The 121896-nt window shown below is 42.8% G+C and overlaps 1 protein-coding gene across 2 annotated transcripts; it reads left to right on the plus strand.

The window, feature by feature from the left end:
* Window positions 1–59421: 59421 nt before the first annotated feature.
* EMB1873 (porphyromonas-type peptidyl-arginine deiminase family protein) lies at window positions 59422–120670 on the plus strand. 2 transcript variants are annotated; one of them, XM_086524085.1, is made up of 10 exons: window positions 59422–59677; window positions 59838–59951; window positions 60319–60408; window positions 60793–60880; window positions 60973–61028; window positions 61108–61186; window positions 111529–111663; window positions 118810–119039; window positions 119880–120038; window positions 120119–120670. In XM_086524085.1, the coding sequence occupies exons 1-10, from the start codon at window positions 59591–59593 to the stop codon at window positions 120206–120208; spliced, it is 1128 nt and encodes a 375-aa protein (XP_086380211.1). In that variant the 5' UTR covers window positions 59422–59590; the 3' UTR covers window positions 120209–120670. The 2 variants fall into 2 exon arrangements, with proteins under 2 accessions (XP_086380211.1, XP_086380212.1); XM_086524086.1 differs by lacking the exon at window positions 59422–59677 and having other exon boundaries at window positions 60291–60408.
* Window positions 120671–121896: the final 1226 nt, after the last annotated feature.

Below are 121896 nucleotides of genomic sequence, written 5' to 3' on the forward strand. Positions count from 1 at the left end.
AGCAGTTCATGTTCCTCTTGGAGAAGTCTCCTCTGTCCCTACTCCTGCCAGCTCCATTCTAGTAGCACCCTCGACCCACTCCAGTTTTCATGTTGGCTTCATTTTCTCTAGACCAATTGGCTCCATCAACCTTGGGTACTTTTGAATTGGTGAGTGCAATCATCGACAGGTCCTTTCCCTTCTTGAAATGGTGAATTCTTATCCCGCAATTGTTCCAAACATGACCGAAGGCCTTACAATATGTATATTGGGAACATTCATTTGACATGTGATCTTTGATCAACATTTGGAACACAATTTCTACTTTCCTCACTGATGGTCTTGTCTTTGCTATCTCAGTAATTTGTATGGACATTTCTTCAATCTTCCAGGTCCAGGACCCCTTCTTCTTGGCTTTAACTTTCTCGTCTGATTTGTTGTCAAAAGAACTGGAACTGGAATTGGACCTAGAGCTCTTGTTAGTAGAAGACGCAATGTCACTGAATTGTCATTTCGAGTGGCTCTTCTCCTTTTTTGCCTGCTGCTCCAATTTTAGTGCCCTTTGTACCAAGTCATTAAATTTCTTCATCGGTGCTAGTACCTCCGGCTCTCTCAACTTCTTACTTCGGAATCCATCCAAGAACCAAGATCTCATTTGTTTTTTCAAGGAGGTTCTTGTAGTTGTCTCATCAATCTCTTGATTTTTTCTACAAAGCTCCTGACTGACAACTTACCTTGCTTAATCTTATCAAGATCATAGAGAATATCTTCATCCCCCCTGTTGTTTAAATATTCCCATTGAAGGCTTTGATGAGCTTGTTGTACGATCTCAGTCTGCAGGTTGGGTAATGATAGTACCAATTTCTAGCTACGTCCCTTCAATGTTTGGGGAAAATGCTCCCCCCATTTATCTTCATCAATATCTTTCAGCTTTGTGTATCGCTCAAAAGCTTGTATGTGTACATCAGGGTTATCCTTTTTTCCACCTTTGAATATAAAAAACAAAATTTTGCTAGAATTTTCATTACTTTTATTGACTCTTGTTTTGTGTGTTGGCTTCCTGTCTCGTGACTTCTTCTTGTCATAGTGATCAATATCCGCCTCATAGTTCTCTGTCTTCGTCTTTGAGACTATCTCTTCCACTTTCTTCTTGGTGTCCTTGTATGATGAGCGATGAGTTCTTCAAATCTTGTCACTGTCATCATTTGTTTTTTACTTTGGAATCCATTAGACCTACTTCTCCTTTCAGCCCTTTCGGCTCTCCGACGCCTGAATTGATTGGAATGTTGTGAATCCCATGATTCCTTAGTAGTTTCCCCTCCTAGAGGGACATCAATTCATTCCCAAGGTGTTGATTAATTTCAGAGCCTAATTTGGTCTCCTTTGGAATTGAACTCACTATGTCAGGGTTCTCCCTAAATCAAGTGGCTGGTCGGTGGCCTCTTGTGCTCCTTCTGGTTAACATTGTTGACATGCAGTAGCTCTAATACCATATGTGAGGTAGTTTGTTTGTCCTAGAGTGACTTAGATCAAACCATCATGATTGCTAAAATGGAATGAGCTAGATGTGTTCAGATAGCTATTCTAGGTTGGTACTTAGAGTTAGAGATGTTAGATTCAAAGAATTCAGATAGCACTTCAAACTACTAAAAGACAGAACTGGAAATTGAAATTATGAAACACTTGACTGGAACTAGAACTCAAATTGTATTCAAAATGTTCAGTGTACAATTAGTGAGCATTAAGTATACCAGTACATCGATTTGGAATTACAAAAGAGAGAGAGCGCAACAGTATAAGATGTTGTTATAAGATGATTACAAAGTGATACAAGAGTCACAAGATTTCCCACAAGCCCAAGAGTCGATAGTCTAAGAGTCCTCAAAATTGAATATTGGGTCCTATTTATAGGTTGTCGGTGTGTGACTGACTGTTCACTATCAGTTACCGTGGTAACTTGTTTGTGATTGCTTCTGGAACCTTCTGATGTCCATCCGTCTTGCTAGAGGTAGTTCTCGCCTTCTACAGTCAGGTTACTCAGTGTGAGGTGGATTAGGTTGCTAGATATCCCAAAGTGTCTCCTAGCCATAGGATATCTATAGACGAGTATATGTTCTTTGATGCCAAGTTGGCACTCTTTTGATAGTGATTTTTTAGTAGTATAGGCGATTTTATACCCTATTAGCACTCTTTTACATTTGTGCATTGATTTTCTTGTTTTGGTTTTGAGATTTTGATCTCTATGCAAAGAAGACTCTTCCCAAATCTCCACAAATTTTTTTCCAAAAACTCATAGTCTCGCTCTCTTGCATTTGCTCCTCAGTCATAGTTGAAACTTTTAACAAACAAGTGTTGGAATTAGGTTTGCAGAGAAACGCACACAGCTTGGAGAAGACGAAGGAAGCTCAAGGCACACAATAGAGAGTGTGTTTCTTAGTATGCAATGGAAAGATAGATAGCCCTAGAGTGATGGGCGTATATACAATGCACGGGGGAAAAAACCTCCTAAAGAGGGAAAAAATGCCCCGGTGGTCCTAATGTGTTCACACACATCACTACCACATGTATATGGTAACAAATCCCCTCTGAAGTGATGCGATGAACGAGAGCTGGCACATGAGTAAAGGGAAGTGCCATGCCCTGAGGACATGATCAGTCCGCAAAGGGGAGTAAGCCCAAAGCTTTGCGGAAAGCTTCAAGCTTCTCACGAGACAATGCCTTTGTGAAAAGATCTGCAAGGTTGTCCTGTGTTGGCACATAAGCCAAGATGATCTCTTCTGCTGAGAGCCTCTCCTTGACATAGGGGTAATTCACCTCAATGTGCTTTGTGCAAGCATGAAAAACTAGGTTCCTCGCAACTGCCAATGCACTCTAGCTGTCAGTGTAGATAGTGTTGGCAGTGTCCTGTCCAACACCCAAATCAGCCATAAGGCGTCTGAGCCATACACACTCAACCGTAGCTGTGAAGACTGCTCTGTACTCAGCCTCACAACTCGAAGTGACCATAGTAGGTTGCTTCTTGCTCAACCATGATATACATGAACTGCTAAGCATGAAACAAAAACCACTTGTGGACACTCTTGTGTCAAAACAACCAGCCCAATCTGAGTCTAAAAAAGCATGTAAGTCTGCTACGTTTGCAGAAATATGATATCAATTGTCGGATTTCTGCAGAAAGCTAGTGTCAAGGATATCAATGAGCAGCTTATTTCTACAGGTGAAGTCATTTCAGACAGTTCACTTGTGTGCTAGAGCAGCTGGCGACTAAGCCCCGGAGGACGTGACGTGCTCTGATACCAATTGTTGGAATTAGGGTTGCAGAGAAACGCACACAGCTTGGAGAAGACGAAGGAAGCTCAAGGCACACAATAGAGAGTGTGTTTCTTAGTATGCAATGGAAAGATAGATAGCCCTAGAGTGATGGGCGTATATACAATGCACGGGGGAAAAAACCTCCTAAAGAGGGAAAAAATGCCCCGGCGGTCCTAATGTGTTCACACACATCACTACCACATGTATATGGTAACAAGAAGAGTTTTATATCGAGAAGTTTGATGGCATAAAATTTATGATATGGAATCAGTGTATGCTTGATATCTTGGTCAATAAGGGCCTTGCAATGCCATTGAAAGAGGATAAATATGGTGTTTACGCTGATGATCAGTGGGAGGAGCTTGATGCTCGTGCTATGGCAACCATTCGTTTGCACCTTTGTGAGCCCATTTTCTTTATGATTATGGACAAGACTATTGCAAAGGAATTATGGGAGTCATTTGGCTCAGCTTGGGATGGAAATAGTACCTCAAACAAAGTTTTTCTCATGAAAAAGCTCACGTGTTTGAATATGAAGGAAGGTTGCAGTGTCACTTCACACCTTAACAAGTTTAGCAGTGTGTTTACTCAGTTGACCTCAAAGGGGCTTAATTTTGATGATGAAATGAAAGCCATTTTCTTGCTATTTTCTTTGCTTGCATCATGGGAGACATTTAACACTTCCATTAGTAACTTTTCCCCTAAGGGCAAACTTGTTTTCAATGATGTTACTAATGCTTTACTCATAAAAGAGATTCAACGTCGGTCTCTTAACACTAATGAGAATGGTGATGTGTATATGGCTAGTGAAAGTAGCCATAGGAAAAATCAAAGGTAGAGAAGTTGTATCAATAGCCACAATTGTTCTGAGGATTGTAAGGATGTATGTAGCAAGAGCCGTGGATGTAACACAAGGAACATTGAATGCTACAATAGAGGAGCTCATTATCATTGAGTCTCCACATGTTGATGTTTTCTCTAACATGCCACAACCATTAGATGTAGTAGTCCTCACTTCTGATTTGAGTCTAGAGAAAGTGTTAGCTCTTGACAAATTCTATGCGTATAATTGGATTATTGACTCAAGTGCCAATTTTCATGTTAATCCTCACAAGGAGTGATTCTTTAGTTTATGATTCTACACATGGTTCAGTTAAGCTGGGTGATTCTCATCACCTTGAGATGTGTGGCACTGGAGATGTGAAGCTACGTATGCGCAATGGTAGTTCATGCAGTGAGGTGTTAGACATGTATCAAAGCTAACTAAGAGCTTGGTTTTAATAGGATAGTTTGATGATCTTGGATACACTAGAGTGTTTGGCAATAGTTCCTAGATTGTCAGAAAAGGTAACTTGGTCATGCTCATTATATTCCTTGTATGCCTCTTTTATGAAAGATAAAACTCTATCTATGTAGTTGAGCAATTGCAATGTTTTGGCTTTATCCCTAAGTTAAACTATTATGATTTTAGTTTTTGTGAGCATTCCATGTATGGGAAATAGGCTAGACTTACCACTGCACCACTAGATTGGAAGTTAGGGAATCCTCTAGATTTGGTTCCTAGTGATCTACGTGGACCAATGCCACATAAGTCTTTGGGGGGGCATTATATTTCTTGACTTTCATAGATGATTCTACTCAAAAGGTGTGGGCCTACCTCTTGAAGAGGAATGCCAAAGTCTTTAATGTCTTCCAAAAGTTCCTAGCTATGGTTGAGAACCAATCAAGAAAAAAGTTGAAGTATTTGTGCACTGATAACGGGGGAGAGTACGTCTCCACCAAGTTTAAGAATTTTGGAGCAAAAGAGGAATTTGGTGGTAGTATACTATGTCGTACACGCTTGCTAAGAATGGAGTTATTGAACACTTCCATGTTATCTATGGCAAATTTACGTCAAGAGTTTGTAGGAGAGGCTGTTATGACATCAATGTATATAATCAACATGTCACATAGTACACAATCGAACTACAAGATTCCAAAGGAGATGTGGACAAACAAGAAATCTAATTATGACATATTACGTGTGTTTGGGTGTGAGGCCTTCTCACATGTACCTAAAGAGCTTAGAAAGAAGATGGACCCCAAGTCACACAAATACATCTTCATTGGCTATGGTGCGGATGGAGAGATGGGTTATCATCTCTGGCACCCAAAATCTCAAAGAGTTATTCGTAGCTTACAAGTGATCTTTAATGAATCAAAGATGCACAGAAAACCTGTGAAAGAGATTGAATATTGCAAAATAAAATTTAAAGACGTAGCCTCAAGTTCAACTATGCAAAAAGCTTAGTCTACTAGCGATGTACCTATCACTAATACTCTTTGAGAGAGAGCTAGTGATGCTCTTGAGAGAGAAAAATCGAGCATCCAGGTAGTGATGCAATCTACATGTGCATCTCATGCCGTTGAGCGATTTTAGATAGGATTAAACTATCTGCCAATCACTGACTACGGAGAGCCTACCTGCTATCAAGAGGCTACTGAGATGGAAGAAAATGTGAAGTGGGAGTAGGAAATGCAATCAAAGTATGCATCAATTATGGAAAATGCTTGGAAATTGAGAGAGTTGCTAGAGGGCAAGCAAGCCTTGCCTTGCAAATGGGTGTATAAGAAAAAGTATACAATAGAAGATATTGAGCCTAAGTATAGGGCTAGATTTGGTTGCTAAAGGTTTCAAGCAAAAGAAAGGTGTGGATCTTGATGAAATATTTTCTCCACTAGTCAAGATTATATTGTGTCTTATTCTTGGACCAGTAGCCACTGAGGACGTGGAACTTGTCCAGATGGACATGAAGACGGCTTTCCTTCATGGGGATCTTGATGAGGATGTCTACATGAAACAACCAAAGGTTTTCAAGTCAAACCTGAGAAGCCTAAAAGGGCATAATTGGTCTAAAGCAAGGCTCAAGGTAGTGGTACCACAAATTTGATAAGTACATGTAGTCCCAAGGTTATGTACAGAGCTAAGAAGATCAATGTTTGTATACCAAGAAGTTGAATGATGGTTCACTTATCATCTTGATATTTTATGTTGATGATATTCTCATTGTTGATAAGTCCAATGCCAAGATTTCCATCTTCAAGAAGTCACCTAGCATGCAGTTTTCTATAAAGGAGTTGGGCAATGCAAGTCACTCTCTTGGTATGCATATCAAGAGGAATAGAAAATCTGGAATACTAGAGTTGTCTCAGGAAACATATATCCACAAGGTCTTGCAATGTTTTACTATGCACAAGAGGAGTCTACATTGAGTACCCCAATGCAAGCATATGACAAACTTAGCAAGAATGATGCTCCCAGATTTGATGATCACAAAGAGAAAATTTTCAAGGTACCATATTCTTCAATAGCAGTCAACAATCATGTACGCCATGGTAGCCATAAGGCCGGACATTCCTTTGGCAATGGGAATGGTTAGCATGGAAAATCCTGGCAAAAAGCACTAGGAAGCAGTGAAGTACATCTTGAGATATCTGAAAGGTACGACAAACAAGTGCTTACATTTTGGGAACAATGATGCGTCCATTGTGGGTTACACTATTGCAAATTATGCGGGTTGTATGGATAGTCAAAGATCCATCTCTGGCTATGTTTTCCTTTTTTCTAGAGTAGTTATGTCATGGAGATTGTGTCTCCATAGTTGTACGTCATCTTCCACCATAGAGGCAGAGCATGTGGCTATTTTTATGCTAGCAATGAACATGTGTGGTTAGCTCACCTAGTGGGAAATCTTGGAATTACTCATACTACAATGTTGCATTGTGATAGTCAGAGTGCAATCACATTAGCAAAGAGCCCTGATTTTCACTCCAAGTTGAAACACATAGATATCCGTTATCATGTGATACACAACATATTGGCTAGCAAGCGCATTGAGCTAGTCAAGGTTCATACGGATGACACCTTTGTAGATGCTCTCACAAAGAGCCTATCCTCAAAGTGCTTTGCCAATTACATGTGGAGATGATGGTTGTAGGGTGAAGCCACTTGAATGGTTCATGATTATATGGATGTACATACTTACACATATAGCCACTCGTGCCACATTCGCCTTCAAGTGGGAGATTGTTAAGGTTTAGGTCAACTGGCCAAACACCCATCACACTAACTGTACTAATCTTATCTATTCTTCTAATCATATTGAACAATAAGGAGTAGTGAGGCATTATTACAATCCTCACAATTCCACCAACAAGCTCTACTCTTCTTCCCCCTCTCACTGCGCACACGTTGCGCACTCTTCAAGGAGAGGAGAGAGAGAAAGTTTGTTTGAATAAAATTCAAAAATAAAAGTTTGCCAAATTATGAGAATGACAGTAAATCACTAGTGTAGAAACATTTAACTATTCTTTTTTTTATAAAAGAAAACTAGAATGAGAAGAATACAACTTTTTTTAAGGTCTAGGTATTTGAGAAGATAAATTCAACCTAAAAATTTTATTTTCATGTAGAAAAGACCTTGTAAAACACTTGGGATTACAAAATTCTATTTTTTGTTGCAAATAAATAAAGATGGATTACAAAATTTTATTTTTTGTTGAGTATAAACAATATTACAAAATTTATATTTTTGGTTGTAAATAAACAGTATTAAAAAAGACTAATTTTTATGTGTTTGAAACCGTGATGGAATATATCCACATTAAAGGTATACATCATCACAAGAACTCATCCAAAGGGAGGCTTGCTCAGTCTAGCGTGCAACCACACTATTTTAATGATGCTTTGAAGCAAGTCCAAGATTCATAAAGACCATCATTGCAAGTCCTCACAAATACGATCTAAAATCTAAACCCGTACACTCTATACAATAAGAATGCAGTGCTCTCTTTGTTACCATACACATGTGGTAGTGATGTGTGTGAACACACTAGGACCACCGGAGCTTTTTTCTCTCTTAAGGAGGTTTTTTCCCCCGTGCATTGTATATATGCCCATCACTCTAGGGCTATCTATCTTTCCATTGCACACTAAGTAACACACTCTCTATTGTGTGCCTTGAAGTTCCTTCATCTTCTCCAAGTTGTGTGTGTTTCTCTGCAATCCTAATTCCAACAATTGATATTAGAGTAGGTTACGTCCTTCTGGGCTTAGTCACCAGCTAATCCAGCACACGCCTACTCACTTTCTCCGATTACAGTGAGGTTTGGTGAGTGTTTGCAGGTTGACAAATATTTCGGGAGGCTCGTAGAGCTTAGTCTGCTCAGATTTCTGATTCGGGCTCATTTTGGCCTTCGTTTCCACTACATGCAGGTCTGCACAAGCAATTTCGTCATTTTGTGCAGAATTTTTGTCTGTGTCAATTTTTGCATAACAGGTGCCTTACATTCTTCTATGGTTTGTGCTATATAGCACGTGTTGTTCCCGCTCCGTTTCTCCTATTTTCAGGCAGTTTTCACATCAGATGCAGCATTTACCATGGCTAACAACAACACAGATGTCTTCAAGATGTTTGCTACTGAGGACAGGTTGGATTGGGACAATTACCCTATGTGAGCTTATATGATGCAACACATTCTTGTGTCAAAGGGCATCTAGAATATTGTGCAGGGCATTGATGTACGTCCTGCTTCTGAGGATGTAGGCGTGTTGAGGATGTTGCAGGTCTTGCTGCAAGGATTGATGCTATTAGAGTTGTTTTGCCTTCGACGGAACAAGCTCGTTGGGATGTAAAGGATGTGCAGGCTGAGGCATTGATTGCGTTGTCTGTGAAGCACACCATTGTTCCTCACATCCGTTCAGCAAAATCTGCAAAACAGGCTTGGGATATTCTAGCAGGTCTTTATGCAAGCCACAATGAGGCTAAAATTGCTTTGTTGCGTAAAGAGCTGGAGTCGAAGATTATGCATGAGGAAGATGACATGGACACTTTCCTTGCTAGTGTCAAGGATATCAATGAGCAACTTATTTCTGCAGGTGAAGTCATTTCAGACAGCTCCCTTGTGCAGACTGTTCTTGATGCCTTACCAGATTCTTACCAGACTTTTGCTAGTACTTGGAGACTTATGACCCAAGAAAATCCTGAAGTTGTCAAGTTTGATGCATTATGCACATTGCTGTTGGAAGAGTCACTTTCCAGAAAAAACAGGACTAGGCAGCATGCAGTTGAATAGGCTTTTATGTCTTCTCAAAGAAAGGGTGATAACAGCAATGCAGCCACTTCTTATGGTTCTACTACAAGTGGCAAAACTTCTGTTCCTAATGCATTTGCTGGCAGCAATTCGTCTGGAAATTCTGGTGATAAGGGCAAAAAGAAGATGCATTGCCATTATTGTAAGGCTAATGATCACTTGATGAAGCAGTGTCCTAAGTTGAAGGACAAAGAGGCTAAGAAGAAAGACGGTGGTTCCACTGCAAATGCTGGTTCCACTACAAATGCAGCCATTGTTGAGTCTTCTGTAAAAGCAGACTGTAATGCTTATGTTGACGTAGAATGGGCTTTTAGCGCAGAGTGTACTTACACTTGATGTCCACGATGCATGCTTGAGTTGCTGCAGATTCACATGTGTGGTATTTCGACAGTGGTGCTACAAAGCACATTACCTCACATCATGAATTATTCACCTCTTTCGAGTCTGTCCCTCATGGGAATTCAATCACTTGTGCCAACAATGCCTCTTATCCAGTTCAGGGAGTTGGAAAGATTGTGCTTACTGCTGCAAATGGCATTTCCTTCACACTTGTTGATTCACTTTATGTACCTGGGATCAAGAAGTATCTCTTGTCTGTATCCACACTTGCTAGACTTGGACTTGTAGTCAAATTTGTGGATGGCAAATGTACATTTCATGATCTCTGAGTTTTGATGATGAAATTGTTGCATCTGGCCTTTTGTGCCGTGGACTGTATAAGTTCACTTTGTATGACAAGTATGGACAAAATTTTGCAAATGTTGTTGCAAATTCAAGGGCTATTTCAGAGGCAAAACTTTGGCATGCACGTTTTGGTCATCTGAATTTTGCCAATTTCCAGAAAACTGATATGGTTGCTTCTTTGCCGCCTCTTAAAGCACTCGTCAAACATGTTTGTGAAGGCTGTATTTTGGGTAAGATACAGTGTTCTAAGTTTCCAAAGGATGGTTCAGTTCGAGCCACATGTAGGTTGCAGCTTGTGCATAGTGATGTTTGTGGGCCCATGCAAACTCCGTCCTTGGGCAATTACCTTTATTTCATGACTTTCATTCATGATTACTCCAGGCATGCATGGGTATTTCTGCTTGAAGCGAAGTCCAAAGTTTTTATGTGCTTCAAAGAATTTCTGGTTATGGCTGAAAATGTCTCGAAATGTACTATGGGCACCCTCTGTTTCGATCGAGGGGGGGGAGTATATGTCTCATGAATTCAATGCATTTCTGGCTAGTCATGGGATAAAACACCAATGTACAGTGCCTTATACACCTCAGCAAAATGGTGTTGCTGAGAGGAAAAACAAGTCACTTATGGAAATGGCACAATGTATGGTCAAAAGTCAATCTTTGCCGCATTCTTTTTGGTTTGACGCCATCATGTGTGCCACTTATGTACTAAACAAGTGTCCTACGAAAGCTTTTAAATCTATTACTCCATATGAAGCATGGCATGATAGAAAGCCTTCTATTGAGCATATGCTTGTTTTTGGATGTTTGGCATATGCTTTGGTGCCACAAACACAGCGCAGAAAATTGGATGATAAGGCTGTCAAACGTATTTTTGTTGGTTATAGTGTTGAAAGCAAAGGTTACAGGTTGTATCATCCACAAACAAAATGTATTCTGGTTTCACGGGATGAAGTGTTTGTGGAAGATTTTGTTCAGCCCTTGCTGTCATGTACTAGAGATAGTAATGTAAGCTCACAGGACATTTATGACACTTTGTTGCCTCTTTTCAGTGGTGGAAATACAAATGTAAGTTCCAATGAGGCAAATGTACAGCCTATGGGGGTTTCTGAAAGTGTTATAGATCAGCCTATTACTGATGCAGATGTACATGATGTACTTGATGAGTAAAGGGCTGAAAAAGAGCAGGCTAGAGGTATGCCAAAATGGCTGGTGCACACTTTGCGTGACAGTAAATTGGATGCACCTTTGTCTAGTCATACTCGTTCAGGCTCTCGCCATGCATCTTATGCATCAGATTGTTATGATTCGGCTGTATCTAGCTTACATGAGGTTGAGGAGCCTCTGTCTTTTGATGAAGCACAGAATTCAAAAAATTGGATGGCTGCCATGCAATCAGAATATGATGCACTTATAGAAAATGACACATGGACTTTATGTGATTTGCCTCCTGGCAAAAAGGCCATTGGTACGAAGTGGGTTTACAAGTTGAACCGCAAGCCGGATGGTGAGATCGATCGCCATAAGGCTCGACTTGTTGCAGAGGGTTATGCACAGCAAAAAGGCATAGATTATGAAGAGACTTTTGCTCTTACTTGTCGTATGACTACTGTGCGTTTTCTATGTGCATTGGCAGCTCATTTTGGTTGGGATGTACATCAATCAAACATTGTTACTGCTTTCTTGAATGGTGACATATTTGATGAAGTTTATGTAACGCAGCCTCGCGGTTTTGTCATAAAAGGACAAGAGGAAAAAGTGTGCAGATGTAACAAGGCTTTGTATGGGTTGAAGCAATCTCCTCGTGCTTGGTATGAGAAAGGTGACACTCATTTGGTCAAACAAGGTTTTCGTAAACAGTCCAATAGAAAGCACACTGTATGTAAAGCGTGAGGGTGGTGAACTTCTCATTGTGGTTCTTTATGTAGATGATTTGCTGATCACTGGACCAAATGAGAGACATATTGCTGAATTTAAGGCTGATTTGAATGCTACTTTCAAGATGAAAGATTTGGGTTTGTTGCATCATTATTTGGGCATACAATTTAAGCAGTGTGATGGTGGTATTGCCTTGTGTCAGAAAAGTTACATAGAGACATTGCTATGTAATTTTGGACTTGAGGATTGCAAACCTATTTTCACTCCCATGGAAACAGATTTGAAGTTGAGTCTACATGATACTGGCGATCCTGCTGATGTCACTCTTTACCAAACTGCTGGGGGCTGCCTCATTTATGTATGCAACACGAGGCCAGATATTCAGTTTGCAGTCTCACAAAACAGATCTATGCATAGCCCAGGGTCTAAGCATTAGCAGGCTGTCAAGAGGATTTTTTGCTACCTTAGTGGCACTTTATATCTTGACTTGTTTTATCCCAAGGGGAGATCATTGCCGCCAAATTTACATGCTTTTTCGGACTCAGATTGGGCTGGTTGTTTTGACTCACGAGTGTCCACAAGTGGTTTTTGTTTCATGCTTGGCAGTTCATGTATATCATGGTTGAGCAAGAAGCAACCTGCTGTGGCCACTTCGAGTTGTGAGGCTGAGTACAGGGCAGTCTTCACAGCTACGGTTGAGTGTGTATGGCTCAAATGCCTTATGGTTGATTTGGGTGTTGGACAAGACACTACCAACACTATCTACACTGACAGTCAAAGCGCATTGGCAGTTGAGAGAAACCCAATTTTTCATGCTCGCACAAAAGCACATTGAGGTGCATTACCACTATGTCAAGGAGAGGCTCTCAGCAGGAGAGATCAGCTTGGCTTATGTGCCAACACAGGACAACCTTGCAGATCTTTTCACAAAGGCATTGTCTCGTGAGAAGCTTGAAGTTTTCTGCAAAGCTTTGGGCTTACTCCCTTTTGTGGATTGATCATGTCCTCAGGGCATGGCACTTTCCTTTACTCATGTCCCAGCTCTCGTTCACCGCATCACTCCCGGGGGGATTTGTTACCATGCACATGTGGTAGTGATGTGTGTGAATACATTAGGACCACCGGGGCAATTTTTCCCTCTTTAGGAGGTTTTTTCCCCGTGCATTGTATATATGCCCATCACTCTAGGGCTATCTATCTTTCCATTGCACACTAAGTAACACACCCTCTATTGTTTTCCTTGAGCCTCCTTCATCATCTCCAAGTTGTGTGCATTTCTCTGCAACCCTAATTCCAACACTCTTCAAAATAGGCAAGAAAAATGTGTAGATTATCTACAAAGCACGTGCTAATTTACAATATGTGGATCATCTACAAAGCACATGCTGAAACTTCTTGGAATGCTACTCAATGCATTGATCATTCTACATTAAGCCTACAAAAACAATGACATGACCATAAGAAGACACACGGCCTAAATGTCAAAAAATAGACCCAAAGACCATCTAGAGCCTATTAACAACTCATAGCTTCCGAAGCCTATTGAACTGCAAAATTCTCAGTCGAGATAGGAAACCTCACAGACAATCAATTCATGGAAATTCATCAAAATGCACAGTGTCAAGATCTGCAGCATGAAACACGAGAAACATGTTATTTTCTACAACATCAAAGCTTAAACCATAAGCATGATAGAATGTTCAACATGGGTGCAAAATATCTAGTCAAATAGGTTGAGATTTGCGCACCTCAATGTGAATCTAGAGGGCTCTAAATAGTATGTAGCAAATCTCACCCTCTTTTCAAGGAACGCAAGAAGAGATCTAGAGGTCATTATAAGCTTGCAGACTCTGCACACACACATTTGAATAGATCGGCAATGTTCTTGTTGGTTGTGCACATGCAAAATTCCACGAATTGAGACAGTAAGGCTGCACATAGATCCATGAACTCAATCACATGTGCAATAGAACTGCCATGGATATGGACAGCCATGCAACTTGTTAGACAGCCATAGTAAACTACTACGCAAGCGATCTCTTGGGGGGACTCAACCTTTTGGAGGGCTAGACCTGCAAGCAACCCCTATCTACTGAATCATAATTCAAACAAAGCAAGAAGAGCCCTACATGGTAGCCACCTCATAGCCCCCAAAAGTGATATCTTAAAAATGAACTCTCAAACATAAGGGCCTTGTAACCCTAGCTCACCCTTAGGTGGAAACCCACATCCAATAAGGTAAATATCTTGATAGAAGTACATATCCCTGTAATGGGACAAAGATAAGGGATTGACGGGTCTGAGATGTAGAGCACTAAAGTGCTAGTTGAGGGATAGTTACAATGACATGCAGTGATTCTATTCAAACAAACACTCAGGTTCAATATTGCATCTCAAGAATCCTCCTTCTCGAGAATCATTTTTTATAAGGGGAAAAACAAAAGCCCTATTGCAGTAGTCGTAAATAGATCCATATCGTGAAGTGTCAAGTGCGTTTGAAAGCCTTCATCATCAGCTTTGTGATGAATCCTTTGCGCTCAAAATCTTACAAAATTTCATGAACATTGAGCATTTGTAATCCTAGTGTCCTTAATATGGGTCGTTTACTGTAAGGTCTCCGCCACTCTTGGAGAGGGGATTCCCAAGTAAAGAAAAAAATATCATGCCATTTTGGTCATAAATAGAAAGTTTCTAATTTTGGTTGTTTTTCCACCTCTTATGAACTAATGATGAATATATTGATGTAAGATTTTCAAAAATGGAATCTTTACTTTTTTGTCACTTTTGTCCAAAAATAATAAGTTTTGAGGTGCTTGCAACCACTTGGGTGCGATCGTCTTGTCTAAATCTACCCCGTCTTGAAATTCCATAAAAATAGATGTCTGCTCCGAATACTACTAGATGTAGTTGGTGTGTACATATGACACCTTAGCTTGTCATCCTCAAGCTCGTCTTTTATTAGTAACTTTCAGAATTGAATTCTGATGCGTTAAGCTCACTTTAGCCAATTAAATATTATCTTGATATTAGTAATTAATTCATAGTATAACATATGTATGTATATGCATGTGCATGGGCATGTATGTGCATGTGAATGTATGTCCATGGATGCCCATAGATGACCCATAGCCATGGACCCATCTCTTATGGAATGGTTGACTATAAGCATGCAGACCACATGAGGTGTATCACCTAAAACTGGTATAGAGGGAGACCTCTAAAGGGAAGTGGGGAGCTTGTGACACCTCCACACACTCTTTTAGCAAGAGGGGCAAGTAGGAAGGTATGGGCAAGACTTGGGCAACAAGGGATCTCCAAAACTCTATATAAAGAGAAATTCACACACATAAAAAGGACACACTTGAAGACATGGAGACTCTACTGCTGTGGCTACTCATTGCTGAAGCTTCTACAAGGCCTTGAGAGATTAAAAAAACTCCTAGGCACAATCTGGTGATGGAAATTTGTTGCATCAATTTACTTCTACATCTATATTTTCTCCTCTTCTCGAGAGACTCCAAATTACTACTACCATTCTTACTCTTATCTATCTAAAGCTCGTTGATGACAACAAAAACTCTACTTCTTATAAATCTAATTTAGGATTCCTCAAGGTTCTTGCAAGATGGCAAACCAAATCAAGTGTGTAGCTTGCATAATCATAGTTGTGATACTCATTATGCATTCAATTGTGTTGTTATGTACATGAGTCTTGTTTAATTTGCATTAAAAGTTGAGAGATGGAATTAGATCCAATCATCAACTACGTGACATAAGAGGTTTGCATGCATTAAGTTTGTGATCATAGTATGCATTAAGTTTGTCAAGTTTATATTATGGTCATACATGAATGCATGGGATAGTGATTAGTATATGGGTTATAATGCATGTTTATCATCAAATTATGGCAGGATTAAGCAAGCATATGTTTTTGGATTGATGTGTGGAATACCCATATATTGTTGGAATGAAAACACTTATAATCATTTACCCTACTTCCATTGGATTATTTATACTTTAGTTTACAACTTCTTGAGTTAAGTATCGAGTGGTGGGAATGGCACTCAAGAGGACTCGTTATGGTGGATCACACGATCACAAGGCCGGAACCAGTGATGGGAAGGGCAAAGGAAAGGCCCCGATGACTAAAGAAGTTTCACTTATCTCACAAAGCAATGTCATTGCCCAAGATAAGGAAAAAAAATTAGTATATTGCATCATGGGTAACGAGGAAAGAAGAAATTACCTGAACATTGGGTCATCTCCAATTCGAAACCGCATCAATTGAACTTGTTAGTTTTCTTAAGTTTGAATTAATATAAAGGAATTGTTTGAGGATATATTGTCTGAAATAGGAAAGATATGTTTGCCTAAGAAGAACTCTCTCAACCTTATTTCATGTTATTCCAATATTGATTTAGTCAGAACTTCCCTTTGATCACACGGAGGTAGCTTGCGTTTCAACGCAGGAACCATGCATTTATATGCATAAAGTTGATCCATTTCTATAAGACAACTTTGTTTATTACAATAAATATATAAAGTGGCATACCGGAGAGTTACTCCAGGAGGTGTAGTCAACTATTGGTTGCATGTGCAGCTAATGAAAAAGGATGGAGTAAACATCCACTGGAAGAAGTTTATATAATTCCGAAGTATTGGAATTTAATGAAGTAACGTTCTATGCCGAGTTTTTATTTAGGAAATATTGTCTTGGTGCCAATTTGATAATGTTTGAAGGGTTGTCTTAATCAACTTGTGATGGAAACATTAAAAAGAATTTTGTGTGTATGAACAACCAAGTGGTAGTAATTAGGAAACATTATAAAAGTGTGGGGTATGGGGGTAGAAAGTGGGGACTGGCTCAAGTTGCCATGTCAAGGATGGGTGGTTTTGATTAGTCAAGAAAATCTCCACTCCCTCTTGTTACGAGAAGCAAATTTAGAGCCTCATTGTGCCAGAGTCGAGAAGTCCCAAATATACGTGCCTAAGAAAGCTATGGGAAAAAAGGTATGTGGGTTTTTTATCTTTTGGAAGGTGAGAATTAGGGACGTATGAAATTCTTGTGTTAGTTCACGCTTTCCCTGTGAGACAGGGCTAAAAACCTACTTTAATGGTTCAGACTCAAGTTACTTGGTGACGAGAGGCCATCCATTGGAAATCGATTCTTTCTTGACTATGCTTTCTGAATAAGCGATTAGGGCCTAGCAACCTATCGAGTATCCTTTAGTTACCAAAACATTATGGTAATGGGGTGGGGACCTCACACATTGTTATCATATACATGTGGTAGTGATGTGTGTGAACACACTAGGACCGCCGGGGCATTTTTTCCCTCTTTAGGAGGTTTTTCCCCCCGAGCATTGTATATACGCCCATCACTCTAGGGCTATCTATCTTTCCATTGCACACTAAGTAACACACTCTCTATTGTGTGCCTTGAGCTTCCTTCGTCTTCTCCAAGCTGTGTGCGTTTCTCTGCAACCCTAATTCCAACAATTCGTATCAGAGCAGGTTGCGTCCTCTCGGGCTAAGTCGCCAGCTGCTCCAGTACACGCCTGCTCACTTTCTCCAATTTTAGTGAGCTTTGGCAAGCGTTCGTAGGTCGACAAATATTTTGGGTAAACTCGTAGAGCTCGATCTGCTCATATTTTTTATTTGGGCTCATTTCGGCCTTCGTTTCCACTACAGGCAGTGCTGCACAGGCTATTTCATCATTTTGTGCAAAGTTTCTGTCAGTGCCGGGTTTTGCATAACAAGTGCCTTACAGTCTTCTACGGTTTGTGCTATATAGCACGTGTTGTTCCCGCTCCATTTCTCCTATTTTCGAGCAGTTTTCACATCAGGTGCAGCATTTACCATGGCTGACAACAACAACACAGATGTGTTCAAGATGTTTGCTGCTGAGGACAGGTTGGATGGGGACAATTACCCTATGTGAGCTTATATGATGCAACACATTCTTGTGTCAAAGGGCGTCTGGAACATTGTGCAGGGCATTGATGTACGTTGTGGTTCTGAGGATGTAGGCGATGTTCAGGATGTTGCAGGTCTTGCTGCAAGCATTGCTGCTGTTAGAGTTATTTTGCCTACGGCAGAACAAGCTCGTTGGGATGTTAAGGATGTGCAGGCTCATGCATTGATTGCGTTGTCTATGAAGCGCACCATTGTTCCTCACATCCGTTCAGCAAAATCTACAAAACAGGCTTGGTATATTTTGGCTGGTCTTTATGCAAGTCGCAATGAGGCTAAAATTGCTTTGCTGCATAAAGAGCTGGAATCAAAGATTATACATGAGGAAGATGATATGGACACTTCCCTTGCTAGTGTCAAGGATATCAATGAGCAACTTATTTCTGCAGGAGAAGTCATTTCAGACAGTTCCCTTGTGCAGACTATTCTTGATGCCTTACCAGACTTTTGCTAGTACTTGGAGACTTATGACCCAAGGAAATCCAGAAGTTGTCAAGTTTGATGCATTATGCACATTGCTATTGCAAGAGTCACTTTCCCAAAAAAACAGGACTAGACAGTGTGCAGTTGAACAGGCGTAGTAACAGCAATGCAGCCATTTCTTATGGTTCTGCTACGAGTGGCAAAACTTCTGTTCCTAATGCTTCTTTTGGCAGCAATTCTGGTGACAAGGGCAAAAAGAAGATGCGTTGCCATTATTATAAAGCTAATAATCACTTGATCAAGTCGTGTCCTAAGTTGAAGGCCAAAGACACTAAGAAGAAAGAGGGTGGTTCCACTGCAAATGCCGGTTCCACTACAAATGTAGCCATTGTTGAGTCTTCTGTGAAAGGAGACTTTGATGCTGATGTTGATGCAAAATGGGCTTTTAGCGTACAATGCACTTACAATCCTGCTATCCATGATGCATGCTTGTCAGTTGCTACAGATTCACATGTGTGGTAATTCGACAGTGGTGCTACAAAGCACATTACCTCACATCGTGACTAGTTTACCTCTCTCGAGTCTGTCCCTCATGGGAATTCTGTCACTTGTGCCAACAATGCCTCTTATCCAGTTCAGGGAGTTGGAAAGATTGTGCTTATTGCTGCTAATGGCAGTTCTTTCACACTTGTTGATGCACTTTATGTACCTGGGATCAAGAAGAATCTCTTGTCTGTATTCGCACTTGCTAGACTTGGACTTGTAGTCAAATTTGTGGCTGACAGATGTACAGTTCATGATCTCAGTTTTGGTGATGAAATTCTTGCATCGGGCCTTTTGTGCCGTGGGCTATATAAGCTCACTTTGTATGACAAGTGTGGACAAAATTTTCCAAATGTTGTTGCAGATTCAAGGGCTATTTCAGATGCAAGACTTTGGCATGCACGTTTTGGTCATCTGAATTTTTCCAGTTTGCTGTGTTTGCACAAATCTGATATGGTTGCTTCTTTGCCGCCTCTTGAAGCACCTGTCAAACATGTTTGTGAAGGCTGTATTTCGGGTAAGATACAGCGTTGTAAGTTTCCAAAGGATGGTTCAATTCGGGCCACATGCAGGTTGCAGCTTGTGCATAGTGATGTTTGTGGGCCCATGCAAACTCCGTCCTTGGGCAATTACCTGTACTTCGTGACTTTGATTGATAATTACTCCAGGCATGCATGGGTATTTCCGCTTAAAGCGAAGTCTGAAGTTTTTATGTGCTTCAAACAATTTCTGGCTATGGCTGAAAATGTCTAGAAATGTACTATGGGCACCCTCCGTTCCGATCGAGGGGGGGACTATATGTCTCATGAATTCAATGCATTTCTGGCTAGTGGTGGGATAAAACACCAATGTACAGTGCCTTATACACCTCAGCAAAATGGTGTTGCTGAGAGGAAAAACAGGTCACTGACGGAAATGGCACGATGTATGGTCAAAAGTCAAGCTTTGCCGCATCCTTTTTGGCTTGAGGCCATCATGTGTGCCACTTATGTACTTAACAGGTGTCCTACGAAAGCTTTGCAGTCTATTACTCCATATGAAGCATAGCATGATAGAAAGCCTTCTATTGAGCACATGCGTGTTTTTGGCTGTCTGGCATATGCTTTGGTGCCACAAACACAGCGCAGAAAATTGGATGATAAGGCTCTGAAATGTATTTTTGTTGGTTATAGTGCTGAAAGCAAAGGTTACAGGTTGTATCATCCGCACACAAAACGTATTTTGGTTTCACGGGATGTAGTGTTTGTGGAAGATTATGTTCAGCCCTTGTTGTCATGTACTAGAGACAGTAACGTAAGCTCACTGGACATTTATGACACTTTGTTGCCTCTTTTCAGTGGTGGAAATACAAATGTAAGTTCCAATGAGGCAAATGTACAGCCTATGGGGGTTTCTGAAAGTGTTATAGATCAGCCTATTACTGATGCAGATGTACATGATGTACTTGATGACAAAAGGGCTGAAAAAGAGCAGGCTAGAGGTATGCCAAAATGGCTGGTGCACACTTTGCGTGACAGTAAATTGGATGCACCTTTGTCTAGTCATACTCGTTCAGGCTCTCGCCATGCATCTTATGCATCAGATTGTTATGATTCGGCTGTATCTAGCTTACATGAGGTTGAGGAGCCTCTGTCTTTTGATGAAGCACAGAATTCAAAAAATTGGATGGCTGCCATGCAATCAGAATATGATGCACTTATAGAAAATGACACATGGACTTTATGTGATTTGCCTCCTGGCAAAAAGGCCATTGGTACGAAGTGGGTTTACAAGTTGAACCGCAAGCCAGATGGTGAGATCGATCGCCATAAGGCTCGACTTGTTGCAGAGGGTTATGCACAGCAAAAAGGCATAGATTATGAAGAGACTTTTGCTCTTACTTGTCGTATGACTACTGTGCGTTTTCTATGTGCATTGGCAGCTCATTTTGGTTGGGATGTACATCAATCAAACATTGTTACTGCTTTCTTGAATGCTGACATATTTGAGGAAGTTTATGTAACGCAGCCTCGCGGTTTTGTCATAAAAGGACAAGAGGACAAAGTGTGCAAATGTAACAAGGCTTTGTATGGGTTGAAGCAATCTCCTCGTGCTTGGTATGAGAAAGCTGACACACATTTGGTCAAACAAGGCTTTCGTAAAAACAGTCCAATAGAAAGCACGTCGTATGTAAAGCGTGAGGGTGATGTACTTCTCATTGTGGTTCTTTATGTAGATGATTTGCTGATCACTGGACCAAATGAGAGACACATTGCTGAATTTAAGGCTGATTTGAATGCTACTTTCAATATGAAAGATTTGGGGCTGTTGCATCATTATTTGGGTATACAATTTAAGCAGTGTGATGGTGGTATTGCCTTGTCTCAGAAAAGTTGCATAGAGACATTGCTATGTAAGTTTGGACTTGAGGATTGCAAACCTATTGCCACTCCCATGGAAACAGGTTTGAAGTTGAGTCTACATGATGCTGGCGATCTTGCTGATGTCACTCTTTACCAAAATGCCGTTGGCTGCCTCATTTATGTATGCAACACGAGGCCGGATATTCAGTTTGCAATCTCACAGGTCAGCAGATTTATGCATAGCCCAGGGTCTAAGCATTGGCAGGCTATCAAGAGGATTTTCCGCTACCTTAGTGGCACTTTACATCTTGGCTTGTTTTATCCCAAGGGGGGATCATTGCCGCCAGACTTACATGCTTTTTCAGACTCAGATTGGGCTGGTTGTTTTGACACGCCAGTGTCCACAAGTGGTTTTTGTTTCATGCTTGGCAGTTCATGTATATCATGGTTGAGCAAGAAGCAACCTACTGTGGCCACTTCGAGTTGTGAGGCTGAGTACAGGGGAGTCTTCACTGCTACTGTTGACTGTGTATGGCTCAGACGCCTTATGGCTAATTTGGGTGTTGGACAGGACACTGCCAACACTATCTACACTGACAGTCAGAGCGCATTGGCAGTTGCACGGAACCTAGTTTTTCACGCTCGCACAAATCACATTGAGGTGCATTACCACTATGTCAGGGAGAGGCTCTCAGCAGGAGAGATCAGCTCGGCTTATGTGCCAACATAGGACAACCTTGCAGATCTTTTCACAAAGGCATTGTCTCGTGAGAAGCTTGAAGCTTTCCGCAAAGCTTTGGGCTTACTTCCCTTTGTGGACTGATCATGTCCTCAGGGCATGGCACTTCCGTTTACACATGTGCCAACTCTCATTCACCGCATCACTCCAGGGGGGTGACCATATACATGTGGCAGTGATGTGTGTGAACACACTAGGACCGCGGGGGCATTTTTTCCCTCTTTAGGAAGTTTTTTCCCCTGAGCATTGTATATACGCCCATCACTCTAGGGCTATCTATGTTTCCATTGCACACTAAGTAACACACTCTCTATTGTGGCTTGAGCTTCCTTCTACTTCTCCAAGCTGTGTGCGTTTCTCTGCAACTCTAATTCCAACATACATGGTATCAGAGCCTGTGTTAGGGAATTGGATCCTGTTATTGTTTGAAAATTTGAAAAATAAATGGGAGGCTTAAGTTCAAGAACTTACTAGCATCAATGTTTCAAGAAGATACTCACGCTAAGTATCGCAAGTTCAAGACCTTTGAGATAATGTATTTTGAGGCTTTTCGCTCTTCAATTTTTTCTTTTCGTTGCAACATGATGAAGATTTTATAAAGGATTTCTCTCCTCCATCAACAAGAATCCAAAGGGGACAAAAACTTGCATGGGACTGTGAAGATGGCATCTTCTACATCAATGTAAGGAAGCTCGTGTGACTTTCCTCTTATGTAAAAAGGCTTTGGTGGGGGAAAGAGCTGCAAGTTATCCAACTTTTTTACTTCCTTGGTACTGTTAGAGATGACTACACTGTTATCTTTGAAGATGGCATTGACATCACCTTAAATAAATGGGTTTTCAATCAAGTGGTGGAGGTGGTCCCTACCTACAGGATCAAACCCATTTTTGTCCCTGCCATTTTTCCCAAAATAAGAGCCTTGTATTTTATGGACCCCGCTATGATGTGTATAAGAGCTACTCCTCATATGAAATAGTGGATTGTAAAAACTTATCCACAAATACCTATCGATTGTACCACTATGTCCCTAGAAATCCGGCTCAGAGAATCATATAGCTTTTTAGCAAAGCTAACCTTTGTATATATCATGCTAGAATAAAAAGATGCTCATCTAGCTTCTCGATGAGATCTCAACTTTGAACATATCTTGATATAAATAAAGTTATGGCATCTTGTATTTAGTAAAGTTAGTTGCTTTGAAAATCTTGTCTTGAGTTGTGGAAGCTTAAAGCACTTGATATTGCGTTAAGTCTTAAATCAAACCATTGACAAGCGTATTATTGTGAAGGTACCATCCAATGCCCTATACACTACCATACACGAGAAAAAACTTCTCCTGAAACAAGCCCAACCACCCACATTCAAGGGTGAGGGAGCCCATATCGAGTGCGATGTTGAAGCTTGGATTGAGGCAATGGAGGACTATTTTGAAGCTGCAAACATGTAGATCAAACTATGCTTGCAATGTTTCGTCTTACTGGGATGCAAAAATATGGTGGAAACAGCTTTGCAAGGACATGGGTCTTCAAGATCTTCTGAGTCTTGGGAGGATATTAAAGAAGCAGTTACAGCATGATATCTTCCACCCGATCATTGGCATGCCAAAATGAATGAGTTCTTTGCTCTAAAACATTTTATCTTTATCAGTGGGGGAGTCTTACTCCAAGTTCGTAACCTTGTGAAGATATGCCCCAAAAATGTCCATTGAGCAGCACATAGCACGGTTTTGTCGAGGATTGTATCAACCTTTGGATACCCTTGTTGAAGCAATGAGATCCATATCACTCCAGGATGCTTTCTTAAGGGCAACACCTCTGGTCAAAGAGACAACTAGGAATCAAGGAGAGGAAACTTTAGAAATCAAAGGGCTGGGCCCAACAATTGAAGTCCCATACCTGCTAATCGGGATTATCAACCTCGCCCTATAGTAGCAGCAACTATAGTAACTCAACCATATCATCCAAATATTCATTGCTTTGAGTGTTATGAGCTAGGTCATTACAGGAGTTAGTGTCCTAGAAGAAACATAGCAACAACCACAAATGCCATTCTTGTAGCACCAAATGGTAGAGGTCAACCTATTTGTCATGGAGAAAGAAACGCAGGAAGAGGTCGTGGAAGAGGAGAGATGGCTCAAACTCATGCCATTATTATGAAAGAGCCAACATTAGAAGACCAAACTGAAGAAAGAGCAACTCTACACGCCACAATTGACAACCCTAGTGCTCGCCTGCAATATGCAATCATTCAAGCACCAGGATCTTACCAAGGTGAACAAATTGAATCTTTAATTGGTTGTGGAAGCACACACTCATTTTTCTCTCTTAAATGCATGAGAAACTAAACTAGTATCCTGCTAAAAGGCTAATTATAGAACTAGCAAACGGGAAGGAAGTCCTAACTCAACATACAACGTGATAGGTAGAATTTGAACTCAAGAGATACTCTACTTCTGCTCACTTTTTCACTTTACCTCTAGGGATTTATGATGCGATATTAGGGATGGATTGGTTGAAAACAAAACCAAGCTCATATTCACTGTGCACAAGGGAATTTTACCTTTATAGACCAATTAGGGAATGAAGTTGTAGTTCAAGGAAGAGTGGGAAACCTGAAGCTCACTTAGTCAAGGCTAGCAAACTTCTTAAGGGATTATGGAAGGGTCGGCAGATCTATGCAGTTAAACTTAACAAGGTAGATGACACAGATTCAACCTTTTAACCTGATTAGTTGAGAAAGTATTCAGATGTGTTCCTTGAGGATCTTACAAGTCTGCCACCACCTAGAAATGTTGATCACAAAATTGAGACTATCCCTGGTTGTAAACCCGTTTCAAAGAGGGCGTATAAGTGTCACTTCCTGAGGCAATTGAACTCAAAGAGCAACTTAGGCAACTTATTGAGCAAGGATTTATCCAACCAAGTACTTCTCCTTGGGGTGCTCTAGTCCTTTTCCAAAAAAGAAGGATGGTTCATTTCGACTTTGCATAGACTACCGCGGTCTTAAGCAAGTTACTGTTAAGAACAAGTACCCCATTCCTAGGATTGATGAGCTACTGGATAGGCTACATGTGGCTAAGATCTTCACAAAGATTGATCTTCGCTCTAGATATTTTTAGATAAGGATCAAAGAATCAGACATTCCAAAGACAGCTTTCGGTACTAGATATGGACATTATGAGTTCACAGTAAATTCTTTTGGCCTTACTAATGCTCTTGCAAGCTTCAATCAACTATTGCAAGATATTTTTATACCTTACCTGGATGATTTTATCTTGGTTTTCTTTGATGATATATTGATCTATTCTAAACATGAGGTAGATCATGAAGAGCACGTTCATAAAGTATTACAGCTCTTACGTCAACATCAGCTTTATGCTAAGAAGAGTAAATGTACATTTTGTTCACCCCAAGTTAGCTATCTTGGCTTCATTATATCTTTCAAAAGTACCTCAATCGACCCAGATAAAGTCAAGGACATTGTGGAATGGCCTCCACCTACTTTCATCAATGAAATAAGGGAATTCCTTTGAATTACAGGATGGTACATGATATTTGTCAAAGACTACGCTCTTATTGCAACACATTTAATAGAGTTATTAAAAATAGCAACGAGGATCAAGTAAAGAGCCAAACACAAGGCCAATTTTGCAAAACTAAAAGGTTACTTAGTATCAGTCTCTATTCTTAAGCTTCCAGATTTCAATAAAGAGTTTGAAACTATAGCAGATTCTAGCAGTTTTGCTTTAGGAGAAGTCCTTACTTCTCGAAAGGTCATGAGAAGAATTATCCTACCCATGACTTGGAACTCTTAGCAATCATCCATGCATTAAATTTATGGAGACATTATCTTCTCAGTCACAAATTTCAGCTAGTCACTGATCATAGGAGCTTGAAGTGGATCTTTACACAACCCGATCTCAACACAAGACAAAGGAGATGGATAGAACTTCTTCAAGAATACGACATTGACATAAATTATAGAGCTGAGAAGGACAATGTAGTTGCAAATGGACTTAGCAGCAAAGCTTTTCTTAGTGCTATCTCTATACCTAATAATAATCCTATATGTCATAATAACTAATATATAATTCTCCTAAATGATTTTCTCATGTTAAACTGATCATTTAATATGGGGAAGTACCAGGGGCGAAAAAGCTAGAATATTGGTTAGGCTGGCAGACCAGTCACATTAGGGATCCAAAGGAGGGGAAATAGGGATCCAAAGGGGGGGCCATCTGCAAAAGAGCAATGTGTATCAATGGGATTCAAAGACCCTAAGGTTCAACCCATTAAGACTTCCAAAATGCTAAGGTTCCAAAATTCACTGGTTATGTCCAATGGTCAAGCTTAGGGTAAATAGGATGCTTGTGGGAAGACTCAAAAGTCTTCCCACATCCCTATCCTTAAGGGGGTGAGCCCTTTTAGTAGGGGATGAGAGAGAAACACACACACACACACTCTCTCTCTTACAAGCTCCCTTTACACAAAGGGCATAGTGGACGCATGTCAACTCCCTTGCCCAGTTGCCCCCAAGGTGCATTCAAATCCTATTGGGTGGCCATAGAGGTGGACCAATGAGAATTAGGCTAGAGTAAATTTAGTTTAATTCATTAAAAAACACTTGATAAAAGAACCAATGGGAATTAAGCTCTCTAGAAGACTATTGGACAGTCTCCCAAGGGGTCCAATGAGCATTCAGCAGCCCAATGGCTTGCCCGATTCCTATTGGCCAGAAGACTAAGGGGTCCAATGAGAGTTAATTACATTATTTAAATACCTAAATCTTTCACAAAAGGGGAAAGGGGGACACATGTCACAAGGCTATCACTTATGCTTCATAATGGTCATTAGCTAAGCTTTGTAGCGTCCAATAGGATGCCAGCATGTGCAATTAGCAAGAGGGGTCGACCAAGAGAGAGAAGGGGCTGATTTTTGCAAGGCATTATCACACACACACACACACACACACACACACACACACACACACACAAAATCTCGTGTGTGGAGTAAACAAGACTATCTCCTTCTCAATCTTTAATGGAAAGCTCATCATCTACTCCAAGCTTGTGACAAGGGAGGCCTACACCAACAACTCTTGGCTTTGTGATGCAAATCCAACCAAGAGCCAAGATCCAATGCATGCTCATCTCCTCTACCATGCTAATTACTAAGCTATGCTAAGCTATTATGAGTGATTATGTGAGGAGACATACTTCTTTCTCATAAGAATACTCCTTCTTCCTCTTGATCTACTCTCATACTCCGCTAGCTCTCACCATCTTTGAAGGTGTGTGAGGTACTTGGGTTTGAGACCGTGAGGGAATTGATGTTGTGTTTTACAAGTGTGAGCTTGGTGCTTGAAGCTTCCATCTTCATTGCACCAGCAATTTATTGAAGGAACACAAAGTATTGTATTGTAAATTCTCTCCCTTGATGGGGGAAACCTATAATACAAAGCCTTTTGGAGGGCGGACGAGCTCCATCCAAATCCGGTCCTCAACTGTTGTCAATAGCTTAATTTCTCTCTCTTTTTGAAGTATTGTTCATGCCTATCTAACTAGGTGTTATGCTTTTGTTGCTCTCTCCATCCAAGCACTCTTGCTATGCTCATTAGGAATCTATTCTAATGAAACGCTCACTATGTCTATGTTATTTTCCGCTACACACAAGTTACTAGACCATTAAATGTTACATTGGTATCAGAGCACAAGGTTTCTCTTTTCTTGCTCAAGAAGAGAGGTCCTCAAGCTAACTATAAATGGTTGGTATTATTAATTGCAATTGAGTAAGTAGAATAGGGATTTTTCAGCCTTGCAGTGTGCCTGCTTTGTGCAGATAATGGGGCATCACCGTCGAGAGCTATGGTCTTAATAGTGGAGTCCTGTGGGGCTTGCCTACGGCTTAACCTCTATTGAGTTATTAGAAGCTTGACAGGAGCCAGTACTGTTCTGGTGTTGAAAGACCCTCTCTTCTATTCCTTGTAATTAATGATATTTGAGCCACGGGTACAGGAGCTTGAGTGCTTTTCTAAAGGGGTTAAGAGGAGTAGCAACTAGGTCTTGAAGTGCCAAAGTATACCTAAAAATTTTACACTTAAAAGTTGTTAGAATGGTTGACAATAGTAAAGAGAGTGAAATTAATGTTGATAGCTTTGATTTTGCTAATGAACAGGCTATTAATGATGCCCCTATGCTTGTTAATTACCTTGTTTCTAGGCTTCAACAAGCCATCGGCAATCCATCCCTCCAAAGTGAAGTGCAATGGCAGCTACGTGCTCATGGGATCCTCCAAACTCCCCACCAAGAAGAGAGAGTACCTAGGAAGCCTCCTTGTGAGACTTCCAAAAGAGGCCTCTCTCCAATGAGGGAAGAAGAAGAGGATCCGTACGAAGGGCTCAAAAATCTACTACTTGACGACGCATCTCCTTCCTAAAGGAGAACTCAAGTTTCAATGGTAGAGCCCCCACCAAAAAAACAAGAAATAAGTGAGTCTCCTGTCACCTCGGCGGAGATGGCTCCACAAAGATCGGCGGGCAAAATGCTCTCCATCACCCTCTAAACGGAGAAGACCATCGCACAGTTCTCCACACCATAATTCAAAGAGGGATGAGAGAAAACAAGCGAAGAAAAAGGCGAGAAAGATGTCACCCTCTTATCTATCATCTCCATCCTCTTCCTCTTATGAAGAAAGTGATGGTGCAGACAAGGAGGAACAAGGCGAAAAAGAGGTCACCCTCTTCTCCATCCTCCTCAAATTCTTCCTCTTCTAGAGAAAGTGATGGTGCAGCTTTCAAACCACCAAAAAGAAGAGGCCATAGGAAATCCTATGCCACATGAAAGAAGTCGTCCAAGCTCAAAACGTTCAAAGAGGGAGGAAAGAGCATCTCTTTCCTTACCTACGATGGCACCTTTGGTGCTACAGACAGAGTCTTGGCCTTCATTCAACAATTCGATGCAACGTTTGGAGATGAGGGCTTCACGGAGTCCTCTAAGCTACGCTGTGTAGCTATGCATTTCAAAAGTCCGCCAGGTAATGGTGGTCTAGCCTACAAGCAAATGGTGAAGCCCCATGAACATGGAAAGCTTTAAGAGCTTACATCATGAAGCGGTTTTTGGCTATCTTTGCCAAAGACAAAGTACCCACCGAATGGCAAAGCTTGAAGCTCTCTCCCTACAAATCTATTCACAAATATGTAGACAAGTTTTGGGACTTACATCTCAAAGCCACTGTCTTCAAAAAGATGGATTTTGGAGAGGAAAAACAACAATTTTGTGCGGGTCTAATTGATGATATGGTGGATACGTCAACTCCCAAAGGCCATGCACCATATCTGCGGTCATACACCATACCATGGTGGCTTCATGAATCAATTTCCAACAAGGGGCTAAGAGAAATCTTAATTCCACGGAAAACAAGGACCGTAATAACGAGCCTAAGGGGAAGGACACTGTCCAAAAGTCTCCTAAAGGCAACGCCAACAACAACAAAGCTAAGGATAAGGGAGTTTATAAAGGCAAAAGTAAACTCTCTCCTGATAAGCTAGAGCGTTATCATAAAGATAACCATTGTTTCAAGTGTGGGGACCAAGGGCATGCTTATCGTGCTTATCCCCACAAGAATACACGAAATGAGCCTCTTAGAGCTACCTTGGTCGAAATCCAAGAAGAGAATGCTTACCACAAAGGATCTCCTCTATGCCATGCTTGGGGAAAGGTAAGAGAACATGATGCTTTTATTCTCTTTGACCCTGGTTCTACTCACAATTTCATATCCACAGAGTTGGCCCCCAAGCTAGGCATCCAAGCCTATGAGGCGGGAGATGTCCTACCCGGCAATGGTGCTTTCAAGGGGTAAGAAGCTTCAGTCACTCCCTTAATTGGGAAATTGAGGCTCCATGTCCAAAGCTACGTGGACAAGGAGGACTTCTTTATCTCTCCTCGCAAGCATGAAGATGTAATCCTAGGGGCACCATGGTTTGATCGCATGGCTGCCAATGTCAAATTCCCTGAAAGGCAAATCTACTTTAGGTTCAAGGAAAAAGATATGTACATAGATGCTAAGGAGCTGGGTAACACCATACCCATTGTCCATATGCAAGCCTTCAATAAGTCAATAAAGAGCTCTATTTCCATCTACATGATTTTTTTTTAATATTCTCAAAATGAACATAATGCTTTAGCAAAAGAAAATATAAACCATCACAAGGAATTAAGTTATCCAATTCTCTCAAGGGATTTCAAGATGTTTTTATTGACAACATCCCTTGTGAACTACCACATAAATGAGGCAATGATGACCATGAAATTGAACTTCTTCTAGGAAGTTCACCGCCTAATAAACCTCCATTATAGAGTTTCTCAAGCTCAACAAGAGGAGATTATGCGGCAAGTGCATGAGTTAGTTGAGAAGGGCATGGTTAGGCCTAGCTAATCTCCATTTTGTTCACCCGTGTTATTAGTACAAAAGAAAGACGGCACATAACGTATGTGTGTTGACTATAGAGCGCTAAATAGAATCACTATCAAAAATAGGTTTCCCGTTCCACGGTGTCAAGAAATTTGCAGTCTTGCCAGGAAAGCACCGAGCTTATGGCCGTGAGAGTTTGTGAGAGAACTCAACAAAAACTATATGAAGGAGTTAAACCATAGATGCCATGAAGACTAGGGTTTGGAAAGAAGTGCAATCAAAGAAGACTCACTCTTTCTCTCTTGCACTCACACACACAAAGAAAGAACAAAAAAGAGAATGTCAAAACAATACGAAGATGAAAACATCAAGGCTATGGTCATATCGTATCATGGGTAATACGAAAGGGTTAATAGATGAGTTAATGGCATTCAATCTTGGCTGACCAAATAGGCTACGAATTGTTCTTTGGAATTGTAGTTTTGTGCTTACCACAATATATATATTTTGTCTAGTGATTGGGATTAATTGTGTGTACAAATCCTCTTGGTTCATAGCAAGATAACTACGCTTACATCAAAAGAAAAATTATAGTCTATGAGAGGTAGTATGATGGGATCCGGTGATAGAAGTATTTCATTGAGCCTTTCAGGGCCGAAGAGAAACACTATACGTTGTTGAAAGTGTATTTTACGGCTAATCCATACGTTAATTCTAATAGATCGTACAGAGTGAAAGCGATAGAAATGATCATCATGTGGGTTATTCATCTATGATAGTATGTGAGAAATGTAGATATGAGAAAAATGTAGATATGAGAGAAGTGACGAGATGAGAAGTTTCCCTCCCAAGCCCTATTCTTGCCCGTAGGCAATAAGGATACTGCGGGGAGAGATGTACCTGTAGCAAGGAGAACCTAAAATTTGTAGAGAGGATGAATTACTAAGAGTGAGAGAGATAGGTTTGGTTAAGGAGATGAGATTAGATACATATATATATATTTTTTGGATTAGAGATGAAAATGAAAACAACAAGAAATCAAGAAAACATCAATGTAGAACACATCTTACTTGACAAACCCTTTCGGCACCATTATTGATGGAGAGAGAAGAAGAGGGGAGAATTCAACTTTGATTGATACGCCAAGTCCACGCCCTTCTTTGATTAGAGTTGATCTTCCAAGGATAGCATGCAAGGATGGCTAGTCTTCCTCTAGGAGAAAGTGTAGGCTTAGGCTTATGTTAATGGCTAAGTACAATTAGGCATTACTACTCACTCCCTCAAGAATTCCTCTCATGAATGGCTTGAATGCTTGGGTCCCTTTCAAGGAAGAATAGGTCCCCTTTTATAGGTGAAGGGAACCCCCAAGGGTTTACACAAGAAGAGAGGAGCCAGTGTGAATAGGAATTGGAAAAGTTGGAAATGAGCTGTCCCTACATGATGTGGGCAGACTGGGGTCCAGTATTTTGATCATATCTCCTCAACCGTGGCTCCAAATAAAAAAGTAAAAATATGGGCAAAAACTTCAGCTCATTAGCTACGATTTTCATTCTAAAATCATTTTCCAATTCGGATTGGAACCTTGTGTAAAAAATTCATCAAAATAGGGTCCATTTCTGGCAGCAAAAGTCTTCCCGTGGTCCCCTTAGCCTAGACTTTCATTTAATTCCAAAGGACACCTCATGCCATATGAAAGCATGACATTGCTCCTTGACAAAGTTTTGTAATCATGCTTGCAATAATGCATTAAAATAAGTGTAACTTTGAAATCATGCCACCTAGTGTCCCACTAGGATTTGATTCTCTCCGAGTAGCTATTTAAAAAGAAATATAAGAAAAGTATAAAAAATACATAGAATATATATATATTGGAGTTTACCCTAGATATAGGATCTAGCTAGGGTGTGAGATGATAATGAGATAGTAGAAATAAAGAATCAATGCTTTTTGCCCCAAGTTAAAGAGGCGGAGCTATTGAGCTTTTCCCATAGTATTTTCTGATGGTAAAGTAAGGATAGGTTATCCTTGAGAAAAATAATAGGATGAGATAGAAGACTTATTATTATACTTAAACATGCATATGTACATTATAAGAAAGATAATTATGTATCTAAAAAGTTACAAGATAGATCTTGTAGCATACGTTCCCACTATGTACGTGTCACAGCACGACAACGGGTAGAAGACCTATTTTATAAGCTGCAAGGGTCGACCTACTTCAGTAGGATTGACTTAAAAAGTGGCTACCATCAAATAAGGATAGTTGATCAAGACATTGTAAAGACCGCATTTTGCATTACGTTTGGTCTTTACGAATACATTGTCATGCCTTTTTGCTTGACCAATGCACCAACCACATTCAACTGCTTGATGGAGAAGCTATGCAGGCCTCACCGAACCTTTACTGGAGTGTTCTTTGATGATATAATCATCTACTCTAATTACTAGACAAACCCAAGCAACACCTCCAGGTAATATTTCAAGTCTTACGAGAGAATAAACTCTATATTAATCGAAAGAAAAGTGGGTTTTTATTACAAGAGATTCAGTATTCAGGTCACATTATCTCTCAAGATGGCATCTAAATGGATCCATCAAAGCTAGAGGTAATAAGAGGATGGCCTAATCCAAGGAATCTACAAGAACCAAGAAGCTTTATAGGTATGTGTACATACTATAGATGCTTCATAGAAAAGTTCTCACAAATCGCGGGACCATTACATGACCTGACAAAGAAAAACGTTAGGTATACATGGTCTGCCGAGGAGAACAATGCTTTTGAAAATCTTAAAGAAAATCTTATCTCTCAACATGTGCTTACACTGCCAGATCTCTCAAAGCCATTTGAGGTCCAATGTGACACCTGTGGTGATTGCATTGGAGCTGTTTTGCTCCAATAAGGGCTCGCCATGTGGTCCAGTGATCAGCAAATCATCTACATAAAGAACCACAATGAGAAGTACATCACCCTCACGCTTTACATATGACGTGCTTTCTATTGGACTGTTTTTACGAAAGCCTTGTTTGACCAAATGTGTGTCAGCTTTCTCATACCAAGCACGAGGAGATTGCTTCAACCCATACAAAGCCTTGTTACATTTGCACACTTTGTCCTCTTGTCCTTTTATGACAAAACCGCGAGTCTGCGTTACATAAACTTCCTCAAATATGTCAGCATTCAAGAAAGCAGTAACAATGTTTGATTGATGTACATCCCAACCAAAATGAGCTGCCAATGCACATAGAAAACGCACAGTAGTCATACGACAAGTAAGAGCAAAAGTCTCTTCATAATCTATGCCTTTTTGCTGTGCATAACCCTCTGCAACAAGTCGAGCCTTATGGCGATCGATCTCACCATCCGGCTTGCGGTTCAACTTGTAAACCCACTTCGTACCAATGGCCTTTTTGCCAGGAGGCAAATCACATAAAGTCCATGTGTCATTTTCTATAAGTGCATCATATTCTGATTGCATGGCAGCCATCCAATTTTTTGAATTCTGTGCTTCATCAAAAGACAGAGGCTCCTCAACCTCATGTAAGCTAGATACAGCCGAATCATAACAATCTGATGCATAAGATGCATGGCGAGAGCCTGAACGAGTATGACTAGACAAAGGTGCATCCAATTTACTGTCACGCAAAGTGTGCACCAGCCATTTTGGCATACCTCTAGCCTGCTCTTTTTCAGCCCTTTTGTCATCAAGTACATCATGTACATCTGCATCAGTAATAGGCTGATCTATAACACTTTCAGAAACCCCCATAGGCTGTACATTTGCCTCATTGGAACTTACATTTGTATTTCCACCACTGAAAAGAGGCAACAAAGTGTCATAAATGTCCAGTGAGCTTACGTTACTGTCTCTAGTACATGACAACAAGGGCTGAACATAATCTTCCACAAACACTACATCCCGTGAAACCAAAATACGTTTTGTGTGCGGATGATACAACCTGTAACCTTTGCTTTCAGCACTATAACCAACAAAAATACATTTCAGAGCCTTATCATCCAATTTTCTGCGCTGTGTTTGTGGCACCAAAGCATATGCCAGACAGCCAAAAACACGCATGTGCTCAATAGAAGGCTTTCTATCATGCTATGCTTCATATGGAGTAATAGACTGCAAAGCTTTCGTAGGACACCTGTTAAGTACATAAGTGGCACACATGATGGCCTCAAGCCAAAAAGGATGCGGCAAAGCTTGACTTTTGACCATACATCGTGCCATTTCCGTCAGTGACCTGTTTTTCCTCTCAGCAACACCATTTTGCTGAGGTGTATAAGGCACTGTACATTGGTGTTTTATCCCACCACTAGCCAGAAATGCATTGAATTCATGAGACATATAGTCCCCCCCTCGATCGGAACGGAGGGTGCCCATGGTACATTTCTAGACATTTTCAGCCATAGCCAGAAATTGTTTGAAGCACATAAAAACTTCAGACTTCGCTTTAAGCGGAAATACCCATGCATGCCTGGAGTAATTATCAATCAAAGTCACGAAGTACAGGTAATTGCCCAAGGACGGAGTTTGCATGGGCCCACAAACATCACTATGCACAAGCTGCAACCTGCATGTGGCCCGAATTGAACCATCCTTTGGAAACTTACAACGCTGCATCTTACCCGAAATACAGCCTTCACAAACATGTTTGACAGGTGCTTCAAGAGGCGGCAAAGAAGCAACCATATCAGATTTGTGCAAACACAGCAAACTGGCAAAATTCAGATGACCAAAACGTGCATGCCAAAGTTTTGCATCTGAAATAGCCCTTGAATCTGCAACAACATTTGGAAAATTTTGTCCACACTTGTCATACAAAGTGAGCTTATATAGCCCACGGCACAAAAGGCCCGATGCAAGAATTTCATCACCAAAACTGAGATCATGAACTGTACATCTGTCAGCCACAAATTTGACTACAAGTCCAAGTCTAGCAAGTGCGAATACAGACAAGAGATTCTTCTTGATCCCAGGTACATAAAGTGCATCAACAAGTGTGAAAGAACTGCCATTAGCAGCAATAAGCACAATCTTTCCAAGTCCCTGAACTGGATAAGAGGCATTGTTGGCACAAGTGACTGAACTCCCATGAGGGACAGACTCGAGAGAGGTAAACAATTCACGATGTGAGGTAATGTGCTTTGTAGCACCACTGTCAAAATACCACACATGTGAATCTGCAGCAACTGACAAGCATGCATCATGGACATCAGGATTGTAACTGCACTCTGCGCTAAAAGCCCATTCTGCATCAACATCAGCATCAAAGTCTCCTTTCACATAAGACTCAATAATGGCTGCATTTGTAGTGGAACCAGCATTTGCAGTGGAACCACCCTCTTTCTTCTTAGCCTCTTTGGCCTTCAACTTAGGACACGACTTGATCAAGTGATCATTAGGTTTACAATAATGGCAACGCATCTTCTTTTTGCCCTTATCACCTGAATTTCCAGATGAATTGCTGCCAGCAGAAGCATTAGGAACAGAATTTTTGCCACTCGCAGGAGAACCATAATAAGTGGCTGCATTGCTGTTACCACCCTTTCTTTGAGAAGCAATAAAAGCCTGTTCAACTGCACGCTGCCTAGTCCTGTTTTTTCTGGAAAGTGACTCTTGCAACAGCAATGTGCATAATGCATCAAACTTGACAACTTCAGGATTTCCATGGGCCATAAGTCTCCAAGTACTGGCAAAAGTCTGGTAAGAATCTAATAAGGCATCAAGAACAGTTTGCACAAGGGAACTGTTTGAAATGACTTTTCCTGCAGAAATAAGTTGCTCATTGATATCCTTGACACTAGCAAGGAAAGTGTCCATATCATCTTTCTCATGCATAATCTTCGACTCCAGCTCTTTACGCAGTAAAGCAATTTTAGCCTCATTGCGACTTGCATAAAGACTAGCTAGAATATCCCAAGCCTGTTTTGCAGATTTTGCAAAACGGATGGGAGGAACAATGATGCGCTTCACAGACAAGGCAATTAATGCATGAGCCCGCGCATCCTTAACATCCCAATGAGCTTGTTTTGCCGTAGGCAGAACAACTCTAACAGCAGCAATCCTTGCAGCAAGACCTGCAACATCCTCAACATTGCCTACATCCTCCGAACCAGGACGTACATCAATGCCCTGCACAATGTTCCAGACGCCCTTTGACACAAGAACATGTTGCATCATATAAGCCCACATAGGGTAGTTGTCCCCATCCAACTGTCCTCAACAACAAACATCTTGAACACATCTATGTTGTTGTTGTCAGCCATGGTAAGTGCTGCACCTGATGTGAAAACTGCCCGAAAATAGGAGAAATGGAGCGGGAACAACACGTGCTATATAGCACAAACCGTAGATGACTATAAGGCACCTGTTATGCAGAAAACGACACTGACAGAAATTCTGCACAAAATGATGAAATAGCATGTGCAGTGCTGCCTGTAGTGGAAACGGAGGCTGAAATGAGCCCGAATCATTCTGAGCAGACTAAGCTCTACGAGCTAACCCGAAGTATTTGTCGACCTGCGAACGCTCACCAAAGCTCACTGAAATCGGAGAAAGGGAGCATGCGTGTGCTGGAGCAGCTGGCGACTAAGCCCGGGAGGATGCAACCTGCTCTGATACCAATTGTTGGAATTAGGGTTGCAGAGAAACACACACAGCTTGGAGAAGACGAAGGGAAACACACACAGCTTGGAGAAGACGAAGGAAGCTCAAGGCACACAATAGAGAGTGTATTACTTAGCGTGCAATGGAAAGATAGATAGCCCTGGAGTGATGGGCGTATATACAATGCGGGGAAAAAACCTCCTAAAGAGGGAAAAAATGCCCCGGCGGTCCTAGTGTGTTCACACACATCACTACCACATGTATATGGTAACATCTTGTAGGTCTCGGCTATACTCATCTGCAATGAAGATCTTCCCGTGTACCTTAAGTAGCAGGGGATTTTTGGATCTTCCCTCAATTAACTCAAAAGGTGCTTTTCCCGTGGAGGTATGTGCAATATTAGTGTAGGCATACTCCACTAAGGGTAAGTACTTCTCCCATTGGGACCTTTGATCTACTTCCATTACGTAGGCTTTTAGCAGATCAAGAATTGCTAGTTTAGCTATTTCACTTTGGCCATCCGTTTGAGGGTGATAGGCCAAAGAGAAGTTTAACCTTGTCCCTAGATTCTCAAAGAGACCCTTCTAGAAATTATTGGTCATTCTAGGATCTCTATCTGATACTATGGACATTGGCAAGTCATGGTACTTGAAGATTTGCGATATGAAGAGGGTTGCCATTTGATGGGCTTTGATAGTCTTTTTCACAGCTATAAAATGAGCTTGTTTGCTGAACTATCTACTATCGTCCATATTTTCATATTTCTATGGATAGACTTGGGTAATCCAAAGATAAAATCCATGGATATGCTCTCCCACGGTGAATTACGGATTGGCAAAGGTTGAAGAAATCCAGGTTGCTTCCCTCTATCAAACTTCGTATTTTGGCATACCACACATTTAGAAACATACTCCTATATGTTTGCTTTCATGGCAGGCCAATAGAAATATGTTTCTATCCCCTTTAGGGTAGACTGAATCCCTCTATGCCCCACATAAGGAGGAGCATGAGATTCATACATTACTTTCTCACGTAGTGAGTTATTAGCACATAGTCTATTGCCATAGTGAAGATAATCATCTTGTAAGATAAATGGTTCCTCTTTCTTCCCTAGTGCAAGAGCTGATCACATCTCTAAAATCGTGATCAATAGCATACTCATCTATCATAGAAGATAGATCATTGTGAGTTGCTATGGAAACCGCATTCACTCTCAAGCGTCTTGAGAGTGCATCGACTACTTGATTATGCTTGCCAGCAATGTGAGTAGTATGAAAATGAAATTGCGAAAGGAAATTTGCCCACCTCATTTGTTTGTCGGAGAGCTTGGTCCGCAGAATGAAAGGAGTCCCCAATAAATAGGGCTTCCACGAGTCTAACGCATGTAGAACTGCGAGGATTTCCTTTTCATTTATACCTAGAGCTTGCTCAACAGGGCTGAGCCTTCGAATTTCATAGGATATTGCTGAATTTAAGACTGATTTGAATGATACTTGCAAGATGAAAGATTTGGGGCTATTGCATCATTACTTGGGTATACAGTTTAAGCAGTGTGATAGTGGTATTGCCTTGTGTTAGAAAAGTTACATAGAGACATTGCTATGTAAGTTTGGACTTGAGGATTGCAAACCTATTGCCATTCCCATGGAAACAGGTTTGAAGTTGAGTCTACATGATGCTGGTGATCCTGCTGATATCACTCTTTACCAAACTGCTATTGGTTGCCTCATTTATGTATGCAACAGGAGGCTGGATATTTAGTTTGCAGTCTCACATGTCAGCAGTTTCATGCATAGCCCAGGGTCTAAGCGTTGGCATGTTGTCAAGAGGATTTTTCACTACTTGAGTGGCACTTTACATCTTGGTTTGTTTTATCCCAAAGGGGGGATCATTGTCACAAGATTTGCATGCTTTTTCGGGACTCAGATTGGGCCGGTTGTTTTGACGAATGAGTGTCCACAAGTGGTTTTTGTTTCATACTTGGCAACTCATGCATATCATGGTTGAGCAAGAAGCAACCTACTGTGACCACTTCCAGTTGTGAGGCTGAGTACAAGGCAGTCTTCACATGTACGGTTAAGTGTGCATGTCTCATACGCCTTATGGTTGATTTGGGTGTTGGACAGGACAATGCCAACACTATCTACACTGACAGTCAGAGCGCATTGACAATTGCAAGGAACCCAATTTTTCATTCTCGCACAAAGCACATTGAGGTGCATTACCACTATGTCAGGGAGAGGCTCTCAGCAGGAGAGATCAGCTTGGCTTATGTGCCAACACAGGACAACCTTGCAGATCTTTTCACAAAGGCATTGTCTCGTGAGAAGCTTGAAGCCTTCCCCAAAGCTTTGGGCTTACTCCCCTTTGTGGACTGATTATGTCCTTGGGGCATGGCACTTCCCTTTACTCATGTGCCAGCACTCATTCACCGCATCACTCCAGGGGGGATTTGTTACCATATACATGTGGTAGTGATGTGTGTGAACACACTAGGACCGCTGGGCATTTTTTTCCTCACTAGGAGGTTTTTTCCCCCGTGCATTGTATATACGCCCATCACTCTAGGGCTATCTATCTTTCCATTGCACACTAAGTAATACACTCTCTATTGTGTGCCTTGAGCTTCCTTCATCTTCTCCAAGCTGTGTGTGTTTCTCTGCAACCCTAATTCCAACACAAGAATCTTTCCAAAAGATTAAGGAAGATATCTCTATCTCACAGCAAAGGCAAAAGGCTGTTGCTGATAAGCAAAGAAGAGCCCAAGTCTTAAAAGAAAATGATTGGGTCTTGCTTAAATTTCCCAAGGTTCATTTAAGGCACACGATGGGCAAGAATCCTACGGGACACCAAAGTACTATGCTAAATTAGTAGAAAGGTACTATGGTCCCTTCCAGATTCTTAGAACAATCAATGAGATGGCCTATCAACTGAAGTTGCCCAGTCATTGGCTCATACACAACGCTTTCCATGTGAGCCTACTAAAGCCTTACAAAGGAGAGCCACCTCAAGGACCAACTATTGAAGACCCACCAGAGATCAAGGACCAAGAAGAGGTGCTGCAGCCTAAGTCCATTCTCCAACATGAAGACAAGGTATTGAGAGGTGGTAAGATTATCGACGGTATCTTATTAAGTTTAAGAACTATCCTTTTGAAGATGCTCGATGGATGCAAGGCATACATTTAAAGGATAACCTAAACCTTGTCAATGCTTACAATGCTTCCTTAGAGTAAGCAAATGTAGAAATGTTTAAATGAACAAAGTTTTAGTCTTATAAGACTCTCTTTTTATTTATTGTGCAGAAATGATAAGAAGTATGCATGCTTAGGATCAAGTTTGCATAGACGACATCTTCGAAACACCAAGTAGAGCTTATCACTCCACTATGGAAGATTGATAGGACTAATGCGCATACATGCTTGCGGTAGCTTAGGCTCTCAAGCGCCAAATGGATTAGTCATCTGAAACAATATTTTGTAGGGTAAGATAGGGATCCTCTACTCGCTAGAAAAAGGACTAATGAATAGGCTTTATCTTTTCTACCCCATAGTCAAGGACGACTATGATTTCAAGAGAGAGGTAATGTCATAATACCTAATATCTAATTCTTCTAAATGATTTTCTCATGTTAAACTGATCATTTAATATGGGGAAGTACCAGGGAGAAAAAGCTAGAATATTGGTTAGGCTGGCAGACCGGTCACAGTAGGGGTCCAAAGGAGGTAAAATAGGGATCCAAAGGGGGGGCCATCTATAAAAGAGCAATGTGTATCAATGGGCTTCAAAGACCCTAAGGTTCAACCCATTAAGACTTCCAAAATGCTAAGGTTCCAAAATTTAAAGGTAATGTCCAATGGTCAAGCTTAGGGTAAATTGGATGCTTTCCACATCCCTATCCTTGACGGGGTGATCCCTTTTAGTAGGGGATGAGAGAGAAAAACACACACACACACTATGGTACTATAGGTATTCTAGTTACTATCCCCCCCCCCCCCCCCCCCCCCCCCCCCCCCCCCCCCACACACACACATTGATCTTGCCCGAAAATTGATGGGATACCTTTTACTGCTCAAAACATGCCATATAAAGACTATGGGACCCAGCCCCTGAATAATAAAGCTTATAATGTTTTCCTTGGAGTGTTGAGCGTGATGAAAGTCTCTGTTCTCATTATGCCGAGAAGGCGGCCTCTTCTCCCTGGCTATGGATCTCCCTCTCAAGGGTATCTGCGTGCCATTTGATGCTACCACACATTCACAAAGGAGGGCGGCTCGGGTCACTCATTACTCAAGCTCAGAACACTGGCAGTCCACCCTCTATTTAAACAAGGTGAGGGCGCACCTTGCCCCTCACTTAGACAGTGATTATTTTGTTGTGTTTTTGTCTAAGAGGATTTACTGCCTGCTTCACGAATAGAGCTATGGATCTCAAGTTTTTTTCTGGCCTAATCTTGCCTCGCTACCGGTTATGATTAAAATTCAGAGCAGTAAGCAATACCCTGCCATTTTGTTAACACATTAGGGAAAGAGATTCTCGATATACATTGTGGTGGTTTTTGTTGCTTGCAGTCGTGACTGGTTTTTTTCAACATACGCTAACTGTGGTTCTTGTACACTATGCATACTACTCATGAACATTAGGTTATTATGGTACTTAGCATGGAAAATGGTTGCTAAAAATGGTTGGCATCTACTGCTTGATTACATTCGAGGGAAATTAAAAAGGGTTTTTTCCTACTATTTTTGTGGAAGGAAATTGTGTGCAACATGGCTTTATACTACTATGTGACCATGTAACTTTGGATTTTTTCAAAGCCGCTGTCTACAGGGTTTTACCAACTACAGACAGCACCTATTTTTGGTAATAACTGGTTTGTTTTCAATAAATAGGGGTTAGTCTTGGCCTTTGTAGCATCTGAGGCGCTGGGTACCTTGTAATACTGTGCGTACTCACATTCTGAGAAAAGTGGACATCATTTACACTTGGCAATATGGCTGGGTATAACCCACCATTTTGGGACTGCTAATGGTTGATGAAATGGTTCTCTGTTCTAGTCTTTCTGAAGGTAAGTATATGGCAGTTTTTGGCTTAGCATGTGTATGGAAAAAAACCAAGCAAGGGCTTTGAAAAGGTTGTACCTCGTATAAGGATGGATTCCTACCAATGATTCAACTGTTGGTATTATTATATGGCATGTTGTCTACCACTTTTGTCACCTAGAAAAACCTGCCGTATGGAGGAAATGCTAAACTTTTGTACGACTATTTTCGGACCCATGTACTAGTCTATGTTGCTTTCATGGGTAGGAATATGATCCCTTACATTCTTTGAACGACCTGATCATTATGATTGATTGCAACATTGCTTTACAGCATTTGCATTCACAGTTTGTCCTTGTTTTTGGACGGGCTAGGCCTCTACCACTTGGGCTAGCTATTAGTTTATGACTGATAAGAATAGATTGCATTGGACTCCATTTGTAACAGTAATGCAACATCAGTTCTATACTTAGAAGGAAATATCTTTGCTTAATTACCAATAGAACCTCACTAATATGACAAATAAATAAACTCATAAAGTTTGTTTTCTTGGGGGATTATGCCACTCAGATTAGAAGAGGAAATCTTTCACTTAGATTAGAAGTAATAATTAAACTTATAAACACAAAGGTTTTACTATTGATCGAGCTTGTTTGAGGTTAAAAAAATTGTAAGATGGACATGGATAACAACTGGTATGGTCCATTGGTACCTGTAAAACACATCCAAGGCTAATTGAATTGTTGTATTGTTTGGATGGATGCAGGTAAGGACTCTATCTTATCTTGGAAGGTTTTTTTACTTTGGCAAGCTACCCTACTCTGGATGGAACATTCACTGATGACTTGGGAAGTTCTTTTACTTTCTGCATACTGAAAGGGGATCTCTTTCCTACAAACATTGTACTTAAATGATTATAATACTGAGTTGTTTTTGTACATATCTATTCCTTGATTCCATTGCCAGCTGTCTTTTGAATGTAAAAATTCAATTATGTCTTATTGTTTAAGATTTAACAGCTACACACTTGCAAGCTCCCTTTACACAAAGGCATAGTGGACACATGTCAGCTCCCTGGCCCAGTTGCCCCCAAGGTGCATTCAAATCCTATTGGATAGCCATAGAGGTGGACCAATGAGAATTAGGCTAGAGTAAATTTAGTTTAATTCATTTGAAAACACTTGATAAAAGAACCAATGGAAATTAAGCTCCCTAGAAGACTATTGGACAGTCTCCCAAGGGGTCCAATGAGCATTTAGCAGCCCAATGGCTTGCCTGATTCTTATTGGCCAGAAGACTAAGGGGTCCAATGAGAGTTTAATTACATTATTTAAATACCTAAAGCTTTCACAAAAGGGGAAAGGGGGACACATGTCACAAGGCTATCACTTATGCTTCATAATGGTCATTGGCTAAGCTTTGTAGGGTCCAATAGGATGCCAGCATGTGCAATTAGCAAGAGGGGTCGACCAAGAGAGAGAAGGGGCTGATTTTTGCAAGGCATTATCACACACATGCACACACACACACACACAGGCACACACACACACACACACACACACACACACACAAAATCTCGTGTGTGGAGTAAACAAGACTATCTCCTTCTCAAGCTTTAATGGAAATCTCATCATCTACTCCAAGCTTGTGACAAGGGAGGCCTACACCAACAACTCTTGGCTTTGTGATGCAAATCCAACCAAGAGCCAAGCTCCAATGCATGCTCATCTCCTCTACCATGCTAATTACTAAGCCATGCTAAGCTATTATGAGTGATTATGTGAGGAGACATACTTCTTTCTCGTAAGAATACTCCTTCTTCCCTCTCGATCTACTCTCATGCCCTGCTAGCTCTCACCATCTTCAAAGGTGTGTGAGGTCTTGGGTCTGAGACCGTGAGGGAATTGATGTTGTGTTTTACAAGTGTGAGCTTGGTGCTTGAAGCTTCCATCTTCATTGCACCAGCAAGTTATTGAAGGAACACAAAGTATTGTATTGTAAAATGTCTTCCTTGATGGGGGAAACCTATAATACAAAGCCTTTTGGAGGGGGGACCGGCTCCATTCAAATCGGTCCTCAATTGTTGTCAATAGCTTAATTTATCTCTCTTTTTGAAGTATTGGTCATGCCTATCTAACTAGGTGTTATGCTTTTGTTTCTCTCTCCATCCAAGCACTCTTGCTATGCTCATTAGGAATCTATTCTAATGAAATGCTCACTATGTCTATGTTATTTTCCGCTACACACAAGTTACTAGACCATTAAATGTTACACTATCTAGGAGAGAATTAAGCAAGCAGCCTTGAAAGACCCAGATTAGCAACAGTTATCCTTATAAATTCAACAAGGTATAACACCTGAAGCAAAGATCATCTCGATAAAGGATTACTCTGCTCAAGAGGGATGTCTTTATTTATGACAGAGGCTTTGTGTACCTAAGGACAGACACTGAAGAAAGCAATCTTATTTGAGGCTAATGATAGCCCAACTTTAGGACACCCTGGGTATGCAAAGACCTTAAATGTTGTTAGGAGAAGCTATTTTTGGCTAGGTATGAAGGGGGATGTTCTTCTCTATGTGAAGCAATGTCTCTCCTGCCCCAACGGATTAAAGGTAAAAGAATCAAACTACCTAGACAACTTCAACCCCTTGGTATACCTCAAATGTATTGGAAATGTATCAATATGGATTTTGTTATTGTTTACCCATTGTTGGAGGCTACGGTTCAGTATTTGTTGTTGTTGATATGCTTAGTAAGGTGGCTCACTTAATGCATGCGAAAAGTACCTACATTGCTTTTGATATTAGCTAAATCTTCATGAAGGAGATCTTTAGACTTCATGGTCTACCTAAGAGAATTGTCAGCGACATGGATGCAAAATTTACCTGAAAATTTTGAACTTCACTCTTTCAAGCCATTGGAACACAATTGTGTTTTAGCACAACATATCATCGTCAGATAGATGGTTAGATTGAAAGAGTAAACCAGGTGATTAAAGACATTCTTAGAGCATATCGTTCACAGGAACCAAAGAAATGGATCCAATATCTTCATTTGGTTGAATATGCCTATAATGCCTCTGACCATAGACATGCCACCATTTAAGGCTCTTTATGGTTAAGAATGTTTGGCTCCATTAAACTTCTCAGATCCTACTATCAAGGTAGAAGACTCAAAGCAAATGCTCGAAGACATGGAAGCTCAGACCAAGGCAATTCATAAGGATATTCAAGCTGCTTTGGATAGACAAAAGTTATGCAAATAAGAGGAGATCAGACCGAATCTTTAAAGAAGGAGACAAGGTATTCCTTAGAGTCGGGCCCAAGAAAAGCAACCTATCTTTGGGAAAGTACAAAAAGCTTAGCCCAAGATATTGCGGACCCTATGAGATTGTTAAAGAAATAAGTGATCAAGCTTACAAGCTAAAGTTACCTTCTAACCTCAAACTTCATGATGTCTTCCATGTTAGTCTACTAAAATCTTATGTTCCTAACCCCGATCACCTTTTGGATATTAAACAAATAGTTGTTATGACCCAAGGAGTCCTTGAACTTCAACTTGACTATATCCTAGAAACTCAAGAAATTAGCAAAGGAGTAGAAAAACCAATGAAACATCAGTGCCCCAGAAAGGTAATTAAAAGAACATTAGTGCCCCAAAAAGGTAATTAAAAGACACTCGACATCATCATTTATTGCACAATCTACTTTAGCTGGAATCAATTGGATTCAATAATTCAATTCTTCCTTATAGTAATCCAAGAGAAGGATGTGATAAAAGTTTTGCTTTTCCTAGGATAAAAATGGTTATTGTGACACAATATCCAAGAATATGATCCCTGTTTTTACCTCAAAAGTTTATCTTGATTTGTTGAAGCCACAAGTGGCCATACATGAGAGGACGGTCACTCTACAAGAGGACTTGCTATGTTTTATAATCATTGGGTATTATTGTCAATTGAGATATCACTTATCACGCTATCATGAAATGATCATTGCAAGTTGGGGGGCACAATTTAGGCATCAGGCAGGGCACTTGTTGTGAAGTGCAATTTTGCGAGCTCAACCTATACAAAAGTATGGAGGCTTGCATGCCTCATGCAAGTCGATTGTGAGGTGCGATTGTGTGAGCGCTCAACCTGTACAATCTTATGGAGGCTGCATGCCTCATCAAATGCATGCCCAATTGTTACCTTTCAAAGCATTTGCATGGGATTCAATGTGCCTTGTCTAGTACTCACAAGTGATTCTACGCATTGTATTTTGCTCAGGAGTCATAATGATGTTGTGTGGTAAATGTGAGTTAATCCAATGAAAAGTTGCAAGTTGTAGGTCGAGCCTCGAGGATCTTTCTCTCTCTCTCTCTCTCTCTCTCTCTCTCTCTCTCTCTCTCTGTTGTCTCTTGCCTCTGCAATGCCCACTTTGCCTCTTGCCACCTATGTTCATTGCTATATTTTTCTACTTGACTGGAAGTCTAGACGAGTGCTCTTCTGTGTCAATCTATGTGACTCACCCTACTCCTACTGCCTGAACTTTTCTGCCTAGTACCAATGTAGAGACAACCATTTTTGGACCTCTCCATGGCCTCGTCTCAATCTATGAGAAGTAGCTACCATAGTAGCAAAACCTACATTCAGTCATACGTAGTGCTGATATGTAAGAGGCGAAACCTGTACTGTAGAGCGGATTATTTGGAGTAAGGGAATTGGAATCAACGTAGGGTTTGGCTTGGCGTAGGTGAGCACATTGCAAGAAATGGTCGATCATTTGGCTGGAGAGAGAGAGAGAGAGAGAGAGAGAGAGAGAGAGAGAGAGAGAGAGAGAGAGAGAGAGAGAGAGAGAGAGAGAGAGAGAGAAGAATGAGGGAGCCAAAGGCTGCATTTGTAGACACGTGGTTGACTTGTTCATATATAGTATAGATAGTGCATAGGAGCAGATACAAAGATGACAATACAAGGTAGATTAATAGTTCTAGTTTTGTTTGACATGTTTATTGCCTAGGGAAGAGTGAAGGAGAGAGAGAACGAGATTATAAAATTGGAGAGAGAGAGAGAGAGTGCTTGCACTTATCGTCAGTGTGCTATTTTTGGCACATTGCATTCATGATGTTTTGTATACAACACAAAGACCTCACAAAAAACATAAAGTGGGTCATAATTTTTGTAGTTTAATGTTTTTTATTATATTTTAAAATACTATTTTTCATTATGTATTGGTCCATTTTTATGTTATGTTTATAAAAAAAAGAAAACATGCAAGTTTCCTTGCATGGGGAGCTTGCACAATCCTCCCCAATTTTATGTAATATGAGGGAACGTGCAGTGTTCAAGAGAAAAATGTGGCATAGCTTACTCACCACATGTTTTGATGTCCCTCGTAGATATACGTAACTTGCCTTTGACCTTTTGTGTTGTCTCTACTCCTGTAAGATGATACCATCATTGTAAGTAGGTTGTCAAATTCCAAGCATAAGTAATTGCATCTAGAGAGAGTGCGTAGCGTCACAATCAATGTAAACATAATATATACTCACTCTTGTCCACTTGTGTAAGGGCACCACCTTTGGCATACATATCGAGAAAAGCACTGGCAACAACATCATTTTTCTCCAACAATCCTTGACTAGCAATCTCCTCACTCACCCATGTCAAAAACTTCAAGGTGCTTCCATCCAGAGAGAGGCCTTCATGTCCCAACTTGTTAAAATAGTCCAAAGCTTCATTGCGCCAACCATGTTGAGCATATCCTGCAAGATTTTTTTGTGCTTTTGTGAGGGCATATCACTTATTGCATGTCCCATACGGGCGAGTCTTCACTAGAGCTATTTACAAGCAACCATAGTGGCTTATTGAATAAAAAGTCTAAAATATTGTGCAAAGGTAAAATGTTCGAGAGGGTTATTATTTGCCAGCACCTCCTTTTCAACTCCCGAAATTCCAATCTACAATCATCATCAACTCACTATTATTAAAATAAAAAAGACAACACATAACTAACCATTAAGCCAACTATCACAATTGCAGTTAATCACATACAATAGGAGGGTGCCCAGTCTCGTAACATCCCTCCCACCAGGGATAGCAACTGTCCTCAGTTGCTCAATAGAGAATCAACTGGACCGTGAGTGATGGAAAGTGTGGAGAAGGTTTGGAAAGTTGTGGAAAAACTTTTTAGGCATCCATTTGGCATCCTCTCTAGGGTGGCCTTTGAAAGTCAAAAGATTGCGGTTATAAACCATGTCAGTGCGTGTGGTGGTGGTCTTGTGATCAACTATTTGTGCAGGGGTGATTTGTTCTTCTTGGTCCACAAGTGAAGGTGGAACCTCAAAAATGTGATGTGTAGGTAGGGGTCCTCTGAAAGGTCTTAAAAGACTAATGTCGAATGCATTGTGAATGTGCCAATGTGAAGGTAAGTCTAAACAAACTGAAACATCATTGATCACAACAAAAAATTTGAATGGACCGTAAAAACGAGGAGCAAGTTTAACAAAAACATAAGTATCAACACTTTTGATCCTTTGTTTTTCAATGCAAAGCATAACATAATCACCTTCCTTGAATTGGTGTGCCTTGCGGTGCTTGTTAGCATGCTTAGGTGTAAAGTTCTTGTGAATGTTTAATGGCAGAATGCACACTTGCATAAACATCATGAAAATTAGCAGGAAAATCATCAGCGACATGCACAACATTAGAAAGACATGAAGCAAGAGTAGGAAGAGAGTGACCATACATAATTTCAAATGAAGATTTACATGTAGCAGTGTGAGTAGTTTGTTATATGCAAACTATAGAATATGCAGATAATCATCCCATTTCTTGGGTTGGGAAGAGGTTAACTGTAGCACTGTTGGGGTGATTGTTATTGAAAGGTTTTTGGTTTGGATTTTGGGTGACTCCATTAAATTGGCCATTGCTCTTAACAAGACCATTTGGGCACTTATTTTCATAGTGACCATCCTGGAAACATTTTAAAAACTTCACCTTTTTGTTACCATTAGAGTTTTGAGCAGGACGTTGGTGGGAAAAATTTTGGTTGCCTCGCTATTGTGTGTTGCCTTGTTGTTGTCATAGGGTTGAGAAGTTACAATAGAGTTGTCAAATTTGCGTCCCTTGAAAAAGGTACCGCTTTGATGTTTATTCCTGTCAAAGTTAGGAGAGGAAAAAACTGTCTTGTTACAGTTACTGTTAGTAGTTTGTTCACTGTGAGAAGGTTGTCCACCTTTCTTCGTCAAGACAGGAGAAGAATTTGATGACAAGCCCGGGGCGCTCCCTTTGAGGTAGTCCTTACAAAATTCAGCAATGGTCGATGGCGAGGCTTCTCTGCAGTCAAGGGGCAAATCCCATGGAGTAGGTGTTCGGCTCCCCCAATTTGCTTCCAAGGATATTTTCTTTCGTGCTTTGCAAGATGCTACAGCCCGATCTTCAAATTGGGGATTCCTGATGCGTCCTAACTTGTTCAAGATGTTCAATTGTTTGTTGTCTCTGCTTTTGAACTTCAATTACTCTTTCAAGATTGAATCTTGAAAGCTGGATTCACCATTATTCCCTCTTTATATTTCTACCCAATTCTAGATCCTCTTACATAACTCCTTGAACTCCGGTTTCTTTTTTTTTTCTCTTACCTGCACACCGAAATTGGCCCTTCAAAATTGCCTTAAGGGAATTTCAATTGTTACAATATACATGTGGTAGTGGTGTGTGTGAACACACTTAGGACCGCTGGGGCATTTTTTCCCTCACTAGGAGGGTTTTTCCCCCGTGCATTGCATATACGCCCATCACTCTAGGGCTATCTTATCTTTCCATCGCACACTAAGTAATACACTCTCTGTTGTGTGCCTTGAGCTTCCTTCATCTTCTCCAACCTGTGTGTGTTTTCTTACAACCCTAATTCCAACAATTGGTATCAGAACAGGTCGCATCCTTGGAGGCTTAGTCGCCAGCAGCTCCAGCACACGCCTACTCACTTTCTTCGATTTTTGTGAGCTATGGCTCCGTTTCCACTACTACAGGCAATATTGCACAAGCTATTTTGTCATTTTGTGCAAAAAATTTGTCATTGCCGTTTTGTGCATAACAGGTCTTGCTGCGTTGTCTATGAAGCACATTATTACTCCTCACATTTGTTCAACAAAATCTACAGAACGAGCTTCAGATATTCTGGCTGGTCTTTATCCAAGTGATGCTAAAATTTCATTGTTGCGTAAAGAGTTGGAGTCAAAGATTATGCATGAAGAATATGACATGGACACTTTCCTTGCGGGTGTCAAGGATATCAATGAGCAACTTATTTCTGCAGGTGGTCATTTCAGACAGTTTTCTTGTGCAGAGTGTTCTTGATGCTTTGCCAGATTCTTACTAGTACTTGAAGACTTATTACCCAAGGAAATCTTGAAGTTGTCAAGTTTGATGCATTATGAACATTGTTGTTGCAAGAGTCACTTTCCAAAAAAAACAGAACTAGACAGCGTGCAGTTGAATATGCCTTTATTACTACTCAAAGAGAAGGTAGTAACAACAATGTAGCCACTTCTCATGGTTATTCTGCGAGTGGTAAATCACATGTTCCTAATGCTTCTACTGGCAGCAATCCGTATAGGAATTCTGGTGAAAAGGGCAAAAAGAAGATGCATTGCCATTATTGTAAAGCTAATGATCATTTGATCAAGCAGTGTCCTAAGTTGAAGGCCAAAGAGACTAAGAAGAAAGAGGCTGGTTCCACTGCTAATGCTGGTTCCACTACAAATGCAGCTATTGTTGAGTCTTCTGTGAAAGAAGATTGTTATGTTGATGTTGATGCAGAATGGGCTTTTAGTGTAGAGTGCACGTACGATCCTTTTGTCCATGATGCATGTTTGTCAGTTGCTACAGATGCTTAAGTGTGGTACTTTGACAGTGGTGCTACAAAGCACATTACCTCTCATCGTGACTTGTTTACCTCTCTCGAGGATAACCCTCATAGGAATTCGGTCACTTGTGCCAACAATGCCTCTTATCCAATCAAGGGAGTTGGAAAGATTGTGCTTACTACTGCAAATGGCAGTTCTTTCACGCTTGTTGATGCACTTTATGTACCTGGGATCAAGAAGAATCTTTTGTATGTATCTCCACTTGCTAGACTTGGTCTTGTAGTCAAATTTGTGGATGACAGATGTACATCATATGATCTCAGTTTTGGTGATGAAATTGTTGCATCTGGCATCTTATGTCGTGGGATGTATAAGCTAACTTTGTATGACACGTGTGGGCAGAATTTTACAAATGCAGTTGTGGATTCTAATGGCATGCACGTTTTGGGCATATGAATTTCGCCAGTTTGCTGCGCTTGCAGAAATATGATATGGTTGCTTCTTTGCCACCTCTTGAAGCATCTGTCAAACATGTATGTGAATGTTGTATTTTGGGTAAGATGCACGTTTGAAATTTCCAAAGGATGGTTCAGTTCGGGCCACATGCAGGTTGCAGCTTGTGCACAGTGATGTTTGTGGGCCTACTCCATCCTTGGGCAATTACCTTTACTTTGTGACTCTCATTGATGATTACTCCAGACATGCATGGGTGTATCCGCTAAAAGCGAAGTCCAAAGTGTTTATGTGCTTCAAAAAATTTCTAACTATGGCTGAAAATGTCTCAAAATGTACTATGGGCACCCTCCGTTCCGATCGAGGGGGGGAGTATATGTCTCATGAATTTAATGCATTTCTAGCTAGTCGTGGGATAAAACACCAATGTACAGTGCCTTGTACACCTCATCAAAATGGTGTTGCTTAGAGGAAAAATAGGTCACTTACAAAAATGGCACGATGTATGGTCAAAAGTCAAGATTTGTCGCATTCATTTTGGCTTAAGGCCATCATGTGTGCCACTTATGTACTAAACAGGTGCCCTACGAAATCTTTGCAGTCTATTACTCCATATGAAGCATGGCATGATAGAAAGCCTTTTATTGAGTACATGCGTGTTTTTGGTTGTTTGGCATATGCTTTGGTGCCACAGACACAATGCAAAAAATTGGATGATAAGTCTATTAAATGTATTTTTGTTGGTTATAGTGTTAAAATCAAAGGTTACTGGTTGTATCATGCGCAAACAAACCATATCTTGGTCTCACGCGATGTTGTGTTTGTGGAAGATTCTGCTAAGCCCTTGCTGTCGTGTACTAGAGACAATAATATAAGCTCACATGACATTTATGACACTTTGTTGCCTCTTTTTAGTGGTGGAAGTTTGAATGTAAATTCCAATGAGACAAATGTAGAGCTTATGGGGGTTTCTGAAAATGTTATAGATCGGCCTATTTTTGATGCAAATGTACATGATGTACTTAACGAGAAAAGGGTTGAGAATGAGCACGCTAGAGGTATGCCAAATGGTTGGTGCATACTTTGTGTGACAGTAAATTGGATGTACCTTTACTCGTTCAGGTTCTTGCCATGCATCTTATGCATCAGATTGTTATGCTTTGGCTATGTCTAGCTTACATGATGTTGAGGAACCTCTGTCTTTTGATGAAGCACAAAATTCAAAAAATTGGATGGCTGCCATGCAATCAAAATATGATGCACTTATTGAAAATGACACATGGACTTTATGTGATTTTCCTCCTTGCAAAAAGGCCATTGGTATGAAGTGGGTTTACAAGTTGAAATGCAAGCCGAATGGTGAGATTGATCGCTATAAGACTCGGCTTGTTGCAAAGGGTTACGCACAACAAAAAGGCATAGATTATGAAGAGACTTTTGCTCCCACTTGTCATATGACTACTGTGCGTTTTCTATGTGCATTGGCAGCTCATTTTAGTTGGGATGTATCAGTCAGACATTGTTACTGATTTCTTGAATGGTGACATATATTGAGGAAGTTTATGTAACGCAGCCTCACGGTTTTGTCGAGAAAGGACAAGAGGATAAAGTGTGCAAATGTAACAAAGCTTTGTATGGGTTGAAGCAATCTCCTCGTGCTTGGTATGAGAAGGCTGACACTCATTTGGTCAAACAAGACTTTCGTAACAATCCAACAGAAAGCACACTGTATGTAAAGCGTGAGGGTGATGTACTTCTCGTTGTGGTTCTCTTATGTGGATGATTTGTTGATCACTGGACCAAATGAGAGACATATTGCTGAATTTAAGGCTGGTTTGAATGCTACTTTCAAGATGAAAGATTTGGGGATGTTGCGTCATTATTTGGGTATACAGTTTAAGCAGTGTGATGGTGGTATTGCCTTGTGTCAGACAAGTTACATAGAGACATTGCTATGTAAGTTTGGACTTGAGGATTGCAAACCTATTGCCACTCCCATGGAAACAGGTTTGAAATCGAGTCTTCATGATGCTGGTGATCCTGCATGCCACTCTTTACCAAATTGCTATTGGTTGCCTCATTTATGTATGCAACAGGAGGCTGGATATTTAGTTTGCAGTCTCACATGTCAGCAGTTTCATGCATAGCCCAGGGTCTAAGCATTGGCACGTTGTCAAGAGGATTTTTCACTACTTGAGTGGCACTTTACATCTTGGTTTGTTTTATCCCAAAGGGGGGATCATTGTCACAAGATTTGCATGCTTTTTCGGGACTCAGATTGGGCCGGTTGTTTTGACGAATGAGTGTCCACGAGTGGTTTTTGTTTCATACTTGGCAACTCATGCATATCATGGTTGAGCAAGAAGCAGCCTACTGTGGCCACTTCCAGTTGTGAGGCTGAGTACAAGGCAGTCTTCACATGTACGGTTAAGTGTGCATGTCTCATACGCCTTATGGTTGATTTGGGTGTTGGACAGGACAATGCCAACACTATCTACACTGACAGTCAGAGCGCATTGACAATTGCAAGGAACCCAATTTTTCATTCTCGCACAAAGCACATTGAGGTGCATTACCACTATGTCAGGGAGAGGCTCTCAACAGGAGAGATCAACTCGGCTTATGTGCCAACACAGGACAACCTTGCATATCTTTTCAAAAAGGCATTGTCTCGTGAGAAGTTCGAAGCCTTCCTTAAAGCTTTGGGCTAACTCCCCTTTGTGGACTGATCATGTCCTCATAGAGCATGACACTTCCCTCTACTCTAGGTGCCATCTCTCGTTCACCGCATCACTCCAGGGGGGATTTGTTACCATATACATGTGGTAGAGATGTGTGTGAATACACTTAGGACCGTCAGGGCATTTTTTTCCTCACTAGGAGGTTTTTTTTCCCGTGCATTGTATATACGCCCATCACTCTAGGGCTATCTTATCTTTCCATTGCAGAGCCATCACACACTAAGTAATACACTTTCTGTTGTGTGCCTTGAGATTCCTTCGTCTTGTCCAAGTTGTGTGTGTTTTCCTGCAACCCTAATTCCAACATCGATGTCAAAAAAAAATTAATCACCGCTTCTTTAATATCTTGGATACCTTTTGCTTCTCTAACTATCACCCTTCCATCTTCGCAAGCCACAATTCTTTAGCAATTTTTTCTTTGATTCAAGTGCGGCAGATACCCGTTTTTGGTTGTCGATGAGTGGAAATTGTTGAGTAGAATGCCAACTAATTCCCGATTAAGCTTTAATGTGGAAATCTGATGCTGTCGATTTGAGAATTCCTCTTCAAATTTGAAAATTGATTGCCGATTTCCTCAAACCCAAGGCTCGGATACCACTGTTGGGAGAAGGAGACCGATTGCTTGGACAATTCAATAATTCCTCATAGACATCACCATCAACTTGTCACCTTCTCTCCCAAATCCAAGTACACACACACACACACCTAGACTAAACAACACACACACACACACAAGGAGAATAGATTTGACAAAGAGTGTAAAAGATTGTAAGACTTGTAGACGTAATTAGAGGGTATACAACATGATTTAGCATAGTTTAAGAGAGAAGAGCAGAGGATCTTGCAAGTGAATGGCCTAAAATTGTAGTCCCCAACTCCACGACACCCCTTCTTGTGGAGTTTGGTATTTAATTTATTATTTGAGTTTTGAGTGCCAAAATTCGAGGCCCCTCTTTTACATCTAATCCACTTTAATATGTGAGTGGAGCACATCACTTATTGCATGTCCCATAAGGGTGAGTTTCACTAGAGCTATGTACAAACAGCCATAGTGGCTTATTAAATAAAAAGTCTAAGATACTGTGCAAAGGTAAAATGGCCGAGAGGGTTATTATTTGTCAGTGCCTCCTTTTCAACTCCCAGAATTCCAATCTACACATCAGCATAAACTCACTATTAGTAAAATCAAATAGACAACACATGATTAACCATTAAGACAACTATCTTAATTGCACTTAACCACATACAACAGGAGGGTAACTAGTCTCGTAACATGATTCCTCTAACAGTGCACACCAAATTACCTAAGCTCCTCGTCGCTCGTGGTCCATTATATGCTTGTGTGTGTGTCTACTAACATGTGTAATGCAGGGGAGGGCAAATAAACAAGGAGAGAGAGAGAGAGAGAGAGAGAGAGAGAGAGAGAGAGAGAGAGAGAGAGAGAGAGAGAGAGAGAGAGAGAGGGAGAGGGCAAGCCATTGTAATTTGTAGACGCTCGTTAGGATAATGATAAGAGGGACGTATAGGGAGAGGAAGCAAATGCTCATCAAAGTACTGCATGACAGCATGACTGCAAGCATTAACACCCATGAATATAGACACATCGAGGTAGCAGGAAAAGCCCAAAGGAAGTAGCTGTATACTCGTTGTACTGCTCAAAAGCCGACTAGTAGATACATGGACAATGGAGAGACGATTACCTGTACTAGGCCTAGTCCTCATGCAAGAGCATTGGTAGCTATTCCAGATATGCTGCAATCTGGACTATGTACTCTCTTTCGTTTGGTAGCTAATCTGGTGTATACTTATCTACATTTAGTTTGCTAATTCTCAACCACTACTTTGTCCAATGCACTAACAACAAAATTATTAAATGAACATGAACACAGTAAGACAAATAGCTCCTCTTAATGCTACGTACGACGGTGCGAAAGAGGAAGATGAGGAGCTGTGGGGGGGGGGGGGGGGAGAGAGAGAGAGAGAGAGAGAGAGAGAGAGAGAGAGAGAGAGAGAGAGAGAGAGAGAGAGAGATGTGACTCGTCAAGTCTCGCATATTGTTGCAACTTTGGGACAAGCAGCACATTAGAGAGAGAGAGAGAGAGAGAGAGAGAGAGAGAGAGAGAGAGAGAGAGAGAGAGAGAGAGAGAGAGAGAGAGGGGGGGGGGGGGGGGGGGGAGTGTAACATTTAATGGCCTAATAACTTATGTGTAGCGGAAATTAGCATGAACATAGTGGGCATTTCATTAGAATAGATTCCTAATGAGAATTACAAGAGTGCTTGGGTGGAGAGAGCAACAAAAAGCATAACACCTAGTTAGATAGCATCAACAATACTTCGAAAGAGAGAGAAATTAAGCTATTGACAACAGTTGAGGACCGGATTTGCATGGAGCCGGTCCCCCCTCCAAAAGGCTTTGTATTATGGTTTCTCCCATCAAGAGAGACATTGTACAATACAATTCTTTGTGTTCCTTCAAGACTAGCTAGTGCAATGAAGATGAAAGCTTTATGCACTAAGCAAAACACTTAGCAAACACAACATCAATTATCCCCGTTCTCAAACCCAAGACCTCACACACCTTCGAAGATGGTGAGAGCTAGCAGGGTATGAGAGTAGATTGAGAGGAAGAAGGACTATCTTACGAGAAAGATGTACATCTCCTCACATAATCACTCATATTAGCATAGATTTAGCTTAGTAATTAGCTTGGTAGAGGAGATGAGCATGCATTGAAGCTTGGCTCTTGGTTGGATTTGCATCCACAAGCCAAGAGTGTGTCGATGTAGGCTTCTATCTCACAAGCTTGGAGTAGGTGATGAGTTCTCCATTAAAGCTTGGGAAGAGATAGTCTTCTCTTTCTTCACACATGAGATTGTGTGAGTGTGTGTGTGATAATGCCTTGCAAAAATCAGCCCCCTCTCTCTCTTGGGCGAGCCCTCTTGCTATTTGCTCTTTGCAGGCTCCTCATTGGACCTCCCCAAGTCAATGGCTATTAAGCAGCATAAGTGATAGCCTTCTGATATGTGTCCCCCCTTTCCCCTTTTGTGAGAGCTTAATCAATTAAACTTAAGTGATTTAAATGAATTAAATCCCCATTGGACCTTTCCCCATTCTGACCAATAGGAATTAAGTAGCCCATTGGGCTACTCAATTCCTATTGGACTCCTTCACAGGCTGTCCAATAATCATCCAGGAGACTTAATTTTCATTGGTTCTTTTTATTAAGTGTTTTAAAATTAATTAGGCTAAATTTACTCTAGCCTAATTCTCATTTGTCCACTTCAAGGGTCATCCAATAGGAATTGGGTACACCTTGTGGGCATCTGGCCTAGGGAGCCGACATGTGTCCCTCATTCCCTTTGTGTAAAGGGAGCTTGTGTGTGTGTGTGTGGCCTTCTCTCTCATCCCCTACTTGCTAGGCTCGCCCCCTCCTATGTAGGGATATTCAAAGACTTTTTGGTCACACACAAAGCATCCAATTTCCCCTAGGGTTGACCTTTGGACATAACCTTTGAATTTTGGAACCTTAGCATTTTGGAAGTCTTAATGGGCTGAACCTTAGGGGCTTTTTAGCCCATTGTTGCACATGGCTCTTTTGCAGATGGCCCCCCTTTTGGATCCCTATTTTCCCTCCTTTGGATCCCTACTGTGGCCGGTCTGCTAGCTTAACCAATATTCTAGCTTTTTCTCCCCTGGCACTTCCCCACATTAAATGATCAGTTTAATATGAGCAAATCATTTAGGAGAATTAGATATTGATTATTATGACAGGGAGACTTTTGAGAGGCTCTACTAGTTGGGCATAGGAGGATGGCATTGTTGAGATGAACAGAGAGCTTGAAAGTCACACGCTCGCTTATGGTCTTGAAAGCTCGGATGCTCTACAATTTTATGGTCTGGAGCAATTGGTGAAATGACAAAAATTCTTACGGTTGTGTAGGGTCGACTTGCAAGTCAGCTGCATGATGCACAAAAACAACTATACTGTGCAAGAACTTGCACGGCTGTGCTTGCAAACTAAGACTGGAGAGAGAAATCACAGTTTGCAACCAAGACATAGTATTTGCAGCTTCACAAACACAAATGCCCGTTGCTCGAGATTGGTAGCCCAGAGTTCAAGGCGCAATGGACATTGTCGACTGTGTGGGCTCGCAGTTGGAAGTTACAGATGATTCATTCCTTTCCATGATTCAAGAGAGATCTATATTTGCTTATCTTTACAATGATTGACTTCGATTTCTTTCAAGCAATAAAAAATTATGCATTTTTAAAAATATAAACTCTCTTTTTTCATTGGCAAAATGGAGGCTTCACCCCTTTGGGGCAGGCCAAAAAGGGGCCATTATGCGAATGCAATAGGGTAAAGGGGCCAATTACGGGACACGCCCCTTTTCAAGACCTGTCCTTACCCCAATAGAAAGGACCTTGGTGCACCAGTAGATGTACAAGCTGGTATGGAAAAGTGGTTATCTCAGACGCTCACGGAGAGTTGTGGTCCGTCAGATCGTGAGATCAAGACCTCTCGTCGACCTGTACTTGTTTTTCCCCAAGTGTGTCTGCCTTCCGGCTCTCTGTTTTGTTGAACTGACTATCGAATTTGTGTCGTGCAAGTGACGGGATCTCCATCGTACGACGACGCACTTCTATTGCACGATGCCTACCTCCGGAGCTCCCAAATGAGCTAGTCCATGCCTCGAACGACAGAGCATAGACTCTGATTGAGCTGGCCCGATCTGAGTGTGCTTAATATGGGACATTTACCCTAATGGCTGCTCACACTGCGCAAGGACCTTATTGCTTTCACCATCGCAGGGGTTCCATGGAGCAGTTCACACGAGTTTAGCTGCCAGCTGGAAAGCGCAATAGAAATTGATTGGCTGTAGTAGCAGGTTGTTCCTTTCGTGGATGGCCCTCGTCACTATATGGCACGGCTTTGGCCGGGGGGATATAGGGCCCAAATTTAGGGAGGCGAGACGGCTTTAATCTTAGCCGTCGGATCACGCAGTGAACTGGGGGTGAACTAGGGGTGAACTTGGGGCAAAAATGGCACCCCGAGTTCACTCCTAGTTCACCCGCCGCCTCGTGTAGTGTGGGTCGAACCCGGGACGTCTCGATTGCCACACGTATTCCCTACCACCACGCTAGCGCACGTCGCTGTCCATGTTGGCATGGCACATGATCATACCTTAGTTTAGGCGCCCCTAGTTTACCCGCCCCTAGTTCACCCTTAGTTCACCCTCAATTCACCCACCCCTAGTTCACTGTGTGATCCGACAGCTGAGACTAAAGCCGTCTCGCGCCCCGGCCCTAGATCCCCTTTGAGCCAGAGCCGTGCCATATAGTGACGAGCGTGGGCGGCTCCAGGCGGCACGCCACGCAAGCACTGCCAAAGCTTGGGCAGGTGGGCACGCGCAGTGTGAATTACACATACTGTGACACTTCAGCAAGCCATGCGCAGTCTGAACCGAACCTAAGCTGCCATGGATTTGGAGGGCACTCCCCGCGAGCATGGTTTCCGAATGCCTGCTGAGTGGGAGCCCCACGAGCAGTGCTGGATCGGGTGGCCTGTAAGTTCTTGAATGCTCTCATTTTTGTACAGAGAAAGCATACATGTTTATGCACGCTTGAATGCCCACATTGGATGTATGATACTGCGAGCGCACATGTAATCCCCTCTGTAAACAAGATTTCTTTGCAAACAATCTGGATAATTCCTGTGCTTTGTAGGAGCGTCCGGATAACTGGCGTGACCATGCCATCCATGCACAGCGCGCATTTGTTCAAGTTGCATCAGCCATATCCGAATTTGAACTGGTCACTGTATGTGCAAGCCCTGAGCAAGTAAGTGAGCGATTTCTACGTGAGGGCAATACTCCTGCACATGGAAACCTCTTTGTTGAGAGCTCACATCATGTTTGTGTGCTTGGCAAATGAATAATGCATGTGTTCACGTGTTCACGTTCACACTGGAAGTAAATTACAACGATGATATTATCTGAGAAAGATTTATGGTTTTCTGGTGTTTTATCTGCAATTGTTCACCATCCCTGAATATGTCTTGCTTATCTATGTTCGTGAGGGCATGGGCATATGTATCTCTCTGTGTTTTTTTATGTCTACATGTATGCACTCATAGTCAAGAACGTTCCTTGACCATGATTTGATTTGAAATTTGTGCAGTGGCTGAACTCTTTGTATGAACTCGCAGTGGCAGAATGCACGAAATCAACTGCCACCGAATGTCAGGGTCATCGAGATGAGCATGAATGATTCTTGGCTTAGGGACATTGGGCCCACGGTACTCTCTCTCTCTCTCTCTGTGTATGTTTCTCTCACGGCTCCATCACAAATATTTTTTTGCTATACCATGGTTTGCTTTTTGAAACTAGTGATATTGATAGACCTTATGGATGGTAGTTTGGTGTTTAAGGCTAATTCGTCATAAATTCATAGGTTACATTTACTTGCCTTCATGACATTGCAACTTTTCTCTAAGTTAATGAGGATTGGACATTTCTATAAATTATAACTCATCCTGTTGCAAACCTTTTTGACTTGAGCCATTTTTCTGTTTTGTGCCACTTGTGGCACCCTGATGTGGAATGCACAAAGATAGATGCATCTGATCTGGCTGTTATTGTCCTTTTTATTGTTTTTTGGTGCTTGCCATGTCAAAACAAAGTTTATCGTGCGAGATAGATGTGGTAAAGATACTGGCAAGGAGGCAAGGGATGTAGCAGGCATAGACTGGACTTTCAATGCATGGGGAGGTAACATTGCTTGTTGAAATGCTCAAGTTGTCCCAGATGATTGAAAGATGTTGTGATGTGTTGTGTTCTGTCATAATTTATTGTTGCTACAGGGCTGGAAGAGGGCTGTTACAAGGATTGGAGCCTTGACAGCCTTGTTGCAAGAAAGGTATGATGGCTTATATTGTTTTCTCACAATCATGATGTGGAGCTATATGAGTCAACTCAAAAGAGAAATACGTTTGCAGATTCTGAACGTCGAGCGAGTGCCTAGATATTCTCAACACTTGGTTCTTGAAGGCGGAAGCATACATGTTGATGGGGAAGGTAATACCCATTTGCTACAGGGTTATGTTAACATGATTTTCTACTAGCCATCAGAAGTGATCTTACACTTAATCTGGATGATCCATTCTTTTGAGTTTAGAGATGGCGATTGTTGTAAGGCTTGTCTGGGATTTATGATTTTGTGGTCTGTTTAGTGAGCTTTTGCTTTAACCTTCCAATCAGTGTTGATGAGTATCAATCGTCTATTTTGGAAGCTCAAATCAAATTAAGGAAGTGATTATCGTGCTTTTTATTGGTTACAATATAGGTTCGACACAAATGAGGAAGAAATTGGAACGCCACATCTCATCTCAGATGTTGTGGAAATAACCATGACTGTAACCAGAAATTTGGAAAAAATGGACTCGCATCATCACTCACATAATTGATTAAGAGATTCATAACATCGTGTTTAAAATATAATCCGATCCGAACATGGAGACAATCACATAATCATAATTAAAAACTTAGAGAGAGAGAGAGAGAGAGAGAGAGAGAGAGAGAGAGAGAGAGAGAGAGAGAGAGAGAGAGAGAGAGAGAGAGAGAGAGAGAGAGCATAATATTGAGGGTTGGAATGCCCCCCCCCCCCCCCCCCCCCCCCCAAATAGGGCTTTTTGTATCACGGAAGCTTACAATTAAGTTAAATACAATCATATACAGCATTGTGTGAATAAGATGGCCTTTTTGGATCAAGCCAACAATTTCGGCCTTCTCAGGCAGAAGCATAGACTCACAGTGTCATGTACTTGAAGAAGCATATCTTCTTCCTTCTTTCACATCTCTGCCTCCTCCTATAGAAGCATCACAAAAACATATGAAGCTCTTAAAAACATGTGCATGCTTCTCTTTAGAAGAGTTTGTCATAGTGGTGCATGTGCTGTTCATGCATGGCAGTTAGCTTCTCCATCGTCTTCTCTAGGACTATAAGAATAATTAGCATGTTAAGATGCTACTATTAGACCTCCTTAAAACATCAAAATGATACCATAGATTTGAGAGAGCTTTCATTTGAATCATTTAAAGTAAAATTAAATATAAATGCTGAGACAATCGCATAACAATAAGTAGAGAGAGAGAGAGAGAGAGAGAGAGAGAGAGAGAGAGAGAGAGGAATGCCTCCCCTTCCCGCCGGGACTTTTTGTATTACGAAAGCTTACAATGAAGCTAAATACAATCATGTTACATCATCTTGTGCATAAGATGGCCTTTTATAGTGTGCGCAACATAATGGCCTTCTCTAATCAAGCCAATAGTTTCAACTTTCGGCCTTCTCATATCAAAAACATAGTCTCACATAGTAATCTTTTTGAAGAAGCATCATCTTTTTTCTTCTTTGATATCTCTTTCTCCTCTTGTACAAGCACCACAAAAACGTACAAAGCTCTTAAAAACATGGGCATGCTACTATTGACAGAAACTAAGCTCGTTGGTTTTGTAGAGTATGTTCAAAGCATGAATGACCTCTATACAAACCTGCACTACTCTTGAGCACTGACGACGTGAGTAGGGATGTCATAGCTGCTGTCCAAGCTATGCATGATAAAGGTGATAATCTTATTCTTCCTGTTTAGACAAGTAGCGAAGTTGAGTTCACATATTGTCAAGTTTGGATCTTTGTACTTCATTGGTTTTATGCAACCTCTTCTTTGCAGCTTTGTAGTAGTTTTCATTTTTCGATTTCGTATTTAGCTTACGTTAGGACTTAAGAATGTGTTTCTATAGAAGTTGTTGTGTGAAGTTTGATTTCTAGGATTAAGTTTTTAAGATGTCTTATCCTTTTTTTAATAAAGTTAAGTACTTATTTTAAGTTTTAGCCAAGTAAGCTGTGTCAACTTTTTTGCGCATGCCTTTTCTAAAAACATTTTTAAGTTAATAATGTTTTGTTTTATCTAGTTTTGTTTTGTAGCAAATAAAGTGATTTAGTTTTTTTTTTTCTTTTCTTTTCTTTTTTTGCGTCCCTTGCTTTTATAGTTTTATGAGTGCTTTCCCTCTTATAATTTGCGAGTTCAGACTATTTTGAATTTATGAAGGTATATTCTATTTAGAAGAGTTTTACCACGCGTGGTCCATGCATGGTTCATGCATGGCAAATAGTTTCTCCACATCTTCTCCAGGACTAGTGAGAAAAGTGTAGAAAATACTAGACCTTGTTAAAATATCAAAACAATAACTTAGATGCGTAGAGCTCGTAGAGGGTCTTCATTTGAGTCCAAGGTCGTGTGATTTTGCCAACCGAAGCCCAAGTTATGGCCGTCTTTATGAAGGGCTGTCTTGCACATGCAGTTGTGTATTCTCTCCTCGAGAGAGTCATCTCGATGCAAAAACGCCCTTGCTAAGAGGTTTTTGCCTTCTTACTCTGTTTGTGGTACCTCTGTTGATAGTTTCAATGTCAAGTGCAAAACAGTGAAGATCTAGACTTTACACTTCCACAAATCTTTACTTCTGTTTTGCTTTAATGTGTGCTACTTAGCACTAGATGGTTCCTTTTATTTCCCTAAAGAGAGGGAATGAGAGAGAGGTAGAGATGTGCATAGAGAGAGAGAAGAAGAAGAAGAAGAAGAGAATTTTAACGTCGTAGGAATGAGATAGAGATGTGTGCACACACACACACACAGAGAGAGAGAGAGAGAGAGAGAGAGAGAGAGAGAGAGACTCGATGGGGTCTCAACCAATCTCTCAAGGGGGTCCCCCACACCGTTGCAGATGTGGTATTTGCTTTTGATTGCGTAAATGAAATGTACTTACATGCAATACCTCAAATTCAGGCTCTATTGACTCGAATGGGAATGTCAACACGGTAACTCTTCAAGACGAAGCACCTCCGGTGCTGATTTGATGCACCTTTGGATTTGTCTCGATGAGGGGTTGCCGATGGCCACCGAGGGGTAGATCTGGGGCTGATTTGCACTCACGATGTGAAAGGAAACAAGGGCTGAAAGCTGGCTACAAAAACACAGATATGGTCGCTAAAACGCATCCAATCCGTCGCGTAAAGCAAGGTTGAAAATACAGAAGATAATGGAATCAATGATTGACAACAATGGGAGCACTTGATGTGGCGAGGGAATGGCCGGGAAGAGGTTCAATGGGTTGCCAAAGTACCGGGCTGCGAAGAAGAGGCTAGTGTTAGCAGATCCAGACCGGTTTCGGCGAGGAAAAGGGCTAAAATTAGAAAATGCTGGGTTTATCTGCTAAAATCTGGGATTTGGGAGCAAAACGCCAAGCTTGCAGATGCAATGCCAAAACGCTGAGGTGAATACTAGCGCTTGCAAAACTTATGAGAAATGCTGGGCAATGGGTTCCTTTATTTGACTCTTTAAGCCAGGTCGGGAAAAATGTGCATATGTGCGCACATGGGAGTTTTCTGACGATAACTCGCTTTTCTGTGACCTATTTGAGCAACTAGATGTACATGCTCGTACAATCCATTTATGCAAGAGGGTTCCAAAACTGGAAAACCTAGTCTAATGGACTCATTTGGACATGCAGCTCTTGCGAACAAGCTCACAAAATTCTTGGTACTAATCCTCCTAGGATTCTAGACACTCCTATGTAGGGATAGGTGGAAAATTGGCTCTGGAAATCGACGAAGCATGTCCACGTGGCACACAGAGCCATGTGTGCATGAAATCCCCTCCTGCTCAAGGTGAGGCATTGGTATCGAGCTGCATGGCCTCCTTGTATGAGGCTAGCTAGTAATGGGTGAAAAATTCCTCGTCCACCCAAGCGGTTTCATGGTTCCCTCTATCCTTGAACTTCAAGAAGTATTGCCTTGCCTTCTCCTTACTGCCAAACTAGGATTGAAGCCATCTACTACGCTTCAACTTGATGACTCTGAGTGGAACAACGATCTCTGGTGATTTCTCTTTTGGATTGCTCCTTGGAAGTCCACCCTTGTGACGACAACTTTTTAGGTTCTTTGTGGAAACTCTGTGGCTCCTACAGATGCTCCAAAGGAACGGCAATTCGGCTTCCGGATTTTGATCATCCTTGTCTTGAAATCACACATAAATGAAACAAGTTTGGTTCTTATGACCAAAGAGAACTGATAACCAAAAAGAACTTACCTTGGGAGAGCGGAGCCTCCTAAACAAGATTTCACCTGGTTTTGGCTTCTCTTTATTCAAATTATGAAAATGAGAGAAAATTTTACCTACATTTTCCGGGAGACAATGTCCATAGGTTGATGGGGATGGTGTATAGGGAAATGATGATAGTGGGTAAAACACGGAATTGACCTGGGAAAATTGTTCACTATAGTTGTTAAGAATACCCAAAATGGTCGATGGTGAATAGAGGTGAATGACCGAGTTCGATTTTCCACTGTGTAGTTTTTTGCTAGCATGGTGTCACCAGCGTGTGACTACTATCTATCCTTTTTGTTGATTTCTTTCTTATTATTTATTTACTTTCACTTTTTGGAAACACCCCTCGGGAAATCTAACTGACCTGCATTGCATAGCTAGTGTGGAACTGTCCAGAGGGAGTCCAGGCCTGAGGGCAAGAGAGCACTAAGGTTGGACAAGGACTATGGTTAGCCAAAGTGGGGTCATTGACTAGCCAAAGTGGAATCCTTTGCTACAGAGGCTACATTTCAATTCTGGGTGTGGCTGCAGTGTACAAAGGGGGTCAGATGACCTAGAAAGATACAATGGCAGCATCTCCTAAAATTTAGAGAACTGCTATTTTGGGACCTAAAAATGTGTTTACGTCATTACCTCCGGAATGACAAGGAGAACATTTTCTTACTCTGCCGTGAAGTCAACTGGGCAACAGGTTGGGAGGTGGCGCTGAATTTGAAGAGAGAAGAGGCTCATTTGCAAATTTCTGTCACAGGTTAAGAGCTATGGAGTGCTTCCTTTCCCTCCTATGTACAGTGCGGTGCCAGGAGTGATGCTATGCACGCTACTCACTGCTCTCTCTCTCCCCTATGGCAGTATGTTATGCCCCTCTAGTGGGCTTTTCAATTGACCAATGTACAGTTGTGTGGGTTCATGCGCGATTGCCGAGGCAAGAGCCTCTTGCACAGGTACTGGATTAGCTAGCGGCTAATCCCCCGCAGGTACAGGTGAAATCGGAGAGGTTTCACGCCAAAAATCTCGTCCGATTCAAAGGGTAAGTAGCCCTACAGGTGCGGGAGCTCGAGGACTTGCTACGGATGCGACCGGCACGCGAAACGGAGCCCGAAACAGTAAATTACAGCCTGCTGTGTATTTTTGTAGGTTTAGGGTTTTGGCCCTAAACGGTCCCTAGTACCCCCAAGAGGTTCGGGGACGCGAGGGGACCGCTGTACAGGTGATCTGGCGCATTTTCGGGGCTGAAAACAGAGAATTCAGCGAGCTGCAGATTCTCGCCAGGTTTTGCAAAGTGCCCGTATGTGTCGGGAAAGTCATTCAATGCGTGGGAATACTGACTGTGAAGAGTCCTAGTACAGTTATGCTGCCGAAATCGGGCCGGAACAGTTGAAATTCAGCCAAGTTTGTGCGGGGCAGCTTGTAGGGAACCACAACGTTTATTCCGTCTTTTAAACAATAAAGAAATACCGAAAGGGGCACCTAAGTTAGGGGCCAATATGGTGTCGGTCTACTCATACAGGTGCAATCTAGCAGCCTGTATCCCTCTCCCCTTTGTTGTGTCTTGAAAGTAGAGGTAAAGTGGGCGACAAATTAAATGGGTGAAAGCAAATAAGTTTTAAGTCTAAAGTCTACCGCCCTTTTTGAAAGTACAGGCCGGTTTCACGTGGACATGTGAGATGAGGTTGCTTGGATCCATTCTGATGGTAACGGGGTGGGAAAATTCTTTGTGATGTGAAGAGAGAGGTGGTATCCCAATCAATGGGCGGCTTGAAACTGCGAAACCACTTAATGCCCAAAATAACATCACATCCACTTAATTTAGCAACCACAAATGGACGAGTAAATTGAACTTGCTGAATGTCGAGATCTACATGGTGACATGCAAGAGAGAGAGAAGAATTCATGCCCTCCGAGAATCCCATCATTGGATAGGTAGGAATAGGATTAGATGGGAGATGGGCACGTGTCATGACGGCCTCACTAGGGATGTACTGTTTGCTACTAGAGTCAAATAACACAACCACTTTTTGACCTTTACTTTGTACATAGCAATTTATGAGTTCCTTATCATGAAAAGTCCCCTCCTGCTTAGCTTCTTGCTCTATCACTCTCATAGCATTCACTTGAGAGGTAGAGTGTCACGTGACACATCCAACCCTATGTGTCTGTGGACAAGCTACAGCATGATCATGGTTCAGTTCAATCAAGTCAGTCTAGAATAGGAAGTGATCTGGCACTTTTGTGAGTGTGTTCGTAGACCGTGCATGACCAGTCACTTAGATTATATGCATATCCTCTGGTTGCACACAGCATGATCATAAGCATTCCCATTTGAATCCATCAGAATCCTTCAGGGAAAATTAACCTATTTTCCCTATTTTTGACATTTTTCACTTATTAATTTTAAGTGACTTTTGTTGGAAAGTAGATAGGGCAATTTTGCTAAGTTTGTATAAATAAAAACCTAGCGCTAGCACTTTCTGGCAGAAGAGGCAGCAGGAACTCAGTTCAACAGGCACCTTCTTAGCAAGACCCCCCGCAGGCTAGCGTTTTCTCTCAACAGAAGGCCTAGCGTTTTTGCACCAGATCAGCCAGCGTTTTTGCAGTTGCAGATTCCCGGCGACAGTAGACAACATATTAGGCCTAGCGTTAGCAGATTCCCAAAACAACACAACAGATTTCCTAGCGTTAGCAGATTTCCCCGCAAGGTCAGTTTTCAGCCCTAGCGTTTTTGGTTTTGCAAATCAACCTCAGTGTTTTTGCAGATTTTCACGATAGATTCAGCCGTAGAACCAGCGTTTTCAGTTTTCAGCAGTTAGACATTGCGGAACAAGTCCCGAACCTCGTAGATCTCACCTTCCCGCAGCAGATCCTCGCCGCACGGTCAGATTCCGCAAGGTTTACAGTTTCAGTCCGGAAAACACAGATTTCAGCATCTGTGTTTTCAGCGCATCGTCGTTGCATTGTCGTCACCAACATCGTCCTCATTGACATAGAGTCAGAATTAAACAGATAAAGATTTGCAGATTTCAGCCATTAGCACTTTCAGATTTCAGCCGTCTTGTCGTCGTCCTCATCGTCGTCGACAACGTGGGCAAGTCCAAAGCATTGTAGAAATTTGTGCAATCATAAGTAGACCGCTCTCGCCATAGAAAGTGGGGCCTTCGGAGGAGGGTTTGACAATATTCTGGTGTCGTATTCTCTTCTCTCTCTACCTCTCAATCTCATACACTTCCATTCACAGTGCCCATTCACTTTGTTTGTGTCCATTGCACTCTCTCTCTAAAGGAACAGAAGGCTCTCCCTTCCGTAAGTAAAAGGAACCTTGAGCACAGTTCGGAGCACTCATCTTGAGCGAAGTTCAAACATTTATTCCACTGCACCTAACATTGGTATCAGAGCTTTGGCAGTGTTTTGTATCACTCAAGGAAAGAACCACAAGAATCACAAGATTTTTTTTTTGCTTGTTGCGGTCGCACGAACCCAAGTTGACTTGGGCATGTAGATTCCTATTCGTGTTTTTGAAGAGTGACAGGAATCCCAGAAAAGAAGGGCTTGCCCAGCCTCCCCTTGTGCCTCTTTTCACTCATTGAGAGCGGACCGTGCACTTAGCGGCCGGCCAATCAATGTGAGGTGGGAAAAAGCAACCTTGGTGTGAGCGCAAGGCCGCCAAGGGGTGCGCCTGTAGAAAAGAGCAGAACTCGGGTGAAGAGAAGATCCTTCTCTAACACAGATTGCAAGCGAGGAGAGGCTAGATAAAGCTTCAATGACAAACCGGGGTCGCTTTGAAGTGGGAAAATTACAAGCATTTAGCATGAGGTTCTTAAGACTTGCAAGAACCTCAAGAACTCAAGAACCCCAAGAACCAAGACCCCCAAGAACCCAAGTTCCTCGTAAACTTAAGAACCCAAGACCACAAGAACCCACAAGAACCCCAGACTTCAGTGGAGGGTCATCACTTGAAGCGGAATGGATACTTCGCTTGGAGGCGATGAGCATGAGCGAGGCGAAGAAGAATTTTCCCCACCAGGAGGTTTTTCCGACCCTCCCCCTTCCCCATCTACGCCAAGGATTGCACTAACTCCTATGGAGGAGTTGGAGCAGATGTTTATGGACAGGAAGTTAGAACGCGAAGCAAGAAGAGTAGAAAGAATGGCAGAATTTGATCGCAGACACGCAAAAAGAAAAGCAGAAAGAAAGACAGCCATAGAGCGTGAGCATGAGCAAGCGCGACACATGCAAGAGTTGTTGCGACTCTTTTCTCAAGTGCAGGCACAAATGCAAGAGATTCGGGAGAAGGAGACTCTCTCAGTCTCTTCTTCTCCAAAGCATGATACACAGGATTTGCATGATGATGAGCATGATGATTTGGATGCCAATGACAAGCATGATGATTTGCATGATGATCAAGATGTGATTTCTCACAAGCATGATGATTTGCATGAAGAAGATGTGATTGCTCACAAGAAGGATGAGTTAGTGGATACTTTTTCTAGCAAAGCTAACCTCATTGCAGATCCGATTAATCACGAAGAACTGATCTTGGCTCTCGAGCCTAGGTCCAAAGAACCCTCACAGGAAGTACTATGTGTTCGCATGATTAGTCAGCACGCATTGTTCGACTGTCTCATTCGTGATCGTTTCCTGTATTTTAGTTAGCGTCTTTATGTGATCCCTTTTCCTAGGCATGACATATTGTACGTTGAGCACGTTTCACTCATGAATGAGCACTGATGTATGCGGATTGTTCATGAAAAGCTGAAAAGTATGCATTCAAGGAAGTCACATTCAATATCTCTTCCTTGGCACGACGCAGTTGTACAAAGAGCACAAGAAGAATTGAGCATCAAGCATCGGCATGTCCATTGTGAATTGCCACAATTGATTGATTTAGATCAGCAAGACAAGATTAGATCTCATTGTTTGCGTGTGTGTGGTGAACGGTTTGGCACTCCCGTCTAATTGTTCATCTACATTGCATGCACAGTCTTTTATGAAGACGAGATTTTTTCCAGTCACTTTACATGGAATGAGTATGTTCATGTTTTTGTGTTGGAAGTGGTTTCAGGAATTTTCAGTCATAGAGATTCTTGAAGAAGAAAGAAGCATGACCCTCGACGAAGTTGAAGCATTGAAGGAGCCACAGAAGACTTTGTGTCGCTTTCGGCACGGCCCAAAGAAGCAAGCGTTGCAGACCTTTTTGAAGTTCAAGTACCGCACGACCCTCACATCAGAGTGGGCCGGCGAAGAGTCCCTTCCAGGATTCCGGATGCTATTGGCGATCTCCCTCGACGCCATACAGTTCGGTACCAGTACCTCACTTTGAAAAGGAGGGGATGTCACGTGACACATCCAACCCTATGTGTCCGTGGACAAGCTACAACATGATCAGGGTTCAGTTTAGTCAAGTCAGTCTAGAATAGGAAGTAATCTGGCACCTTTGTGAGTCTGTTCAGATCGTGCATGACCAGTCACTTAGATTAAATGCATATCCTCTGGTTGCACACAGCATGATCATAAGCATTCCCATCCATTAGAATCAGGGAAATTTTCCAGTGCATTTAACCTATTTTCCCTATTTTTGACATTTTTCACTTATTATTTTTAAGTGACTTTTGTTGGAAAGTAGGTAGGGCAATTTTGCTGCTAAGTTTGTATAAATAAAAACCTAGCGCTAGCACTTTCTGGTAGAAGAGGCAACAGGAACTCAGTTCAACAGGCACCTTCTTAGCAGGACCCCCCGCAGGCTAGCGTTTTTTCTCAACAGAAGGCCTAGCGTTTTTGCACCAGATCAGCCAGGGTTTTTGCACTTGCAGATTCCCGGCGACAGTAGTCAACAGATCAGCCCTAGTGTTAGCAGATTCCCACAGCAACACAACAGATTTCCTAGCGTTAGCAGATTTACCCGCAAGGTCAGTTTTCAGCCCTAGCGTTTTTGGTTTGCAGATCAACCTCAGCGTTTTTGCAGATCTTCGTGACAGATTCAGCCCTAGAACCAGCGTTTTCAGTTTTTAGCAGTTAGACATTGCAGAACAAGTCCCGAACCTCGCAGATCTCACCTTCCCGCAGCAGATCCTCGCCGCATGGTCAGATTTCGCAAGGTTTACAGTTTCAGTCCGGAAAACGCAGATTCAGCATCTGCGTTTTCAGCGCATCGTCGTCACCGACATCGTCATCATCGACATAGAGTCAGAATTAAGCAGATAAAGATTTGCAGATTTCAGCCATTAGCACTTTCAGATTTCAGCCATCTCGTCGTCGTCCTCATCATCGTCGACATCGTCGGCAAGTCCAAAGCATTGTAGAGATTTGTGCAATCATAAGTAGACCGCTCTCGCCATAGAGAGTGGGGCCTTTGGAGGAGGGTATGACAATAGTCTGGTGTCGTATTCTCTTCTCTCTCTACCTCTCAGTCTCATACACTTCCATTCACAGTGTCCATTCACTTTGTTTGTGTCCATTGCACTCTCTCACTAAAGGGAAACGGAAGGCTCTCCCTTCCGTAAGTAAAAGGAACCTTGAGCACAGTTCGGAGTACTCATCTTGAGCAAAGTTCAAACATTTATTCCGCTGCACCTAACATAGAGTCTGAAGTTGACGCGATAGCGGGTTCATTTTTAGTTTCGTCCTTAGGACAATCCTTTTTCATGTGACCTGTGTGACAACGAAAACACCTGCGTTCCTTTGCATACAATGCTTGTTTTTCTTTGCTTACTTGACCACCTACGATTCCTTGAGCAACTTTCTTATCATGTGTGAGTTGAGGTTTATCAAATTTTCCTTTACCCTCATCCTTATCTTTGTCACTCTTAGATTGAGACGTAGATGTAGATGGAGAATGAGATTGACAATTTGGAGAGTTCTTTTTATTGTTACCATTTCCATTAGAATTTTTATCCTCGTCTCTAGAGGAGCCATGAGAGGAAGAGTTCCATTACCATAGACCATCTTGAGCTTACCCTTGTGCGTCGTCTCTTGGAGTTGAGCCAAGCGTATCGCCTCTTGCAATGTCTTTGGATCACCAGCCTCCACGTCAAACTTGATCGAGTGGTCCAATCCAAAGAGAAAGGCCTCCCACCCTTCCTTATCCGATTTCCTCAATTGTCTACCTAACTGGAACACACAGTTAGCATACGACATCACAGGTTTATCTTGTTGAGACAAAGCCCGAAAATCCTCCTTCAATCGCGTCAGGTATTGTGGAGGCAAGAAGCGAGTCTTTAGGTCCTCCTCGAACTCCTCCCAACTAAGCTCTTAAGAGGGGGAACGAGCCTCGAGGAGAGACTCGGAATGGGCCGCGTTTTGGGCGTCCTCCTACTTCTTCATTCACTCATCCTTTAGGTGATAGCATCACCTGTGAGATGCATGGAAGCCAAGAGAACTTTGTTATTATTAGACTTTTTAACAACCGCAAATAAAGATGTAAATTGATGCAACCAAGAATAAAAGACAATAGCATCCATCTTACCATCATACTTACTGAACGCAATCTTCTCGAGGTTTGGTTCGTTGGTTGTCCGTGTAGCATTGGTTGCCTCCACATGTCACAAACTGCTAACGTGTCAAAGCCCTAAAGAATGGAGCCAACTTGCAGATGCCGGCCGAGGGGCCTAAACCCTATGAAGAACAAGTAACAGAAGAAGAAGTCCTACCAACTTATGGGGACCCCGTCCGATGGGGCCCCAAGTGACATAAAGATTAAAATAAAGCAGGACCCGCAATTGATGACGTGGCAGTTTTCGAAAATTGCTTTGACATGATGACGTGGCAGTTGTACGGATTTCCGTAAATTACGTTGGCAGCTTTTGACATTGCTTTTTGGACCAGAAGCTTTTGAGTTTGAAGGCTTTTCATGTAAACTGCTTTTCGAGCCAGGGGCCTTTAAATATGAGGTTAGGGCTCATTCTCTGGCATGCTTCTTGGAGAAGGTGCAGAGTCTTGAGTATCGGCTTGTATTTTGTTGATGCAATATAAAGAAATACCGAAAGGGGCGCAAAGGTTTGGGGCCAATACTCAGTGTTACATGTCGTCTCTCTCTCTCTCTCTCTCAGTTCAATTGTTACTGAAGTGCTAAAAGTCTGTTCAGTTTGTTCTTTTCTATTAGCACGTGGTGCCCGTCTTGTAACAGACTTGGACACTCCAAGTCAAGAATCAACCGCGACAGCACCAAATAACCACTTCAAAACAATTCACAGATCACAATAGATTTGCACTGGCCCGGCGGAGTTCCGTGCCTAGAGATATTGGGCCCAAAGATTGGCGCCCCTTTCGGTATTTCTTTTTATATTAATCAATCATCAAAGTACAAGAGAGCGGTTAGGGTTTCACTCTCAGACTTTGCGTCCAGATGCTCTGAGAAGTGAGGCCCTCACCACTAATTTAAAGGTTACAAGGGATGCCCAAAAGCAGAGCCCCAAAAGCTTTTAAAATCAAAAGCATCAGTTCTCTCTCTCTCTTAGAGAGTCTTTTCTCTTTTTTTTTTAAAAAAAGCAAAAGCAAAATTCGCGTCGCTCATCATTTTCCAAAAAAAATAAATATTTTTTTTAATTTATAATAATCCGCCTCCGCGATTTTCGGAATTTAGGGTTTCTGGCAAAAATTAGGGTTTGTAGGAATTTTAGGGTTTCTGGCAGAAATTAGGGTTTCTGCTGTCCGCCACGTCATCACTTTGTGACATACCCCCCTCTTGAAAGCATTGTAATCGACCGCGATTACGCCTGCAAAACCGACAAAAGCCATAAACCGTCTTAGCAGACACTGACTGTTAGTACCTACGTACTAGGAACACACATCTAGCACATGTACAAAATCGACAGTCACATCACACGACATCACAGGACATCACCAGACATCACAGGACATCACATGACATTCAACATTCATTCGGATCTTAGACCATGATTTATCGGCAATGTAGCTAGCAATCACATCTAGGTCCAATCGGGACCTCATCGATGTCCGATTGACTAACCCCTATTGCAACCATGTCTATTCGAGATCAATCAGACCAAAATGTTGCAGTCATTTCGGCTATCAGTTCCTGCACTCACAAAAAGTCAAGAACAAATCAGTATCATAATCAGGAATTCCATTTCATAAAGTCATCCAGCAGAATACTGTCAGCTCTCAGTATCCCTGAAGCTCAAAGAGACATCAGTGACTTTAGTATCAAAATCGAGGCATCTGTTGACAAAGGAGTGGAGTGACTCCCCTCTTGTGCATCCCACTGCACCAGATCTTCGGCCAAGCTGAGTTTCTGGGTTCCGTTTGGAGTAGACTATGCTAAACCAAAACACCGAGGTAAAGTTTCACAATCCGAGGAGTATCTGCTAGGTCCTCCTCCTCCATCCACTTCGCATTAAATGCAGGAAAGTTCTTGAACTAAACCAAGAATCGCCTTCGGACTTTACCTTTCTTCGTATCGTTATGTGCCAAAATCTGTTCAGGAACAAGCATTTCCTCGTTTTCTTCCACTTTGGGTTGCTCATCAGGCTCCCCATCATCAGGCACATCACCCTTAACAGGGTTCAAGAGACTCACATGCAATGCATTGTGAATCCACCAACGGTTTTCGAGACAAAGCATCTGCCACCACATTCTTCTGTCCCTGCACATGGACAATCTGGAAGTGGAACTGTGACAAGATGTTCACCCACCGCATCTGCTTTTCCGAAAGTTGCTTCTATGACAAGAAGTAGCGTAAACTCTGATGGTTTGTAAAGACAGTAAAATCCGCTCCGAGTAGGTAATGCCGTCACTGAGTAAGAGCGTGGATAACCGCCAAAAGCTCTTTCCCATAGATCTGTGTTGTCATCTCCGGCCTAGAGAACAAACGGCTCTCGTAAGCTATGACATGGCCTTCTTGCATCAAGACCGTACCCAGACTACGACCACAAGCATCACAAAATACTTCAAATGACTTCTGCAAGTCCGGCAAAGTCAAATCTGGTCCTGTAGTGAATTTCTCTTTCAATGTCTGAAAGGCAGTCACCTCTGTGGGTCCCCACGAAAAAGGTACTCCTTTCTGTGTCAAGGTATGCAAAGGGGAAGCAACCGCTGCAAACTTTCGTATGAACCGCTTGTATTACGAACACAGTCCCAAGAAGCTTCTAACTTCATGGACATTCCTCAAATCGGGCCAATCACGGATAGTCTCTATCTTGGCCGGGTTCATTTTCACTCCTGCTGTGCTGCTGACACAATGTGTCCCAAAAAGTGTATCTCTGGTAGGAAAAATTCACTTTTCTTAGCATTAATCACTAATGTGTGATCTCGTAATACCTGAAAGACTTGAAGCAGATGATCTCTGTGTTCTGCCTCATTCTTGGAGAAAACAATGATGTCGTCAAAGAAAGTGCCAACAAATAGCCTGTACTCTCGAAAAATCCTGTCCATCATCCGGTTAAATGTCGTAGAAGCATTGGCTAAGCCAAAAGGCATCACCAAAAACTCAAATAACCCAAAAGTCGTCCGAAAAGCTGTCTTTTAGACATCTCCTGGCACTTTCCTGATCTGATGATATCCACTCTTCAAGTCAATCCTGCTAAAGCACGAGGATCCCTGTAACCTATCGAGTATATCATCGATCTTAGGAATCGGAAGTCTGTTCTTGATGGTGATTTCGTTGAGAGTGCTATAATCGATGCACATTCTCCAAGATCCGTCTTTCTTCAAAACCAACAACACTGGAGAGCAATACGGTGAAGTACTAGGCTGGACAAGACCCTTTTCCAAGAGGTCTTTCACTGAGTTCATAATCTTTTCATTCTGTACTCGGCTCACACGATAAGGTGGCCGATTCGGTGGCGTGCTTCCAGATATCAGATCAATAGTATGATCTGAAGCAAATGATCTCTATGTTCTGTCTCATTCTTGGAGAAAACAATGATATCGTCAAAGAAAGTGCCAACAAATAGCCTGTACTCTCGAAAAATCCTGTCCATCATCCAGTTAAATATCGCAGGAGCGTTGGTTAGGCCAAAAGGCATCAGCAAAAACTCAAATAACCCAAAATTCGTCCAAAAGGCTATCTTGTAGACGTCTAGCGGCGCGATTCGGGTCTGATTATATTCACTCTTCAGATCAATCCTGCTAAAGCACGAGGATCCCTGTAATCTATCGAGTATATCATAGATCCTAGGAATCGGAAATCTGTTCTTGATGGCGATTTTGTTGAGAGCTCTATAATCGATGCACATTCTCCAAGATCCGTCTTTCTTTAAAACCAACAACACTGGAGAGCAATATGGTGAAGTACTAGGCTGGACAAGACCCTTTTCGAAGAGGTCTTTCACCTGGTTCATAATCTCTTAGTTCTGTGCTCGGCTCACATGGTAAGGTGGCCGGTTCGGTGGTGTGCTTCCAGGAATCAGATCAATGGTATGATCTTCAGGACGAGCAGGTGGTAACTCGCCTGGTTGGCCCTCTGAAAAGCAATTGGCACGAGTGTGGAGGAAATCTTGGCGTTCTTTTGTTCAGGTCAAAAACATATTCGACCTTATCCGTCGTTCAGTTCTATCCCGAAAAAGGGAGTAAAGAAGCTGAAATTCATCAAGTACAATCTCTAAGCCCTTCATTTGTCAAAGTCGCATTCTCGGCCCAATAGTCAACCACGGCGTTGTTGTTGTGGTACCAAGGGATTTCGAGTAGAACGTCACAATCTTCCAAGGAAATTACGTAAAACTCCCTGTGCCCTAAACACCCGTGTCATTGCAAACGAAGTTTGCCAATGCTAGGTGTAATGGCAACATCCCGTCCGGGTGCCACTCGAACTATCTCCGCCTGTGGCCTCAGCCTGTCGGACGTAATTCCAAATTGAGCCGCCAATTGAAGAAGTTGGCCTTGTCTCCTTCAAAAGAGCTTCCTGATCTTTCTTTTTGCCCTAAAAACGAAAAAGTTTGTACTTTCATTCATTTGATTCGGTTCAGGCCTTTTATCTGCCTTTTCTTCCACGTTCCTTAGCTGCTCTTGAATTCTCAGGCCTTTCGTCGTCCTTGTCGTTCTGTTCAAGCAGTGATCTCGAATCTCTGTAGGTAGACCCAAGGTAAACTGCTCAATCTGTTCCTTGAACGAGATCTTCTTAAATGAAGAGGCGGGTAGAAAAGAGCTCCAGAATCTCTCGCAATAAGCGTCCACTGTATCTTTCTTGGTCATTTGAAGATGGTTCCAAGCAGTTCGAATGTCGCGTTTGTACTCTCGAGTCAGCCATGAAGAAATAAAAAGCCTTTTGAATTTCAGCCATTTAACTGGCGCTGTCTTGCTTAATAGAAGCCTGGACAACCAAGTTCGAGCATTCCCCTTAAAATAAGAGGCAGCTCTCCGAATCTTAGAGTGCTCTGAGTAACGCCCTCCCGCGAAAGCAATGTGAAACTGCTGTACAAAAGACAAAGCCTTCGAAGCATCTCTATACTTGAAAAAGTGTTAAATTTAATTGATTGTCCACCTTCCTTAAACTCTCGAACTTTCTTGCTTTTGTCTTCCAGAAAGTCGTATTGGTTGGCTTTATAAAAATTCTTCTTCTTTGCATAAAAGTTGCTGTCGTCAGAGTCTGAACTGTCTGTAGACGACTCCTTTGTAGAACTGTCACTCACGGGGCGAGATTTAGACTTCTTTGTCATTTTCTTGCCCTTTCCGAAGCGTTGTTTCTTGCTTCGCTTTTTGCCTTTTCGGTCTTCTTCGCTCGAGTCAGATGAGCTAGAAGAACTATTAGAAGAAGAAGAAGAACTGGGTACTCCTTCAAATTAAACACGCTTCTTTTGTTTCTTTGCCTTTTCAAACTTTCCATAAAAGTTGCTGTCGTCAGAGTCTGAACTGTCTTAGACGAGTCCTCTGTAGAACTATCACTCACGGGGCGAGATTGAGACTTCTTTGTCTTTTTCTTGCCCTTTCCAAAGTGTTGCTTCTTGCTTCGCTTTTTGCCTTTCGGTCTTCTTCGCTCGAGTCAGATGAGCTAGAAGAAGAAGAAGAAGAAGAAGAAGAAGAAGAAGAACTGGGTACTCCTTCAAATTGGACACGCTTCTTATGTTTCTTTGCCTTTTCAAATGTTGATTGACGACCCAAATAACCGGGGAAGTCAGTGCCTTTCTTCTGCTTTTTGCCGTGCTTTTTAACTTTGTTCTGCGCGCCAAAAAGCTGAGCAATTTGTGTATCAACCACCTCTTCTAATTCCTTCTCTGAAAACTTCTTGGGAGCAGGAGGTTTCTTGAGAGCGGGTTTTGGGGGTGGTGTTGTGGTTTTCTGCCACTAGGTGTGCACCTCCTCCAAAGAGGTCTTGCTCATAAATTTTGCCATCTTCGGGTCCTTGGCAAAATTAAGCATCATCTTTGTTGCATCGGCGATCAATTGACGACGCTCCATCTCTCAACGCTTCTCCTGAGTAGGCCGAGGCGGGTCATACTCCTTGCCTGAATCTTCGTTGTGATCCCTTCCCGCATCTCCGAATGCAGAGGGAGTCGACTGATCCTTGTCTGAAGCCATAGGTGCCGCAGAAAAAAATTAGGGATCAGATTTTCCGTAGGAGAGAAATCGGCCGTGCTCTGATACCACTGTAACAGACTTGGACACTCCAAGTCAAGAATCTACCGCAACAGCACCAAATAACCACTTCAACACTGTCCACAACTCACAATTTAATTCGACAATGGCCCGGTGGAGTTTCGTGCCTAGAGATATTGGCCCCAAAGACTGGCGCCCCTTTCGGTATTTCTTTTTGTATTAATCTGAGTTCAAAGTACAAGAGTGCGGCCATGCGCTCACACTCAAACTCTGCGTGCAGATGCTTTGAGTTGTGAGAGGCCTGCTCACATATTTAAAGTTACAAGGGTTGCTAAAAGCAGAGCCCCAAAAGCTGAAATCAAAAGCTTCAAGTAAAAGCTTTGAAAATAAAGCAAAAGTTCTTCCTCTCTCTTTCTTTTAATAAATAAAGCAGAGGGGCTTTCTCTTTCTCTCTCTCTTGCTAAAATAAAGCAAAGAGGGTTCTCTCTCTCTTTCTCAGCAATTTGCGCAGAAAAAGCAACGCCAAAAAGCTGCCCAGCTTTTCGTAAATCACGCTGATGTCCATACAGCAGGCTACATGTCAGCCCGCTACGTTAGCAAATCAGGGTTAGGGTTAGGGTTAGCGCAGAATTCGGGTTTCTGATTTTAGGGTTAGGGTTTTAGCAGAATTAGGGTTTTTGGTTTAAGGGTTAGGGTTTTGGCAGAATTAGGGTTTTTGGTTTTAGGGTTAGGGTTTCAACAGAATTAGGGTTTTTGGCAGCCACGTCATCACTTTGTGACAGATGCCCAAAAAAAGAGCCTCAAAAGCTGAAAATTAAGCTTTAAAAAAAATAAAGCAAGGCTCTCTCTCTCACAAGCTTTGCTTGTGAAATTAAAGCAACTTCTTGCGTAGCTTTTTTTTCCCCCAAGCATTGCGTAGATTCTTACGTAGCCAATAACTGCCGCTACCGTCCGTACGCTGCTGCCACGTGTCAGCAGCCCCGCGTTTTGCATCGGATTTTTCCGGGTAGCCGTTCGGCAAAGCCACGTCAGCATGCAACCCGCATTTCCGGGACCAGCAAGGCTGGTGTGTGTGTGCGCCTGCTGCCCACTGGCCACTGGCCACGTCAGTGGTTTGTGACATACCCCCGTCTTGAAAGCATTGTAATCACCCTTGATTACGCTTGCAAAACAGACAGAAGCCATAAATTGTTTTAGCAGACACTGATTGTTAGTACCGATGCACTAGGAACACACATCTAGCACATGTACCAAGCGACAGTCACATCACACGACATCACATGACAAATCACATTCAACATTCATTCGGATCTCAGACCATAATTTATCGGCAATGCAATTAGCAATCGCATCTAGATCCACTCAGGACCTCATAGATGCCCAATTGACTAATCCCTATTGCAACCATGTCTATCGAGATCATTCAGACCAAAATGCTGCAGTCATTTCGTCTATTAGTTCCCTGCACCTAAACAAGTCAAGAACAAATCAGTATCATATTATCGGGAATTCCAGTTTATAAAGTCATTACAGTAGAATATTGTCAGCTCTCAGTATCCCTGAAGCTCATACTCCCCTCTTGTGCATACCCACTGCACCAGATGCTCGGTCAAGGTGAATTCGGGGTTCCATTTGGAATAGACTATGCTAAACCAAAAGCTTCAAGGTAAAGTTTCACAATCTGAGGAGTATCTGTCACAACTCGGTGACGTGGCTGCCCAGTACACACACACACCCTCTGGCAAGGACCCCCTTGCAGAAATGATGACATGGCAGGCTGACACAGACAGCCCTAAAATGCTAACGTGGCAAATTGTACGGTAATTTTCGGAAAAAACGGATTGGCTGACATGTGGCAGGCTATACGGATGCCTGCGTTTTGTGGCGGATTTTGTGGCAACAGGAAAAGCAGCACCAGCTTTTGGGTTGCTTTATTTTTGGCTACGCAATTAGAGAGAGAGAGAGAAAGAGAGCTTTTGCCTTATTTCTCTCAACACTCAAGAGAGAGAGTGCTCGTGAGAGAGAAACAGGCTTTTGATTTTCAGCTTTTGGGACTTTGCTTTTGGCATCCCTTGTAGACTCTTTAAATACGTGGGCAGGCTTCCCACTTCTTAGAGCATTTGGACGCAGAGCCTGAGAGTGAGAGCCTCCCACTTGATTGTACTTTTGCAACAGATTAATACAAAAAGAAATACCGAAAGGGGCGCCAGTCTTTGGGGCCAATATCTCTAGGCGCAAAACTCTACCGGGCGAGTGTCGAATTAATTGTGAACTGTGAACTGTTTTGAAGTGATTTATTGTGGTGTCGCGGTAGATTCTCGACTTGGAGTGTCCAAGTCTGTTACAATGGTATCATAGTACGGCCGATTTCTCTTCTACGGGAAATCCGATCCTTTTTACACGGCACTCATGGCTTCAGATAGAGATCAGTCAACTTCCTCTGCATCTGGAGATGCGGAAAGAGACCACAACGAAGATTCACGCGAGAAGTATGGCCCGCCTCCGCCTACGTAGGCGGAGATCGAAGAGATGGACCGTCGATGATTGATCGGCGATGCAACAAAGATGATGCTCAATTTTGCGAAGGACTCGAAATTTGTAAAATTTATGAGCTAGACCTCCTGCGAGACGAGGTGCATGCACAGTGGCGGCAGACCACAGAACCACCCCTCAAACCGGCCCTGAAGAAACCTCCTACTCAAAGGATGTATACAAAGCAAGAATTAGAAGAGGTGGTTGATGCACAAATTGCTCAGCTTTTTGACGCGCAGAACAAAGCTAAAAAGCACGACAAAAAGGAGAAGAAAGACGCCGACTTCCTAGGTTATTTGGGTCGTCAGTCTACATTTGAATCGGCAAGAAAGTAGAAGAAGCGTGTTCGATTTGAAGGAGTACCCAGTTCTTCTTCTTCTTCTTCTTCGAGTTCTTCTAGCTCCTCTGACTCGAGCGAAGAAGACAGAAAAGGCAAAAAGCGAAGCAAAAAGCAAAGCTTCGGAAAGGGCGAGAAAAAAGGCAAAGAAGCTTAAATCTCGCCGAGTTGTTGACAGTTCTACAGAGGACTCGTCTTCAGATAGTTCGTACTCTGACGACAGCAGCTTCTACGCAAAGAAGAAGAATTTTTATAAAGCCAACTAGTATGACTTTCTGGAAGATAAAAGCAAGAAAGTTCGAGAGTTTAAGGAAGGTGGACAGTCAATTAAATTTGACACATTTTCTGGTTATAGAGATGCTTCGAAGGCTTTGTCTTTTATACAGCAGTTTGACATAGCTTTCTCAGGAGGGCGTTACTGAGAGCACTCCAAGATTCGAAGGGCTGCCTCTTACTTTAAGGGAGATGCTCGAACTTGGTGGTCCACGCTTCTATTAAACAAGACAGCGCCAGTTAAATGATTGAAATTCAAAAGGCTTTTTATTTCTTCTTGGCTGACTCGAGAGTATGAACGCGACATGCGAACTGCTTGGAACCATCTTCGGATGGCCAAGAAGGATACAGTGGACGCTTATTGTGAGAGATTCTGGAGCTCTTTTCTACCCGCCTCTTCTTTTAAGAAGATCTCGTTCAAAGAACAGATTGAGCGGTTTACTTCCTATAGAGATCCGAGATCACTGCTTAGAACAAAAGTCAGCTTTCATTCAGGTGCTGATGAGCCGTTCGAAACGGGGTTTTGCTATTCACTCAGGCAGTTTGACCTACCCCACAGATGAAATCATGACACAAAGGGCCAAACAGACTTCAAAAAATGAAAGTAGAAAGAGATGGAGCAACCCAAAAAAGAAAGAAAAGGATGCATGACTCAAACTCACTCCCCAAGAGAGGGCTCTCTACATCAAGGAGGGGAAGTGCTTTGGATGCGGGAAATTGGGCATGAAGTGCCCAAAAAAGGCACCGAAAGAACAAACGACAAGCACGATGAAAGGCCCGACAGTTCGAGAGCAGCTTAGGAACGTGAACAAAAAGGCAAGATGAAAACAAGGACCGGTTCCAGATTGCGTGGGTACTGATCCCAGCACGATGGACGAGAGTACAAAACTTTGCCGAGCTTGGGGCAAAGTGAAAGACCAAGAAGCCCTGATCTTTTGTGGTGGAGGAGCCAAGGCCAACTTCATTTCACCTGAATTGACGACGCGGCTCGAGATCACTCTCGATCAAATGGGACCACTAGCAGAGGTAGTTCTAGCGGCACCCGGCAGGGACGTAATTACAGTTGTCATTGGCAAACTTTGGTTGCATTGTCAGGGGTATTTGGGGCATGAGGACTTCTACATAATGCCCTTGGAAGGTTGTGATGTCCTCTTGGGAATTCCCTGGTACCACAAGAACACCGCCGTGGTCGACTATCGGGCGAGAAAAGCGACTTTGACTACAGAGAAGGGCAGAACCATTGTACTTGATGTAAAACTTAAGGGCGAGTCTGTCTCTATTGTACTGGCTTCGGCCGTTTCAAAATTGATGAAAACCAATCTATTTGTTTACTTGATCTTTTTGAGAGAGTTGAATGACGAGAATAGGACAAATATGTCTAAATTTGATAAAGAACGGCAGGACTTTCTCCACACTCATGCCAATTACTTTTCAGAGAGCCTGCCAAGCGAGTTACCACCCGCTCATCATGAAGATCATACCATTGATCTAATACCTGGAAGCACACCACCGAACCGGCCACCTTACCGTGTGAGTCGAGCCCAGAATGAAGAAATTATGAACCAAGTGAAAGACCTCTTGGAAAAGGGTCTTGTCCAGCCTAGTACTTCACCGTATTGCTCTCCAGTGTTGTTGGTTTTGAAGAAAGACGGATCTTGGAGAATGTGCATCGATTATAGAGCTCTCAACAAAATCACCATCAAGAACAGATTTCCGATTCCTAGAATCGATGATATACTTGACCAACTTCAGGGTTCCTCGTACTTTAGCAGGATCGACTTGAAAAGTGGATATCGTTAGATCCAAATCGCGTTGGGAGATGTCTACAAGATAGCCTTTCGGACGACTTTTGGGTTATTTGAGTTTTTGGTGATGCCTTTTGGCCTAACCAATGCTCCCGCGACATTTAACTGGATGATGGACAGGATTTTTCAAGAGTACAGACTATTTGTTGGCACTTTCTTTGACGACATCATAGTTTTATCCAAGGATGAGGTAGAGCACAGAGAATATCTGCTTCAAGTCTTTTAGGCATTACGAGATCACAAGTTGGTGATTAATGCGAAGAAAAGTGAATTTTTCGTACCAGAGATACACTTTTTGGGACACGTTGTCTCAGCAGCGGAAGTGCAGATGGATCCGGCCAAGATAAAGACTATCCGTGATTGGCTCGATTTGAAGAATGTCCATGAAGTTAGAAGCTTCTTGGGATTGTGTTCGTACTACAGGTGGTTCATTAGAAAGTTTGCAGAGGTTGCTTCCCCTTTGCATATCTTGACATAAAAAGGAGTCCCTTTCTCGTGGGGACCCAGAGAGGCGACTCCCTTCCAGACATTGAAAGAGCAATTGACTACGGGACCAATTTTGACTTTGCCGGGCTTGTAGAAGTCATTTGAAGTATATCGTGATGCTTGTGGTCGTAGTCTGGGTGCGGTCTTAATGCAAGAAGGCCATGTCATTGCCTACGAGAGCCGATTGTTCTCAAGGCCGGAATCGAGAGCACAGATTTATGAGAGAGAGCTTTTAGCGGTTATCCATTCTCTTCCTCAGTGGCGACATTACCTACTCGGAGCGGGTTTTACCGTCTTTACAGACCATCAGAGTTTACGCTACTTCTTGTCACAAAAGCAGCTATCGGAAAAGCAAATGCGGTGGGCGAACTTCTTATCACAGTTTCACTTCCAGATTGTCCATGTGCAGGGACAAAAGAATTTGGTGGCAAATGCTTTGTCCCGGAAGCCGTTGGTTCTGGCTATTCCCGCGATACATCATAGGAGCTTCGAGGATATGGTCGATCTGTATGCCACAAACACGGATTTTGTAGACATTTTCACACAGATACGGGATGGGGAGACAATAGCGGGATATTCCATTCGGGATGGCTACTTGATAAGGAAAACCATGTTGTGCGTTACACAGCTGTTGAGGGAAAAGGTTAGGACCGAATACCATTGTCCACCTTTTACGGGTCACCGCGGCATTGCTACCACCTTGAAAGGGGTAGAGAGATACTTGTTTTGACCGAGACTCAATAAGGATGTGGACGAGTTTGTGCGTAGTTGCTTGGTATGCCAGAAGGTCAAGTTTGACAGGCATGAAGCACAGGGATTGTTACAGCCTTTGCCCATACGAACCTGCCCCTGGGAAAGTATTGCAATGGATTTCATATTTGATCTCCCGAGAATACAGAGTGGTCGCGATGGTATTTGGACTGTTATTGACAGATTTAGCAAGCAAGCTCATTTCATTCCAGTGAAGAAAATAGTCAAGCCGGATCACTTAGCGAGACTGTTTGTGGTCTAGATCTTCAGATTACATGGCATGCTTGAGACGATTGTCTTCGACAGGGACCCTAGATTCACGAGTTTCTTTTGGAAGGCAATTTGGGAGAAGATTAGCACGCGGTTGCAGTTCTCGTCATCTTTCCACCGGCATACTGACGGACAATCTGAGATTGCCAATTCGGTGGTTTTAGATTTATTGAAGTCTTATATCTTGGATCAGAAGACTCAATGGGAAAAGTATCTACCTTTGGTGGAATTTGCCTACAATAACACGGTACACTCTTCGACGGGGAAGGCGCCATTTGAGATTATTGAAGGTGCTGTGAAGGTTCCACCCTTCCTAAGCACGAAAGATAAGATTTTTGAAGCCGATGAGTACACACGAGGCTTGGACACGGCTTTTGCCAAAGTCCGCGAGGCTTTGCAGAAATCTTAAGAAAGACAGAAAAAGGTAGCAGATCGCCATCGGCGCGATTTGAAATTGAAGGAGAAAGATTGGGTGTTCTTACGTTTTGAGAAGGCACGCCTGAAAAAGAAGGAGGGAAAGGAGAAGCTATTTTCAAAGCTTAGTATGAGATACTACGGACCTTTCCAGATCTCCGAAAAGATAAATGATGTTTCCTTTCGACTGAGACTGCTCGGAACTTGGATGATTCACAATGCATTTCATGTGAGTCACCTGAAGCCTTTTAAAGGTGACGTGCCTGAAGATGGGGAGCTTGATGAGCAACCCGAAGTGGAAGAAAACAAGGAGATCCTTGTTCCAGAACAAATATTGGCACATAAGGACAAAAAGATTAAGGGTAGAGTAAGAAGGCGGTTGTTGGCTAAATTCAAGAACTATCTTGCATTGGATGTGAAGTGGATGGAGGAGGACCTAGCAGATACTCCTCAATGAAACTTTACCTTGAAGCTTTTGGTTTAGCATAGTCTATTGCAAATGGAACCGCGAATTCAGCTTGGCCAGATATCTAGTGCAGTGGGTTTGCACAAGAGGGGAGTTACTCCGCTCCTTTGTCAACAGATGCCTTGATTTTTGAATACTAGAGTCACTGATGTCTCTTTGAGCTTCCGGAAAATATGAACCTGATTTGTTCTTGACTTGTTTAAGTACAGGAACTGATAGACGAAATGACTACAGCATTTTGGTATGAATGATCTCGATAGATATGGTTGCAATAGGGATTAGTCAATCGCGCATCTATGAGGTTGTGAGTGGATCTAGATGGGATTGCTAATTGCATTGCCGATAAATCATGGTCTGAGATCCGAATGAATGTTGAATGTGATTTGTCATGTGATGTCCTATGATGTCGTGTGATGTGACTGTCGATTGGTACATGTGCTAGATGTGTGTTCCTAGTGCGTCGGTACTAACAGTCAGTGTCTGCTAAGACAGTTTATGGCTTTTGTCTGCTTTGCAGGCATAATCGAGGGTGATTACAATGCTTTCAAGAGAGGGCTATGTCACAACTCGGTGAGGTGGCTGCGAAGTACACACACACACACCCTCTAGCAAGAACCCCCTTGCAGAAATGATGACATGGCAGGCTCGCACGGACAACCCTGAAATGTTGACGTGGCAAATTGTACGGCAGTCCCTGGAAAAAGCGGACTGGTTGACACGTGGCAGGCTGTACGGACGCCCGCGTTTTGCGGCGGATTTTGCGGCAGCAGGAAAAGCAACGCCAGATTTTGAGGTTGCTTTATTTTTGGCTACGCAATTAGAGAGAGAGAGAGAGAGAGAGAGAGAGAGAGAGAGAGAGAGAGAGAGAGAGAGAGAGAGAGAGAGAGAGAGGGAGCTTTTGCTTTATTTCTCTCTCTCTCTCTCTCTCGAGCTTGTGAGAGAAAGACAGGCTTTTGATTTTCATCTTTTGGGGCTTTGCTTTTGGCATTCCTTGCCACTTCTCGGAGCATCTGGACACAGAGTCTGAGAGTGAGAGCCTCTCACTCGGTTGTACTTTTGCAATAGATTAATACAAAAAAGAATACCGAAAGGGGCGCCAGTCTATGGGGCCAATATCTCTAGGCACGGAACTCCGTCGGGCCAATGTCGAATCAATTGCGAACTGTGAACTGTTTTGAAGTGATTTATTGTGGTGTTGCGGTAGATTCTCGACTTGGAGTGTCCAAGTCTGTTACAATATCTGCTGGGTCCTCCCCTTTCATGCACTTCGCATCCGACGCAAGATAGTTCTTGAATTTAACCATGAACCGCCTTATCACTTTACCCTTAATCTTTTTGTCTTTATGTGCCACTATCTGTTCTGGAACAAGGATCTCCTCGTTTTCTTCCACTTCGGATTGCTCATTAGGCTCCCCAACTTCGGGCACATCGCTTTTAAAAGGCTTCAAGAGACTCACATGAAAAGCATTGTGAATCCTCCAAGTGTCGGGCAGCTTCAGTCGGAAGGAGACATCATTTATCTTTTTGGAGATTTGGAAAGGTCCGTAGTATCGCATACTAAGCTTTGGAAAAAGCCTCTCCTTTCCCTTTTTCTTTCTCATGTGTGTCTTCTTAAAACATAAGAGTCCAATCGTTCTCCTTCAATTTCAAATCCCGACAATGGCGATCTGCTGCCTTTTTCTGTCTTTCTTGAGATTTCTGCAAAGCCTTGCGGACCTTGGCAAAAGCGGTGTCCAAGTCGCTCGTGTACTCATCGGATTCACAAATCTTACCTTTCGTGCTTAGGAAGGGTGGAACCTTTGTAGCACCTTCAATAATCTCAAATGGCGCCTTCCCCGTCGAAGAGTGTATCATGTTATTAGGCAAATTCTACCAAAGGTAAATACTTTTCCCATTGAGTCTTCTGATCCGAGATGTAAGACTTCAATAAATCTAGTACCACTGAATTGGCAATCCCAGATTGCCCGTCAGTCTGTGGGTGGAAAGATGACGAGAACTGCAACCGCGTGCCAATGTTCTCCCAAATCGCCTTTCAAAACAAACTCGTGAATCTGGGGTCCCTGTCGGAGACAATCTTCTCGGGCATGCCATGTAATCTGAAGATCTGGGCCACAAACAGTCTCGCTAAGTGATCCGACTTGATTGTTTTCTTCATTGGAATGAAACGAGCTTGCTTGCTAAATCTGTCAATAACAGTCCAGATACCATCGTGACCACTCTGTGTTCTCGAGAGATCAAACATGAAATCCATTGCAATACTTTCCCAGGGGCGGGTGGGTATGAGCAAAGGCTATAACATCCCTGTGCTTTATGCTTGTCAAACTTGACCTTCTGGCATATCAAGCAACTGCGCACAAACTCGTCCACATCCTTCTTGAGTCTCGGCCAAAAGAAGTATCTCTCTACCCCTCTCAAGGTGGTAGCAATGTCACGGTGACCCGTAAAAGATGGATAGTGGCATTCAGTCATAACCTTTTCCCTTAACGGCTGTGTAACGCACAACATGGTTTTCCTCATCAAGTAGCCATCCCGAATGGAATAACCTGCTATTGTCTCCCCATCCCATATCCGTGTGAAAATGTCTATAAAATCTGTATCTGTGGCATACTGATCGACCATATCCTCGAAGCTTCTATGATGTATCGTGGAAATAGCTAGAACCGACGGCTTCCGAGACAAAGCATCTGCCACCAAATTCTTCTGTCCTTGCACATGGACAATCTTGAAGTGAAACTATGACGAGATGTTCGCCCATCGCATCTGCTTTTCCGATAGCTGCTTCTGTGTCAAGAAGTAGCGAAACTCTGATGGTCTGTGAAGACAATAAAATCCTCTCCGAGTAGGTAATGCCGCCACTGAGTAAGAGCATGGATAACTGCCAAAAGCTCTCTCTCATAAATCTGTGCTCTCAATTCCGGCCTTGAGAACAATCTCTTGTAGGCAATGACATGGCCTTCTGGCATTAAGACCGCACCCAGACTACGACCACAAGCATCACAATATACTTCAAATGACTTCTGCAAGTCCGGCAAAGTCAAAACTGGTCCTGTAGTCAATTTCTCTTTCAATGTCTGAAAGGCAAGTCATCTGTGTGGGTCCCCACGAGAAAGAGACTCCTTTCTGCGTCAAGATATGCAAAGGGGAAGCAACCTCTGTAAACTTTCTAATGAACCGCCTGTAGTACGAACACAATCCCAAGAAGCTTCTAACTTCATGGACATTCTTCAAATCGAGCCAATTACGGATAGTCTCTATCTTGGCATGGTCGATCTGCACTCCTGTTGCTGAGACAATGTGTCCCAAAAAGTGTATCTTTGGTAGGAAAAATTCACTTTTCTTCGCATCAATCACCAACTTGTGATCTCGTAGACATGAAGCAGATGTTCTCTATGTTCTGCCTCATCCTTGGAGAAAACAATGATGTCGTCAAAGAAAGTGCCAACAAATAGTATGTACTCTCAAAAAATCCTGTCCATCATCCAGTTAAATGTCGTAGGAGCATTGGTTAGGCCAAAAGGTATCACCAAAAACTAAAATAACCCAAAAGTCGTCCGAAAAGCTGTCTTGTAGACATCTCCCGGCGCGATTCGGATTTGATGATATCCACTTTTCAAGTTGATCCTGCTTAAGCACGAGGATCCCTGTAGTCGGTCAAGTATATCACCGATCCTAGGACTTGGAAATTTGTTCTTGATGGTGATTTTGTTGAGAGCTCTATAATCGATGCACATTCTCCAAGATCCGTCTTTCTTCAAAACCAACAACACTGGAGAGCAGTACGGTGAAGTACTAGGCTGGACAAGACCCTTTTTCAAGAGGTCTTTCACTTGGTTCATAATTTCTTCGTTCTGGGCTCGGCGCACACGGTAAGCTGGCCGGTTCGGTGGTGTGCTTCCAGGTATCAGATCAATGGTATGATCTTCAGGTTTAAAAAACACGTGTGCGGGCATGGATCGGGGGGGGTTGGGAAGGGGGGGCTGCGCAGGAATTGTGTACAACGATGATGCATACTGGCCCCAGGCCTCTGTAGAAGTGATGGCGGGGGGGGAACGGGGGGGGGGGGGGGGGAAAGGGGGGGGGGGATTGTTCATGGAAGAGCCTCCACGCCTCACGTGAGTCTTGACTCAAGAATAGCTGGTATAGATCCTGTTGTAGGCGAGGTAGAAATGCCCTCTTCTTCCGCCGCACTAGGCGTGGGAAGTCAATCTGTGACTGCCTATGAGTGATGTTCCCCAAAAGCACCTCCCTCTGAAGTCTAGCTCTAGTGTCCCGGCATTCCTCATCATACCAACTGTTCTGGGGCATGCTCCCTGAACGGCGTCTCTGCTCAGGCTAGGTATGTGGGTATGCCTCTGCTGCTGCATCATGTAGTGTCTGTGTCAGTATAGCAGTAAGCTCCTCCAGAGGTCGCCCTGGCTCCTCTGTGCACAGGCGTCTGTAGATCCCATCTATATATACAGAGTCCGTCTCCCGCGTGAAGGTGTAGCGAGTAGGGGGTGCTGCCCGTAGCCTGTGTGCTACACTAAACTGAAAAGAAATGGTCAGCGATACAAGAGCATGATCCACTGCCACACCAACAGGTCTGGGTCCAATCGTGAGGTCCTGAATATTAGAGATGAGGCTTGGTTGTGCCATGACATAGTCCACTGTGCTGGCTCCATGTCTGTGTCGTAAGCATGTGAAGCCTCCCGAAGTAGGAAACCTTTGTAGGCCATTCAAGATGGCCAGTCCATGTGCGGTGCCCATGTCTATCAAGTGTTGTCCATACTCAGTATATTCTGCGTCGTATGATAGTCTGGACAGGCCCGTCTCTACAACATCTAGCTCTCTCAACATCTCCTCTGAAGTATCATAAAACACTGTCTGGTGATGGGCAGTCCTAGCATTGAAGTCCCCTAGAATGATAATGTCACCATCTCCAGAGAACTCCCATATGTCATCATCCAAAATAGAAAAGGGGGACTGTCCTCTCGGTGATGCATAGCCTGACGTACTCGGGGGAAAGTAGCAAATAGCAATGTAGAGATATCTGCCTGTCTCTGCTTTCAATCTCACCCACATGTACCTAGCCTGCTCATCCCTGCGGGCTATATGTATCAATGGCTGCAAATCCTCTCTAAATAACACTGCCACTCCCCTCGAGCCCCGTTCTCTGTGTTCTGAGCGTGTCTCCTGTCTGTAAGCTGTCTCCCATATGTACCCACTGATGTGAGGTATGGATTGCCCAAGGGCCTGGTGTGTCTCAGTCAATGATCAAAAGTCAATGATCAAAAGATAGTGTTGAATCATGGACTATGTTCTGTATTGTCATTGTAGGTGGATCCCACAGGTTGAAGATAGTGGCAGATCCTACTGCGGAGGAGGTCGATGCACGGATTAGAGATGAGCAGGAGGAGATCCTTCGAGAGTTGCACAGGGAGCTAGAGAGCGTGGATCACCGGGTCACTAGATCTCGCTCTCGAGCTTACAGTATTCCTCTTCGCATTGCTGTTGCAGATCCAGAGGTTGCACACAGAGAGAGCATTCGTAGAGGAAAGTTACCCGTTCGGCCTGCTCGTAGACGAGCCAATGAGGCTGTTCGACTCATCCACACCTAGAGTTCAGAGGCTGATGATCCAGATGAGGTGATGCACCCCTAGCATCTATGCCAGAGGAGAGAGAGTCCGATTATGATGATGAGGGCAATGTCTTGACAGATGGAGACATGCTCTCTGAGTCTTCATCAGCGTCTGATGATGATTTTGAGTAGTAGTGATTGCCCAGTGCTTTGGGTCTTGGGACTTGGACATTTGTCATGACTCATTTATGCTTTTTATTTTGTTGCTTGAGCCACCCAGACGCTTTATTGAGTGACTATGTTATTTTTGTATCAGGATTTAGCATTCAGGTATGTACTTTTGACTTACACTATGCCATGTGGTCCGGACTCGATTCTAGCGGTTACTTAACTTGTGGGGTGATTTTAAGTGTTTTCTGAAAGTTGTTGCTATGTTTAAGTATTGTGCAGTGTTTTTAAACTAAATAGGTTGTATATAAATTTGAAATTCTTTGTATTTTTAGCTTTTAAAAAATATACTACGAATTTTACGTACCTTATGGCCCAATCCATACGGTACAACGTACAGTACATATTGAACACGTACCGAATACTACGTACCTTACAACCTTGCTTCAGGACGAGCGGGTGGTAACTCGCCTGGCAGGCCCTCTGAAAAGCAATCGGCATGAGTGTGGAGAAAATCCTGGCGTTCTTTATCAAGTTCAGACATATTTGTCCTATTCTCGTCATTCAACTCTCTCAAAAAGATCGAGTAAACAAACAGATTGGATTTCATTAATTTTGAAACGGCCAAAGTCGATACAATAGGGACAGAGTTGCCTTGAAGCTTTACATCAAGTACAATGGTTCTTCCCTTCTTTGTAGTCAAAGTCGCTTTTCTCGCCCGATAGTCGACCACGGCGTTGTTCGTGTGGTACCAGGGAATTCCCAAGAGGACATGATGTAACAGACTCGGACACTCCAAGTCAAGAATCAATCGCGACAGCACCAAATAACCACTTCAAAACAATTCACAGATCACAATAGATTTGCACTGTTCCGACGGAGTTCCGTGCCTAGAGATATTGGTCCCAAAGACTGGCGCCCCTTTCGGTATTTCTTTTTATATTAATCAGTTCAAAGTACAAGAGAGTGGGTCGGGATTCACTCTCAGACTCTGCGTCCAGATGCTCTGAGAAGGGAAGGCCCAAGCCACTTATTTAAAGGTTTACAAGGGATGCCAAAAGCAGAGCCCCAAAAGCTTGAAAGCAAAAGCCTGAAAGCAAAAGCTCTTTTCCCTCTCTCACAGAGAGCTTCTGAGAGCAAAAGCAATCTCTCTCTTTCTCATTGCGTAGCCAAAACTGACGCAAAAGCAAATTTTGGCTGCCGTTAATTCACGCCGCAAAAAACGGAAATCCGTACCAGCTGCCACGTCATCATGCGCCCCGTAATTTCTGGGCTTCTCCCTTGCTGCCCTAGGTTAGGGTTAGGGTTTCTGCTGCATTTAGGGTTTCAGCCAGAAATTAGGGTTTGCTGGTTTCTGGCAGATTTTAGGGTTTGCAGAAATTTTAGGGTTTCTGCTGTCCACCACGTCATCACTTTGTGACATAACCCCCTCTTGAAAGCATTGTAATCAACCGCGATTACGCCTTCAAAAACGACAAAAGCCATAAACCGTCTTAGTAGACACTGACTGTTAGTACCTACGTACTAGGAACACACATCTAGCACATGTACCAAATCGACAGTCACATCACACGACATCACAGGACATCACCAGACATCACAGGACATCACATGACATTCAACATTCATTCGGATCTTAGACCATGATTTATCGGCAATGTAGCTAGCAATTGCATCTAGGTCCAATCAGGACCTTATCGATGTCTAATTGACTAACCCCTATTGCAACCATGTCCATTCGAGATCAAGTAGACCAAAATGCTACAGCCATTTCGTCTATCAGTTCCTACACTCAAAAGAAGTGAAAGAACAAATCGGTATCATTATCAGGAATTCCATTTCATAAAGTCATCCAACATAATACTGTCAGCTCTCAGTATCCCTAAAGCTCAAAGAGACATCAGTGACTTTAGTATCAGAATCAAGGCATCGGTTGACAAAGGAGTGGAGTGACTCCCCTCTTGTGCATCCCACTGCACCAAATCTTCGGCCAAGTTGAATTTCTGGGTTCCGTTTGGAGTAGACTATGCTAAACCAAAACATCGAGGTAAAGTTTCACAATCCGAGGAGTATCTGCTAGGTCCTCCTCCTCCATTCACTTCGCATCAAATGCAGGAAAGTTCTTGAACTTAACCAAGAACCGCCTTCGGACTTTACCTTTCTTCGTATCCTTATGTGTCAAAATCTGTTCAGGAACAAGGATCTCCTCGTTTTCTTCCACTTCGGGTTGCTCATCAGGCTCCCCATCATCAGGCACATCACCCTTAAAAGGTTTCAAGAGACTCACATGGAATGCATTGTGAATTCTCCAAGTATCTTGCAGTTTCAATCGGAAGGAGACATCATTTATCTTTTCAATTATCTGGAAAGGTCCGTAGTATCGCATACTAAGCTTTGGAAAAAGCCTCTCCTTTCTCTTTTTCTTGCGTAGGCATGCCTTCTCAAAACGTAAGAGCACCCGATCATCCTCCTTCAATTTCAAGTCGCGACGATGGCGATCCACTGCCTTTTTCTGTCGTTCTTGAGACTCCTGCAAAGTCTCGCGAACCTTGGTAAAAGCCGTATCCAAATCTCGCGAATATTCATCCGCTTCAAATATCTAATCTTTCGTGCTCAGGAAGGATGGAACACTTTCAACAATCTCAAATGGCGTCTTCCCCGTCGAAGAGTGTATCGTGTTATTGTAGGCAAATTCTAGCAAAGGTAAGTTCTTCTCCCATTAAGTCTTTTGATCCGAGATACTAGACTTCAATAAATCTAAAACCACTGAATTGGCAATCTCAGATTGCCCGTCAGTCTGCAACTGGAACGATGACGAGAACTGCAACCACGTGCCAACGTTCTCCCAAATTGCCTTCCAAAACAAACTCATAAATTTGGGGTCTCTGTCGGAGACAATCGTCTCAGACGTGCCATGTAATTGGAAAATCATCGTGATCATTCTGTGTTCTCGGGAGATCAAAAATGAAATCCATTGCAATACTTTCCAAGGGGTGGGTGGGTATGCGTAAAGGCTGTAACAATCCCTGTGCCTTATGCCTGTCAAACTTGACCTTCTGGCATACTGCGCACAAACTCTTCCACATCCTTTTTGAGTCTCGGCCAAAAGAAGTATGTCTCTACTCGTTTCATGGTGGTAGCAATGCCGCGGTGACCCGTAAAAAGGTGGACAGTGGCATTCAGTCATAACCTTTTCCCTCAACGGCTGTGTAATGCACAACATGGTTTTTCTCATCAAGTAACCTTCCCGAAAGGAGTATCTTGCTACCATCTCCCCATCCTGTATCCGTATGAAAATATCTGCAAAATCTGTATCTGTGGCATACTAGTCGACCATATCCTCGAAGCTCCTATGATGTATCGCGGAAAAAAACGAGAACCAACGGCTTCCGAGACAAAGCATCTGCCACCACATTCTTCTATCCCTGCACATGGACAATCTGGAAGTGAAACTGTGACAAGATGTTCGCCCACCGCATCTCCTTTTCCGAAAGCTGCTTCTGTGACAAGAAGTAGCGCAAACTCTGATGGTCTGTAAAGACAGTAAAATCCGCTCCGAGTAGGTAATGCCGCCACTGAGTAAGAGCATGGATAACCGCCGAAAGCTCTTTCTCATATATTTGTGCTGTCATCTCCGGCCTAGAGAACAATCGGCTCTCGTAAGCAATGACAAGGCCTTCTTGCATTAAGACCGCACCCAGACTATGGCCGCAAGCATCACAATATACTTCAAATGACTTCTGCAAGTCCGGCAAAGTCAAAACTGGTCCTGTAGTCAATTTGTCTTTCAAGGTTCGAAAGGCTGTCACATCCCCACGAGAAAGAGACTCCTTTCTGTGTCAAGATATGCAAAGGGGAAGCAACCTCTGCAAACTTTCGTATGAACCGTCTATAGTACGAACACAGTCCCAAGAAGCTTCTAACTTCATGGACATTCTTCAAATCGGGCCAATCACGTATAGTCTCTATCTTGGCCGAATCCACTCGCACTCCTGCTGCTGAGACAAAGTGTCCCAAAAAGTGTATCCCTGAAGCAGATGATCTCTGTGTTCTGCCTCATTCTTGGAGAAACAATGATATCATCAAAGAAAGTGCCAACAAATAGCCTGTACTCTCGAAAAATCCCGTCCATCATCCGGTTTAAATGTCGCAGGAGCATTGGTTAATCCAAAAGGCATCACCAAAAAAACTCAAATAACCCAAAAGTCGTCCGAAAGGCTGTCTTGTAGACGTCTCCCGGCGCGATTCGGATATGATGATATCCACTCTTCAAGTCAATCCTGCTAAAGCACGAGGATCCGTGTAACCTGTCGAGTATATCATCGATCCTAGGAATCGAAAATCTGTTCTTGATGGTGATTTTGTTGAGAGCGCTATAATCGATGCTCCTTCTCTAAGATCCGTCTTTCTTCAAATCCAACAACAATGGATAGCAATACGGTGAAGTACTATGCTGGACAAGACCCTTTTCCAAGAGGTCTTTCACTGGGTTCATAATCTTTTCATTCTATACTCGGCTCACACGATTCGGTGGCCGGTTCGGTGGCGTGCTTCCAGGTATCAGGTCAATGGTCTGATCTTTAGGCCCTCTGAAAAACAATCGGCATGAGTGTGAAGAAAAATCTTGGCGTTCTTTTGATCAGGTCAAAACATATTCAACCTTTATCCATTGTTCAGTTCTCTCCCAAAAGAATGAGTAAAGAAACTGGAGTTCATCAAGTACAATCTCTAAGCCCTTCATTTATCAAAGTCGCTTTCTCGGCCCGGTAGTCAACCACGGCGTAGTTCTTGTGGTACCAAGGGATCCTGAGTAGAACGTCACTCACGTGCCCTGAACACCCCTATCATTGCAAACGAAGTTTGCCAATGCTCGGTGTAATGGCAACATCCCATCCGGGTGTCAGTCGAACTACCTCCGCCTTTGGTGTCAGTCTGTCGGGTGTAATTCCAAATCGAGCCGCCAATTCCAAGTGAAAAGAAGTTGGCCTTGGCTCCTTCAAAAGAGCTTCCCGATCCTTCACTTTGTCCCAAAAGCGGCAAAGTTTGTACTTTCATTCATTAGATTCTGTGCAGGTCTCACGCCATGTGGTACCAGTTTTGCTTTTCTATTTGCCTTTTCTACCACGTTCCTCAGTTGCTCTCGAACTCTTAGGCCTGTCGTCGTCTTTATCATTCTGTGCCTTTTTAGGGCACTTCGCGGAGATATGTCCATGTTCCCCGCATCCAAAGCACTTCCCCTCTCTGATGAAGCGAGCTCTCTCCTCAGGAGTAAGCTTGGGTCGTGCATCCTTTTTCTTTGGGTTGCTCTTTTTCTTTCTACTTTGATTCCCAGAAGTCTGTTCGGCTCGTTGTGTCATGGCCTCATCTGTGGGGTAGGTCAGACTGCCAGAGTGAATGGCAAAGCCCCGTTTCGCATGACTCATCAACCCCTGAATAGAAGCTGATTTCTGTCCCAAGCAGTGATCTCGGATCTGTGTAGGTAGACCCAAAATAAAGCACTCAATCTGTTCTTTGAACGAGATCTTCTTGAATGAAGAGGCGGGTAGAAAAGAGCTCTAGAATCTTTCACAGTAAGCATTGATTGTATCTTTCTTGGTCATCCGAAGATGGTTCTAAGCAGCTCGTATATCTTGTTCATATTCTTGCGTCAACCAAGAAGAAATAAAAAGCTTCTTAAATTTCAGCCATTTAACTGGCGCAGTCTTGTTTAAAAGAAGCGTGGACCACCAAGTACGAGCATTCCCCTTAAAGTAAGAGGCTGCTCTCCGAATCTTGGAGTGCTCTGAATAGCGTCCTCCCGCGAAAGCGATGTCAAAGTGCTGTATAAAAGACAAAGCCTTCGAAGCATCTGAGTATCCTGAAAAAGTATCAAACTTGATCGAGTGGCCACCTTCCTTAAACTCTCGGACTTTCTTGCTTTTATCTTCGAGAAAGTCATACTGGTTGGCTTTGTAAAAATTCTTCTTGTTCGCATAAAAGTTTCCGTCATTGGAATCTGAGCTGTCTATAGACAAGTCCTCAGGAGAACTGTCAGTCTCTGGGCGAGATTTAGCCTTCTTTGCCTTTTTCTTGCCCTTTCCGAAGCTTTGTTTCTTGCTTTACCTTTTACCTTTTCTGTCTTCTTCGCTCGAATCTTAAGAGCTAGAAGAACTATCAGAAGAAGAAGAAGAAGAAGAATTGGGTACTCCTTCAAATTGAACACGCTTCTTCTGTTTCTTTGCCTTGTCAAAAGTCGACTAAAGACCCAAATATCCCGGGAAGTTGGTGCTTTTCTTCTGCTTTTTGCCGTGCTTTTTGGCTTTCTTTTTCGCGTCAAAAAGCTGAGCAATCCGTGCATCAACCACCTCTTGTAATTCCTTCTCTGTGTACTGTTTGTGATCAGAAGGTTTCTTGAGAGCGGGTTTCAGGGGTGGTGTAGTGGTTTTCTGCCACTGCGCATGCACTTCCTGAAAAGAAGTCTCGCTCATATATTTTGCCAATTTCGGATCCTTCGCAAAACTGAGCATCATCTTTGTTGCATCGCTAATCAATTGACGACGCTTCATCTCTCTTTGCTCCGCATGAGTAGGCCGAGGCGGGCCATACTGTCACCAAGAGGTGTATTTTTCCTGTTGCCTTCCGTAAATAAGTACTAGATATTTTTATTTATTTTTATTTTTACTTGTTTTCCCCGGAACCCTTGAAAAGGTGCAAGTGGACATTGCATGGCCAGTGTGAAACGGCTGCGGCCGAATAGGTTTCTCACAGCGCGAGTCTGGGTCGGTCAGTCTGGGACTGGTCGGGCCAGCTAGCATTGAATTCTGACGAGTATGGAAGCCTGTGTGTGCCAAATGAAGTCTGGGCCACTCGGAAAGTCACTTATAATTTTATAAGTTAGTGGGAACTAGAGAATTAACTCAAAAGGGGCAAACTGGACACATGGCGGCTCCAGGCAATTTTGCCACTTCCAACATGAAGAGGGGGCGCCCAATTTGAGAGAGGAGGCTGATTTTTTATCATAAGTGAGCTACAGTGTGTGTGTGAGTAGTGGGTGCAGGTCTACAGCTTTAATGGAAAGCTTGCCTTCTCCTCTGTCTCATGTAGCGCGATGATTTGCTCTCGTGCATCTCTCTCTCCCCTTTGGCACATATGGTAATGCCCCACTAGTTGGGCTACTCAGTTGAACATGTACAGTTCTGGCGGTTTATGCGCGTTTGCCAAGGCAAGAGCCTTCTGAACAGGAACCGGATTAGCTAATTGATGGATGGAAGAGTCTGAATTGGTTGATTCACCTCAGCTATTGCAATTGTATCTTGAAGCCTTTCAGATGGAACCCATAGTGACTTGATGTAGCTTTTTTTTGGAGCAAGGCAAGAGCATGGTTCATGATGCTCAAGAGAGTAGTTAAGCAATTGTATCTACTCTTTCCATACAGAATTTAGCTAGAGAAGTTTGTGCTTGAGAGTACACTAGAAGCCTTCTATGCTTGATATATGTGTCGTAGCCAGGTTGGTGGGATTGTTTAATCCTCCAACGCTACATTTCTGGAAGCATGTATATCTTGGATTACCATGATAGAATATATGTGATATCAGGAGATACTGCATGTATTATTGGCATGCAAGCGAGGTCGCTTGCAGTATTTCAAGGGTGGGGTGTGTCACCAGGAGGTGTATTTTTCCTGTTGCCTTCCGTAAATAAGTACTATATATTTTTATTTATTTTGCCGGTTATATGGTTCCATTGACGGGATAGTCACTTTTTCTTCAAAAAGTGCAGCGTGGATTATTGTGGGTGAAAGCAACACAGAGCTTGTCGTTATGGCAGAGAAGAGAGACCAGGTACCTGAAGAGGAATCTTCCTCACATGGCACGGAGAAAGTTCCTTCAACTCTTCAAGAAGAGGACAAGTTGTTTAGAACTCAACTGCGTTGCTGCATGGACATGTTTCAACAGTTGGCTAACAACCCAAGGATGCAGGAGTTCTTACAGGCTCTGACACAGGGTTTTCAGCCTCCTACACAGGGCATGACTGAGCCGTTGCAGAAAAATAAGATTTCCAATGCGTAGAAGACTCATGATGCTCGAGGGAAAGCCCATGTGGTTGAGCAACTAGCGGTGTCCAATGATCCAAAGCAACTTCCTTTAGCTGGACAAGAACCGTTTGTGAATGGTCAAGGGAGTAATGGAGACGCTATGCGTCAGACCCTTCCATTACCTAATACTTATCCTGGTTATTTTGGAGGTGGTTCAGTGTTTCAAGCTATGGCTGGACCTTCCACAGGTTATATGCCAGGGAATGTGTTCGGGACAATGCAAACAGGCATGGGTAACCCTATGTACGCGAACATGGGTGTCCAACCAGGTTTTCTGGGTGCCTACGGCCAGTTTCGAGTGCCTGGAACACAATTTGGTATGGCTGGTTTTTCGCAGCCATACGTACAAAATGCAGATATGACAGGTAAAACAGTTGATGGGAGTGCTGGAATGAACAATCATGGAGCACCACTGTTACAGGCACGTGTTTATGATAATGTGGCTCCTTTGAGTCAGCTTAAGGATTACAAGGAAGGTGGGCAGGGAGTGAATTTTGAAACTTTCAGAGAAACTGAGGATCAATTGAAGGCTTTGACCTTCATACAACAGTTCGATGCAGCTTATGCTGGAGGAAACTTCACGGAATCTTCAAAGATACGCAAGGCTGCCACTTTCTTGAAAGGGAATGTGCTCCAATGGTGGACCGCATTGTTGAACCAGGGTCAAGCCCCAACAACGTGGGTCCAATTCAAACAGCTTTTTGCGCCTGCATGGTTGACAAACACTTTTGAAGTGGATGTGATGACAGAATGGCACGAGTTGAATGCTAAACAGTGTGCGAATCTGGAAGAGTACAATAAACAGTTTTGGGCCGCACTGTTGCCAGTCACCTCTTACAGGTTTGTGCCATTGTCAGAACAAATTGAGAAGTACTGTTGCGGATTGCCCAAGAAAATCAGGGACTATTGCACAAAGACTACTGTCATGAATATATTTCAGTTGATAGAGAATGCAAGAGTGGCCAGTAATCTGTCGAAGGGAGATTCCGATGGATTTAATAGCCACAAGAAAGGGTCCTAGGGCAAACAGTTTTCAGCCAAGGGCAATGTTGCAGCAAAGCCTTTTGAGCCTCCCACAAAGAAGCCCTCCACTGAAGAAGGTGATACGTCCAAGAAGCAGTCTAAGTCTTCTTCGGGACGAGGACAAGGACAAAAGAGACATTTTTCTGGCAAAACTTTTGAAGAACGAAAAGCTCTTATGGAGGCCAAGAAATGCTACATTTGTGAACAGGAAGGACATTTTGCAAATAAATGCCCACAGAACAAGTCACAGGATAAGGATGACAAGTCAGACCATAAAGGGAAGAAGCCAAAGCCAAGTGCAGGACTTGTTCCAGATTTGGTTGGAGACTAGCCAAATACAGATGCCACGGAGCTGTGCAGAGCTTGGGGCAAAGTTAGAGACCAGACAGTGCTGGTTTTCTTTGATCCAGGAGCCCGTGCAAATTTCATATCACCAGAATTGGCATCAAAGTTGGGCATTCGTACAGAGGAGATGGGTATGACAGGGGAAGCAGGTTTGGCATGCCCAGGTCATTCAGAGCCCGTTACTCCCATTTTGGGAAAGCTTCGTATGCACATTCAGAGCTATGTGGATGCGGAAGAATTTCATATTATGCCACTTGAGGGCTGTGATGTGTTACTGGGTATCCCATGGTGTTACAGGTTGTATGCTATGGTGGATACTTACAACAAAAAGATTACCCTTGTACATAGAGGAAAGACTCATGTCCTTGATGTAAAGCTTAAAGGCGAGTCTGTTCCAGTTGTTTCTGCTTCTGCTATTTCATCTGTAATAAAGAATTATCTTTCTGCGTACTTGATCTTTGCAAAAGAAGTACCTCGAGTTGTATCTAATTTGTCTACCTTAGATAAAGACAGGTCAACTTTTTTGAGTGGTTTCAGTGATTGTTTTTCGGACTCTTTGCCAGGGGAGTTACCTCCTGAGAGACCTGAGGATCATACTATAGATCTTGTGCCAAGTTCTAGTCCACCGAATAGACCACCATACAGGGTTAGTGTAGCCCAGTAGAAAGAGATTATGAGTCAGGTCAACAAGCTTTTAGAGAAGGGGCTGATTCAGCCCAGTTCATCCCCTTTTTGTTCGCCTGTACTCTTAGTGCAGAAGAAGGATGGTTCATGGCGCATGTGCATTGACTATCGCGCCTTGAATAAGAATACCATCAAGAACAGGTTCCCCATACCGAGGATAGATGACATTCTTGATCGGCTTGAGGGAGCGTCATTGTTTACAAGAATAGACCTAAAGAGTGGGTACCATCAGATACGCATTAGGCCAGAAGATGTCCATAAGACTGCGTTCAGGACAACATTTGGTCTCTATGAGTTTCTTGTCATGCCATTTGGTCTCACAAATGCTCCTGCCACGTTTAATAGAATGATGGACAGAATTTTTAGACCACATAGAAACTTCGTGGGTACCTTCTTTGATGACATGATTGTCTATTCGAAGTCAGAAGAGGAGCATAGGGATCACTTGACTGCAGTTTTCAATGAGTTACGTAAGAACAGGCTACTCATTAATGCGAAGAAGAGTGAATTCTTTTTGCAAGAGATTCACTTCCTTGGGCACATTGTTTCAAAGGATGGGGTACGCATGGATCCCGCTAAAGTGGAAGCAATTAGGTCATGGCCACACTTGAAGTCCGTACATGACATTCGAAGCTTTCTAGGCTTATGTTCCTACTACAGGAGGTTCATCCGAAATTTTGCTGAGATTGCTTCTCCACTCCATCCACTACAGGGAAAAGGAGTTACTTTCAAGTGGACAGCCAAGGAAATTTTAGCGTTCAAACACTTGAAAGAGAAGCTGACTTCAGATCCGGTAATCATTTTGCCAGATCTTTCGAAACCTTTTGTGGTTCAGTGTGATGCATGTGGCCATAGTCTTGGTGCAGTTCTAATGCAGAATGGTTGAGTAGTTGCATATGAGAGCAGAATTCTTTTGAAGACTGAAAGGAACTTGCAAGTCTATGAGAAAGAATTGCTGGCAGTAATTCATGCTCTCACTAGTTGGAAACACTATCTGCTAGGGGCTGATTTTGTTGTCCAAACGGATCATCAAACTTGGCGATATTTTCTCACACAGACGAAGCTGTCTGAGAAGCACATGCGATGGGCAAACATCTTGCCAATGTTCCATTTTCAGATTGTGCATGTGCAAGGGAAAAAGAACGTGGTGGCTGATGCGTTGTCACGAAAGCCCCAAATTTCAGCAGTGTCAATGACTTTATCTTTGATCTTCCAAGGACGCAAACAAGCAATGATGGGATTTGGACTATCATTTGTAGGTTCAGTAAGCAGGCCCATTTCATTCCTGTGAGGAAGAAGATAAAGCCAGAACACATGGTCAAGATATTTATGAGCAATATCTTTAAATATCACGGGATGCCTCAGTCAATTGTCAGTGAGACAGGGATCCAGGTATGACGAGTCTTTTCTGGAAGGCATTGTTTGAGAACATGGGCACTACGCTAAAGTTCTCTTCTTCGTTTCATCCGCAAACTGATGGACAGTCAGAAGAGGCAAATTCTACTGTTCTGGACCTGCTCAAATGTTATGTGTCAGAGCACAAGGCAACTTGGGAACATCATCTTCCATTGGTTGAATATGCTTACAATAACACTGTACATACGTCAACAGGTAAGGCACCATTTGAGATAGTGGAAGGAGGGAAGAAAGTCCCGCCCATTTTGCAGACTAAGGACAAGATTTTTGAGGCAGACAAGTATGTGCAAGATATGGATGAAACATACAGGAAGATAAAGATTGCTCTTGAGAAGACTCAGGCTAAGCAAAAGAAAGCTGCTGATCGTCACTGTCGTGAACTTGTATTTTCACTTGGTGATTGGGTGCTTTTGCGCTTTGAAAAGGCCAGGTTAAGGAAAAGGAAAGGCAAGGAACGCTTGTTTCCTAAGCTCAGTATGCGATGTTATGGTCCTTTTCGGATTTCAGAAAAGATCAGCGATGTAGCTTACAGGTTAAAGCTACCAGAAGGCTGGAAAATACATAATGCTTTTCATGTCAGCCTTCTAAGACCCTTTGTTGGTGATGTGCCAGAGAATATGCTTGATGAGGAACAACCCGAAGTGGAAGAATTGGATGAAATCCTTGTTCCTTAACAAATATTGGCACATAAAGAAAGAAAGGTTAGAGGAAAGGTTGCAAGACGCTATTTGGTGAAGTTCAAGAACTATCCATCGTTGGATGCCAAATGGATGGAAGAGTCTGAATTGGTTGATTCACCTCAGCTATTGCAATTGTATCTTGAAGCCTTTCAGATGGAACCCATAGTGACTTGATGTAGCTTTTTTTTGGAGCAAGGCAAGAGCATGGTTCATGATGCTCAAGAGAGTAGTTAAGCAATTGTATCTACTCTTTCCATACAGAATTTAGCTAGAGAAGTTTGTGCTTGAGAGTACACTAGAAGACTTCTATGCTTGATATATGTGTCGTAGCCAGGTTGGTGGGATTGTTTAATCCTCCAACGCTACATTTCCGGAAGCATGTATATCTTGGATTCCCATGATAGAATATATGTGATATCAGGAGATACTGCATGTATTATTGGCATGCAAGCGAGGTCGCTTGCAGTATTTCAAGGGTGGGGTGTGTCACCAGGAGGTGTATTTTTCCTGTTGCCTTCCGTAAATAAGTACTATATATTTTTATTTATTTTTATTTTTACTTGTTTTCCCCGGAACCCTTGAAAAGATGCAAGTGGACATTGCATGGCCAGTGTGAAACGGCTGCGGCCGAATAGGTTTCTCACAGCGCGAGTCTGGGTCGGTCAGTCTGGGACAGGTCGGGCCAGTTAGCACTGAATTCTGACGAGTATGGGAGCCTGTGTGCGCCAAATGAAGTCTTGGCCACTCGGAAAGTCACTTATAATTTTATAAGTTAGTGGGAACTAGAGAATTAACTCAAAAGGGGCAAACTGGACACATGGCGGCTCCAAGCAATTTTGCCACTTCCAGCATGAAGAGGGGGCACCCAATTTGAGAGAGGAGGGTGATTTTTTATCATAAGTGAGCTACAGTGTGTGTGTGTGTGTGAGTAGTGGGTGCAGATCTACAGCTTTAATGGAAAGCTTGCTTTCTCCTCTGTCTCATGTAGCGCGATGATTTGCTCTCGTGCATCTCTCTCTCCCCTTTGGCACATATGGTAATGCCCCACTAGTTGGGCTACTCAGTTGAACATGTACAGTTCTGGCGGTTTATGCGCGTTTGCCAAGGCAAGAGCCTTCTGAATAGGAACCGGATTAGCTAATTGCTAATCCCCCACAGGTACGCACAGTTCCATCGCGAAAGATTGCAAGTTCGGAGAGTTTTCTCGCGTGAAAACTCGTCCAATTCACAGGGGAACTGTCCCATTGCGTGCGGGAGCCCTTGGGACACGCGTAGGCGTGTTCGCTCCGCTGAAAACGATCCGAAACAGCGAATTACAGCCTGCTGTGTTTTTCTGCAGGTTTAGGGTTTCGCACCTAAACTGCAAGGGAACCCCGGGGGAGCCTCGTGAGAGCCTTGGGATGCGTGTATAGGCTTTTGGGCACCCGGCAGTGAAAAACAGGGAATTACAGCCCGCTGAAATTCTGTGACAGCTCACCAGAAAGCTTCCAGATAGCGAGGGAATCCGTCCTAGACAGGTGCTTTTGACCTACAGGGGTTTTTGCGCCGTTATGTTGCCAAAATCAGGTCGAAAACCTGCGTTTTCAGCCCTCGCAAGGTTTGGACAGCTTTGTGAAAGCTTGTGCGAAGTGGTCGGATCGTCTACTTTAATTTGAATAAAGAAATACCGAAAGGGGCGCCAGTCTTTGGGGCCTACAGGGTGTCGGTCTCGTGTGCGCAGTGGCATTCTAGTCGCTGGACACAACTGTGTTCTCTTTCCTTCTCAGTGCTCTGTGTAAAGTTAACAGGTAAATTGAAATAGTACCGCCCTCTACGTTGTACAGGCCGGTTATACATACTCTCTGCCGGAATCTTCGTTGTGATCCCTGCCCGCATCTCCAGATGTAGAGGGAGTCGACGATCCTTGCGTGAAGCCATAGGTGGCGCGGAAAAAAAATTGGGGATCGGATTTCCCGTAGAAGAGAAATCGGCTGTGCTTTGATGCCACTGTTACAGACTTCGACACTCCAAGTCAAGAATCAATCACGACAACACCAAATAACCACTTCAAAACAATTCACAGGTCACAATAGATTTGCACTGGCCCGGCGGAGTTCCGTGCCTAGAGATATTGGCCCCAAAGACTGGCGCCCCTTTCGGTATTTCTTTTTATATTAATCAGTTCAAAGTACAAGAGAGTGGGTCGGGATTCACTCTCAGACTCTACGTCCAGATGCTCTGAGAAGTGAAGGCCCAAGCCACTTATTGAAAGGTTTACAATGGATGCCAAAAGCAGAGCCCCAAAAGCCTGAAAGCAAAAGCTCTTTTCCCTCTCTCACAGAGAGCTTCTGAAAGCAAAAGCAGTCTCACTCTCTTTCTCATTGCGTAGCCAAAACTGACGCAAAAGCAAGTTCTGGCTGCCGTAATTCACGCCCGGAAATCCGTACTAGCTGCCACGTCATCATGCGCCCCGAAATTTCCGGGCATCTCCCCTGCTGCCCTAGGTTAGGGCTAGGGTTTCTGCTGCATTTAGGGTTTCAGCCAGAAATTAGGGTTTGCTGGTTTCTGGCAGATTTTAGGGTTTGCAGGAATTTTAGGGTTTCTGGCAGAAATTAGGGTTTTTGCTGTCTGCCACGTCCTCACTTTGTGACACATCACAACCTTCCAAGGGCATTATGTAGAAGTCCTCATGCCCCAAATACCCCTGACAATGCAACTGAAGTTTGCCAATGACAAGTGTAATTACGTCCTTGCCGGTGCCGCTAGAACTGCCTCTGCTAGTGGTCCCATCCAATCGGGTGTGATCTCGAGTTGCGCCGCCAATTCATGTGAAATGAAGTTGGCCTTGGCTCCTCCATCAAAGAAGATCAGGGCTTCTTGGTTTTTCACTTTGCCCCATGCTCGGCAAAGTTCTGTACTCTCGTCCAGTGTGCTTGGGTCAGTACATACGCAATCTGGAACCAGTCCTGTTTTCATCTTGCCTTTTCGTCCACGTACCTCAGCTGCTGTCTAACCCTCTGGCGAGATTTAGACTTCTTTGCCTTTTTCTTGCCCTTTCCGAAGCTTTGCTTTTTGCCTTTTCTGTCTTCTTCGCTCGAGTTAGAGGAGCTAGAAGAACTCTCAGAAGAAGAAGAACTGGGTACTCCTTCAAATCGAACACGCTTCTTCTGCTTTCTTGCCGATGCAAATAACCTTGGAAGTCAATTCCTTTCTTCTGCTTTTTGTCGTGCTTTTCAGCTTTGTTCTGCGTGTCAAAACGTTGAGAAATCCGTGCATCAACCACCTCTTCTAATTCTTTCTCTGTATACATCCTTGGAGGAGGAGGTTTCTTGAGTGTCTGTTTGAGGGGTGGTTCTGTGGTTTGCCGCCACTGCGAGTGGACCTCGTCGAAGGAGGTTTGGCTCACAAATTTTGCAAATTTCGGGTCCTTTGCAAAATTTACCATCATCTTGGTTGCATCGTCGATCAATTGTCGACGCTCCATTTCTTCGAGCTCCGCTTGAGTAGGCCAAGGCGGGCCATACTCCTCGCGTGAATCTTTGTCGTGATCTCTTTACGCATCTCAGGATGCAGAGGAAGTCGATTGATCTCTGTCTGAAGCCATAAGTGCCGCGTAAAAAGGATCGGATTTCCCGGTAGGAGAGAAATTGGCCGCGCTCTGATACCACTGTAACAGACTTGGACACTCCAAGTCGAGATTCTACCGCGATACCACAAGAATTCACTTCAAAACAGTTCACAGTTCACAATTGATTCGACACTGGCCCGAAAGCGTTCCGTGCCTAAAGGTATTGACCCCAGAGTCTGCCGCCCCTTTCGATGTTTCTTTTTGTATTAATCTGCAACTCAAGTACAAGGGAGTGGGAGGCTCTCACTCTCAGACTCTGTGTCCAGATGCTCTGAGAAGTGGGAAGCCTGCCCACTTATTTAAAGGTTACAAGGGATGCCCAAAAGCAGAGCCCCAAAAGCTGAAAATTAAAAGCCCTAAAAAAAAAGCAAGGCTCTCTCTCTCACAAGCTTTGCTTGTAAAATTAAAGCAACTCCTTGTGTAGCTTTTTTTTTCCAAGCATTGCGTAGATTCTTACGTATTCAAAAGCTGCCGTTGCCATCCGTACGTTGTTGCCACGTGTCAGCAGCCCCGCGTTTTGCATCGGATTTTCCGGGTAGCCATACGGCAGTGCCACGTCAGCATGCAACCCGCACTTCCGGGACCAGCAAGGCGGGTGTGTGTGTGCGTCTGCTGCCCACTGGCACGTCACCGGTTTGTGACACTGCACCCATTCCAGATGGTGCAGATGACAACGGCTCTCACTATAATGCAAAGGTCGAGCCAGATGTACCAAGTCAGACAAGCTATTGACATAGCAACCTAGGTATGGATGGGAGGTTTAATACGCGGCGTACAAACGCGTACTAGATGTATTTTTGAGAATAAAAAATAAAATACATCAACTTTATTGTTAGGTGCAACAGAATTGAAATGGTGACAAGATCTTGACTTCACAGTGCACACTTCGACAAATCTCTACTTTTTTTCTTGCGTTAATGAGTGCTACTTAGCATGAGAGATGGTTCCTTTATTTCCCGAGAGAGAGAGAGAGAGAGAGAGAGAGAGAGAGAGAGAGAGAGAGAGAGAGAGAGAGACCTAATGCATAAAACCCCCCAGAACTTTACACGGTCATTTGCGAAGCTCAACTAGAGGGGCAATACCATATGTGTAAAGGGGGAGAGAGATGCGCGAGAGCAAATCATCGCGCTACATGAGTCAAGGGAGAAGGCAAGCTTTACATTAAAGCTGTGAGCACTTGCATCCACTACTCACACACAATGTAGTACACTTGTGAAGTCCAAAAATCAGCCCCCACTCAAAAATGGGTGCCCCCTCCTTGATGAGACTTCTGGAAAGTGTGTGTTGGCCTGCATGTAGCTCCCCTACTCCCCTACTGCCAAGTGTCCATTTGACTCCGTTTGGTTTAATTTCCTAGTATCCACCAACTTAAAAGTCCTGCCCATGGGTCTAGATGACTTTGAACTGAGCCTAGCCAACCTTTTACTGCTCGGATCTCAGTGCCGACTGGCCGATCATCTCGTGGCGACCTGCCCTTCCTGTCTGCGGGTGAAACTCTCGGCCAACATGCCCGTTTCACACTGGCCATGCAATGTCCGGGCATTTGTGATTTTAACAAGAGGGTCCCAAAAATTAAATAAAACTCAAGGGAAAGAAACTAGCAAATATATATAGTGGTTGTCACAGTCTCGTGACGTACCCTCCTCTTAAAATTGCAAATGTCCTCGATTGCATGCATCCTATACATGCCACAAATGATTTAGTCTGATTAGCACTCTTTTAACATCGCATGTATCCGCAAGAAAGATTATCAAACATGTGTACAAATGACTTTTGTCAAACAATGTACATTGTTATGCAGTGAATCCTTATGTACATATGAAGTGCTAGCTCTATCATCACCCCTCTTTTGAGCACGTGCCAAGCCGTTTGACCTTTGCTCTACTGAAGTGACCTGAGTTGGGGAATACGTGGGTTGCAAACCAAAAGCTTCAAGGTAACATTGCAATACATTTGGTGACTGTACATGCCATATATGATTTAGTGTGGTAAGCACCTTTTATCATCGCAAGAAAAATTGTCATACATGTGTAGAAATGACTCAATGAGACCTTCATACTTTTGTCAAACAATGTACACTTCTATTGCATCGAAACCCTTGCTGTATGCCAATGTTATGGGGTTTGGCATCATGCCTTGCATACCCCCAAGGATTGTTTCTGGCATATATTACTGGTTTCTAAGCGCATAACCAACAAGGCTCTGAAACACTGATCCACCCCCGAAATACCCAGGATGTACCTTGGGTGGTGGAAAAACATGACACATAGTATGGAAATTCTATCCATTTAAACCAAGATTTGGACTCAGAAAGGTGGCTGGCTGAACTGGTATAGCTTGTGGAACTGGCGTCCTAACCACTTGTTCGTGGACAAAGGGAATTTGCCTTGGAGCCCCAATTGACTCCGCAACATGCGAGTGCTCCGTGCCTTGCTGGGATGCGTAAGGGACCTGGGCTTGAGCCTCAACGGGCTCTCCTGCATGAGAAAGTTTCCTTGTCTGCTGTGACACTGGTGGCGCTTGCAGATCAAAATGCACCAAAACACCCGATCGGTGATTCCCTAACTTCCCCGAAGCTCCAGGGACCTGTAGGCATCAAAACTGGCCAAAACCCTAAACCTACAAAAAATTACAGCAAGCTGTAATTCTCTGTTTTGCGCTTCGATTTGCATGCCGATCACTCTTGTGGGTAGCCCTCGAGCTCCCGCATGTGTAGGGTCACTTGCCCTTTGAATTAGACGAGATTCCTCGCGGGAAATCTTTCTAAATTGTCCTGTATAAGCACCCACGGCTTTCCCGAGGCTCCATTGGCGATAACTTGCGTTTAGGTGCAAAACCCTAAACCTGCAAAAAAACACAGCAGGCTGTAATTTTCCATTTCGCATCATTTTGAGCGGAGCAAACATGTGTACGCGTGTGTCAGAAGCTCCCGCCTGCAATGGGACAGTTCCCCTGTAAATCGGACGAGTTTTCACGCGAGAAAACTCTCTGTTTTCGCATTTCGTCGTGATGGAATTGTGCGTACCTGAAGGGAGTTAGCAATTAGCTAATCCGGTTCCTGTACAGAAGGCTCTTGCCTTGGCAAACGCACATAAAACCCCCAGAACTTTACACGGTCATATGGGAAGCCCATCTAGAGGGGCATTACCATATGTGCAAAGGGGAGAGAGTGATGCGCCACAGCAAATCATCGCGCTACATGAGTCAAGGGAGAAGGCAAGCTTTCCATTAAAGCTGTGAGCACCTACACCCACTACTCTCACACACTGTGTAACACACTTGTGAAGTCCAAAAATCAGCCCCCACTCAAAAATGGGCGCCCCCTTTATGAGGCTTCTGGAAAGTGTGTGTTGGCGTGCATGCAATTCCCCTACTGCCAAGTGTCCATTTGACTCAGTTTAATTTCCTAATATCCACCAACTTAAAAGTTTTGCCCAGGGGCCTAAATGACTTTGAACTGAGCCTAGCCAGCCTTTACTGCTCGGATTTCGGTTCCGACTGCCAGACCATCTCGTGGTGACTTGTCCTTCCTGACTGCGAGTGAAACTCTCGGCCAACGGCCGTTTCACACTAGCCATGCAATGTCCGGGCATTTGTGATTTTAACAAGAGGGTCCCAAAAATTAAATAAAAATCAAGGGAAAGAAACTAGCAAATACATATAGTGGTTGTCACAGTCTCATGACAGTGACTCCAATCTGCCATCGCAATAATTCAGTGATGATTTTGTGTATCCTTTTTGTTACTTAATATTCTTGTGCTTTTGTGTGATTGATTGCTTATTTTGAGACATGGAAAAACAGGACATTGTTGCTTGTGTTTTGAATTGCAAAAATTGTAAGGTGCATATCATATACAGTATGACAGTTCTGCTGAAACTTTTCAGGTACATGCATAACAACGGAGGAGTGCCTTCTAAATCCAAACAGAAACCCTTCATTGACACGCGATCAAATTGAGAGACAGTTGAAGGACTATTTGGGTGTGCAGAAAGTTATTTGGCTACCATATGGCCTTTATGGTATTGCTTATCCTTGATTGGTTTTACTTTTGCAATGTAAAGGAGTCTTCTTCTATAATTTCTATTGTCTACTTGGCAAGTTGAGTGTGCTATCTGTATTGATAGTGAAACCATGTTGGTGAAGTTTAGCTAGAGTTCATATGCAAGGAATGAATTTACTGCAAATGTTTTTTCTTGAAAATTACAACATTGAGAGGACAGGAAATCGCTTTGCATATGAGCCATATTTTTTGTGTACAATTGTGCGTATTCTCTCTCTCTCTCTCTCTCTCTCTCTCTCTCTCTCTCTCTCTCTCTCTCTCTCTCTCTCTCTCTCTCTCTCACACACACACACACACACACACACACACACACACGCACGCACGCACGCACGCGCACATTTTTGTTTTGTAAATCGTTTTGATTAATTTACAAGTGGGAAACCTCGAAGCCAGGAAAACCCACATGCACAAATCTGATATGTGGTGGAGGAAGCTTCTCTCTGCCCTGTGGAAAATGCCACTTGTCTTTGAAGGAGCGATTGTTTCTTTGGCGTTGTTTGCTTGGAGTTCTCTTGGTGGGCACTTTTCTCAGTGCACGTCATATCCGCCCTTCTTGTTGTATCCGTTGCTCGACTGCGCGGAAGAGAATGTTTGTCACCTTTTGTGGGAGTGCCCCACACACACACACACACACACACATACACACCCCACTTGTAAATAGTATCAAACAAATTGTCAATAGAAAATTTCGGATATGTTGCTCCAAGTGTATGTGTTCTTTGCCTCTTCTGTTTGAGAAGCCAGAAACCTAGTCACTGTTCTTATTTGACTTGTCTTCTTTGTGGCTAGTGGCATAGGGTCCATCTAAAGAGTGGAAGATTATAAGATATATGCCATGATCATATCCTTGCAAGGTACAACATGATCTCATACCTAAGTTCAATTCCCATGGATGGCCTTAGCTTCTTTGATCAACATACCTAAACCATTCACACTCACTCGTGTCAGCTCTTCTTTTGTCACGTGCACATCCAACCCTATGTGCATGTGGACAAGCTCTCTCAGGTCTAGGGTTCAAGTCAGCTTAGGAAGTGTTCTGGCACCTTCGTGAACCTGTGAGCAAGCCGTGCATGTCCAGGCACTTAGAGTAGTTGCATATCCTCTGGTTGCACACAGCATGATCATCAGCATGACATTGAGTACCCCTCATGAGCATTTTACAGTGCATAGAACCCATTTTCCCTGTTTGCTCATTTTTCACTTATTATCTAATTAGTGACTTTGTTGGAAAATTAAGTAGGGCAAATTTGCTAAGTCACTATATAAAAAACCTAGCACTGGCACTTTCTGGCAGAAGAGGCAGAAGAAGTTCGAGCAACTTGCAGTGCACCTTCTCAGCAAGACCGGCAAAAGGCCTAGCGTTTTCAGCCAACAGAACTGACAACGTTTTTAGGATTCCTTTCCATAGCGTTTTCAGCAGCAGATTCAACCTAGCATTTTTCATCAACAACAGATTTCACTTTGCATTTTTCCAGCTGCAGACCTAGCCTAGTGTTTTCCAGTTTCCGGCATCAGATCAGCCCCAGTACATCAGCGTTTTCACTTTTTCAGCACTTAAGACACAACAAATCCAGCCCTTAGCCTCGCAGATCTCACCTACCCGCAGCAGATCCTCGCCGTACCGTCGAGTTAGCCAGTGTTTTCAGATTCAGCCCACTGTCCGCAGATTTCAGCATCTGCGTTTTCAGCGCATCGTCGTCGCATTGTCGCCATCGCCGTCCTCGCTGATACAATATTATTATTCAGCAGAGAGTCAGCAGTTAGCAGATTTCAGCTTTTCAGCCCTAGCGTTTTCAGATTTCAGCCCGTCCTTGTCGTCGTCGTTGTCGTCGACATCGCTGGCAAGTCCATTGCATCTAGACCATTGTACTAGATTTGTGCAATCAATAGCATAGACCTCTCTCGCCATAGAGAGAGGGGACTTTTGGGAGGGTTTGAGAACCGTCTGGTGTCGTATTCTTCTCTCTCTCTCTCTCTCTCTCTCTCTCTCTCTCTCTCTCTCTCTCTCTCTCTCTCAGTCTCAGCACCTTCATTCATAGTAGCATTCACTTTGTTTGTGATCATTGCGCTGTCTCATTAAAGGAACGGAAGGCTCTCCCTCCGTAAGTAAAAGGAACCCTTGAGCACAGTTCGGAGCACTCATCTTGAGCAAGATCAACATCCACTTCCGCTGCACTTTACATCTTTATGCTCTTCTTTGGACTCGGAGAAAACGGTGTTTTAATCAAAGTTTGTCCACATAGTGTCTATGCTCTTGAAAGATCCTATCTATCATCCTGTTGAACGTTGCATGAGCATTTGTGAAGCCTAACGACATCGCCAAAAACTTGTTCAATCCAAAGGATGTCTTGAACGCGGTCTTGTAGACATCTCAAGGAGCAATCTTAATCTGATGATAGTGAATTTTAAGATCGATTTTGTTACAAGAGTGATGATGTGGCAGATTCTATGCAATTTGGAAGGTGCATTTGGGTGCCTAATTTCTAGCAATTGCATTTAAAGAGGTATCAGCTTTTTGCTTTTGATGCTTTTTGCTATTGCCTTTAAATAAGAGCCTTGGGGGTGGCTCTTCTCTTGCAGATTGGAGAGAGGGCTCCGAAAGGGGCTCTAGGGTTTTGAGGCTAGTGCATTTGGGAGTGGAACCCTGCCACTCTGTGTCTACCATATGGATTCTCTCTTTTCTCTCTGTTTCAAGATGTTTTGAAGTGTTAAAAGTTTGTTCCAGTTCTGTTGCTCTCTACGATTTCAGTGGTATTAGAGCATCAATCCTATGTTGTTTTGAGTGCATCGAAAATTCCGCAAGGCTGAGCTGGCAAGATAGTGATCTTCATGCATCAATAGTTCTGGATTAGATACGATGACTAGCTTTATTGTTTGCATCTGAGAGGTCAATGTGAACTATGGGCACGTAGATACAAATTCCAATGTGGACTAAGATTTGTGCACATGCATGCTTTGTGAATGTACTTTTTTTGGGGATGGTCATTGGCATGTCTGCATGCAATCAATGTTTATTGAAGATTTGGTACTATTGATGATACAAAGAGATTTAATGCATCAAGACATCCATTAGAGATCTGAGAGATCTAGATGCGATGGCTAAATCGTCATAATGATCACGATTCGTGTGTGAGATCTTGACACGGATAATGATGTGAATGTGATTGTGCAATGACGAGTGTTCTTTGTGCAAATGCATGATCTTAGTAGTCAAATGCATGTATGCATAGAGTCAGTGTCTATTGAGTTGGTTTACAATTTACAGCTGTTTTGTAAGTGAAATCGAGGGCGATTACTGCTCGTTGCAGGGGGGTATGTCACAAGGTGATGACGTGGTATGACCCTATGATCAAAAGTGAAGAACATTTGAATAGAGGAGACCAAACTGAAAAAAGCAAATCAGCCAACAGGCCCATAATGTGTTGGGATTCACGGCAGAATTTGTGGCAGAGAACGCAAAGTGTTGGCGTGGCATTGAGACCCGTGAGTTGCTTTTTCAACCGTGCTTACTAAAAGCGTTGACTTTTTGGACGCGGGATCTGTAACCTATTAGGCTCAGCTTTTAAATTAGAGTTGCTTTTGGGTGTCAAGATTTTTGGTGGCTTAGCTTTTGAAGGTAGATTCTTTTGGGCTTGTGTGCCTTTAGAAATGAGCCTAAATCAAGATATTTAAATGTGTACACTTGAACTGTAAAAGTTAGAAAATGTAGATATATTGGAATTGATAAAAGCTATCAAGAACGGACAGCTCGGATGTGTCATATGATGGGTGACATTAAGCATCGTGAAGGAGTTGTACGGTTGGTTCGGTGGAAGAGACCGGGGAGTGGGTATTTCTGATGCGTCACATGATTGGTGACGGGAGCATCGAATAGGGAATATTCCATTGGTTTGGGAGGAAATCTAAAGGATTACGCGTGAAGACACAAACACAAGAATAAAGATGGCTTTTGAGAAGCTTTTTCTAGAAGCGAAAGTAGATGCTTTCCCGCGAGGAAATCTATATCTGCATTGCATTTGTGTACGAGGCTGCATCCAGAGATGCTTGGGAAGTGTTGTGTAACGGAATCTAGAACGGTCTGCGGAGCTATACGCTTCGAGTGTAGACGGAAAAGGAAATTGAGAGCTCGCCTCTCAGAATTTCCCGCACGGGAAAGGGAGTCTAAGATCTAGAACGGAGGGGTTTTATCCGGTTCTTCCGCTTGTAAAAAGATTCTCCCTAAATAAAGATTCTCTGTAAGTGGGGGACCAGCCCATCTTGTGGTCCCCAATATTGGGTCGATCTTCTCCCTCGTCTCTTTTGGTTGAAATTCTATTTATCTTCAGCTTATTGATTATTCATATGCGCTCCTGTTGTGACAGTAAGAAGTACCGTATGGGGCGCCTAACTTAGGGGCCGATGCTTCTAGGTGTGGAACTCCACCACTCCCTTTCTCTTGTCTACTGTGTCTTTTCATGTTCAAGTGTTCGCTGGTTCGGCTGTGTTCGGTGATTGTTGTAGTGATTTTACCGCCTTGCCAGTGGCTTGTGAGTTACAATAAGCACTTTGAGAAACAATCGGCTTGAGTTTGAAGGAAACCGAGATGCTTAGACCCTAACTTTGACAAATTTGAATCCTTATGCTCACGCATAGGTTTGCCGAAGATTAAGGAAAAAGATTGGATTTCATGAATTTTACGAAACGATCGAAGCCGATACAATGGGGATAGACTTGCCCTTAAGTATCCTTAAGAGCACATTACACCCCTCAAGTGGCATAATATAGAAGTCTTCATGTCCAATGTAACCTTGACAATGCAAGTGAAGCTTGCCAATGATAGGTGTTATCACAACTTCATGCCCTTGCGACACCAGCCTGCATCCATCTATGTTCCATATCTTTGGGCCTTACTTGCAAACGAGCCTCCATCTCTGCAAATTGGGCTTCGTCCGTTGTCAATGAAGATCAAGGCAACCTGATCCTGTACCTTAGTCCACGCTCTGCAAAGCTCAGTCTTCTCATCCTCGTGGTCCTTGGGTGTCCTCATGAAATCTGCAATAAGCCTTTTTTCAATCTTTCCCCCCTTTGTAGCTCGTTCGGCTTGTCTTCGGGCTTTTCCTCCTTGTTAGACAATTTGCCAAAATGTGCCATACTTCACCACAACCATAGCGCTTTCCTTGTAAAAAGAACTTTGCCTTGTGCTCGGCGGATATATGAGGAGCAATGGACTCCTTCCATTACACCAACTTCTTGCCCTTCTTCTTTCCTGTGGAAGTCCCTTTTTGAGTGACCTGGATAACGGAGCACCGGTCTGAAAAGTCAAAGAGGTTGTGAGTAACGCACAGCCATTCAAAGCGTGGGCCATAAGCTTCTGAATGCTATAGGACTTCTGCTTTAGGCGATAACTCTGTAGCTTGTCGGGTACGCCACAACAGCAGCACTCTGTCTCCTCCTTCAAAGGAACCTTCTTGAAGAATGTGGCTCCGTTTCTGTCTAGGAGTTCAACCAAAAAGATGGAGGTCTGATATCCTCCTCATCCTCATCCTCATCTTTATTAGGATATTCATGGTGCTTCTGTGTCTGCGAGACATGACTCTCATGTGTGTTCTCTTACCAGGCCTCTCCTGTTCTTCCTCCTGAGTAGTTTTTGGGTCCTCATTATCGAAGTGAAGGGTAGGTCGATCATGTTTCCTTGAAGTATGTGGAGTAGTAGTCTGAGAACCATGTGCTTCACCTCTAGAATCCCTTGATAATTGTCCCATACTTGCCGAATGCTGGCTCACTTAGCGCCCTCTCTCTCTCGTTGAATGTCCTCTGTGGTGATAGGAGAATTAGAACCCTTCTTGTTGGCAGATGATGTTGGCTTTCGCTTGTTTTTAGCTTTGTAGATGTCTTGCATTTCAGATTTACTATATCTTGCCGCTTTTTGGAAGTTCGATCGTTGGTCAAGTACGCATATGCTTGGCATGAAGAGGATCCTATGCGAAGCCAAGAAGTCGATCCATAAAACTTGCACCTGCTTCCTCAGTTTCCTCTTCTTTATATTCAGATTCTCATTCAGGTTCTCTTTCTTCAGAATCGGTCTCCTGCTTGTGTTCTCTATTGGTTCTATGTGATGATCCATGGCGTGTGCTGCAAAAAGTCGGATCGGATCTTCCATAGAAGAGGAATCGATTGAAAATCTGATACCACTATAACTGGCAAGCCATTGGGAAGATGGTGAATCCACAACAAATACACGACATAACTTAAAAACCGATAACACTTAAAAGGCTCATATTTAATGGCACGTGGCCCAAAAGTGACATTGCTAAAAATTAGGCACCCAGAAGCTCTGCAATTCAAAGCTGACGCCCATTAGGTCAATGCTTTCAAAAATTGAAGCCAAAAAGCAGTGCCCATTTGCCACGTTAGTAGCCCTTGAATCACGGCGCATTTTGAATTGGTTCTAGCGATGCGTTTTCCAGCGGCTTTTACGGCCGGCACTTTCTCTTCCTTTTCTTTGTCAGGTCGAGTACTAGTCGCGTCATCCCTTTGTGACATCATCTTTTACTCAAGCCATCGTAATTTAGGACATTCTTTTGAAGAACTCTTTAATGGCAATACAAGAGGAGAGGTGTCTCAGAGTTTCCTTGGAGTACCCCACAAATGACAATGTTCTTGGGACGTCCTAAATGCTCCAGAGTTCAAAGCATGCATGATGGATGAGCCTCACCTGAGTTCCATACATATTTCAGCCCATAACTTGGCCGTACATAAAGTCCTCATTTTGCTTACATCACGTCTCATTCTGAAAATGCTTTCCTCTTCACGACATAGTCATGTTCCGCTTTGGTAATGGCTTTGTTCATTCGTTCTTTTAGAGCATCCATATCCACAATAATGCGACTAGAGTTATGTTTTCGAATCCAAATCTTTACCTTGCTTGTTTACCGTCTCTTGTTTGTCGAGAGACCAAGTGTGCCATTAACATGGCTTCCATAAACAAAATGTCACCGTCTTTGCAGTAAGTAGGACTTTGTGGGTCAGTTTCAAACGTTCATGTGATTCAAATGTATACATTGCCGTCTGGTACAAACGAGTCTAAAATGTCTCTCTTTTTTTTGGTTGGTTTTTTTTGAACCAGGGGATGATGATACAAATGGTCATGTTGACAATTTTTGCTGCTTTGTGAGGCCTGGTGTTGTACTTCTTGCTTGGACAGACAACCAAGAGGATCCCCAATCTCGGCGATCTATAGATGCTTACAATATTTTAGCAAACAGTACGGATGCAAAAGGGCGTTCTTTACAGATAATCAAGCTGCATGTACCTGGCCCACTCTACATGACAGAAGAAGAGGCTTGTGGATTCGCTGTAAGTAACTAACATGCTGCATTGACAGTTTCTCATTTCATGTGCGTATGCTTTTCTGTGCTGTGCGTGCGTGTGTGTGGGGGGGGTTTGGGGGGGGGGGGGGCCTGCTAATTAGACAGTTAAACATCACCCAGTACCATGTACAATAGACTATTCTTGAGTATGAAAAGGGACCCATTCTATTGGAAAACAGTAAGTACACAAGCTTCACGTAGATTGCAAAATTGTGTACGGAGGAAAAGGTGTGTGCATCCTTGTCCAACAAATGTGAAAGCCCTGAAAATGGTACCTGAGAGTGAGTGTGTGTGCGCGCGCGCGCACGTGTGATCCATATGAGGAACCATGCTGTCAATGAATGGGCACCGGTAAATGTCATTAACAATGCAAGTTTTGCTGCAAAGGTGCCCGTGCGCCAGATGTACCTAATATGGATCTCCAGAAGGAAATAAACGCCTCCAGCATCTTCAGCTTTTAAGAAGGCTGCATGCTGCAAATGGACTGTTTATTACGCTATAGCAATCTTTATCGAGATCACTAGGTGGATAGGCAGATTTGAGAAAACCATCCAACATAATTCATACGTCAAAAGCTATCCGCCAATGCCTTGGAACCTTGCTGGAAGTGTAAACAAAAGGGCCTCTGGATTTCAAGGGATTCACTTCATTTTGACCCATAGTGCATTAAACTACAGTAGTTTTTGTGTGATGTGTTTTTCATGCAAGAAAGACCTCCATCCACAGCTTGCTCTAGAAATGCTGACATCAAATTGTAGTCTTCTTACAGTAGTGTTCAGCTGTTTTGCAGAGAGAGTTAAGATTTGTTCTCATTATATGAACTCAGGTTGGGGACGGAGTGCCAAGAGTAGCTGGTACACGTCTTGCTGCATCATATGTGAACTTCTTTTTGGTTAATGATGGCTTAATAGCCCCATCTTTTGGAGACAACTCTAGAGATGAGGAAGCCCTTGCAGTTCTCAGTGCTACCTTTCCTGACAGGAAGGTAAGAATTTATACGGATGCTTCCCTTTATGTGAGGCTATGGGTCTTGCCGTCTTGAGAAATTTCTGCTTTTCGTTTCAGGTAGTGGTGGTTCCTGGGAGGGAGATTGTGCTTGGGGGTGGCAACATTCATTGCATCACCCAGCAACAGCCTGCAAGAGTTCGTTTATAAAAGATACTTACACTGGCCTCATAATAGTACAAACAGAGTTAAAAGAGCACTCCATTCATCAAGGAGTCCTCTTTGCGCTTAATGTGTAATTTTCTGTTAAACTCAAACAATTAAATACTTTCAGATAGTGGCACAAATGGGTAACAAGGTTTCCCTGTAGCTTACTTTCCCTCCAAGAAAATGCACCCCATTTTGCTATGTAACTAATCATGTCACACCTATAAAACTTATCCAAAGCTTCCCTAAAATCCAGCTAGTTATCCTCTTTGTGCATTTGTAAAACTACAACAACCCTCATCACTTGCCACTTGGCATGCACCCCCATCGTCCTGGTGATCGCATGTGTGGGTAATAGGCTGGACATGTTTCGGCACTGGGCAGGTGAAGGTTTAAGCTGCAAAATTGGAGCTTTTTGAAATCAAGAGAATACGCATAATAAGAAATTCTGTGTTTTGGATATAACCTACAATGAGAAATTTGAGGGATGGTCTTTGTGACGGGTCTGCAGCTGCTCCCACATTTACTCCCTGCTTTGGTCTTGGTGGCTTTTTGGTATTTGTCATTTGGCATGATAGCTCTTTTTCTTTGCATGCTCTATTGATTTCTTGTTCTGTTGTTTTGCCTGTTTCTTGTTTGTTTTTTGCTGTATTTCCTTGCTATGAAGTTTGTGTGCGCGCGCGTGTGGAGGAAGGTTTTGTGGGTTCTATTGATTTTGTTTTCATTCTTCTCTTAAGACCGTTTTTGTTTTGCTTTCTCGTTTTCTTTGTGTTGGATTGTTGGTTGTGCTTTGCTATCTCTACCAGGATTCCACTGCGGGTCTTCATATGGTTTTCATCAAAGCCTCCTTCGCTGTCTTCTTGAAGTTCCCTTCCCAGCTATGGTCAAGAGTCACCTTCAAAAAGCAAGTGGACTGGTCACTATACTCGCTGACAGCTCCTCGTTTGCTCCTGTGCAGTGCTATGCTACTCACCTTGTGGCCTCCTCATGCAATTTTCCTTGTGATGTCAATTTTTTCTTTCCCATCATCCTCATCATCAATTGTTCCCTCCCCTCTGTTTATATATGGTCTTGTTGCTAGATGGTTCCATTTGACGGGCTTGATACCGAGCTCTCGTCATTGCAAATGCTACTTCGTCCATATCACCGTTGGTGGCTTCTTGGTGGTTCAGGTTTTTGATACGTAATTGTAGAGTGTGCTTTTGAGACATGTATCCAATCTTTCAGAGGTTGTTGTCATCCTCTCTCCATGTAGCTTGCCAAGTCTCTCTCTCATCACCACGAGAGTGATGAGAATGGGCTTTAGCCTATGATCCTACCCTTACGACATTCAGACGAGATGATAAGAGATAACATTACATGAGATAAGGTGTTCATTTGATGCATGCACTAGCTTCTAAATTTAGTCCTCATCTTACAGGGTCGACCCCTCTTCCTAGGGATGCTTTTGGGATGCATCTCGACTTGTAATGAATGCACTACCCATTGTACTGCTCTTTTGTACTCTCATTTTGATACAGTTGAATAATCAAATGTCCAATTCTTGTCACTTGTTATGTGTTATTATGGTATTCTAATCATGAATGCTACTATGTTGAATCCTCCATAGATTAACAAGTGATATCAGGGCCCACTAAGGGTTGATAAATTACTAACTTAATAGGATTATCAGCACTATTAGTAGTTATCTT

Source organism: Adiantum capillus-veneris, chromosome 11 (assembly GCF_014529385.1).
Source record: "Adiantum capillus-veneris isolate H3 chromosome 11, ASM1452938v2, whole genome shotgun sequence".
Lineage (NCBI taxonomy): Eukaryota > Viridiplantae > Streptophyta > Polypodiopsida > Polypodiales > Pteridaceae > Adiantum > Adiantum capillus-veneris.

Excerpts from the sequence above, each read along its gene's own strand:
- EMB1873 (XM_086524085.1), top strand. The coding sequence starts at position 59,591 with ATGGATTTGGAGGGCACTCCCCGCGAGCATGGTTTCCGAATGCCTGCT. Across the intron at positions 59,678-59,837 it reads AGTGCTGGATCGGGTGGCCT|GAGCGTCCGGATAACTGGCG; the intron begins GTAAGTTCTTGA and ends TGTGCTTTGTAG. Across the intron at positions 61,029-61,107 it reads ACAGCCTTGTTGCAAGAAAG|ATTCTGAACGTCGAGCGAGT; the intron begins GTATGATGGCTT and ends ATACGTTTGCAG.